This window comes from Lucilia sericata, unplaced genomic scaffold (assembly GCF_015586225.1).
Source record: "Lucilia sericata isolate MDLA Ls3-8-SP2 unplaced genomic scaffold, ASM1558622v1 Contig000793F_arrow, whole genome shotgun sequence".
Lineage (NCBI taxonomy): Eukaryota > Metazoa > Arthropoda > Insecta > Diptera > Calliphoridae > Lucilia > Lucilia sericata.
In genome coordinates this window covers 125,001-231,260 of record NW_023994786.1, presented here as the reverse complement: position 1 = coordinate 231,260, position 106,260 = coordinate 125,001, and the positions used below count along the sequence as shown (strand labels likewise).

The window sequence follows — 106,260 nt, the reverse complement described above, 5'->3', positions numbered from 1 at the left end:
CTGAGAAAAATAAAACTGCTATGCTCACCGAAGACAGTGGGGTTGTGTTATTAATTTTCTTGAAAAAGTGGTATTTTACAGTAGAATTAAAAATTAATAGAAATGAAATAGAACTGAACTAGAACTGAACTAGAACTGAACTAGAACTGAACTAGAACTGAACTAGAACTGACTAGCGAACTAGAACTGAACTAGAACTGAACTAGAACTGAACTAGAACTTGAACTAGAACTGAACTAGAACTGAACTAGAACTGAACTAGAACTGAACTAGAAACTGAACAGAACTGAACTAGAACTGAACTAGAACTGAACTAGAACTGAACTAGAACTGAACTAGAACTGAACTAGAACTGAACTAGAACTGAACTAGAACTGACTAGAACTGAACTAGAACTGAACTAGAACTGAACTAGAACTGAACTAGAACTGACTAGAACTGAACTAGAACTGAACTAGAACTGAACTAGAACTGAACTAGAACTGAACTAGAACTGAACTAGAACTGAACTAGAACTGAACTAGAACTGAACTAGAACTGAACTAGAACTGAACTAGAACTGAACTAGAACTGAACTAGAACTGAAACTAGAACTGAACTAGAACTGAACTAGAACTGAACTAGAACTGAACTAGAACTGAACTAGAAATGAACTAGAACTGAACTAGAACTGAACTAGAACTGAAACTAGAACTGAACTAGAACTAAATGAACTAGAAACTGAACTAGAACTGAACTAGAACTGAACTAGAACTGAACTAGAACTGAACTAGAACTGAACTAGAACTGAACTGAACTGAACTGAACTGAACTAGAACTGAACTAGAACTGAACTAGAACTGAACTAGAACTGAACTAAAATTGAACTAGAACTGAACTAGAACTGAACTAGAACTGAATTAGAACTGAACTAGAACTGAACTAGAACTGAACTAGAACTGAACTAGAACTGAACTAGAACTGAACTAGAACTGAACTAGAACTGAACTAGAACTGAACTAGAACTGAACTAGAACTGAACTAGAACTGAACTAGAACTGAACTAGAACTGAACTAGAACTGAACTAGAACTGAACTAGAACTGAACTAGAACTGAACTAGAACTGAACTAGAACTGAACTAGAACTGAACTAGAACTGAACTAGAACTGAACTAGAACTGAACTAGAACTGAACTAGAACTGAACTAGAACTGAACTAGAACTGATGAACTAGAACTGAACTAGAACTGACTAGAACTGAACTAGAACTGAACTAGAACTGAACTAGAACTGAACTAGAACTGAACTAGAACTGAACTAGAACTGAAACTAGAACTGAACTAGAACTGAACTAGAACTGAACTAGAACTGAACTAGAACTGAACTAGAACTGAACTAGAACTGAACTAGAACTGAAACTAGAACTGAACTAGAAACTGAACTAGAACTGAACTAGAACTGAACTAGAACTGAACTAGAACTGAACTAGAACTGAACTAGAACTGAACTAGAACTGAACTAGAACTGAACTAGAACTGAACTAGAACTGAACTAGAACTGACTAGAACTGAACTAGAACTGAACTAGAACTGAACTAGAACTGAACTAGAACTGAACTAGAACTGAACTAGAACTGAACTAGAACTGAACTAGAACTGACTAGAACTGAACTAGAACTGAACTAGAACTGAACTAGAACTGAACTAGAACTGACTAGAACTGACTAGAACTGAACTAGAACTGAACTAGAACTGAACTAGAACGGAAACTAGAACTGAACTAGAACTGAACTAGAACTGAACTAGAACTGAACTAGAACTGAACTAGAACTGAACTAGAACTGAACTAGAACTGAACTAGAACTGAACTAGAACTGAACTAGAACTGAACTAGAACTGAACTAGAACTGAACTAGAAACTGAACTAGAACTGAACTAGAACTGAACTAGAACTGAACTAGAACTGAACTAGAACTGAACTAGAACTGAACTAGAACTGAACTAGAACTGAACTAGAACTGAACTAGAACTGAACTAGAACTGAACTAGAACTGAACTAGAACTGAACTAGAACTGAACTAGAACTGAACTAGAACTGAACTAGAACTGAACTAGAACTGAACTAGAACTGAACTAGAACTGAACTAGAACTGAACTAGAACTGAACTAGAACTGAACTAGATGAACTGAACTAGAACTGAACTAGAACTGAACTAGAACTGAACTAGAACTGAACTAGAACTGAACTAGAACTGAACTAGAACTGAACTAGAACTGAACTAGAACTGAACTAGAACTGAACTAGAACTGAACTAGAACTGAACTAGAACTGAACTAGAACTGAACTAGAACTGAACTAGAACTGAACTAGAACTGAACTAGAACTGAACTAGAACTGAACTAGAACTGAACTAGAACTGAACTAGAACTGAACTAGAACTGAACTAGAACTGAACTAGAACTGAACTAGAACTGAACGAACTGAACTAGAACTGAACTAGAACTGAACTAGAACTGAACTAGAACTGAACTAGAACTGAACTAGAACTGAACTAGAACTGAACTAGAACTGAACTAGAACTGAACTAGAACTGAACTAGAACTGAACTAGAACTGAACTAGAACTGAACTAGAGAACTGAACTAGAACTGAACTAGAACTAGAACTGAACCAGAACTGAACTAGAACTAAACTAGAATTTAACTAGAACTGAATTTTCGACCAAATTTCAAATTTAAAATCTTCTGAATGTCTGATCAGAATTGTTTCTAGATACTTTTTACCGCCGATTAAAAGTGATTAAGCCTTAGTTGGTAATATTGTACTTCTATTTTATTTATTTTTATTGGCAACATATTTTATAAATAATATTTTTATATACATATTTATAAATTAGTTTGCAGTTTTTAAGTGGTTCTCTACAAGTTGTAGTGGAGTTAGTAATAAATAGAATAAGTTATAAGTGTTGTGCCATAACCCAGCAGTTTTGGGTGATTAACGCAAACTAAAGAATTTATCTAACATTTGAGACAACTCAGTCGTAAACCATTTAAGGAAATAACTATTTCTTTTAATTGAATATACTTTAGTTTACTAAGAGACAATAAAGTGGCGTTTGATGTCATACTAATAAAAGTAAGCCATAGATTTATCTTAGTGTTCTAATAATTGCAGGGTAGTTTAAATTTTCTATGTATAGTATGTTTCATTCTGCTAAAAGTACTTATCATTAATAATCTCATCTGCCTAATGATTATGATGATCATCAGCATAATGATGATGTTGTAGTAGTAGAAGTGGCCATTTAGTATTTTTAAATTAAAATATTTTTAGTTTTTTTTTTTTTTTTTTTGTTTCTTTCGAAAGACACAGCAGGTTCAACTTACTGTGGTTTGTTAACAAAACTTAAAAGCAATTAATTATATTTGTAATCATGCTTTGTAGAAAACACGTTTTTATTTAAATATATTTATTATTTAAATGGCTATATGGTTATACATAATTGAAAAATAAACAATATTTTATTTAGCAAAAATGTTTGAATTTTTGCATAAAATTTAAAAATTTTCTTTTTTAGATGTGAACACATTATTGTTAAAGAACTCTAGACATTTTGGGTGACAAAAGCCACCAGAAACCATAAAATTAATTAAAAATATGTGTTTGTACTTACATAAAAATCTCTCATAATTAAATGTCAAAATGTTGAATGTTCTGCAAATATAAAGAAATATAAAAATATAAATTAATTTATTTTAAAGGAATATGTTTTCTTTTGAGTGCCATTATACTGGGTGACAAATTATTCTCTTATGTACCCGAAATTAAATTTTTATAAAAATATCAAAAAATAATAAAAAAATGAATATTTAAAATATTTTAAAATTATAATTTTATTGATAAAAAAATTTATATAATTTCTAAATGCTTGGCATAAATAAAAATCAAAATGTCCTTTCAACACAATAAATAAATAAAGTTAAATGTTTGATATACATTTATTTTCAATATTTGTTATAGGCATACATACATATATTTCTGTCTATATAATCTATTTGTGGTTCATATAGATTTTTCCAATAATTAAAATACATATACTTATGTACATACCTACATATGTACATACATTTTAAATGTATTTAGAATATTAGATACGCAAATATTTTTATATGTTTTTGTCAGGGTATTTTAACGAGTATAAAGCAATGTTAACAATAATATAAAATAAATACGAAAAATTATTGACCGATTATATTGATCGTATAATGACCCTATATTTTCTATATAAATAATAACAATTGGAATGTAGCTCCTAACGAAAGCTTTTATAGCTTTAGCCATTAACTTTTTGGAACGCCTTGACAAAATTACAACACAAACTATGGACACTACTATGGTCTAGACTGTAAGCCGGAATATAAATTAGACTATAGTCCAGACTATATATAAGACTATAGTACAGTCTATAAACTAGACTATTGCTCAGACTATAGACCAAGTTATAGTCGAGGCTATAGACAGTACTATAGTCCAGACTATTGACAAGACTGTAATCCAGACTATAGACTGAAATATAGTTCAGACTATAGACTAAAATATAGTCCACACTATAGTCTATATTATAGAACAGACTGTAGTCTATACTATAGTCCAGACTATCGACTTGATTATAGTCCAGACTATAGACAAGACTATAGTCCAGTGAAGACTATAGACTAAACTATAGTCCACACTTTAGCCTAGACTATAGACTACTCTATAGTCCAGACTATAGACTACAATATTTCAGAATATAGACTACACTATAGTTCAGTATATAGACTAGATTATAGAATAGACTGTAGTCCAGACTACAGACTAGACTATAGTCCAGCCAACAGACCAGACTACAGACTAGACTATAGTCCAGACTACAGATCAGACTATAGACTAGACTATAGTCCAGACTTTAGACCAGACTATAGTTCAGAATATAGACCAGACTTTAGTTCAGAATATAGACCAGACTATAGTTGAGAATATAGACTATACTATAGTCCACGCTATAGAATAGACTATAGTCCAGGCTATAGACTAGACTTTAGTCCAGACCATAGATTAGACTATAGTCCAGATAATAGACTAGACTATAGTCCAGAGTATAGACTAGACTATAGTCCAGGCTATATACTAGACTTTAATCCAAACTATAGACTAGACTATAGTAAAGGCTATCGACTAGACTATAGTTTAGACCATAGATTAGATTATAGTCTAGACTATAGACTAGACTATAGTTCAGACTATAGACTAGACTATGGTCCAGACTATAGACTAGACTATAGTCAAGACTATAGACTAGACTAAAGTACAGACTATAGTCCAGACTATAGACTAGACTATAGACTAAATTATAGTCAGACTATGGACTAGATTATAGTCCAGAATATAGACTAGACTATAGTCCAGACTGTAGACTGGACTATGCTCCAAACTACAGACTAGACCATAGACCAGACCATAGACCAGACCATAGACCAGACCATAGACCAGACCATAGACCAGACCATAGACCAGACCACAGACCAGACCATAGACCGGACCATAGACCAGACCAGACCACACCATAGACCAGACTATAATATAGTCCAGACTGTAGTCTAGACTATAATCCAGACTGCAGTATTTGTTATAAACTAGACTGCAATACAGGTTCGATTCAGTTAATAACAGATAGATAGTAGATTCATTTAAAAACTGTAGTCCAGACAATAGTCCAAACAGTAGTCCAGGCTGTAGTTCAGACTATAGTCCAGACTATAGTGCAGACTGTAGTACTGGTTGTACACAAAATTGCAGTACAAGTTCGATTCAGTTACTAACACAAATGGTAGATTCATTTAATAGATGTAGGGTACTAATTAATATTTGTCTGTATAAAAAATAAATATTTATGTACGAATGGAGACGATAAAAATCTGAGTATAAAACAAATTAAAAATTTGAAAATTTTAAATTATTTTAATCGCAGATTTGATTTTTTAAATAGATATTTTTTAAAAAGTTTACATAATATTTAGTTGTTTTGAATGTCCTTGTCGGAAATTAACAATAATTTTGGGCTAATTTTTAACTGTTATGTCTATTATGGATTTATATAGAGGTTTTAACCGATACTGGACCAATAATAATAAAATTTTGAAATAATTAATAAGTTGTCTTTTAGTACATCGCCTAGCTATATATGACAAGTTCTCTTCATATAAATTGATGGAATTAGTAATGAGCACTCTACTAGGAAAACAATACAATCATTCTTTGAGAACATGTCACTATATTTTCTGTCGAATTTGCAACATTTTGCATTTTAACCTTTAATTAATATGTTAACATGATACCGATAACCATCCACCTTACATATTGTTTTACTAACTAACGCTCACCCCTTTTCCCATCGCAATTTTTAAATACCGTAAAGTTATATCCTATAATTTTCAATTTGTATGAATGTATACGATTAGATTTAGTAACAAATTTGAACAGATATCAATTACACTATACATAGAACATAAAACGGTATACAACTATTGATATGTTCTTTTCGTTCTGCAACCATATATAATTGAATTATTTTGGCAAATGAAGCCATGTCATATAATTTGTTTAAGTCATAGAGAAATCGGAAAAAATTTCAATTTTATCTATATGCATGTTGAAATATTACATTTTAAAATTCATACACTTTCTTTACATTTGTTCCCCGTCATTCAAACATATTAAAATACATATACCAATTGATCATATGTTTAAGACATGCCTAAAATTAAAGCAAAATAATGGCAAATATTAACTGAATCTATTAACTAAGTTGCAAATCGAAAGTGTATTTTTTCAATAATCAATGCATTTATCATGCTTGATAATTTGGCCAACTGGGTTATAATTGTATATGCAAATGCAATGAGTCTAGTTGAAACTCATTGTATCACATTCCCCTAAAAAGGGGCAAAAGAATTATTTCATGTTAAATGGAGTTAAATTTCTGTCATGTATGTATTTATGTATGTATTTATTTGAATTTTTTGACACTTTATAAATTTATTCATATACATATTGAACCATAATGAAAAAGGTAGTTTATTTCATTGAAAAGAAAATTAAAATTTTTAAACATTTTTCGGTTTAGGTTTTTTGTCATTTTTAATGCTGTCGTTACTTTTTTCATGTACAGCATCTGTTTGAGAAACTTACCAATTTACATGTCAAATACACATTGCAAGCAATCAGTTCATTATTTAAATGTTCTACATAAAAGATGTTTATTAGGGTGGTACTAAGTATTTGTTTTAGACTAAAGTGGAAGTCATAATCCTATAAGATTATAACTCAGAGTTAGTTGCATTGTTCAGACTGTTGACTACTGAGTAGACTATAGCCCATACTACACTATAGTCCAGACTATAGTATAAACTGTAGACTAGATTATAGACTAGACTATAGACTAGACTATAGACTAGACTATAGACTAGACTATAGACTACACTATAGACTAGACTATAGACTAGACTATAGACTAGACTATATACTAGACTATAGACTAGACTATAGACTAGACTATAGACTAGACTATAGACTAGACTATAGACTAGACTATAGACTAGACTATAGACTAGACTATAGACTAGACTATAGACTAGACTATAGACTAGACTATAGACTAGACTATAGACTAGACTATAGACTAGACTATAGACTAGACTATAGACTAGACTATAGACTAGACTATAGACTAGACTATAGACTAGACTATAGACTAGACTATAGACTAGACTAGACTATAGACTAGACTATAGACTAGACTATAGACTAGACTATAGATTAGACTATACACTAGACTATAGACTAGACTATAGACTAGACTATAGACTAGACTGTAGACTAGACTGTAGACTAGACTATAGACTAGACTATAGACTAGAATAGACTAGACTATAGACTAGACTATAGACTAGACTATAGACTAGACTATAGACTAGACTATAGACTAGACTATAGACTAGACTATAGACTAGATATAGACTAGACTATAGACTAGACTATAGACTAGACTATAGACTAGACTATAGACTAGACTATAGACTAGACTATAGACTAGACTATAGACTAGACTATAGACTAGACTATAGACTAGACTATAGACTAGACTATAGACTAGACTATAGACTAGACTATAGACTAGACTATTGACTAGACTATAGACTAGACTATAGACTAGACTATAGACTAGACTATAGACTAGACTATAGATTAGACTATAGACTAGACTATAGACTAGACTATAGACTAGACTGTAGACTAGACTATAGACTAGACTATAGACTAGACTATAGACTAGACTATAGACTAGACTATAGACTAGACTATAGACTAGACTATAGACTAGACTATAGACTAGACTATAGACTAGACTATAGACTAGACTATAGACTAGACTGTAGACTAGACTGTAGACTAGACTATAGACTAGACTATAGACTAGACTATAGACTAGACTATAGACTAGACTATAGACTAGACTATAGACTAGACTATAGACTAGACTATAGACTAGACTATAGACTAGACTATAGACTAGACTATAGACTAGACTATAGACTAGACTATAGACTAGACTATAGACTAGACTATAGACTAGACTATAGACTAGACTATAGACTAGACTATAGACTAGACTATAGACTAGACTATAGACTAGACTATAGACTAGACTATAGACTAGACTATAGACTAGACTATAGACTAGACTATAGACTAGACTATAGACTAGACTACTATACTAGACTATAGACTAGACTATAGACCTAGACTATAGACTAGACTATAGACTAGACTATAGACTAGACTATAGACTAGACTATAGACTAGACTATAGACATAGACTGACTATAGACTAGACTACTAGACTAGGACTATAGACTAGACTATAGACTAGACTATAGACTAGACTATAGACTAGACTATAGACTAGCTATAGACTAGGACTATAGACTAGACTATAGACTAGACTATCGACTAGACTATACTAGACTATAGACTAGGACTATAGACTAGGACTATAGACTCGCATATAGACTAGGACTATAGACTAGACTATAGACTAGACTATAGACTAGGACTATAGACTAGACTATAGAATAGACTAGAGACTAGCTAGACTAGACTATAGACTAGACTATAGACTAGACTATAACTTACTAGACTATAGACCTAGGACTATAGACTAGAACTATAGACTAAGACTATAGACTAGACCTATAGACTAGACTATAGACTAGACTATAGACTAGACTATAGACTAGACTATAGACTAGACTATAGACAGCTATAACTAGACTATAGACTAGACTATAGACTAGACTATAGACTAGACTATAGACTAGACTATAGACTAGACTATAGACTAGACTATAGACTAGACTATAGACTAGACTATAGACTAGACTATAGACTAGACTATAGACTAGACTATACTAGACTATAGACTAGACTATAGACTAGACTATAGACTAGACTATAGACTAGACTATAGACTAGACTATAGACTAGACTATAGACTAGACTATAGACTAGACTATAGACTAGACTATAGACTAGACTATAGACTAGACTATAGACTAGACTATAGACTAGACTATAGACTAGACTATAGACTAGACTATAGACTAGACTATAGACTAGACTATAGACTAGACTATAGACTAGACTATAGACTAGACTATAGACTAGACTATAGACTAGACTATAGACTAGACTATAGACTAGACTATAGACTAGACTATAGACTAGACTATAGACTAGACTATAGACTAGACTATAGACTAGACTATAGACTAGACTATAGACTAGACTATAGACTAGACTATAGACTAGACTATAGACTAGACTATAGACTAGACTATAGACTAGACTATAGACTAGACTATAGACTAGACTATAGACTAGACTAGACTAGACTATAGACTAGACTATAGACTAGACTATAGTCTATACTATAGTCTGTTAGTCTATAGACTAGACTATAGACTAGACTATAGACTGTTAGTCTATGGACTAGACTATAGACTGTTAGTCTATAGACTGTTAGTCTATAGACTAGAATGTAGACTAAACTATATGCTAGACTATAGACTAAACTATAGGCTAAAATATAGACTAAACTATAGGCTAGACTATAGACTATTAGTCTATAGACTAGACTATAGACTAGAATATAGACTAAACTATAGACTAGACTATAGACTAAACTATAGGCTAGACTATAGAGTGTTAGTCTATAGGCTAGACTCTAGACTAAACTATAGACTAGGCTATAGAATAGACTATAGACTGAACTATAGACTAGGCTATAGAATAGACTATAGACTAAACTATAGACTAGGCTATAGAATAGACTAAAGACTAAACTATAGACTGGTCTATAGACTAGACTATAGACTAAACTATAGACTAGGCTATAGACTAGACTATAGAGTAGACTATAAGCTAGAGTAAAGACTGCACAATTGTTCATTCTATAGACTATATAATAGTTCTTACTACAATTCAGACTATAGACTAGACTATGTTCCAGACTATTGTCTAAACTAGTCCATACTACGGACATAGCTACTAACTAGGCTTTAGTTTAGACTTTAGACTTTAATATTGTTCAGACGATGCAATATAGACCAGACAGTAGAGTAGACTAAAGACCAGACTACAGCCCAGATTATAGTTCTTGCTGTTAAAGAAAAGTCTATAAGAAGACTATATCCCATAAGAATCTGAAGATTTCACTTTATCCTTAACTGTACAAAAAATATATATGCAAATTTTGAAAATAATGTTTTTAAATAATTTTTTACTCCCTGATATTTACACATTGGAACAGTATTTTCATTATGCGAATGAGAAAAAAATGCAAATTTGTTTATTTCTACATTTAAGAAAAATGTACAGAAGACTAAAAAATAACAATAATATTTCACTCTTAAAAAAAGAGATCTACCTGTCTGTATTTTTAACTAGTAGGAAAGTAATGTTGATCTTAACCGAACTGAAGATGAAGTACACCTGTCATGTGACCAATAAACTAATGTTAACAATTTTGTTTATATTAATAGATGTTGTTATAAAGATCTTAACTGTTTGGTAAAACCGATATCAGGGAGATAAAATATTTTCAAACTTAATGCATCTGGACCTAGAGACAAGTTTGTACAGATTTTATAAAAATGTAAACCACAACTCAGTTAGTTATTCGGTATAGTTTGACAAAATTTGAAGGTGTATATAGAACGATTATATTTTAGATGTTACAAACACTAGCACAAACTTGTAATGTTCTCCCCTTTTTAGTAGCATAGTGGATAATAATGTATACAGTCATTTAAGTTGCATGTTTGTGCGAGAAACAGCAACACAATATTAAGTGTGGGAAAATGATTTGAAGCATAAAGAGAAATATATAATTGTTGGCAACACATAGATACAGCAACAGAAAATATTTGTAGTGTGTAGCAAAAAAAATATATATTTAAAAAAATTGTATAAATGTAGGAATCAAGTTGTTAAATAATAAAATACTACTAAGTAGTAGTAAATAGTTATAACAAAGCAAATAATGAAGAGGCGTTGAAGTTGAAAGTAAAATGCGAAAAAAAAGACAAAAAATTTATATAAATTACAGCTTTTAGGGTGAAATAAAAATCTGCAAAAAAAGTTTTTGAATATTTAATAACACTTTGAAATTTCCAATTAACAATATGATAAAGTTTTAAAACTAAAGCTTTATGAAAAAAAAAACTTTGATCTAAAACTAAATTACATAAAGTTATTTAAAAGAATATAACTTTTTATTATATAAATTAAATTTACTGTAAACAATTTAAATAATTTCTAATAATAAATATGAAATTTTATAGCCTTGAAATTTGATTGTTATTTTTTTGTTTTATAAAATAAATATTTTATTTTTATTTTTGGTATTTTTTTATTTTAATGGTTATGCTGTGAAACGTGCTTTCAATATTTTTCAAAATTTAGTTGGTTATGCATATAGTTTAATCCCTAAAATCCTTCATATAACACGTTCATTTTCTAAATAGTTAAAAATGTATATTTAAGCTAACGTTGGCATTTTGTTTAATTTAGAATTTAGAAATATTACAAATAATGCTAATGTCTAAATAATCCTTTTTGCAAAAAATGTAGTCTAGAAACTCTGTAACAATATGCAGCCCACACCAAATTTTGGCAGTAATGGTTGGAAGTGGCTAGATGAATCTTAACATAGTCACTCGACTACAGTTGTAGCCATAATCTAATGTCTAGTCTGAACTATAATCTAGACTATAGTCTGTAATATAGTATAGTCAACAGTCTGCACTATAGTCTAGTCTATAGTTAGGACTATATTCAGGAATATAGTCTAGTCTATAGTTAGGACTATAGTCTAGTCTATAGTAAAGACTATACTCTAGTGCATAGTCAGGACTATAGTCTAGTCTGTAGTCAGGACTATAGTCTGGATAATAGTCTAGTCTATAGTCAGGACTATAGTCTAGTCTAAAGTCTGGACAATAGCCTAGTCCATAATCTAGACTATAGTCTAGTCTGTATTCTGGACTACCGTCTAATATATGGTCTTGACTATAGTCTAGTCTATAGTGTGGACTATAGTATAGTCTATAATCTGGACTATAGTCTAGTCTATAGTATGGACAATTGTCTATAGTTTAGTCTATAGTCTGGACTATAATCTAGTCTATAGTCTGGACTTTAGTCTAGTCTATAATCTGGACTACAGTCTTGTCTAGGGTCTGGACTAGCCTGCAGTATGGACTTTAGTCTACTCTATAGTCCGGATTATACTCTAGTCTATAATCTGGACTATATTCTAGTCTTTAATTTGGACTGTTGTCTCGTCTATAGTCTAGTCTTCAGTCGGGACTGTAGTCTACTCTAGATTGTCTGGACTGTAGTCTAGTCTATAATCAATACTATAGTACTTCTATAGTACTGGTCTATAGTCTGGAAAATACTCTAGCCTATAGTCTGGACTATAGTCTTGATTATATAGTCTGGACTGTAGTTTACTCTATATAGTTTGGACTATAGTTTAGTCTGTAATCAGGACTATATTCTAATCTATAGTAAGGAATATAGTCTAGTCTAAAGTCCACACTATAATCTAGTCTATAGTCTGGAGTATAATCTGGTCTATAGTCTGGCCTATCGTCTAGTCTATAGTCTGGACTATAGCCTGGATAATAGTCCAGTTTGAAGGCTGGACTATAGTCCAGTTTGAAGGCTGGACTATAGTCTAGTCTGAAGTCTGGACTATAGTTTAGTCTGAAGTCTGGACTATAGTCTAGTCTGAAGTCTGGACTATAGTCTAGTCTGAAGTCTGGACTATAGTCTAGTCTATAGTCTAGTCTATAGTCTGGACTATAGTCTAGTCTATAGTCTGGACTATAGTCTAGTCTATAGTCTGGACTATAGTCTAGTCTATAGTTTGGACTATAGTCTAGTCTATAGTCTGGACCATAGTCTAGTCTATAGTCTGGACCATAGTCTAGTCTATAGTCTGGACTATATTCTAGTCTATAGTCTGGACTATAGTCTAGTCTATAGTCTGGTCTATAGTCTAGTCTATAGTCTGGACTATAGTCTAGTCTATAGTCTGGACTATAGTCTAGTCTATAGTCTGGACTATATTCTAGTCTATAGTCTGGACTATAGTCTAGTCTATAGTATGGACTATAGTCTAGTCTATAGTCTTGACTATAGTCTAGTCTATAGTCTGGACTATAGTCTAGTCTATAGTCTGGACTATAGTATAGTCTATAGTCTGGACTATAGTCTAGTCTATAGTCTGGACTATAGACTAGTCTATAGTCTGGACTATAGTCTAGTCTGTAATCTAAACTATATTCTGGTCTAAAGTCTGGACCATAGTCTGTACTATAATCAAGTCCATAATTTGGATTATAGGCAAGTCCATGGTCTAAACTGTAGTATATTCTATAGTCTTGAGTAGTCTATTTGGACTATAGTCTAGTCTATAGTATTGACAATTGTAGTCTACTCAATATAGTTTGGACTATAGTCTATTCTATAAACTGGACTACAGTCTGGAAAATACTCTAATCTCTAATCTGGACTGTAGTGAAGTCTATATAGTCTAGAATATGGTCTATTCTTTAGTTTGGACTATAGCCTAGTCTGTAATCTAGACTCTATTCTAGTCTACATTCTGGACCATAGTCTGTACTATAATCAATTCCTTAGTCTGGAATATAGGCTAGTCCATAGTCTGGACTATAGTATAATCTATAGTCTTGACTAATTTGTCTTGTATAGTTTGTACTATAGTCTAGGCTATAGTATAGACAATTATCTAGTGTATAGCCTGGAATATAGTCTAGTCTATATTTGGAACTATAACCTATACTTAGGTCTAATTTATAGTCTGCACCACAGTTTAGTCTTTAGTTTGATCTGTATTGTATTGCATAGTTTGAACTGTTGTCTTGGAATGATATCCTAGTCTAAAGCCTGGGCTATAGTCTAGCCTCCAGTCCTGCCCCTATGATAATGTAGGCTATTATTTAAATTTTCACAACAACTAATAAAATTTAATTATGAATTTTCATTGAGCACTAAATGACTTTTTATGCTTCAGATACTAGTATTGCGAATAACACAATAATCAACAAACCATAATGATGATCATGTTAATGTTGTAAATTTGCATGTAAATTGTACGCTGATTCGTTATGAATTTATATAGAAAGTTTTTTTTTTATAAAATCAGCAGAAAGTGGGCAAGAGAAAAGTAAAATGTAATTTAATTCAAAATATTAGATTATTATGAAAAAATATATTTTAAATTTTTAATTAAAGTATTTTTCTTTTTGCAAAGTCTATATTAGTTTTAAGGGGTCGTTTTATTAAGCGATTTTCCAATAGTATCCAGAGGTTTAAAATTATGTAGCTGATTAGTTCTTTTGGGTTTAAAGCCTCAATATTTATTGGCTTGAGTTTTAAAGATTTAAATTAACTGTATTAGCAACTTACCACTTTATTTTATGGCAAAACGGTAAATGGTTTAATCTGAAAAGAAAGAAAATATAAACAATGATATTAATATCCAAAAGATATCGTACCGTAAAAATTGTCAAATGTTAAAACTTGAATCGGAGTTTGTTAAAAACTTATAATTCTCTTTTCTTTATTGGCAAATTACTTTAAATTTCTAACTTTCACAGCTGTTAAATGTTATAAGAACACATATACATATGTACATATATGTATGTTTATGTTTATGTATATTTATTTTTATGTTTTCACAGAAAAGTTTATACTTCATTAAATATTTGAAATTCATAAAATACAGGATTTAAATGTCTTTAGTTTCCTTACGCAGACATTCTCATTTAAGTATACATACATACAAACATAAAATATACAAACATTTATTTTCACTGGGGGCTTATAAATTTTCTTCAATACAATATTTATCCTAAATATACTATACACAGATTTGAATGTATGTATGTATCTTTTAGATACAGAATAATACGAATGTTTTGAATAGATATTCCTTATTATGTCTGATGCAAAAAGTAAATATCTAGAAACCAATTTAAGAACAAATATGAGCAATCATAGTTTAAGCAAATTTTCTGTACATAGGCACACACATACGCATCTGTGCATATGTATGTATTTGTAAATAATTTTCTACATAATATTAAACTTTAAATAAGGATTATAAAGGCCTAGTAATTTTCTCTATAAAATAATGTTTTTGTTCAAAAATCTATTCAATTCTAATGTTTTCTATTGACTTCTCTACCCAAAAGGTCTTAAGGGCATAATAAGCTTTTCTTTCATTCTTTAAACAATCATCTTAGTTTTGAAAAACAGTTTTTTTAAAAAAGTTGCTTACTTTGTGATTAGAGAGTTTAGAAAAAGGACCTTAAAAATTAAGTGAAATGAAAGTAAAAAGGTTTATGTTTATACATTTTCTCAATGACAAAAAAACAATTTGAAATCTTTATTGCAGAGTTTTATTTGTTACTAAATAAAAGGTTTTTTAACAATTAAATTTTTTGAGGCCTTTTATTAACAAAATTTGTCATATGAAATGAAATTGTTATCATTTGCCTTTTTTATTGGGATACAAAATTTATTTGGTATTTTTATTGCTATAGGTCATAATATGAAATTTATAAAAGAAGAAATTGTAAAAGGGTACAAAGACACCCTACACAAATTGTATTCTATAGACAGTTCTATATAAGTTTAGTATAGACAGTTCTATATACGTTTAGTATAGACAGTTCTACATAAGTTTAGTAAATACTCGAGGCTACAAATTGTTCCACATTAAAGACTATTCTGTAGTCGAGACAATGGTCTGTTCAGTAGTTGAGACTATATACTGTTTTATAGTCGAGACCAGAGATTGTTCTATAGTCAAGACCAGAGACTGTTCTATAGTCGAAACCAGAGACTGTTCTATAATCGAGACTATAGACTGTTCTATAGTCGAGACTATAGGCTATTCTATAGTCGAGACTATAGACTACTTTGTAGACGAGGCTATAGACTATTCTACAGTCGAGACTTTAGACTATTGTATAAACTATTCTATAATCGGGATTATATATCTATTGATCTATAGTCGAGACTATAGACTATTCTATACTCGAGACTATAGACTATTATATAGTCGAGACTATAGATTATTGTATAGTCGAGACTGTAGATTAGTCTATAGTCGAGACTATAGACTATTCTACAGTCGAGACTATAGACTATTCTACAGTCGAGACTATAGACTATTCTACAGTCGAGACTATAGACTATTCTATAGTCGAGACTATAGACTATTCTATAGTCGAGACTATAGACTATTCTATAGTCGAGACTATAGACTATTCTATAGTCGAGACTATAGACTATTCTATAGTCAAAACTATAGACTATTCTATGGTCGATACTATAGACTATTCTATAGCAGAGACTATAGACTATTTTATATTCGAGACTATAGATTGTTCTATAATCGAGAATGTAGACTATTCTATAGTCGAGACTATTGACTATTCTGTAGTCGAGACTATAGACTATTCTATAGTAGAGACTATAGACTATTCTATAGTAGAGACTATAGACTATTCTATAGTCGAGACTATAGACTATTCTATAGTCGAGGCTATAGATTATTGTATAGTCGAGACAGTAGATTAGTCGATAGTCGAGAGTATAGACTATTCTACAGTCGAGACTATAGACTATTCTACAGTCGAGACTATAGACTATTCTATAGTCGAGACTATAGACTATTCTATAGTCGAGACTATACACTATTCTATAGTCGAGACTATAGACTATTCTATAGACGAGACTGTAGAATAATCTATAGTCGAGTGTATAGACTAATCTATAGTCGAGTCTATAGACTAATTTATAGTCGAGACTATAGACTAATCAATAGTCGAGACTACAGACTAATCTATAGTCGAGACTATAGGCTAATCTATAGTCGAGACTATAGACTAATCTATAGTCGATATAAAGACTATTCTATAGTCGAGACTTTAGACTATTCTCAAGACTATAGACTAATATACAGTCGAGACTACAAGCTGTTCTATAGGTTAGACTATAGACTATTCTATAGTCGAGACTATAGACTATTCTATAGACGAGACTATAGACTGTTATATAGTCCAGACTATAGACTATTCTACAGTCGAGACTATAGACTATTCTATAGACGAGACTATAGACCATTGTATAGTCGAAATATAGACTATTCTATGGTCGAGACTGTAGACTTTTTAATAGTCGAGACTGTAGACTATTCTATAGTCGAGATTATTGACTATTCTATAGTCAAGTCTATTAACTATTCTATATTCGATTAAGATTTTTCGCTTTCATGTCCACTCTACACTAAATTAAAAAATCTCGTAACTCCTCAACAATTAGTTTTATCCCAATATCAATATCAAAATCAATTTTTCGATAAATGAAAATATTTGAAAAGCTGCAATTATGATTATGATAATAAATTTTTGATAACAAAAGAATGCAATTTTGGCATATGTATCACATATAATTAAAAAGGAGTCTGTTGAGAACTTTTCAATTTACAAAATTATGTGTTATAAACTAAGAAACTTTGACATTTGATATTATTGTTATGCGTGTATGTAGGGATGGTTATACAATACAAACATATGCATATTATTCAACTAGACAATAATACTTAGTTATCGATACTTATTCAAACATCAAACATATACAAACATCACAATATTCTAAAGTTATGCTTATTTCTAAACATATTTTCCACATCACGAATAATTTTCATTTTTATTATAACAATGAAATGTATATCAAGGAATATTGCAGCAACAATGATAACAACAACAACAATAGAAAAATAGAACTAATGTTACAGAATAATTCAACTATTGTACAAATTTGTTTATAACACTACTCAACAAAACAACATTTTATGAAAATTGAAATTTTTTACTTCAACACAAGTTTATATAACGCACATATGAATACATATGTATGTACATTGTACATACATATAAATCTATGTATGATGTATGTATTTATTTATCTGTTTGTAAACTCTAACACATTCAAAATAATTGACATATGTTTAAAATTTTTGTAATAATAGCAACCAATTTAACAATTGTGCAAGAACAATGTTCAAATTATGTTGGTATTATATTTTAGCTTTTTTTCACTGGTAACTAACATTTTATTAAAAAAAATGTTATTCAATAGTATTGTAAATGTGAATGAATAATAACATTTAAAATTAAACCAAAATTTCATGTATGTGGTGAATCAACTAAAAGGTTGGTTTTATTTTAAATATTATTTTGTTAGGGGATTTGAATACACATATATGTACTAGCAAAAAAATCGATAATATAAAGGCAAAAATATTATCAAAAGTTGGTTCAGACTATTCTTTAGTCTCGACTATAGACTATTCTATAGGCTCGACATTAGGCTATTCTATAGGCTCGACTATAAACTAATCTATAGTTTCGACTATAGACTATTCTATAGTCTCGACTATAGACTATTCTATAGTCTTGACTATAGACCATTCTATAGTCTTCAATATAGACTTTTCTCACTATTCTATGGTCTTGACTATAGGCGATTCTATAGGCTCGACTATAGACTATTCTATAGGCTCGGCTATAGACTATTCTATAGTCTCGACTATAGAATATTCTATAGGCTCGACTATACACTATTCTCGACTATAGACTATTCTATAGTTTAGACTATAGACTATTTATAGTCTTGACTATAGACTATTTAATAGTCTTGACTACAGACTATTCTATAGTGTTGACTATAGACTATTCTATAGTAATATTGTCTTGACTACAGACTATTCTATAGTAATATAGTCTTGACTATAGACTATTCTATAATCTTGACTATAGACTATTCTATAGTCTTGAGTATAGACTATTCTATAGTCTTGACTATAGACTATTCTAAAATCTTGACTATAGACTATTCTATAGTCTTGACTATAGACTATTCTATCGTATTGACTATAGACTATTCTATAGTCTGGACTATAGACTATTCTATAGTATGGACTATAGACTATTCTATAGTCTGGACTATAGACTATTCTATAGTCTTGACTATTCTATAGTATGGACTATAGACTATTCTATAGTCTGGACTATAGACTATTCCATAGCATGAACTATTGGCTATTCTATAGTCTTGACTATAGACTATTCTATAGTCTTGACTATATACTATTCTCTTGTCATGACTATAGATTATTCTGTAGTCTTGACTATAGACTATTCTATAGTCTTGACTATAAACTTTTGTATAACCTTGACTTTAGACTATTCTATAGACTATTCTATAGTTTTGAGTCAAGACTATTCTATTGTCTTGACTGTAGACTATTCTTTAGTCTTGACTATAGACTATTCTATAGTCTTGACTATAGATTATTCTGGAGTCTTGACTATAGACTATTCTATATTCTTGATATGGACTATTTTATAGTCTTGACTATAGGCTATTTTATAGTCTTGACTATAGACTATTCAATAGTTTTGACTATAGAATATTCTATAGTCTTAACTATAAATTATTCTAAAGTCTTGACTATAGACTATTCTATAGTCTTAACTATAGACTATTCTATAGTCTTAACTATAGACTATTCTATAGACTATTCTATAGTCTTGACTAGACTATAGACTATTCTATAGTCTTGACTAGACTATTGACTATTCTATATTCTTGACTATAGACTATTCTATAGTCTTGACTATAGACTATTCTATAGTCTTGACCATAGACTAATCTATAGTCTTGACCATATACTATTCTATAATCTTGACTATAGACTCTTCTATAGTCTTGACCATAGACTATTCTATAGTCTTGACCATATACTATTCTATAGTCTTGACTATAGACTATTCTAAAGTCTTGACTATATACTATTCTATATAGACTATTCTAGTCTTGACTATAGACTATTCTAGTCTTGACTATAGACTATTCTAGTCTTGACTATAGACTATTCTAGTCTTGACTATAGACTATTCTTAGTCTTGACTATTCTATAGACTCGACCATAGACTATTCTATAGTCTTGAACATATACTATTCTATAGTCTTGACTATAGACTATTCTAAAGTCTTGACTATAGACTATTCTAAAGTCTTGACTATAGACTGTTCTATAGTCATGGGTATAGACTATTCTAGTTTTGACTATAGACCATTCTATAGTCTTGGCTACAGACTATTCTATAGTCTTGACCATAGACTATTCTATAGTCTTGACTATAGACTATTCTAAAGTCTTGACTATAGACTATTCTAGTTTTGACTATAGACCATTCTATAGTCTTGACTATAGACCATTCTATAGTCTTGACTATAGATTATTCTATAGTCTTGACTATAGACAATTCTATAGTCTTAACTATAGACTATTTTATAGTATCGATTACAGACTATTCTATAGTCTCGACTACAGCTTATTCTATAGTCTCGACTGTAGACTATTCTATAGTCTTGACTTTAGACTGTACTATATTCTCGATTGTAGTCTATACTATAGTCTCGACTGTAGGCTATTATATAGTTTTGATTATAGACTATTCTATTCTATAGTCTCGACTATTAACTAGTTTACACTTTTATATAGTCACGATTATGCACTATTCTATAGTTTTGACTGTAGACTGTTTATTATTATTCCCACTGTATGTATGTTTACCGATTAATAATTATTCCTTTTATAACCGGGTTCTTCTGTTTATTTTCCTGCGTTTGCTAGCAACTGCCAGCAATTCTTTTGGAAAGTAAACAACATTGTAGTGGTAGTAGAATGGAAAAATGTAAAAGAAAAATGGTAGAAAACAACAGCAACAATAATAATAACAACAAAAGCTATAAAAACAACAGAAACAAAGGTTAATCACCTCCAGAGGCCGACATTTTAAATTGCTACTCTGATGATGAATAAAACAAGCAATGCGACAACAAACAAACAAACAAAAACAACTACATTAAAACTACATGAATCTCAGGGGATTTGTGCGATTCGCATATATACATATATAAACAAATTTTGATTTTATACAAGCCCTGCAGATACTGGGAAAGATTTAAATTCCCATAGGCAAATGTTAATAATTATGAGACGATTTAAGGATTATGGCTGTATATAGGGTTATGGATCGAGTATAGACCATGTCGTTTCCCAGTTCTACTGGGTATACATAGCTTTACATGCTTAAAAGTTTACACGTAAATATATTTTATTTATTTACTACTTTTATAGTGTTTGTCATTGTTACTTTTGCATAAAAAATTTTCAATTCATTTTAATGTTTAAATACACATACAAGTGAAATCCCCAAACGTAAAAGATTAATTAAGAGCGAAAAAAAAACGCTGTAATAAAAAAATGTTTAAATCTTTTCACACTTAACACAGACTCGTAAAAAAATTATTGTAAAAATAAAGTTGTAAGAGTTTTGCAGAGATAAAAACATTTTAAATTAGATTAACTCCAAGTAACCAGACAAGGTACTAGTTCCCCTTCTTCTAGGGACTGTTACAATGTATGCACTCGGTAGAAAGATTCTTTCTTTCCCCAAAACTTCATTGAAAAAAGTTTAAATTTCACAAAATTCTATAACTCGACTTAAGCTGTTATTAATTGCAACCACAGTTACTACTCCAATTATTGAATCAATTAAGATTTATGTTAATAAAAATGCGTAAAGAATTTTTCATATTTAACATCCTTAATTTTTTGAAAACAATTTTATTTATGCCTACCGAAATGTTTATTCTATAATCAGCAGGATAAATAAACAGATAAGAGAAAAACACCAACAACTTAAAATCCTTTTGACAGTCCTTAAGGCTATAAATCTTCTTATATATTTTTTCACCTTTCTCTTAATGTCTCATATTTATTTTACGTACATATATGTATATTATATTGACTCACTGGCAAATGAAGTAAAATTTTCTTTAAATGTTTTACAATAAATGTCATATTAAAGATATATATTTAAAATATTTTTATTTGTTAAGGTGTGTGCGTGTATATGACATAATATTGTGTCCTTTCTTCATTGAGTAATTAATTTATTTTCTTTTTAATTTCAATGAAATGTTTGCAATTACAAAAATGTCCATTTAAAATAACAACAAAAAGAATTAAATAAATAACAAGCTGCATACAGGGTGGACAGGGAAATAGGGTAAAAGGGGCGGAAAAAAAGAAAGGGAAAAGGGGCGAGGGATAAAAAAAATGGAAGGAAGGGGCGCGGGGAGAGAAAAAGGCGGAGGGGAAAGAAGGGGGCAGGCGAGAGAAAAGGGGGGAAAGCGGGGCGGAACGAACGAACGAACGAACGAACGAACGAAAAACGAAACGAACGAACGAACGAACGAACGAACGAACGAACGAACGAACGAACAACGAACGAAAAACGAACGAAAACGACGAGAACGAACGAACGAACGAACGAACGAAGAACGAACGAACGAACGAACGAACGAACGAACGAACGAACGAACGAACGAACGAACGAACGAACGAAGAACGAAAACGAACGAACGAACGAACGAAAACGAACGAACGAACGAACAAACGAACGAACGAACGAACGAACGAACGAAACGAACGAACGAACGAACGAACGAACGAACGAACGAAACGAAACGAACGAACGAACGAACAAACGAACGAACGAACAACGAACGAACGAACGAACGAACGAACGAACGAAACGAACGAACGAACGAAAACGAACGAACGAACGAACAACGAACGAACGAACGAACGAACGAACGAACGAACGAACGAACGAACGAACGAACGAACGAACGAACGAACGAACGAAGAACGAACGAACGAACGAAAACGAACGAACACGAACGAACGAACGAACGAACGAACGAACGAACGAAACGAAAGAACGAACGAAAGAACGAACGAACGAACGAACGAACGAACAAAGAACGAACGAACGAACGAACGAACGAACGAAGAACGAACGAACGAACGAACGAACGAACGAAACGAAAGAAACGAACGAACGAACGAACGAACGAACGAACGAACGAACGAACGAACGAACGAACGAACGAAACGAACGAACGAACAACGAACGAACGAACGAACGAACGAACGAACGAACGAACGAAACGAACGAACGAACGAACGAAGAAACGAACGAACGAACGAACGAAACGAACGAACGAACGAACGAACGAACGAACGAACGAAGAACGAAACGAACGAACGAACGAACGAACGAACGAACGAACGAACGAACGAACGAAACGAACGAACGAACGAACGAAACGAACGAACGAACGAACGAACGAACGAACGAAACGAACGAACGAACGAACGAACGAACGAACGAACAAACGAACGAACGAACTAAGAACGAACGAACGAACGAACGAACGAAACGACGAACGAACGAACGAACGAAACGAACGAAACGAAACGAACGAACGAACGAACTAACGAACTAACGAACGAACGAACGACTAACTAACGAAACGAACGAACTAACGAAACTAACGAACGAACGAACGAACGAACGAACTAACTAACTAACGAACGAACGACTAACTAACGAACTAACTAACTAAAACTAACTAACAAAACTAACTACCTAACTAACTAACTAACGAACTAACTAACTAACTAACTAACTAACTAACTAACTAACTAACTAAACTAACTAACAACTAACTAACTAACAAACTAACTAACTAACTATCTAACTAACTAACTAACTAACTAACTACTAACTAACTAACTAACTAACTAAACTAACTAACTAACGCGCAAACTTTCTTTTTATAGAACATTTTCTATCGAATTTTTTTATAGAAAATTTTCAATCAAATTTTCTTTTTATAGAAAATTTTTGATAAAAATTTCTTTTTATAGAAAATTTTCGATAAAAATTTCCTTTTGTAGAAAATTTTCGATAAAAATTTTCTTTTTATAGTAAATTTTCGATAAAAATTTTCTTTTTATAGTAAATTTTCGATAAACATTTTCTTTTTATAGTAAATTTTCGATAAACATTTTCTTTTTATAGTAAATTTTCGATAAACATTTTCTTTTTATAGTAAATTTTCGATCAAATATTCTTTTTATAGAAAATTTTCGATCAAATTTTCTTTTTATAGAAAATTTTCGATCAAATTTTCTTTTTATAGAAAATCTTCGATCAAATTTTCTTTTTATAGAAAATCTTCGATCAAATTTTCTTTTTATAGAAAATTTTCGATCAAATTTTCTTTTTATAGAAATTTTCGATCAAATTTTCTTTTTATAGAAAATTTTCGATCAAATTTTCTTTTTATAGAAAATTTTCGATCAAATTTTCTTTTTATAGAAAATTTTCGATCAAAATTTCTTTTTATAGAAAATTTTCGATCAAATATTCTTTTTATAGAATATTTTCGATCAAATTTTCTTTTTATAGTAAATTTTCGATAAAAATTTTCTTTTTATAGTAAATTTTCGATAAACATTTTCTTTTTATAGTAAATTTTCGATAAACATTTTCTTTTTATAGTAAATTTTCGATCAAATTTTCTCTTTTATAGAAAATTTTCGATCAAATATTCTTTTTATAGAAAATTTTCGATCAAATTTTCTTTTTATAGAAAATTTTCGATCAAATTTTCTTTTTATAGAAAATTTTCGATCAAATTTTCTTTTTATAGAAAATCTTCGATCAAATTTTCTTTTTATAGAAAATTTTCGATTAAATTTTCGATTAAATTTTCTTTTGATAGTAAATTTTCGATTAAATTTTCTTTTGATAGTAAATTTTCTATAAATTTTCTTTTGATAGTAAATTTTCGATCAAATTTTCCTTTTATAGTAAATTTTTGATCAAATATTCTTTTTATAGAAAATTTTCGATCAAATTTCCTTTTTATAGAAAATTTGCGATCAAATTTTCTTTTTATAGAGCATTTGCGATAAAATTTTATTTTTTATAGAACATTTGCGATCAAATTTTCTTTTTGTAGAAAATTTACGATAAAAAATGGATGCCTCTATGGACTAGTCTATGAAATGATCTAAGGACCAGTCTGCGTACAAGTCTAAGGATGGGTCCATGGATTAGTTGATACTAAAGTATCTAGGATATTCTGTGAACTCCTACATGGACTGGTCTATTGTCTAACAGACTGATCTATGAACTCGTATAAAAAAAGGTCAACTAACAAGTTTCACTTGTCCATGCCTGCAATATCTTTATGTTAATTTATTATTTCCGTATTATAACGATTTATTTTGTTTTTCATAAAAAGGAGATTTAAAAAGAAGAAATTTAAGTTTTAAGGCCGCGAGTGTTTTATATGTATGTTATTTAATGACATAAATTACTTTAATATGTACTTGTATGAATAACAAGGAACGGGAAGAAAACAATAATTAAAGGAAATATCCATGAAGATTTTAAATTTATAACCACCCAGCTGGAAAAACAGACTAAGAATCCATAGAGAAATTATAGAGAGTATTTATAATGTTTTTCCTTAACAATCACAGTAATCATTGATTTATAATTTTCATTGGATTTAACTTTTCGAGAATATTCCAGGAACTAAAAAATATCGTTCTACATCATTTTTATAGCATATAAAAATGGAGCAAAATTTTCGGTCAAGCTGGAAAAATGGTTTGCAGAAAGAATATTAGTTCTTGGAATATTCTCGAAAAAAAGGAGTCTTAATTTTAATTGATATTAACTGAAAGGTGTTTTTTTGTTGATTTTTCAAATAAAAATTTACTTTTATATAAAAAATCACTTGTGACTTTACTGTTGAAACACACCTTTCAGCTGGGTCATAAACAGTTGAAATAACCTTTTCTTAGGAATCTAGCTCATAAAACGAACACCTTAATATTAACAGCTGTTTGTTAGTTCAGCAATTTTTATAGATTCGTGTGTAGCAGCACTTTTTTTTTAATATCCCTCCCCTAGTTCGATCTAGAATTTTTCATTTCAACCACCTTTTTGCTGAATGATGATGAGGGTGTGACGCACTTCTTTTAATGCTTAAACATGTCATAACGTTTGTTGCCATCGGCATAAAATGTGTGGTCTACGATTTTTAATTACAGGCAGCTGCTGTAGGTGAATCAAGTTAAGGTGATGTACATTGCTTTTAAATTATTTATTTGATAGCAATTCTATTAATTTGATTACTATTTTTGAAAGAAATTGGGTTTTAAATTCTAAAGATCGTGGACTATAGACCAGTCTAGACTATAAACTTTTATATATGAATAGGTCTATCGACTGCTCTATGCACTAGTCTAAAGACTACTCTATTCTATCACTACTCTGTGAACTAGTTTTTGATAACTCTATGGATGAGACTATTGACTAGTCTATGGTGTAGTATAGGTACTATACTATATGGTCTAGTCTATTTACTACCCTATGTACTAGTCTTTTGACTACTCTATGGACTAGTCCATTGACTACTCGATAGACTAGTCTATTGTCTACTCTATGGACTAGTATATTGACTACTCCATGGACTAGTCCATTTACTAGTCGATGGACCAGTCTATTGACAACTATATGTACTAGTCTATTGACTAATCTATGGACTAGTCTATTGCCTAATCAATGGACTAGTCTATTGACTTCCCTATGGACTAGTCTGTTGACTACTCTATGGACTAGTCCACTAACTATTTTACTACTGTCTACTCTATTGACTACTCTATGGCTTAGTCCATTTACTATTCGATGGATTAGTCTATTGACTACTCTATTAACTGCCCTATGGACTAGCTTATTGACTACTTTATGGACTAGTATATTGACTACTCTATGGACTAGTCTATTGACTATTCTATAGACTAGTCTACTACCTTATGGACTAGTCTGTTCACTACGCTATGGATTAGTCCGTTCACTACTCTATGGATTGGTCTATTGACTACTCTATGAACTAGTCTATTGACGACCTTATGGACTAGTCTGTAGACTACTCTATGGACTAGTCTATTGCCTGTTCTATAGAATAGTCTATTGACTACTCTATGGATTAGTCCATTTACAAGTCGATGAACTAGTCTATTGACTACTTTATGAACTAGTCTATTAACTACTCTATAGACTAGCCTTTTGCCTACTCTATGGACTAGTATATTGACTACTCCATGGACTAGTCTATTAACTACTCTATGGACGAGTCTATTGACTACCCTGTTGACTACTCTATGGACTAGTCTATTGTGTAATCTATGAACTAGTCTATTGAATACCTTAAGGACTAGTCTGTTGACTACTCTATGGACTAGTCCACTAACTACTTTACTATTGTCCACTCTATGGACTACTCCATGGACTAGTCTATGGACTAGTCTATTGACTACTCTATGGATTAGTCCATTTACTATTCGATGGATTAGTCTATTGACTACTCTATGGACTAGTCTACTAACTGCCCTATGGACTAGCTTATTGACTACTCTATGGACTAGTTTATTGATCGATATATAGACTAGTTTACTATTTACTTGTCTTTTGACTTTTCTAAGAACTTATCCATGTCCTAGTCCATTGACTGTTCTCTGGACAAGTCCATAGACCACTTAAGGGACTAGTAGATAGAATAGTTTGTAGGCGGAGTTAAAAAGGTCTAAAGTTATGTTATATACATATTTACTTACATTACAATAAAAAAATTTGTTGTAGTATTTATTTCCTTAACAGCTACCGTTGACACTTCTTTTTCTCTCTCTTATTACTAATTTGAATATAACTGTAAACAACACGTTCTCTTATTTCTATTTGATTTGGTAACGTGTTATTACAACTTCAATACCCTAAACTACAAGTACAGCAATGTGTGTGTGTGTAATATGATTGTATAAATGTATGTGTTTGTATGAAGGGGGGTTTCCGGTTAATGGCTGCTTGTTATCCCTTTAGCATGAAACGTGCTTACTACACCAATGTGTCAACTCAAACTGTTTTGTGTGTTTGTATAAAGAGTTTTTTTGAAAGGTGTAAAACTGTTTTTTCCTCATATACTTTAATGATTCATAGTGAAAATAGAAATTTAGCTAAAGTGAAAAAACCTTGATAGCATTTCGTTTTTTTTCGGAATGACTTTTCTAGCAGCTGATAGTTAAATTACTAATAAATAGTTTTTATTTTAACATTAGAAAAGGAAATTTTGTAATAATTTCACCGATAAGGTCTATAAAATACAAAAGTAATAATTTTTAATTTCTAATACCTAAGGGTTGTTTTCAGTTCATAGTAGTCCATTCTACGTTTGAAAACATTAAGGGTTGTTTTGTCCTTTTCAGAAAAGGTGAAGTGGTTTTACAGACTAGTGGCTTATTCATGCCACTTTACAGACATGAATGTGCCACGAGCACGTATGGTATGGTGTACGATGAGCAGAGAATATTTCATCAATTATCATTTTAATTAATGGACATGGAGGATAATGTAGAGTTTAACTATTAAGTCAAAAGAAATATTATTTTAATCTTTTAAACTGAAGGCGAAAAAAAAATGTTTTTCTTTAGTATTGTTGTAATATATTTAAAATTTTATTGTTGTTTTGTTAAAAACAATGTGTTTTGTGTAATTGAAGTAATGAAGGTGTTGTCTGTAATCCTATAAAATTTTCGAGAGGATTTATGTGAATGTTACAACAAACTTGTTATTTACTTAGGTAAATTAAAAGGACTTTTTGTTAGCTTCACTTAAAGGAAGAATTTAATTTAGAATGAAAAATTAAACAATTATTGTGTGACAAAGAACAACAAGGCATAAAATGTTATTACTCAATTTCCTTAAGGATAATACTAATACTACACATTTTTGTCACAGATCATTACACGATCAATGAGATCGTTTTCAATATTTCACACACAACCACTACTGAGAGCGATACCCGCTGATGTTTTTTCTTCCTGTGAAATTTCATTAAAATCTAACTAACCACCACAGTAGGTAGTCATGCTTTAATTCAACACTTCAAATTATAAAGAAAAACCGAAGAAAATAAATGTGATTTTAAAAAATTTTTCTTACATCTTTTCATATTTGTTAATAATATATTTTTTGTGCAAGTATGAGCCACATTATGAAGGGTGGTTTTAAGCAAAAAAAAATAAATAATCGTCTATTTCTATTTGAAGAATGTGCCAAATGAAAGTACATACTTTGACACTCACTTTCATTTCATACTGCATACTTTTTGGGGGAGGTTATATTAGACTAACGTTGTGACTGATTCTCCCCTTATTAACGCAGTGAAAAAAATAAAATGAACAAAAATTTATTTTTAATGCAATTTTATTTTTATATACTTCATCTTAAAATAGGGTTTCTTTCTCGAGAATTTTTTAATAAAATTTCTTTTCAAAGAATTTTTTGAAAAATTTTCTTTTTAAAGAAAATTTTGATAAATTTTTGTTTTATAGAAAATTTCTGATTAAAATTTCTTTTTATAGACAATTTTTGATCAAATTTTCTTTTTTAGAGAACATTTTCGATCAAATGTTCCTTTTAAAGAAAATTTTCGATTAAATATTATTTTTATAGAATTCATTTTTCTATTGACTATTTAATGGACTAGTCTCTTGACTACTCTATTGACAACTCTATGGACTAGCCTATTGACTATTTTATGGACTAGTCGATTGACTATTCTATGGACTAGTCTATTGACTACTATATGGACTAGTCTCTTGATTACTCCATGGACTAGTCTATTGACTACTCTATGGACTAGTATACTGACTACTCTATGGACAAATTTATTGACTACTTAATGGATTAGTCTATTGACTACTCTATGGGAAAATCTATTAACTACTCTATAGATTAGACTATTGACTACTCTATGGTTTAGTCTATTGACTACTCTATGGATTAGTCTACCGACTAGTATATTAACTACTCTATGGACTAATCTATTGACTACTCTATGGATTAGTCTATTGACTACTCTATGGTTTAGTCTATTGACTACTCTATGGACTAGTCTATTGACTACTCTATTGACTACTATATGGACTAATCTATTGACAACTCTATGGATTAGTCTACTGACTACTCTATGGATTAGTCTATTGACTACTCTACGGACTAGTCTATTGACTACTCTATGGACTAGTCTATTGACTACCCTATGCATTAGTCTTATAACTACCCTCTGGACTAGTCTATTGACTACTCTAAGGATTAGTCTATTAACTACTCGATGGACTAGTCTATTAACTATTCTATGGACTAGTTTAGTTACTACTCGATAGACTAGTATATTGACTACTCTATGGACTAGTTTATTGACTACTCTATGCACTAATCTATTAACAACTCTATCGACTAATCTATTGACTAGTCTATTGACTACTCTATGGACTAGTCTATTGTCTATTCTATGGACTAGTCTATTGACTACTCGATGGACTAGTCTATTGACTACTCTATGGATTAGTCTATTAACTACTCTATGGACTAGGCTATTGACTACTCTATGGACTAGTCTATTGACTACTCTATAGACTAGTCTATTGACTAATCTGTGGACTAGTCTATTGAGTACTCTATGGACTAGTCTATTGACTACTCTATGGACTAGTCTATTGACTATTTTATGGACTAGTCGATTGACTATTCTATGGACTAGTCTATTGACTACTCTATAGAATAGTCTATTGACTAATCTGTGGACTAGTCTATTGACTAATCTGTGGACTAGTCTATTGAGTACTCTATGGACTAGTCTATTGACTACTCTATGGACTAGTCTATTGACTATTTTATGGACTAGTCGATTGACTATTCTATGGACTAGTCTATTGACTACTCTATGGAATAGTCTATTGACTAATCTGTGGACTAGTCTATTGACTAATCTGTGGACTAGTCTATTGACTACTCTATGGCTAGTCTATTGACTATTATATGGACTAGTCTATTGACTACTCGGTGAACTAGTCTATTGACTACTCTATAGATTAGTTTATTAACTACTCTATGGACTAGGCTATTGACTAATCTGTGGACTAGTCTATTGACTACTCTATGGACTAGTCTATTGACTACTCTATGGACTAGTCTATTGACTACTCTATGGACTAGTCTATTGACTACTCTATGGACTAGTCTATTGACTACTCTATGGACTAGTCTATTGAATACTCTATGCACTAGTCTATTGACTACTCTATGGACTAGTCTATTGACTACTCGTTAGACTAGTTTATTGACAACTTTATGGACTAATCTAAGGATTAGTCTAGTGGCTACTCTATGGATTAGTCTATTGACTTCTCAATATAGTATTCTATTGACTACTCTATGGATTAGTCTAGTGACTTCTCTATACATTAGTCTATTGACTAATCTTTGGACTAGTCTATTGACTACACTATGGATTATTCTATTGACTACTTTCTTTTCATAGAAATTTTTCGATAACTTTTTTCTTTTTATAAAAAATTTTCAATAAATGTTCTTTTTTATAGGAATTTTTCCATAAATTTCTTTTTTTTTTAATTTTCAATAAAATTTCTCATTTTTTAAAAAATGTTCGATAAACTTTTATTTTTATTTGAAAACCCCTATTCTCAGCTGAACTTAATATAATGAATATTTGTGGGTGTACGGTGGGCAGCCATGCTTAACTAACCCTTTGAAAACATCTAAAGCAATGTCACACGCACACAGTGAACTTCTAGCATTCACCCACACACACACATGTTTTTATCCTTTATTGCATACACATGCAGACATACAACAACAAACTCAAGCAAATATTCATTGTTGAATAAATACAATTGAAAAAGGACGTTTGCAAAAAAAAAAACTCTTTATTTGATTGTGTATGTGTGTATGTATTTCTATGAGTAGAGTTTTGCGTGTATAGAATTTATTTTTTCCTTTATTTGTGTGAATATTTTTATATAATGCAATGTCTTGTGGAAATAAATAAACATTTATTTTTCTAAGAGTCACTCACACACTGTCGACAAATAAAACTTATACTAATACAAACTAAACCATAGAAATGCACACGAATAGAGACAGCAGACAAGTGGCCCAGACGGTTTGGAAAGGAGTCAATATATCAAAGAAATCGGCTAACTTATTTTGATGTACATCAAGATTTTAAAAGACTTGACTTGCAGGTATTGTAATGCTGAGAAGAACTCAATTGTCACTTTTATGTTGCTAGGTAATGCTGAGAGTAAGTAATCGGTTTGTAATTTTGGTGTTTGAAAGTAATCTAGTAATCTAGAGAGGAAAAGAAGCATATCCTTTTATATATCTCAGGAAGTATGTTGTAATCTGTGAATGTTTGATCAAATCACTTGTTGGATGCAGCTGCTCCGAACTGCAGGGGTATTTGCGCAATCCTACATAGATATATACTTTCATAAAGATGAGTGTACTGGTAACAGCTCTTTTGTATTGCAAATATTCGCATACATGCAACGTGCTTCCAGGATATAAAACAAATTTTTAATTCAATATGGCTGATTTTAAATTTAGTTCAAATTTTATTATTTTATGCATCCTACACATAAGTTAGAGGTCATGGTAGGCAATGTTGAAGATTTTGTAACAGATACATTTTCGATAAATTTTCTTTTCTATAGAAGATTTTTGATAAATTTTCTTTTCTTTAGAAGATTTTAGATAAATTTTCTTTTCTATAGAAATTTTTCGATAACTATAGAAATTTCTATAGAAATTTTTCGATAACTATAGAAATTTCTATAGAAATTTTTCGATAACTGTTCTTTTCTATAGAAAATTTTCGATAAATTTTCTTTTCTATAGAAAATTTTCGATAAATTTTCTTTTCTATAGAAAATTTTCGATAAATTTTCTTTTCTATAGAAAATTTTCGATAAATTTTCTTTTCTATAGAAAATTTTCGATAAATTTTCTTTTCTATAGAAAATTTTCGATAAATTTTCTTTTCTATAGAAAATTTTCGATAACTGTTCTTTTCTATAGAAAATTGTCTTTTCTATAGAAATTTTTCGATAACTGTTCTTTTCTATAGAAATTTTTCGATAACTGTTCTTTTCTATAGAAAATTTTCGATAACTGTTCTTTTCTATAGAAAATTTTCGATAAATTTTCTTTTCTATAGAAAATTTTCGATAAATATTCTTTTCTATAGAAAATTTTCAATAATTTTCTTTTCTATAGAAAATTTTTGATAAATTTTCTTTTCTATAGAAAATTTTTGATAAATCTTCTTTTCTATAGAAAATTTTTGATAAATCTTCTTTTCTATAGAAAATTTTCGATAAATTTTCTTTTCTATAGAAAATTTTCGATAAATTTTCTTTTCTATAGAAAATTTTCGATAAATTTTCTTTTCTATAGAAAATTTTCGATAAATTTTCTTTTCTATAGAAAATTTTCGATAAATTTTCTTTTCTATAGAAAATTTTCGATAAATTTTCTTTTCTATAGAAAATTTTCGATAAATTTTCTTTTCTATAGAAAATTTTCGATAAATCTTCTTTTCTATAAAAAATTTTCGATAAATTTTCTTTTCTATAAAAAATTTTTGATAGATTTTTCCTTTTGATAAATCTCCATGACATTCAGTTGCTGTTTCTTTCAGTGCTCATCTAAAGTTTTTCAGCTACAATAATTATCGATTTTTTTTCTACATTACATTTGTGGCGAAAACCAGCAGACGACAGAGTAAGGAGCAATTGGTGGCAGACTTCTAAACTCTGTATTTCCAAATAATGGCCAAATTTCACAAATGAAAAAAACGTAAGAAATATAATCCTGTCGTATTTTTGAAAATTTAACACACGCAGGGGTTCAAATGCAAACATGCTAAAGGAATAACAAGGATATTTTCACAAGAATTCATTTGGTTAAGTTTGGATTGGTTTGGTTAGATTTCTGTTTGGTTTATGTATGAGATGAACTGTTGTTGATAACGATGGCATAGCAATGAAGACCAGTGCGTGTGTGTGTGTGTGTGGGATCATTGTGCAATGTGAAAGTAACTCATCCTGCTGTTGTTGTATGTTTATTAAAAAGCAAACATCTCCTCCTGTGCGAATTGCTAGTGATTTTTTTTTCGTGTTTTCGTTCTTAAATTTAAATTTTATTTGCGTACAAGAAGTTGCACAGTGGGAAAATGTGTGAAAAATGGTAAACCAATGTATGGTACTAGTTAAAAGGACCGCAGGGAGGATCGTACTTCTTAAGAACAAATGCATATTTTCGCAAAAAGACACTTTAATAAAAGCGCACAGTAGAAAAGCTTTATATAGAAGATTTTTTAAAAGAAAGCTTTTAAAGAAAAATATTTTAGTTAAAGCTTTATTAAAATATGTTTTCATTAAAAGATTTTTTTTAATATACATATTGTCAGGCAAAATGTTTTAAGAAAAAATGCTTTTATAAAAAGCTTTTTAAGAAAAATGTTCAAAGATTTAAAAAATGAAATAAAATTTTTTGAGAGAAGACTCAGAAAGGAAACTTTTATAGAAAGCTTTTTTAAGCGTCTTTAAAAGAAAATATTCTTTATAAAAGGCTTTTTTTTACTAAGAATATAATGGTTTTTAAGAAAAAGTTCTTAAAGTTTTATAGGAATAGGTTTTGATAGAAAGCTTTTTTACAAATTAGTTTTTATAAAAATCTTCTTAAGAAAAAAAGCGTTTCACAACAAGCTTTTTTCCAAATTAAAATTTCATAAAAAGTGCATGTACAAAAAGCTTTGTAAAAAAACCGTTTAATAGAAAAATTATAATTATCATAATTATAAAAAGCTTTTTCTGACAAAGAACTAGTACAATAATACTTTGCTTATTAAGAAAACAGTTTTATAGACAAAAAGTTCTTGAAGTTTAATAGGAATAGGTTTTAATAGAAAGCTTTTTTTCCAAAAAAAGTTTTTATAAAACTCCTCTTAAGAAATAACACTTTTCAAATAAGCTTTTTCCAAAATAAAATTTAATAAAATAAAACTTTATAAAAAGTTTATGTACAAAAAGCTTTTTAAAAAAATTTTTAATATAAAGTTTTTTACAATATAATATAAAGTTTTTTACAAAAAACAAAAGTTTTTTAAAAAACTTTTTAACGTAAACTGTTTTTATAGGAGCCTTCTTAAGAAAAAAGCTGTTGTAAAAGAAAATTTCATAAAAAGCTTTTTACAAAAAGTTTTTTAGTTTATTTTACAAAAAGTTTTTTTAGAATGTTTGTTTGCAAAAAATGTTTATGTTTCTAGAGAAATCTGAAGAAAAAGAAACTTTTTAAAAAAAGCTTTTTATAAAAGAAATCTTTTACAAAAAGTAAAAGTAGAAAGCTTTTTTTGCAAAATTGTTTATGTTAACAGAAGTTTCTCTAGAATTCTTCTTAAGAAAAGGAAACTTTTCAGGAAAGCTTTTTACAAAAGAAACATTCATCAGAAACTTAAGAATTTTCTTAAGAAAAGAGTTTTTTTTAGAAAGCAAAAAATGTTTATGTAAACATAAGTTTCTCTAGAAAACTTCTTAAGAAAAAGAAGCTTCTCAAGAAAGCTTCTTACAAATGAAATGTCAGAAGTTTTTTTTACATACAAATTTTATATGAAGCTTTTTTATTTTTTTGTATAAAAAGCTTTCTTAAAAAGAAGTCTTTTTAAAAAGCTTTTTTGGCTTTCCTACAGAAAGCTTTTTAACAAACTAAGGTATCATTTACAAAGGAAAAAAAGCTTTATTTGTATCCACATTTTCTCACTATCTACACCACTGTTCCTATCGTTTGATTTTATTGGTTTGACTGGTTGGTTGGATGATGGTTCGTTCTGTTAGATTATTTGTGGTACATACAATACATACAATATTAGAATTTTCTTCCTGTATATGTATGTACGTATGTATGTATGTTTCAAAAATACGTGCTGAATCTCTTCTTTATATTTGTATGTGAAATGTAAAAGTTCATGTCATAAAACTGAAGTTGCTGCCGCTGATGATGATGACGATAATGATGACATTGTTAAAAATTCTTGATGTTTTTATTGCTGTGTGCAGTGTCAATAATGAGGGATGGATATATATATATATTGCGAAAACAACAATAATAACAACAACGAATACAAATTATAAAGATTCAGAAAGAAATAATTGAAACCGGTAATATAAAGACAAACATGATTTTTGTGGAAAACAAGAGCTTTCTCTTCACACTTCATTCACATAGGAAATTGCGCCTACTTCCGGCGCAAAAAAAATTCAAATAGAAAAAAAGGTGTTAATGTCTTTAAGCCAAAACCAAACAAGAAAAACTCTTGTAGAATCATGATGTTGGCATTATTATGATTATTGTCATGTCATGTCATGTTTTTTTTTTCTAGCTACATGGCTGTAATTATCAAACAAAAAAGTACATTTATACCTAAAGTCAAATTTTGTTTAATTTATTTAGACACGCTAATATCACGTTTATTAAACATTGACATTTCACAAAAGTTTAATATTTGTCAATTTAGAAAAACTATATTTCCCACAATGTCATTGTCTCTTTAAAAGTCCAATGTTCTCTTCAACATTAAGTTCTTGTGTTTATAATTTGAAAGATTAAAATAAATTTAATTGAATTTCATTTCACTTAATTTAATTTTATATGTTTTAAACTTTTATTGTTGGCAAATTTATTATAACGTCTTTTTTTTTTTCTTTCTTGAAGTAATAAATTTAAATTTGATTTATTTTACGCCTCATTAATTATGAAATTGATTATTATCCTATTTATTTAAAAGCTAAATGAAAATGTACAAGAATATGTATTGTTATATAGCAGATAACAACCCTAGAATAAATAAATTTATAAATAAAATTTTAAATTAAATGTTTCTTTTGATTTTAGGAAAATGCTAACTTTGCACATTTTAAGGAGTATGATTTAATTTTTCAAATATACTTCATCACACGCATAAAGTTATATCGGGCTAACGGTCGTAAATAAGTTTAAAAGAGGAAAATGTTAATATTTCATTAAAATTTAATTGTTTTACTACAAAGAGAATTTAAATCCCATAGTGAGTGTAGTCTAGCTTATGGCATAACATATAGTCTGAAGTAGAGTTTATAATATGAACTATAATCTAATCTATAACCTAAACTACATTCTAGCCCATAGACAAGACCATTGCCTTGTCTATAGTCTGCACTATAGAGTATAATATGCTGGACCATTGAATTGAAAATAGTCTGGACTATATAACATATAATCTATAGTTTATATTCTGAACTATTGTCAAGTCCTATATGTAGTCTCTGGACTGAAATCTACTCTATAGTATAAACTGTAGTCTAGTCAATATGCTGGATTATAGCACTGAAAAAAGTCTGAACTATATATTATATAATAATATGGATTATAATCTATAAATTGGAGTATAGTCTAGGCTATATGAACTATGATGGAACTATAGTATTGACTATAGTCTATTCAATAATCTGGACTATAGTCTATTCTTATAGTCTGGACTATAGTCTAGTCCATAGTCTAGTCTATAGTCTTGAAAATAGCCTAGTCTATAGTATGGACTATAGTCTAGTCTATAGTCTGGACTATATTCTAGTCAATAGTCTGGACATTAGTCTAGTCTATAGTCTGGACTATATTCTAGTCAATAGTCTGGACTATAGTCTAGTCTATAGTCTGGACTATAGTCTAGTCAATAGTCTGGACTATAGTCTAGTCTATAGTCTGGACTATACTCTAGTCTATAGTCTGGACTATAGTCTAGTCTATAGTCTGGACTATACTCTAGTTTATAGTCTAGACTATAGTCTAGTCTATAGTCTGGACTATAGTCTAGTCTATAGTCTGGACTATAGTCTAAACTATATTCTAGTCTATAGTCTGGACTATAGTCTAGTCTGGACTATAGTCTAGTCTATAGTCTGGACTACAGTCTAGTCTATAGTCTGGACTATAGTCCAGTCTATAGTCTAGTCCATAGTCTAGTCTATAGTCTTGAAAATAGCCTAGTCTATAGTATGGACTATAGTCTAGTCTATAGTCTGGACTATATTCTAGTCAATAGTCTGGACTATAGTCTAGTCTATAGTCTGGACTATATTCTAGTCAATAGTATGGACTATAGTCTAGTCTGGACTATAGTCTAGTCTATAGTCTGGACTACAGTCTAGTCTATAGTCTGGACTATAGTCTAGTCTATAGTCTAGTCCATAGTCTAGTCTATAGTCTTGAAAATAGCCTAGTCTATAGTATGGACTATAGTCTAGTCTATAGTCTGGACTATATTCTAGTCAATAGTCTGGACTATAGTCTAGTCTATAGTCTGGACTATATTCTAGTCAATAGTCTGGACTATAGTCTAGTCTATAGTCTGGACTATAGTCTAGTCTATAGTCTGGAATATAGTCTAGTCTATAGTCTGGACTATAGTCCAGTCTATAGTCTGGACTATAGTATAGTCTATAGTCTGGACTATAGTATAGTCTATAGTCTGGTCTATAGTCCGTACCATAGCCAATTCTATAGTCTCTTCTATAGTCTAGTCTAAAGTCTGAACAATTGCCAAGTCCATAGTCTAGTCTAGTCTATAGTGTGGACTATAGTCTAGTCCACAGTGTGGACTATAGTCTTGTCTATAGCGTGGACTATAGTCTAGTCTATATTCTGGACTATATTCTAGTCTATAGTCTTGACTATAGTCTAGTCTATAGAATGAACTATAGTCCAGTCTATAGTCTGGACTATAGTCTAGTGTATAGTCTGGACTGTAGTCTAGTTTATATTCTGGACTATAGTCAAGTCTATAGCCTGGACTATAGTCAAGTCTATAGTCGGGACTATAGTCTATTCTATAGTCTAGTCTGGACTATAGACTAATCTATAGTCAGGACTACAGTCTAGTCTATAGTTTAGTCAATTTTATTGTCTAGATTATAATCTAGTCTATAGTCTGGACTATAGGCATGTTTATAATCTAGTCTAGTCTATATTGTGGATTATAATATAGTCTATAATGTGGACTATAGTCTAGTAGTCTAGTCTATAGTCCTGACTATAGTCTAGTCTATACTCTGGACTATAGTCTAGTCTATAGTCTGGACTATATTCTAGTCTATAGTCTGGACTATATTCTAGTCTATAGTCTGGAATATATTCTAGTCTATAGTTTGGACTATATTCTAGTCTATAGTCTGGACTATATTCTAGTCTTTAGAATGGACTATAATCTAGTTTATAGTCTGAACTATAGTCTAGTATATAGTCTGGACAGTAGACTAGTCTATAGTCTAGTCTATAGTCTGGACTATAGTCTAGTCTATAGTCTGGACTATAGTCTAGTTTATAGTCTGGACTATATTCTAGTGTATACTCTAGTCTATAGAATGGACTATAATCAAGTTTATAGTCTAGTATATAGTCTGGACTGTAGTCTAGTCTATAGTCCTGACTATAGTCTAGTCTACAGTCTAGTCTATAGTCTGGACTGTAGTCTAGTGTATAGTCTGGACTGTAGTCTAGTCTATAGTCTAGTCTTAAGTCTGGACTATAGTCTAGTGTATAGTCCGGACTATAGTCTAGTCTATAGTGTGGACTATAGTCCAGTCATAGTTTGGACTGTAGTCTAGTCTATAGTCCAGCCTGATTTAAACAAAATTTTATGCATTTTATCAAAAATTTCTTTCCGGTTCATCCTGGTATCAAAGACTTAAAAGGGTTAATTCTCTTAACGAGCAATTTTATGTATTCCACACTTTTCATTGTATTTTATAATTTCAGTTTAATAATGTTCTAAACTATTACTAATTACAAAAATTTCATCAAAAACAATGTTAAAGTTTTTGTCCAGTTTACAGAAAACAAAAAAAAAAATTGCATTTATTATAACTTTTTGACTTCTAATGAATATTTAATTTATTACATTATTATCCTTTTTAATATTACTATATTTATATTGTTATCGTTTTTTATCTATATATATATATAAAATGTATTTTGTTGTTGTTTCAACAAAAACCAAAAAAAGTAACCACAACTATTTACAACAGTTGGCTTTAACCATAGACAAGCTAAATACCCGTTAGTTTTGAAAGTGAGATCGTAAAGTAATAATATACAATTTCGACTTTTAATTGTAGTTATTATTGATATAACTAGGTTGAGTTTATTAGTCAAATTTATTGTTTTTATTTGAAGGAATAAGTTGCTTTTACTTTTTAAAATTGCCGGGTTTTGCTGCCAAAAACAAACATACATACAATCTAAAAAGTAAATGGCGCCATATGGACGAGACTATATTAAATGCAATTTAGAAATACCAAATGTTGTCTACTACTACTACTACTGCTACAGCAGCTCCTGCTATATTCATTGTTTTTTTGGTTGTCGTAGTTGCTGTATTATCCTTTTTTTACAACTCTTCCTTGTTTTAATGTTTGGCATGTTGATTTTTTTGCTGGTTGTTATTTGTTTCATTTTATTATTTTTTTGTAAAAGTCTTTATTATAATAATTCGCCTTTGGCGATTTTTTGTGCATGTTTTTTTTTTAGTTTTTTTTTTTTGGTTTCTGTATTTGCCTTTGGTATGAATATTACTTTTTCGATATTTAAACATTTATGAGAAATATATATGAAATTTTAGCTCAAATAGATGTAAACTAATTATGAAATATTCTAAATAAACTAAAATTTTATAAAGTTTAATGTAACAAGGTGAAATGATTTGTAGCCATTTAAGGATAATTATTTTTGTTTATCTGAAGTGATTTGTAACTTCAGTCGTTCAAAGTTTGATCCAAGATTTCCGAATGAGGTTTGTACTCTCACTAGACTATAGTCGTATCTATAGTTCGTACTATAATCTATCATTTTCTATATATAACCTTGACTATATTGTCGAAACTATAGTCAGGATTAAAGTCGGACAGACAGACAGACAGACAGACAGACAGACAGACAGACAGACAGACAGACAGACAGATAGACAGACAGACAGTCAGGCAGACGGACATTTAAATATACGGACAGACAGACTATAGTATTGCCTATAGTGTAGCCTATAGTTTATCCTCTGGACTATAATCGTCATACAAGACAATATTTGCTCCGCCCATTTGTACCATATTGTATTTCAAACAGACGGACGGACAGACATTCTGATAGACGGACAGACAGACAATCAGATAGACGGACAGACAGACAGGCGGACAGATAGACGGACATGATTATATAGTCTTGGAATCTAATTGAAACCTATACTTTTGAAGAACTAAGTCCAGTTTTATTTTCACTTTACTTTTGAATTTCAATTCAAAACAGAGCAATTTCTTTCAAACATCAATACGAACAATGTTTATAAACATAGTTTACAACACCGGCAACATGTTGCAGTAAATTTACTATAAAATTTATTAAACAAACACTTGATACTTCTGATGCTTACTAATGTTTACTACACCAAATATATATTTTACGCAAATAAAAACACAACAACGAAGATGACGACGATTGACATTGCAACCCCCTCCGTTTGGTGGTAGGAAAAACAAAAAATATAAAGAAGAAGAACAAAGGAAGTAAAATTGCGGCGTGCAGCCTTGCAGGCTGGATGACTGGCAGTCAAGTAATCTAGCCATATATTCAAGCAGTCACAATGACGGCAATACAAACATCTATACAAAAACTTATAATATAGTCAACCACCACCTAAGGGTAGTTTTTCTTTTGATAAACAATTTTTTTTTGTACATATTTGCTCTTACTACGTTTTATACAATTTCTGTGCGTGTGTGTGTGTTTCTGTTGTTTCTTTGTTTTTTTTTAGAATAAACAACATCACTTGAACTACGCCAACACCACCACTTTAAAAATGACACAACATACAACAACACAAGAATGAATACATGGCCAAAAAACAAAATAACCAACCGGCTAAAATAAAGCGCTGATATGTGTTTGCCAAGCAGAAATAACACTGAAAATCAAATGAAAATATTTCAAACAAAATAAAATAGTAAAATTTTAATTTCAAAACCCGGCAGTTTTCAAAGTAGTCTATAGCATTTGTGAGATTAATTACTTAACTAGCCCATGGTAATCTAACAGGTGTTTTCTTAAACTCTTTAGTGGCTCTCGAGTAGTTAATGAGTTTCAAGATAATATATCAGGGAGTTCCAAGATAATATATCTGGCAGGTAATTTAATTTCAATTCTCATTTCATTGTTTCAATACCCAATTGCAGAATATAGTAAATAGTAGTATTCTGTCTAGTTTAGGGTTAAATCACATGTCTGAGACAATCTCTCGGAACTACTTGAATATCTGATACTGTAGACAACAAAGAAAACGATATCATACATGTTCATAGATTAATGTCGGTATATGTGTTAAGCATAGTAAACAACCAGCTTGAACAAGGAGGACCTAGAAAGTTTATTTCAAAGTTTAAGAAAAGTTTTCCATATGAAAAAAAAAAACAAATTAGAGTTTAAATTGATTTAAATTATTGGACTTTAGTTTAGCATATAGTCGGGTCTATAGTCTATTCCATAGTCTGGACTATAGTCTGGACTATAGTCTGGACTATAATCTATTCTATTGTCTGGACTATAGTCTGAACAATAATCTAATCTATAGTCTGGACTATAGTCCAGTCTATAGTCTGGACTATAGTCTAGTCTATAGTCTGGACTATAGTCTAGTCTATAGTCTAGTCTATAGCCTAGACAATAGTCTAGTCTATAGTCTGGACTATAGACTAGTCTATAGTCTGGACTATAGTCTAGTCTATAGTCTGGGCTATAGTCTAGTCTTGACTATAGTCTGGACTATAGTCTAGTCTATAGTCTTGACTATAGTCTGGACTATAGTCTAGTCTATAGTCTTGAAAATAGTCTATTATCCGGAATGTAGTCTATTCTATAGTTTGGCGCATAGTCTAGCTAATAATCTGGACTATAGTCCTGGATTAGAGTCTAGTCTATAGTCTAGTCTATAGTCTAGTCTATAGTCTAGTCTATAGTCTAGTCTATAGTCTAGTCTATAGTCTAGTCCTATGTCTAGTCTATAGTCGAGTCATATCTAGTCTATAGTCTAGTCTATAGTATAGTCTATAGTCCTAGTCTAATAGTCTAGTCCTTAAGTCAGTCTATAGTCTAGTCTATGTCTAGTCTATAGTCTAGTCTATGTCTAGTCTATAGTCGAGTCTATAGTCTAGTCTAATATCTAGTCTATAGTCTATTCTATAGGCTAAGTCTATAAGTCTAGTCTATAGTCTATCTATAGTTCTAGTCTATAGTCTAGTCTATAGTCCTAGTCTATAGTCTAGTCTATAGTCTATTCTATAGTCTAGTCTATAGTTAAGTCTAGTCCTATAGTCATCTATAGTATAGTCTAATAGTCAGTCTATAGTCTATCTTAGTCTAGTCTATAGTCTAGTCTATAGTCTAGTCTATAGTCTAGTCTATAGTCTAGTCTATAGTCTAGTCTATAGTCTAGTCTATAGTCTAGTCTATAGTCTAGTCTATAGTCTAGTCTATAGTCTAGTCTATAGTCTAGTCTATAGTCTAGTCTATAGTCTCTCTATAGTCTAGTCTATAGTCTAGTCTATAGTCTAGTCTATAGTCTAGTCTATAGTCTAGTCTATAGTCTAGTCTATAGTCTAGTCTATAGTCTAGTCTATAGTCTAGTCTATAGTCTAGTCTATAGTCTAGTCTATAGTCTAGTCTATAGTCTAGTCTATAGTCTAGTCTATAGTCTAGTCTATAGTCTAGTCTATAGTCTAGTCTATAGTCTAGTCTATAGTCTAGTCTATAGTCTAGTCTATAGTCTAGTCTATAGTCTAGTCTATAGTCTAGTCTATAGTCTAGTCTATAGTCTAGTCTATAGTCTAGTCTATAGTCTAGTCTATAGTCTAGTCTATAGTCTAGTCTATAGTCTAGTCTATAGTCTAGTCTATAGTCTAGTCTATAGTCTAGTCTATAGTCTAGTCTATAGTCTAGTCTATAGTCTAGTCTATAGTCTAGTCTATAGTCTAGTCTATAGTCTAGTCTATAGTCTAGTCTATAGTCTAGTCTATAGTCTAGTCTATAGTCTAGTCTATAGTCTAGTCTATAGTCTAGTCTATAGTCTAGTCTATAGTCTAGTCTATAGTCTAGTCTATAGTCTAGTCTATAGTCTAGTCTATAGTCTAGTCTATAGTCTAGTCTATCTAGTCTATAGTCAGTCTATAGTCTAGTCTATAGTCTAGTCTATAGTCTAGTCTATAGTCTAGTCTATAGTCTAGTCTAGTCTATAGTCTAGTCTATAGTCTAGTCTAGTCTATAGTCTAGTCTATAGTCTAGTCTATAGTCTAGTCTATAGTCTAGTCTAGTCTATAGTCTAGTCTATAGTCTAGTCTAGTCTATAGTCTAGTCTTAGTCTAGTCTATAGTCTAGTCTATAGTCTAGTCTATAGTCTAGTCTATAGTCTCTGTCTATAGTCAGTCTAGTCTATAGTCCTAGTCTATAGTCTAGTCTAGTCTATAGTCTAGTCTATAGTCTAGTCTATAAGTCTAGTCTATAGTCTATTATAGTCTAGTCTATAGTCTAGTCTATAGTCTAGTCTATAGTCTAGTCTATAGTCTAGTCTATAGTCTAGTCTATAGTCTAGTCTATAGTCTAGTCTATCGTCCAGTCAAGGCTATCATCTAGTCTATAGTCCAGTCAAGGCTATCGTCTAGTCTATGATGTGTATAGCCTATGGTCTAGTCTAATGTTATTTCTATGGAGAAATAACTTTTTGAATTACACTCCTATAAACACTGAGAGAAGAACCACACTTCGGTGGAAGCTTTTTTTGTTCAGTATTGCAAATTGTCATGAGTGTATGTTTTTTGCCAGCATGAATGTACATACGTGTTTGTGTATGCCTAAATGTGTAGCATATGTGCAGGGGTTTGCTTTTTTGTGCATTAAACTTTAACTGCACAACAATTTTGTTAAACAAACTAAACAACAAATTACTCAGATACACACACACACACTCCCAAACAAACAAACATGCAATTACAACTTTATACCTAGAGCTAGAACTTTTTGTGTACAAGCACAAACAACATATTGCCACGTTATTGAAAACATAAAAATAAAATATTTATTTTGAAACAGTTTTACCCACTGTGCAGTACGGTAAATCTAGTGCAAAAGGGAAATGAGCGTAAAAAGGAAACAAAAAACGAAAACATGTTGACTCGTTAATAAGGGGTGGTTTGTGTGTTGTATGTGAGTGTTTTTGTTTATTTATTTATGTGTCGGTCTGTTCCACCGTCTGTCTGTCTATATGCAAGAGACATAAAATTCACTGGAAAAAAAGGGGATGTTTGTTGTTTAAGTATTAGTGTTTCCATATATTTAACAGGACTCCATGTAGGTTTGTTTGTATTCTTACAACTTCAAAAAGTTCGTTTCTTTTTTCATTCAAAATAAAAACAAATTTATAAAACAAAGTTTTTCTACGCTGATGGCAGCCTTACCACCACCATGATGAGTCATAGTATTTTCTGTTTATTTTGTTGTATTTTTATGTTTTAGTACCTGGAAAATGTGAAAACATTAAGGTAAAGTTTATAGTAGACGTAGTAAATATCTGGGCATGTTGAAATTTGAGTATATTTATATGTTTGTTAGCGTTTTATTTATTTTTTCTTTTTACTAATGATTTCCTAAAATACAATGTTTGTGTTGAGAGTAATTTAGTGTTGTTTTCCTTGCTGCATTTCATGTTTTTGCCGATTTGTGTTTTGCATGTATGAATATTTTTAAACATTATTTGCGTGTAGATTTTTTTGCGAATCCTATTATATTTAATAGGTTTTCTTTAGCAATTTCCGAAAATTAAGAACTGAACATGAACTGAACTAGAAATGAACTAGAAACTAAACTAGAACTGAACTAGAACTGAACTAGAACTGAACTAGAACTGAACTAGAACTGAACTAGAACTGAACTAGAACTGAACTACTAGAACTGAACTAGACACTGAACGAGAACTGAACTAGAACTGACTAGAACTGAACTAGAACTGAACTAAACTGAACGAGAACTGAACTAGAACTGAAACTAGAACTGAACTAGAACTGAACTAGAACTGAACTAGAACTGAACTAGAACTGAACTAGAACTGAACTAGAACTGAACTAGAACTGAACTAGAACTGAACTAGAACTGAACTAGAAGAACTAGAACTGAACTAGAACTGAACTAGAACTGAACTAGAACTGAACTAGAACTGAACTAGAACTGAACTAGAACTGGAACTAGAACTGACTAGAACTGAACTAGAACTGAACTAGAACTGAACTAGAACTGAACTAGAACTTAACTAGAACTGAACTAGAACTGAACTAGAACTGAACTAGAACTGAACTAGAACTGAACTAGAACTGAACTAGAACTGAACTAGAACTGAACTAGAACTGAACTATAACTGAACTAGAACTGAACTAGACTGAACTAGAACTGAACTAGAACTGAACTAGAACTGAACTAGAACTGAACTAGAACTGAACTAGAACTGAACTAGAACTGAACTAGAACTGAACTAGAACTGAACTAGAACTGAACTAGAACTGAACTAGAACTGAACTAGAACTGAACTAGAACTGAACTAGAACTGAACTAGAACTGAACTAGAACTGAACTAAACTGAACTAGAACTGAACTAGAACTGAACTAGAACTGAACTAGAAACTGAACTAGAACTGAACTAGAACTGAACTAGAACTGAACTAGAACTGAACTAGAACTGAACTAGAACTGAACTAGAACTGAACTAGAACTGAACTAGAACTGAACTAGAACTGACTAGAACTGAACTAGAACTGAACTAGAACTGAACTAGAACTGAACTAGAACTGAACTAGAACTGAACTAGAACTGAAACTAGAACTGAACTAGAAACTGAACTAGAACTGAACTAGAACTGAACTAGAACTGAACTAGAACTGAACTAGAACTGAACTAGAACTGAACTAGAACTGAACTAGAACTGAACTAGAACTGAACTAGAACTGAACTAGAACTGAACTAGAACTGAACTAGAACTGAACTAGAACTAGAACTGAACTAGAACTGAACTAGAACTGAACTAGAACTGAAACTAGAACTGAACTAGAACTGAACTAGACTGAACTAGAACTGAACTAGAACTGAACTAGAACTGAACTAGAACTGAACTAGAACTGAACTAGAACTGAACTAGAACTGAACTAGAACTGAACTAGAACTGAACTAGAACTGAACTAGAACTGAACTAGAACTGAACTAGAACTGAACTAGAACTGAACTAGAACTGAACTAGAACTGAACTAGAACTGAACTAGAACTGAACTAGAACTGAACTAGAACTGAACTAGAACTGAACTAGAACTGAACTAGAACTGACTAGAACTGAACTAGAACTGAACTAGAACTGAACTAGAACTGAACTAGAACTGAACTAGAACTGAACTAGAACTGAACTAGAACTGAACTAGAACTGAACTAGAACTGAACTAGAACTGAACTAGAACTGAACTAGAACTGAACTAGAACTGAACTAGAACTGAACTAGAACTGAACTAGAACTGAACTAGAACTGAACTAGAACTGAACTAGAACTGAACTAGAACTGAACTAGAACTGAACTAGAACTGAACTAGAACTGAACTAGAACTGAACTAGAACTGAACTAGAACTGAACTAGAACTGAACTAGAACTGAACTAGAACTGAACTAGAACTGAACTAGAACTGAACTAGAACTGAACTAGAACTGAACTAGAACTGAACTAGAACTGAACTAGAACTGAACTAGAACTGAACTAGAACTGAACTAGAACTAGGAACTAGAACTGAACTAGAACTGAACTAGAACTGAACTAGAACTGAATTAGAACTGAACTGGAACTGAACTAGAACTAGAACTAAACTAGAATTGAATTGGCTTCTAAATTATAAAAGTTGTACTTACATTATCCAATTAGTAATGTTTCAATTCGAATCTGAAATAGAATAGAAAAAACATTAAATTTAATTTTGGATTATATAATATTTCAAATATTAATTTAGTGTCGATTTTTAAGATATAGAGCCTTAAACTATATAGCCTCATGTAATGAGGAAAAATGTCAAAAGCTTTCACAGCAAAATATAGGTCTATTATCTAAATAAAACTATAGGTTACATCAAATGTTGTTTTGATGCTACGCCCATTTTTTTAAACTAGTTATTATCCAAATTTTTTTCAGTGGCCTTAAAGTTGACGTCAAATTTGTATCTCTAGTGCTTCTAATAGTTTTTATTCAACCATTTATATTTGACTTAATGATTGAATTAATATGTTATTTAACATATCACAAGTAATCTATAGTGTAGGCAGTTGCCATCTAGGCAATTTGTTTTTAACTTGAGTAAACACTCTTTTAAAGCACTGCTTTGAATTAATCATCATAAACCAAAAATGGTTTTAAGTTTTTATACTTAGTTAATCCTTTTCACTTTTTTCTCCACACGTATTTTTCATTTTTCTCTCATTCTTTCTTCATTTCACCTTTAATCTTTAAACCAGAAATTGTAAGTAAAAGTCTACTTACATTTGTATATGTTTACAGAGTTATAAATACTTGGATATTAAGGGCGTTCAAAAAAACAGTTTGAAGTTAGTAAGTAATGCAAATTTTACACAGAATATTAGTTTTTCGATTAGGACTCGTAATTAGAAATTAAAGGGGGAAGGCTGTCCTTTATTTCAATTCATTTAAATTGGCATATCTAAAATATTTAGTTTACCACCCTAATATTTATGCACGTTTTCGTGCATTCATTTATCAACATGACAAAGTTGTATCTAAATATGAGTTTATAATGTTATTTTTCTTTCTTTTCTTTTCATGACTAAGCGATAATACACAGCAAACACAACTAAAGAAATTTGGAAATAACCGATGATTTACAAATACAAAGGACGATATCCTTATGTTTACTGGGTATGTTATTTTATTTGTGTAAGTTTAAAAAATTGTTTCTTTGTCTGGGTAAGTTAACTAAACAACAAGTTTTATGTATATATATATACAATGTATATTATACATATGTATGTATCACAAAGTTTTTATAAGGATTGGATTATGTCTGTTTTTTGTTAATTCTTAGGATAGAGCATGTTATCGTTGTTGTTCAGATCTGCACTCGGCAAACCAACAAACTACTTAGTTGCTAAACATTTGATATTCTCTGACATGTACATTAAAAGAATTGAAATGTTTGTTGGGAAATTCATCCATAAACGTTCATGTTTTTGAGTTGAAAACACATAAGGAATCAACTCTCTTTTGCTATTGTGTAAAGGAAAATATTGTTAAACATGTTTTGGTTGTTTTTGTATACAAAATTATAAAATTACCGGTGTTTTCACCCTCGAGTGTATTTTGCTTAAGTTAACGAGCATCTAAATAGGAGAATCAGTTAAATGATTATAAAGTCTCCTACGCACTTTACAATCGGCAACTAAATATGTGCTAAAGTTCTGGAATTAAATGCAACTTTTTCTAACTAACTAATGTAACTAACTAACTAACTAACTACTAACTAACTAACTAACTAACTAACTAACTAAACTAACTAACTAACTAACTAACTACTAACTAACTAACTAACTAACTAACTACTAACTAACTAACTAACTAACTAACTAACTACTAACTAACTAACTAACTAACTAACTAACTAACTAACTAACTAACTAACTACTAACTAACTAACTAACTAACTAACTAACTAACTAACTAACTACTAACTAACTAACTAACTAACTAACTAACTCACTAACTAACTAACTAACTAACTACTAACTAACTAACTAACTAACTAACTAACTAACTAACTAACTAACTAACTACTAACTAACTAACTAACTAACTAACTAACTACTAACTAACTAACTAACTAACTAACTACTAACTAACTAACTAACTAACTAACTAACTAACTAACTACTAACTAACTAACTAACTAACTAACTAACTAACTAACTAACTAACTACTAACTAACTAACTAACTAACTAACTAACTAACTAACTAACTAACTAACTAACTAACTAACTAACTAACTAACTAACTAACTAACTACTAACTACAACTAACTAACTAACTAACCTAACTAACTAACTAACTAACTAACTAACTAACTAACTAACTAACTAACTAACTAACTAACTAACTACTAACTAACTACTAACTAACTACTAACTAACTACTAAACTAACTAACTAACTAACTAACTAACTAACTAACTAACTAACTAACTAACTAACTAACTAACTAACTAACTACTAACTAACTAACTAACTAACTAACTAACGAACTAACTAACTAACTAACTAACTAACTAACTAACTACTACTAACTAACTAACTAACTAACTAACTAACTAACTACTAACTAACTACGACTAACTAACTAACTAACTAACTAACTAACTAACTAACTAACTAACTAACTAACTAACTAACTAACTAACTAACTAACTAACTAACTACTACTAACTAACTAACTAACTAACTAACTAACTACCTAACTAACACTTAACTAACTACTAACTAACTAACTAACTAACTAACTACTACTAACTACTAACTAACTAACTAACTAACTAACTAACTAACTAACTAACTAACTAACGTAACTAACTACTAACTACTGAACTAACTAACACTAACTAACTAACTAACTAACTAACTAACTAACTAACTAACTAACTAACTAACTAACTAACTAACTAACTACTACTAACTAACTAACTAACTAACTAACTAACTAACTAACTAACTAACTAACTAACTAACTAACTAACTAACTAACTAAACTAACTAACTAACTAACTAACAACTAACTAACTAACTAAACTAACGAACTAACTAACTAACTAACGAACTAACTAACTAACTAACTAACGAACTAACTAACTAACTAACTAACTAACTAACGAACTAACTAACTAACTAACTAACTAACTAACTAACTAACTAACTAACTAACAGGCGATTTGGACCATAATTTTTCAACCTATTATTGTAACTTATTTTAATTTGTTACTGAATCCTTGTGTAATGTTTTAAAATCTCATAATACTATTTACAAACAAATTTCAAATAAAAAGTTTTTTTATTTTATGCCAATTAAATACGCCTTCTAATAAGAACTTTATAAAAAAGCCGAAAATATACCCAAATGAAACTTTGCAGTTTTTACGCCCTCATATATACACATAGTTCTAAACAAGTAGCGCATTTTTTTCATTTTCTGAAAATAACGACCAATTATATATTTCATAGATCTTTCTTCTGCTCAACGCCTTTGCAAAAAATATATATAAAATTATATTATACAAAATTTTGGCACAAAAACAAATTGCCTTAAAAAAAGATGAAAGCGAAAAAAAAAAAACAGAAAAGATAAATATTTATATTTATTTATATTACAAAATAAATATAAAATTATTTTGTTCAAGAACAAGTTTTTACAAACAAAATTTATTTGTTTCTTTTCTTGATACAGTCAAACTCTACCAGTACTTTGACAAAAGGCAAATAAATGTTGACAAATTGCATTTCATTTATTAAATTTGTTCTCTCTCAACATTTTCTGTTGCGTCCTTTTTACTTCCGCTTTTCTTAGGAGAATAAGTTAATTTTTTTGTTTTGGGTGTGGGTTTCATTTTGTGATGTCGTTTATTTTGTATTCTATTACTCAATGTTGGTAAAAGGAAAAAACGAAAAAAGAAATCGTTTCCATATCAAAAAAATGTCAAGCGTGACTGACATAAGTATAGTATGAGTAACATACACAGATAGATAGGAAATGTTTCACACACAGTTCCTTGCTAGCCCAGCAAACATAAAGACCAGCGTTTGAAATATTAAAAACTTTTCCTTTTAATATTAAAAGTTATTACAAGCTTCTTATACAATCTGTTCTAGTTTAGTTCTAGTTCAGTGCTAGTTCAGTTCTAGTTCAGTTCTAGTTCAGTTCTAGTTCAGTTCTAGTTCAGTTCTAGTTCAGTTCTAGTTCAGTTCTAGTTCAGTTCTAGTTCAGTTCTAGTTCAGTTCTAGTTCAGTTCTAGTTCAGTTCTAGTTCAGTTCTAGTTCAGTTCTAGTTCGGATCTAGTTCGGTTCTAGTTCAGTTCTAGTTCAGTTCTAGTTCGGATCTAGTTCGGTTCTAGTTCGGTTCTAGTTAGTTCTAGTTCAGTTCTAGTTCAGTTCTAGTTCAGCTCTAGTTCAGTTCTAGTTCAGTTCTAGTTCAGTTCTAGTTCAGTTCTAGTTCAGTTCTAGTTCAGTTCTAGTTCAGTTCTAGTTCAGTTCTAGTTCAGTTCTAATTCAGTTCTAATTCAGTTCTAGTTCAGTTCTAGTTTCAGTCTAGTTCAGTTCTAGTTCAGTTCTAGTTCATTTCTAGTTCAGTTCTAGTTGAGTTCTAGTTCAGTTCTAGTTCGGTTCTAGTTCGGTTCTAGTTTAGTTTAGTTCTAATTGAGTTCTAGTTCAGTTCTAGTTCAGTTCTAGTTCAGTTCTAGTTCAGTTCTAGTTCAGTTCTAGTTCAGTTCTAGTTCAGTTCTAGTTCAGTTCTAGTTCAGTTCTAGTTCAGTTCTAGTTCAGTTCTAGTTCAGTTCTAGTTCAGTTCTTGTTCAGTTCTAGTTCAGTTCTAGTTCAGTTCTAGTTCAGTTCTAGTTCAGTTCTAGTTCAGTTCTAGTTCAGTTCTAGTTCAGTCTAGTTCAGTTCTAGTTCAGTTCTAGTTCAGTTCTAGTTCAGTTCTAGTTCAGTTCTAGTTCAGTTCTAGTTCAGTTCTAGTTCAGTTCTAGTTCAGTTCTAGTTCAGTTCTAGTTCAGTTCTAGTTCAGTTCTAGTTCAGTTCTAGTTCAGTTCTAGTTCAGTTCTAGTTCAGTTCTAGTTCAGTTCTAGTTCAGTTCTAGTTCAGTTCTAGTTCAGTTCTAGTTCAGTTCTAGTTCTTCTAGTTCAGTTCTAGTTCAGTTCTAGTTCAGTTCTAGTTCAGTTCTAGTTCAGTTCTAGTTCAGTTCTAGTTCAGTTCTAGTTCAGTTCTAGTTCAGTTCTAGTTCAGTTCCAGTTCAGTTCTAGTTCAGTACTAATTCAGTTCTAGTTCAGTTCTAGTTCTGTTCTAGCTCAGTTCTAATTCAGTTCTAGTTCATTTCTAGTTCAGTTCTAGTTCAGTTCTAGTTCAGTTCTAGTTCAGTTCTAGTTCAGTTCTAGTTCAGTTCTAGTTCAGTTCTAGTTCAGTTCTAGTTCAGTTCTAGTTCAGTTCTAGTTCAGTTCTAGTTCAGTTCTAGTTCAGTTCTAGTTCAGATCTAGTTCAGATCTAGTTCAGTTCTAGTTCAGTTCTAGTTCAGTTCTAGTTCAGTTCTAGTTCAGTTCAGTTCTAGTTCAGTTCTAGTTCAGTTCTAGTTCAGTTCTAGTTCAGTTCTAGTTCAGTTCTAGTTCAGTTCTAGTTCAGTTCTAGTTCAGTTCTAGTTCAGTTCTAGTTCGTTCTAGTTCAGTTCTAGTTCAGTTCTAGTTCAGTTCTAGTTCAGTTCTAGTTCAGTTCTAGTTCAGTTCTAGTTCAGTTCTAGTTCAGTTCTAGTTCAGTTCTAGTTCATTTCTAGTTCAGTTCTAGTTCAGTTCTAGTTCGTTCTAGTTCGTCTAGTTCAGTTCTAGTTCAGTTCTAGTTCAGTTCTAGTTCAGTTCTAGTTCAGTTCTAGTTCAGTTCTAGTTCAGTTCTAGTTCAGTTCTAGTTCAGTTCTAGTTCAGTTCTAGTTCAGTTCTAGTTCAGTTCTAGTTCAGTTCTAGTTCAGTTCTAGTTCAGTTCTAGTTCAGTTCTAGTTCAGTTCTAGTTCAGTTCTAGTCAGTTCTAGTTCAGTTCTAGTTCAGTTCTAGTTCAGTTCTAGTTCAGTTCTAGTTCAGTGCTAGTTCAGGTTCTAGTTCAGTTCTAGTTCAGTTCTAGTTCGGTTCTAGTTCAGTTCTAGTTCAGTTCTAGTTTCAGTTCTAGTTCAGTTCTAGTTCAGGTCTAGTTCAGTTTCTAGTTCGGTTCTAGTTCAGTTCTAGTTCAGTTCTAGTTCAGTTCTAGTTCTTTCTAGTTCTAGTTCAATAGTTCAATTCTGTTTCTAGTTCAGTTCTAGTTCATTTCTAGTTCAGTTTCTAGATCAGTTCTAGTTCAGTTCTAGTCTGTTCTAGTTCAGTTTTACTTCCCTGTGTTGTTTAAGAAATCCAGTATCTCTGACTAATTTTAAACCCTGTTGCTTGTAGGGATTTAAACATATCTACAATTCTAGTTCAGTTCTATTCAGTTCTAGTTCAGTTCTAGTTCAGTTCTAGTCAGTTCTAGTTCAGTTCTAGTTCAGTTCTAGTTCAGTTCTAGTTCAGTTCTAGTTCAGGTCTATTCAGTTCTAGTTCGGTTCTAGTTCAGTTCTAGTTCAGTTCTAGTTCAGTTCTAGTTCAGTTCTAGTTCAGTTCTAGTTCAGGTCTAGTTCAGTTCTAGTTCGGTTTCTAGTTCAGTTCTAGTTCAGTTCTAGTTCAGTTCTAGTTCAGTTCTGTTCTAGTTCAATTCTGTTCTAGTTCAGTTCTAGTTCAGTTCTAGTTCAGTTCTAGATCAGTTCTAGTTCAGTTCTAGTTCTGTTCTAGTTCAGTTTTACTTCCCTGTGTTGTTAAGAAATCCAGTATTCTCTGACTAATTTTAAACCCTGTTGCTTGTAGGGATTTTAACATATCTACAATTCTATTCCCAACAATACTGGAGCAAAGGACTTCAAATAAAAATGAATAGAGAAATAAAAATATTAAAAAAACAAAAAAGATGATGATGATGAGTTTGAAGAGGAAGAAAAAAGCCAATTTCATTTGTTACGCTATTTTTCAACAATAACAAAGTCAAGGCAGAAATACTTGGCAAAAAAATATACATATATAAAAGAATAATGAATGACTAAAGACTATGAAAAATGTATTATATCATTTGATACTTAAAAAACTTTGTTTTGTATTTGTTTTACTAACATGCAAACGCATCCCAAAACATGAAGGGTACCGAAAATCTATGATACTTAAGGTATAGGCTCAAGATTTTACAAGGAAAAATAATATTTGAAACTACTGTATTGCTACACCTACACGTATGTTTATTAGTAAAATTACAACTTTAATAATTGATTTTTATCCATGTAAAGACAGATTAACTAAAATGGATACAATGACTACAAATTAAACTGTAGGGCATGTCTGAAAGCATGTATTTGTACATATAGATAATGATTACCAAGATTTTTTCTTTTTTGTAACATGTCTTTATACTCGTTAAGTCAAGTGATAAGAAATGACAGGATTAACATGTTGATGTTACTGTCAGTTGTTTCGTTGCTTGTTTTCGCTCAGTTTATTGTACGTTCACACTAAGGAAATATTTATTTAAAGAAAAAGAGTTAGCATATTTTGAAGAAATATTTTGTAAAAATTACTTAACTTTTTGTAATATTTCAATACAACAATGATAGAGCCTATAAAGCTTTTCCTTTTTAATTATGGTAACACATTTCATTAATGTGAACGCAACATTATCCTTTAAGTTGTTTATATACATATTTTTCTTCCAGTCATTGTCATTGTAAAATTATCACAAACAGTGCTTAAAAACGAAGCGACATATGAGAACAAAAAATGTAATGTTGCAGATAGGATATATGTAAAAAATATTATTTGTATGAGGATTTAATTAAATTTGTCAAAATACTGTAATTAAAAATTCTGTATTTATGAGCAACACACATAATAGTCAAACATCACCTTTATGTGTACAATTGGCTGAATTAGAACAGAACTAGAACTGAACAAGAACAGAACTAGAACAGAACTAGAACAGAACTAGAACAGAACTAGAACAGAACTAGAACAGAACTAGAACAGAACAGAACTAGAACAGAACTAGAACAGAACTAGAACAGAACTAGAACAGAACTAAACAGAACTAAAACAGAACTAGAACAGAACTAGAACAGAACTAGAACAGAACTAGAACAGAACTAGAACAGAACTAGAACAGAACTAGAACAGAACTAGAACAGAACTAGAACAGAACTAGAACAGAACTAGAACAGAACTAGAACAGAACTAGAACAGAACTAGAACAGAACTAGAACAGAACTAGAACAGAACTAGAACAGAACTAGAACAGAACTAGAACAGAACTAGAACAGAACTAGAACAGAACTAGAACAGAACTAGAACAGAACTAGAACAGAACTAGAACAGAACTAGAACAGAACTAGAACAGAACTAGAACAGAACTATAACAGAACTAGAACAGAACTAGAACAGAACTAGAACAGAACAGAACTAGAACAGAACTAGAACAGAACTAGATCAGAACTAGAACAGAACAGAACTAGAACAGAACTAGAACAGAACTAGAAAAGAACTAGAACAGAACTAGAACAGAACTAGAACAGAACTAGAACAGAACTAGAACAATACTAGAACAGAACTAGAACAGAACTAGAACAGAACTAGAACAGAACTAGAACAGAACTAGACAGAACTAGAACAGAACTAGAACAGAACTAGAACAGAAACTAGAACAGAACTAGAACAGACTAGAACGAGAACTAGAACAGAACTAGAACAGAACTAGAAACAGAACTAGAACAGAACTAGAACAGAACTAGAACAGAACTAGAACAGAACTAGAACAGAACTAGAATAGAACTAGAATAGAACTAGAACAGAACTAGAACAGAACTAGAACAGAACTAGAACAGAACTAGAACAGAACTAGAACAGAACTAGAACAGAACTAGAACTGAACTAGAACTGAACTAGAACAGAACTAGAACTGAACTAGAACAGAACCAGAACAGAACTAGAACAGAACAGAACTTGAACAGAACTAGAACAGAACAGAAACTAGAACAGACTAGAACAGAACTAGAACAGAACTAGAACAGAACTAGAACAGAACTAGAACAGAACTAGAACAGAACTAGAACAGAACTAGAAAGAACTAGAACAGAACTAGAACAGAACTAGAACAGAACTAGAACAGAACTAGAACAGAACTAGAACAGAACTAGAACAGAACTAGAATAGAACTAGAACAGAACTAGAACAGAACCTAGAACAGAACTAGAACAGAACTAGAACAGAACTAGAACAGAACTAGAACAGAACTAGAACAGAACTAGAACAGAACTAGAACAGAACTAGAACAGAACTAGAACAGAACTAGAACAGAACTAGAACAGAACTAGAACAGAAACTAGAACAGAACCTAGAACAGAACTAGAACAGAACTAGATCAGAACTAGATCAGAACAGAACTAGAAACAGAACAGAACAGAACTGACAGAACTAGACAGAACAGAACTAGAACAGAACTAGAACAGAACTAGAACAGAACTAGAACAGAACTAGAACAGAACTAGAACAGAACTAGAACAGAACTAGAACAGAACTAGAACAGAACTAGAACAGAACTAGAACAGAACTAGAACAGAACTAGAACAGAACTAGAACAGAACTAGAACAGAACTAGAACAGAACTAGAACAGAAGAACAGACTAGAATAGAACTAGAATAGAACTAGAACAGAACTAGAACAGAACTAGAACAGAACTAGAACAGAACTAGAACAGAACTAGAACAGAACTAGAACAGAACTAGAACAGAACTAGAACAGAACTACAACAGAACTAGAACAGAACTAGAACAGAACTAGAACAGAACTAGAACAGAACTAGAACAGAACTAGAACAGAACTAGAACAGAACTAGAACAGAACTAGAACAGAACTAGAACAGAACTAGAACAGAACTAGAACAGAACTAGAACAGAACTATGAACAGAACTAGATCAGAACTAGATCAGAACAGAACTAGAACAGAACTAGAACAGAACTAGAACAGAACTAGAACAGAACTAGAAAAGAACTAGAACAGAACTAGAACAGAACTAGAACAGAACTAGAACAGAACTAGAACAGAACTAGAACAAACTAGAACAACTAGAAACTAGAACAGAACTAGAACAGAACTAGAACAGAACTAGAACAGAACTAGAAACAGAACTAGAACAGAACTAGAACAGACTAGAACTGAACTAGAACTGAACTAGAACTGAACTAGAACTGAACTAGAACTGAACTAGAACTGAACTAGAACTGAACTAGAACTGAACTAGAACTGAACTAGAACTGAACTAGAACTGAACTAGAACTGAACTAGAACTGAACTAGAACTGAACTAGAACTGAACTAGAACTGACTAGAACTGAACTAGAACTGAACTAGAACTGAACTAGAACTGAACTAGAACTGAACTAGAACTGAACTAGAACTGAACTAGAACTGAACTAGAACTGAACTAGAACTGAACTAGAACTGAACTAGAACTGAACTAGAACTGAACTAGAACTGAACTAGAACTGAAGAACTGAACTAGAACTGAACTAGAACTGAACTAGAACTGAACTAGAACTGAACTAGAACTGAACTAGAACTGAACTAGAACTGAACTAGAACTGAACTAGAACGGAACTAGAACTGAACTAGTAAACTAGAACTAAAACTAGAACTAAACTAGAACTAAACTAGAACTAAACTAGAACGAAACTAGAACTAACTCGAACTAAACTAGAACTAAACTAGAACAAAACTAGAACTTAACTAGACCTAGAACTAAACTAGATCTGAACTAAAATAAAAAATTTACTTTCTACAAAAAAATGTCCATTAATTTCAGCTTCGTAGAAATAATTTCCATTTCTTGACGTTTTTTCAAATTAAATTTTCAATAAATTTTTTATTCTTCCAAATGCAGCATTATATTCCCCAGACAATGCTGACCAATTGTAATTAAATATGTATTTGTTAAGTGTAATTACTTGTGTCATCGATCGATATACGATGTCGTATATTTCCTTTATATTTTTCCTTTAAATTTTTCTGTTTTTCTTTTATTACAGCATCTCATCTTATACGACAACTGAAAGTAATAAAATAATGTTAATTTCATTAAATTAACATCATATTGTCATTAAGACCATAAACATATAGGGAGTTTTTTTATGGTCATTTCCCATTGAATGACTACTTTATTTATATTTTATGTTTTTGTGTGTTCGAGTTTGGTTTTATTTTTTTTGGCAAAAAAAAAAATATTTTTTATTTATTTTTTTTTTTTTTTTTTTTTTGAAGTATAAGGGGAAGTTTGGGAGTTTTGTAAGTATAAACAGGCAACAGGCATAGTTATATGCCTGAGGGGGCAAATTTATATGGATAGTTTTTGGATACTATTTCTGTATACTCTACTATTTCTGTATATTCTGAAATAAATATTTTTATCGATTTCCATATTAAAAACATATTTATTTGGCAGTATTTAGCTGTGACTAATCTCCCTTTTGTTAATATGTATATGAAATCATGTCGCCCATTGTCGAACACAAAAGAAACGAATCTCCATCCAAACAATCGACTCTGCACAAAGCAATAAAGTTGTAAAAAATTTGGCAGAAAATATAAGTTAAATCCTGGATGAATGACTTGGCAACTACAATAAAGGACTTATTTTCAAATTGCAACAATGGAATAGTTAAAAATGATAGTTTGTGATATTTTTACTCTCTTTCACTTTTTAATTCATTTTTTGGATTCTCTTTACGTAGTTGGCAAATAAACACTTTCGATTCATTTTAAATAGAAAGGGATATTTGCAAAGAAAAAATTAAATATATAAACTCCTACTCACGTCAAATATATAATATTTATGCAATTTTGTGAAATTTTTTCAATTTATCAAACATTTAAAAAAAAACATCATGTACTTTTTCTATAAAATGCAATCTACTAAGTTGCATTCATTTTTTCGTTTATTTGTTGAAAAAGCCACAAAACTATTTTTAAGGGAATTTTTATTTTATTTCCATTTTTCGTTTCATTTTTCGCAATATTGTCTTCCTGCATTGTAAATGTCTGAATGCTATTTACAAGTATATACATTTTATTTATCAACTTGTTGGTTTGAAAAACTTTATTTATGGTCATAATATGTACATAATCATAGTTATATACGTTATTTAGTTTTTTCCAGAGACTTTAGATTTTTATCACCACAATAAAACTAAAATTGAAATTATAACTTTAGTTTTATTTTGTACATAAAAAAATTTATTATTTCTACTATAATTTACAATTAAAGAAAAAGTACAATAATTGTTCTATTTAAGGAAAATTTTATATAAATTGTGTTTAAAAACTATGTCTGGAATTAGAACTGTACTAGAACTGAACTAGAACTGAACTAGAACTGAACTAGAACTGAACTAGAACTGAACTAGAACTGAACTAGAACTGAACTAGAACTGAACTAGAAACTGAACTAGAACTGAACTAGAACTGAACTAGAACTGAACTAGAACTGAACTAGAACTGAACTAGAACTGAACTAGAACTGAACTAGAACTGAACTAGAACTGAACTAGAACTGAACTAGAACTGAACTAGAACTGAACTAGAACTGAACTAGAACTGAACTAGAACTGAACTAGAACTGAACTAGAACTGAACTAGAACTGAACTAGAACTGAACTAGAACTGAACTAGAACTGAACTAGAACTGAACTAGAACTGAACTAGAACTGAACTAGAACTGAACTAGAACTGAACTAGAACTGAACTAGAACTGAACTAGAACTGAACTAGAACTGAACTAGAACTGAACTAGAACTGAACTAGAACTGAACTAGAACTGAACTAGAACTGAACTAGAACCTGAACTAGAACTGAACTAGAACTGAACTAGAACTGAACTAGAACTGAACTAGAACTGAACTAGAACTGAACTAGAACTGAACTAGAACTGAACTAGAACTGAACTAGAACTAGAACAGAACACTAGAACTGAACTAGAACAGAACAAGAACAGAACTAGAACAGCACTAGAACAGAACTAGAACTGATCTAGAACTGAACTAGAATAGAACTAGAACTGAACTAGAACTGACCTAGATCTGAACTAGAACTGAACTAGAACTGAACTAGAACTGAACTAGAACTGAACTAGAACTGAACTAGAACTGAACTAGAACTGAACTAGAACTGAACTAGAACTGAACTAGAACTGAACTAGAACTGAACTAGAACTGAACTAGAACTGAACTAGAACTGAACTAGAACTGAACTAGAACTGAACTAGAACTGAACTAGAACTGAACTAGAACTGAACTAGAACTGAACTAGAACTGAACTAGAACTGAGAACTGAATGGGGTAACAAACGCAACCCTTATTCTTTCAGTATTAAAAATTACAAAAACGACAAGAAAATTTATGAGTTAGTAAATCCTCTTTAAATATTTATAAGAATTATTTAAGACAAAATTTATATAAAATTCCCTAAATGATAATGCAATGACAATATATTATCACTTACCAAACTATTAATCATTGTCTTTATTCAAGACATTTAACATTAATATATATTTATGTACTCGTTACACAAGCATTTTTTTCATATAGAGAAAATTAAAAATCATTTCTACTATTTTGACCTTTTTTTCTATGTTTGTATTATAAAAGTAAAACGGAAATAATATTCAATATCGAGTTGCTATTTTTAGCTACTAGAAAGCATTGCTGTCTTAGATATTTTATTTTACTTTTTTGCTTTTGAAATTTACTTAACGTAAGAGTTGGTAACAACCCTTATTAACCGGCTTCCATACTGAGTTGCCGGGTATTACATTTTTGTTTTTACTGACTAAACTAAACTCCCCTCACAGCATGAGAATACTTTTACTTCACTAGAGATTCTTATTTTTTCTTGAATTAGGTAAATAGCAGTAGTCAACAAAGTTAAGTCACATACACACACGGTGCGTTCTTCAAATATTTATGTGAATCTTAAATAAATGTTGTCTTAACAGTTGGATGTCAAATATAAATTATTCTATTACCTTATCTATAAACAGTATTAGCTATTATTTATAAAAATTAAGAAAATATTTAAGTGAACATTGGGGTAAGAAAGTATGAATAGTTAGTTATATCAATTGTGGAGGAAGTCTTTAATTTGGACTAAAGAATAGTACAGTCTTTAGTCTGGACTATAGAACAGTCTATAGTATGGTCTGGACTATAGAACAGTCTATGGTCTGAACTATAGAACAGTCTATGGTCCGGACTATAGTCTGGACTGTAGAATAGTCTATAGTCTGGACTGTAGGACAGCCTATAGTCTGGACTATAGAACAGTCTATGGTCTGAACTATAGAACAGTCTATGGTCCGGACTATAGAACAGTCTATGGTCCGAACTATAGTCTGGACTGTAGAATAGTCTATAGTCTAGACTGTAGGACAGTCTATAGTCTGGACTATAGAACAGTCTATATTCTGGACTATAGAACAGTCTATATTTTGGGCTATAGAACAGTATATAGCCTGGATTATAGAACAGTATATAGCCTGGACTATAGAACAGTCTATAGCCTGGACTATAGAACAGTCTATATAGACTATAGAACTGTCTATAGTCTGAACTATAGAACAGTCTATAATCTGGTCTATAGAACAGTCTATAGTGTTGACAATAGATCAGTCTGGACTATAGATCAGTCTATAGTCTGGACTATAGATCAGTCTATAGTCTGGACTATAGATCAGTCTATAGTCTGGACTATAGATCAGTTTATAGTCTGGACTATAGATCAGTCTATAGTATGGACTATAGATCAGTTTATAGTCTGGACTATAGATCAGTCTATAGTCTGGACTATAGATCAGTCTATAGTCTGGATTATAGATCAGTCTATAGTCTGAACTATAGATCAGTCTATAGTCTGGACTATAGATCAGTCTATAGTCTGGACTATAGATCAGTCTATAGTCTGGACTATAGATCAGTCTATAGTCTGTACTATAGATTAGTCTATAGTCTGGACTATAGATCAGTCTATAGTCTGGACTATAGATCAGCCTATAGTCTGGACTATAGAACAGTCTATAGTCTGGACTATAGAACAGTCTATAGTCTGGACTATAGAACAGTCTATAGTCTGGACTATAGAACAGTCTATAGTCTGGACTATAGAACAGTCTATAGTCTGGACTATAGAACAGTCTATAGTCTGGACTATAGAACAGTCTATAGTCTGGACTATAGAACAGTCTATAGTCTGGACTATAGAACAGTCTATAGTCTGGACTATAGAACAGTCTATAGTCTGGACTATAGAACAGTCTATAGTCTGGTCTATAGAACAGTCTATAGTCTGGTCTATAGAACAGTCTATAGTCTGGTCTATAGAACAGTCTATAGTCTGGTCTATAGAACAGTCTATAGTCTGTACCTATAGGTTAGTCAATAGTCTGTACTATAGATTAGTCTATAGTCTTGAATGAAGGAATGTTTGCTAAAACTAAAAGAACTTTTGAACTAATTCTTTCTCTTTTTTATGGTCTTACTGTGATTTTGTCTGTTTATAGTGCTTGTAATAAGGCTTAATTTCAAATTGCTTCTCTACTGATGACATTATTGCAGTTAAAGCCGTACAATGACATGGTTTAAAAAATATTTCTGTAAATCATTGCACTCACTTTGTCTGCTAAAAGTTTTGTTAATTTTCTCTCCATATCCATTTATAGAACAGCTGTACTGTACGACTTCTAATCTAATTCATTAAATACACTGATGGCATGTGTAGTGAGTTGAAAAAATTACAAAATATGTGAAAATTGTAATAAATGCGTAGAAGTCAAGATAAAGTGCTTTATCATGCTTTCAACATAATGCTTACAAATCAGTGATTGGCACTTATGGCTAACAGGTGACGTATGCATACACTCAAAAAATCTATAGTTGAATCAATACAGTTTAGTTTCAATAGTACAGTAAAATACTTGAAGCAAATACGAATGTGGCTTAAAATAGAGAATATAATAAGGAAATGGTCAGTTTTTGGCAGAGTTAAGAACTTGCTATTCGATTTGCATGATCAGGCCAATTAATCATTTTGACACTATTTAATATTATTATGTCAGAATTGGTTAAGTAGTAGTTCTTAGTGCCGAATAAATTCGTTATTGCAGAACTAGTTCAATGATCTCTTGGAGCTGTTATAGTGTATCACAAACCATGTAAAGTGTTCACTTGAAAAGTGACTAAATTTAATTAATTAAATGAACATTGTTTTACCTGAAAAAAATAATTAAACATGCGCATATCAATTTTCTATAAACTAATAAACTTTGAACGAGGGTCGTATTTATGAAAATATTATAGAAATAGAACATTTTAAAAAAGAGGGAACTGATCGCATACATTTGATAAAGACGAAATATGATCAGAAACTTTCTATAAAGAAGAAATTGATCGCAAATTTTCTATAAAGAGAAAATTATGAGTCAATTGATAACTTTTGATAAATAGAACATTTGATCACTTACTTTCTATAAAGAAGAAACTGATCGCAAATTTTTTATAAAAACAAAATTTTTCGAAAATTTTCTATAAAGTGAAAACTGATCGCAAATTTAGTGTTATGAGTCTGATCACTTCTGTTTCTAAGAAAATTTATTGGAAATTTTCTATAAAGAGAAAACAGATCACAGATATTGTTTTACGCGGTAATTGATCGGTTATTTTCTATAAAGAGAAAATTGATCGCAAATTTTCCTTAAGAGAGTGAAATTTGATCACAAATTATCTGTAAAGAGACATATTTTATAAAACTTAACAAAATTTTCCTGTTAATCCTCATTGGTATTAAAGGATCATGGTTTTCAATGGTTCTTTTCTATTAAACAAATTGCTTTTATTAATTTCGAAAAGTACTTAATCATTGAATTTAATATATTTTAGAGAGTATAACATTTCATTGGAATTAATTATACATACATATGTATGTGTTTTCACAATTAAAGTTTTTGTTAAATTTTCTTTATACGAGCATAAATTATAATTTAATAGAGATGAAAATTGTAGTGAAATTAATTATAATGTAAATTGAAATATGTAAATGAATTTAATTAATTATGTGGTCAGAACACGCATAAATTTATTAGTTTTTTTCCGAATTTTTTTTTTAAATTAATAAATGCACTATTTTGGGGGGGGATAAGCAAGTTAATTAGGAAGCCTAAATAGCCGAAAATTACTTCCAATCGTTTTATACAGAATTTTGGAAAAACTTTTTAGTAGTAAATTTCTATTTAAGTTAAAACTTTTTAAATTAAGTTTGTCCATTAAACTATTTAAGTTTAATTGATATATTTGATATATTTTATTTTCATATAACATTTGAAATGATATCAAGTACCTATTGAACTGTTAACAAATAGTACTAAGCAAAAGGTTCCAATTGTGAGTTTAATTAAATTTCAACACTTTGGTTTCTATGACAAATAACCCCACAGTTTTAGATGGGGCATAGAACACAATAATAACAGATATTTCAAAATTGTAATTTCGTTCAAATTTTCTGTTTATAGCTAATTTTCGATCAATTTTCATTCTGTAGTATTGCCTGTGGACCAGTCCATAGTCTTAAAGTTAGCTTTAACTATAGGTCAGTCTGTAGTCTTTACTGTAGATCACTAAGTAATCTCGACTATAGATCAGCTCATAGTCTCTACTGCTGATAAGTCTATAGTATTAACTATAGATGAGCCTGTGGATCAGTCCATAGTCTTAACGTTAGCTTTAACTATGGGTCAGTCTGTAGTACTTACTGTAGATCACTATGTAATCTCGACTATAGATCAGCTCATAGTCTCGACTGCTGATCAGTCTATAGTATTAACTATAGATGAGTCTATAGTCTCCAATACTATGAGAGGCTCTATACTATAGAGACTATAGACTCTATAGTCTCGACTATAGGTCAGTCCATAGACTTAACTACTATATAGATCAGTCTTCAATATTTTTTTTTTATATATCGAATTTTTGATAAATTTAATTTCTGTCTGTAGTATTGACTGAAGATCAGTCAATAGTCATAACTTTAGCTTTGACTATAGGTCAGTCTATATTCTTTACTATAGATCACAATGTAATCTCGACTTATAGTCTGGACTACTGATCAGTCTTTAGTATTCACTATAGGAAAATCAATAGTCTATAGATTTATCTCTAGTCTTAATTATATATGAGTCTATAGTCTCGACTATAGATCAGTCAATAAACTACTATATAGATCAGTTACATATACTTACTGAAGATCCGTCCATAGTCTTAACTTTAGCTTCGACTATAGGTGAGTCTATAGTCATTACTGTAGATCACTATATAATCTCGACTATAGATCGGCTTTTAGTCCCGACTATTGATCTGTCTATAGTATTCACTATAGATTAAGCTATAGTTTATAGTCTTAATTATATATGAGTCTATAGTCTCTACTATAGATCAGTCTATAGACTTAACTACTATATAGATCAGTCTTCAATTTTCTTTTTATATAAAATTACCGATAAATTTACTTTCTGTCTGTAGTATTGACTGAAGATCAGTCCATAGTCTTAACTTTAGCTTTGACTATAGGTCAGTCTATAGTCTTTACTGTAGATCACTATATAATCTCGACTATAGATCGGCTTAAAGTCTCGACTACTGATCAGTCTATAGTATTCACTATAGATTAATCTATAGTCTTAATTATATATGAGTCTATAGAGATGATTTTAGATTAGTCTATAGTCTTTGCTATAGATCAGTTAATATAGTCTTTACTACAGATCTGTTAGTCTATAATCCTAACTATAGATATGTCTTTAGTCCTGACTATAATAAGGTCAATATATAGTATTGACTATAGAACAGTAAATAGTCTTGATCATTGATCAGTTTATAATTTTGTCAATAGATTACTTCATAGTTGACTTTATAGCTAAAGTCAATTTTCTTTATAAATTCGATTTTTTCTGTAAATATTCTTTAATTTTCTTTCCATTGAAAATTTTCTTTTTATAGAAAATTTTCGATCAAATTTTCTTTTCACTCCGACAAAAACTATCGGGTTTTTAAAACCGTAATTGTAATGTGTTCGAGTTGTGGAGCACAATACTTATGGGATTTTCTATCAACATACCACAATTGAAATGGATTTTATTTGTACCAAAAAGGAATTTGTTTTAATCTTTTTTTTTTGGCAAAATCAAGGAAGCAATTTACGAAAAATTTGCATTGACATATGCATATGCAGTAGTACATATAGTATCAATCAATAGATTTAAAGGAATGAAATTGTTTGGTTAAGAATTTCAATAAATTTTTCATAAACCTTTAATAAATTGTTATGAATAAGGGAGTAAGTATACAAAAGTTCTGTTTTTACAATGGCATAAGTTTGTGTGATAACTTTCCAAGCTTTATTATTGTATTGTGGATTTGGGATTGAATATGGGTGTTGAGGAAAACACAGCTATCTAGTTCGTATAAATATAGTTGCAAATTTTGTATATTCTTGAACAATATCTAACTTTTTCTTATAAACGTCATGTGATTACGCTTCATATGTGCATATATTTTCTGATATTCCCTATTGTCATTTTCATTTTTGAACGGTAGTTCTAGATTGAATGCGTTCATTTATATTGATATAAATGGTTGATATTATGTCATGTGTTTGTTGATTGCAGTAGCCATGGTAAAACACTTTAGGTGTTTGTTGGTTAAAAAGTTTTTTAATGCTATTATATATACGTAAATACTACTATTAAATAAATAAAACAATTTGACATTTACAATCCATTAAGTTCTTGAAGTAGTTTTTTTCCCCAAACACGTATGCAAAATTGCTTTTGTGAGGTAGAAAATAGTTAAAATATTGAATATAATGTTAATTTCGGATTTAATGACAAAAGTTTTTTGTTGATAAAAACAACAAAACTTGTACTAAAATAGATGAGTCTATAGTCTGGACTATAGTTGAGTCTATAGACGAGACTATAGATTAGTATATAGTCTGGACTAAAGATCAGTCTATAGTATGGACTATAGATCAGTGTATGGTTTTGACTATAGATTGGTCTATAGTCTAGACTATAGATTAGTCTATAGACTTGACTATAGATTATTCTTGACTATAGATCAGTCTATAGTATTGACTATAGATCAGTCTATAGTCAATACTATAGATCAGTTTATAGTCTTAACGATATAGGCTTGATACTAAAAAGATCAGTCTATATTCCTGACTATAGATCAATCTATAGTCCTGAGTATAGATTAGTCTATAGTCTTGACTATAGATTGGTCTATAGTCTTGACTATAGATTAGTCTATAGACTTGACTATGGATTAGTCTGTAGACTTGACTATAGATTAGTTTGTAGACTCTCCTACAGATTAGTCTATAGTCTTGACTATAGATCAGTCTATAGTATTGACTGTAGAGCAGTATATAGTACTACTATATAATATACTATATATCAGTCTATAGTCTTAACGATATAGGTTTGATATTATAAAGATCAGTCTATATTCTTGACTATAAATCAGTCTATAGTCTTAAATATAGATCAGTCTATATTTTTGACTATAGATCAGTCTACATTATTGACCATAGATTAGTCTATAGTCTTGACTTTAAATCAGTCTATAGTCTTGACTATAGATTAGTCTGTAGTTTTGACTAGAGATCAGTATTAAGCCTTGACTATAGATTAGCCTATAGTCTTGACTGTAGATCAGTCTATAGTCTTGACTATAGATCAGTCTTTAGTCTTGACTTTAGATCAGTCTATAGTCTTGACTATATATCAGTCCATAGTATTGACTATAGCTCAGTCTATAGTCTTGACTATATATCAGTCTATAGTATTGACTATAGCTCAGTCTATAGTCTTGACTATAGATCAGTCTAACGTCTTGACTATAGATCAGTCTATAGTCTTGACTATAGATCAGTTTATAGTCCTCACTATAAATCAGTCTATAGTCTTGACTGTAGATCAGTCTAACGTCTTGACTATAGATTAGTCTATAGTTTTGACTATAGATCAGTCTGTAGTCTTGATTATAGATCAGTCTAACGTCTTGACTATAGATCAGTCTATAGTCTTGACTATAGATTAGTCTATAGTCTTGACTATGGATCAGTCTATAGTCTTAAATGTAGATCAGTCTATATATAGTCTGGACTGTAGATCAGTCTAACGTCTTGACTATAGAGCAGTCTATAGTCTTGACTATAGATCAGTTTATAGTCCTCACTATAGATCAGTCTATAGTCTTGGCTATTAATCAGTCTATAGTCTTGACTGTAGATCAGTCTATAGCCTCGACTATTGATCAGTCTATAGTCTTGACTATACATCAGTCCATAGTCTTGACGATTGATCAATCTATATTCTTGACTACTGATCAGTCTGTATTTTTGACTATAGTCTTGACTATAGATCAGTCAATAGCCTTGACTATTGATCTGTCTATAGTCTTGACAATAGATCAATTTATAATCTTCAGTCGCGACTATAGATCAATCAATAGTCTCGACTATAGATTAGTCTATAGTCTCGATTATAGATCTGTCTATAGTCTCTATAGATCAATTTACAGTCAACGCTATAAGTTTGATAATAAATCAGCCGATAGTCTTGATTATAGAACAGTCTATGGTCTTGTCTGCAGAACATCGTTCTACGACTTTTTTCGTATTTTAAATTTAAAATTTATTTTTTTTATAAAAATGTTATTGTCTAAAATCTTATTAACTTACCAGTTGATTTAATTTTTAATTAGCATAAATCCTGATAATAAATGCATAAACACATATGTGTTATGAGCTTTTGGTAATTATGATGAATATTATTAATTTTTTAAACCTGCAAAAAATATAAATAATTTGAATTTAAATTACTTAAATTAATTATGTGTATTAAATTAACAAATATGCTAAAGAGCTTTAAATTGCAATTGAAATAATCTAAAACAAATGCAAAATACAAATGCAACTAGACATTTATGTATGTATGTAGTTTTTTTAAAGGTTGATGACTTCTAGTTTAACTCTTTTTAACACTCTTACTTATTAATAAAATTGTATAATTTTATTCACTTTTAATCTTAACAAAAATTCCAAGCCTTCAATAAATTTAATTTAAAAAATTTCTTTTTTAAATTCTACGCACAAAATACACAATAAAAGTAGATTCGTCGTGCTATTGTCTAAACCATCGTAATCATCAAGCACGACACCAGAAAAAAATCCATAAACACGTACTCTCTATAGACAAATATGTTCGTTCTTAACCAATATATATTGCCCTCACTACAATGTTCCAATGTCCAGTGCTAGAATACAAAATCCACAACAATACTCTAGTGAAATAACCGAATCAACAAAACAACGATCATTGACTTAGGTTAGTTTACATTTCAAACCTCAAATATTGGTCGAAAGATGGGGTATAAGGGGGTACTGAAAGTAAATAGGCAGATATACACAATACTACTTGATATCTTTATAACATTCAACGCACACAGAAATACTAAAGTATACAAATATGTACATACATGTATGAGTATTGTGGGCTAATCCCACAAACCAATACACATTTTTAACACACAAACTTAGAGCCGTAATCATGACGAGTTTGTTAGTATGTAATAATATTTGTATTCACAAAAAACAGAATCAAAAAATCCGGTTGTAATTTATTTCTTTTTTTTTTGTTTAGAATACTGGTGTGACAACAAAGAATTCAAATAAAATTACTAAGAAAAACAAATAACAATAGAAATTGTATGTTCGGCTGTCGAGACTCTGCTATGCAAAAGAACTAAAACAATAGTGAGATTTTATTAAAAATATACTAAAATACTGAATATTGGTCAGTAAATAGGATTGACTATAATTCAGCTTCTTTTCCTAGACCACATAATATCAGTATATAGTCTTACAGATCAGTTTATAGTCCTGCATATACATATATCAGTCTATAGTCTTGTCTATAGATCAGTCTGCAGTCATGTTTACGGTCTTAACTATTGATTAGTTTATGTTTATAGTCTTACCATAGATCAGACTATATTATTGATTATAGATCAGTCTATAGTCTTGACCTTAGATCACTCTATAGTCTTGACTATAGATCACTACAGATCAGTCTATATCTTGACTATAGATGATTTATAGTCTTGACCATAGATCAGTCTATAGTCGAGACCATAGATCAGTCAATAGTTTTGACTATAGATCACTCTATAGTCTTCACTCTAGAGCAGTCGATAGTCTTCACTATAGATAAATTTATAGTCTTAACTATAGATCAGTCTATAGTCTTGACTAAAGATCAGCCTATAGTCTGGACTACAGATCAGCCTATAGTATTAACTATAGATCAGTCAATAATTTCGAGAACTGTCTATAGTATTGACTAGAGATCAGTTTATAATCTTGTCTATTAACAGTCAATAGTCTTGTCTATAGATCAGTCAATAGACTTCGCTAAAGATCAGTCTATAGTTTTAACTATGGATCAGTCTATTGTCTTGTCTATAGATCTCTCAATAGTCTTCACTAAAGATCAGTCTATAGTCTTAACTATGGATCAGTCTATATTATTGTCTATAGATCAGTCAATAGTCTTCACTAAAGATCAGTCTATAGTCTTAACTATGGATCAGTCTATAGTTCAGTCTATAGTCTTGACTGTAGATCAGTCTATAGTCTTGACTTAAGATCAGCCTATAGTCTGGACTATAGATCAGCCTATAGTATTAACTATAGATCTGTCAATAATCTCGAGAACTGCCTATAGTATTGACTAGAGATCAGTTTATAGTCTTGTCTATTAACAGTCAATAGTCTTGTCTATAGATCGGTCAATAGTTTTCACTAAAGATCAGTCTATAGTCTTAACTATGGATCAGTCTATATTCTTGTCTATAGATCAGTCAATAGTCTTCACTAAAGATCCGTCTATAGTCTTAACTATGGATCAGTCTATAGACTTGACTATAGATCAGGCTATAGTCTTAACTATAGATCAGTCTATAGTCTTGTCTATAAATTAGTCTTTATTCTTGACTATAGTTCAGTCTATAGTCTTGACTATAGATCAGTCTATAGTTTTGACTATAGAACAGTTTATAGTCATGACTATAGATTAGTCTATAGATCAGTCTATAGTCTTCACTAAAGATCAGTTTATAGTCTTAACTATAGATCAGTCTATAGTCTTAACTATAGATCAGTCTATAGTCTTGACTATAGATCAGTCTATAGTCTCGACTATAGACCAGTCTACAGTCTTGACTATAGATCAACCATAGATCAGACTATAGCTTTCTTTGAAATTTTTTAAATAATATATAATCCGATTAGGGGCTCTGCTGTGCGACTACGTCTAACCATAATTTCTCAATCCAATTAATGTTTATACATACACTCCTTTCACATACGCTTTAAAAAACAAAATTTCCCGAAGAAGCCTTAACTCAATTTTAAGACATCACGACTTTACTACATTCTTACTGCCACACTTCTTCATTTACTTCTTTTGCCACTTTATCTATACAATTTCTTATTGTTTATTGCTTTTTCATAACAATGTTGCATAGTTATTGCCGCTGCAGTTGCATGAGGCAAGAAAGAAAAGAAAATAAATTGTATTTCCATTATAAAAATCCTGTTAAACCAGTTTCTTTAGAGACAATAACAATTTCTTTCTTATGTTTGGTTTGGTTTGTTTTTCTTTAATTTTGATTTTGTTTAACATTTGATACGTATTTACACGACTGGTCAGGTGGTCATAAAGATACAACATACAACACAACTACATATAGATGTATGTATATGGCATGAAGTATATACCTGCAATAAATAAATCCTTTGTACATATGTATCTAGATGCTAATATCTATGTTTGTGTGCATACTGCAGCTGCAACAACGAACATATATTTAATCGTTATTTGTTGTTGCTATTTATCTACGTGTCTTATGTTTACTCAATGGCATGTGTTTGTTTTGTACTTATTTATTTCTCCATATGTGTGCTCACAACTATAGCAACAGTTGCACTTGCGCATGTCATGTTTAGATACAAATGTATCTATACCATGCTGTGCTGCATTTGCTGCTGTTGTACAGGTGCCATTATCTCTTTCATATTTTTTTCCAATTCGATTATTTTTACCTTGTTTCCAGCCGTACGTGTAGATATATTAAAAATTTATGCAATTATTACAATTTTGTTTTCTTGTTTTTATTTTTATATTTTTTTCGGTCTCTCTTGTGTATTAACTACAATATATTTCTTTAATTCTATGAAAAATTATTTAAAATAATCAAGTATTATTTTTTGTTGTTTAATTTATTATAAGCAAATTGTAATCATCTGTATAAAACCAGACCAGGGAAGATTAATAATGAAATACGTCAGTATATGTAAATATATTATAAAGAATGCTGTGTGTAAATCTATATGATTTATGATTTTTTTACTTTTTACATTTTTTAAGACTTTATAATATAAAAAGCAATTTAGCATAAAATGGGGCAGGTCAGATTTGACTTAATGTTTTTTGTATGTTCGAAGATTGATTTAATCTAGCAAAAGGGGAGTGACAAATGGTAACGCTTCTTTTTTTGAAAATGTTTATCATTTTAGCAGTCAGGTAGTAAGTAGTACACACAAAGTACAATCAGAAAAGAATATATGAAATATAAATTTTCAGATTGACTTAATAAACTAAGGAATACTTTAGAACCCTATATAGATTAAAGAAGACTAATCTGCATCCAAAACAATAGATTGAAATATAAACAAGAGTCATGTATAGAGATTTATAGTCAAGAAAATGGAATAATCTATAGTAAAGACAATAGACAAACTGGTCAATAGAAAAAACTATAGATTGGTCTATAGCCATAACAATAGACTCAGCAATAATCGCGCCTACAGACTAATCTATATTCAAGACTGATCGCAATTCCAGACTATAGACTGATATATACTCAAGACTATAGACTGATCTATAGTCAAGACTATTGACTGATCTATAGTCAAGACTATAGAGTGATCTATAGTCAAGACTATAGACCGATCTATAGCCAAGACTATAGACTGATCTATAGCCAAGGCTATAGACTGATCATTAGTCAAGACTATAGACTGATCTATAGCCAAGACTATAGACTGATCTATAGCCAAGACTATAGACTGATCATTAGTACAGACTATAGAGTAATCATTAGTAAAGACTATAGACTGATCTATAGTCAAAACTATAGACTGATCTATAGTCAAGACTATAGACTGGTCTATAGTCAAGACTACAGATTGACCTGTAGTCAAGACTATAGACTTACCTATAGTCAAGACTATGAACAGAGTCAAGACTATAGACTAATCAGAGGTCAAGACTATATTCTGATCTATAGTCAAGACTATAGACTAATCAGAAGTCAAGACTATAGACTGATCTATAGTCAAGACTATAGACTGATCTATAGTCAAGACTATAGACTGATCTATAGTCAAGACTATAGACTGATCTATAGTCAAGACTATAGACTGATCTATAGTCAAGACTATAGACTGATCTATAGTCAAGACTATAGACTGATCTATAGTCAAGACTATAGACTGATCTATAGTCAAGACTATAGACTGATCTATAGTCAAGACTATAGACTATAGACTGATCTATAGTCAAGACTATAGACTGATCTATAGTCAAGACTATAGACTGATCTATAGTCAAGACTATAGACTGATCTATAGTCAAGACTATAGACTGATCTATAGTCAAGACTATAGACTGATCTATAGTCAAGACTATAGACTGATCTATAGAGGTCAATACTATATTCTGATCTATAGTCAAGACTATAGACTAATCAGAAGTCAAGACTATAGACTGATCTATAGTCAAGACTATATTCTGATCTATAGTCAAGACTATAGACTGATCTATAGTCAAGACTATAGACTGATCTATAGCCAAGACTTTAGACTGATCTATAGTCAAGACTATAGACTGATCTATAGTGATGATCATAGACTGAACTATAGTCAAGACTATAGATTGATCTATAGTCATGTCTATAAACTGATCTGTAGTCAAGACCACAGACTGACCTATATTCAGGACTATAATCTCGATTATAAAATAAATGAACAGTAATTAAACTTTTTGATTTATCTAATAAAGTAATTTAATTTTACCATTGCAGATAAAATAATTTTTTTTTTCACAGAATTCATTCATATTTCTTTAAAATAAAATTGAATAATTTTTCTCATCATATATTTTAGCCTAAAACGTGATGTCTGTTTAATTTAATATAAACATTTTACCAGATAACTTGTTATAAACATTTTCTTTCGTTTTTGTAATTTATATTTTGAGTTAGTTCTATAATTAAATTATTTCTTTTTATACCCTACACCACTTTAGTGGGGAGGGTATATTGGATTTGTGCTGATGTTTGTAACATACAAAAATATTCGTCCTAGACCCACCTTAAAGTATACCAATCGGCTTAGAATCGTTTTCTGAGTCGATTAAGCTATGTCCGTCCGTCCGTCCGTCCGTCCGTCTGGCCGGCTGGCTGGCTGGCTGGCTGTCCATGTAAACCTTGTGCGCAAGGTACAGGTCGCAATTTTCAAGATAATTGGATGAAATTTGGCACGCACGTTTTATTTGACCCAAGGACGAAGCCTATTGAAAATGGTTAAAATCGGTCCATTATTTCACCTAGCCCCCATAGAACAGAACCCCCCGAAAAGGGCTTCTGAGCTCATAATTATTTTAAATATACAGATATATCGATAAAATACGGCACAACCAAGTTTTATAGAAGTCTTGATGACCCTGCCAAATTTCATAAAGATGGGGCCCCATTTGACCCTAGCTCCCATACAAAGTCCCCTTCAGAAAATTACTTGAATGTCCCAAATTAACTTATAAACACAAATATCGCGATGAAATTCAGCACAATAAAATATTATGTAAATATAAATATATTCACAAAATTTTATCGGGCTTGGTCCATATTTGCCCCTAGCCCCCATATAAAGCCTCTTTCAGAAAATTAGTTTTTCATCCATAAATTGCTTAAATGTATCGGAACAAGGGAATATTGAAGATAAATGCTTTATTATGAAAAATAAATCACATTTAATATTCATAACTGGTGTAGGGTATCATATGGTCGGCCACGCCCGACTATACTTTCTTACTTGTTTTATATTCATATTTTTCCATATAAAACAGTCTTCAGCTTAATTTACATTTACAACTAAATAGTACAACATGAATAATAAAGCAATTGCCAAGCATTTTAGTTTTTAATAATGTTTTCGTTTTCATAATATACACTCTTGAAAGACACTACACGGAGTAACAAAAAATTGCTTTTTTGAAAATGACATTAGAATTGGACAAAATGATGTTCAAAAGTTTGTGAAACAATCTTCTAATTTAAAAAAAAAATTGGAATTGGAACTACTTTCCTTTGGATTTTATTAAAATGATTTCCGGCCTACTATGAACAAGTCTTAGTGTTCTTCCTTACAGAAGCTCCCAAATCTTTGTTGCACTGTGTTATAATTTTTGAAGGTAAAAAACAACAATAGTTTAAGTACTCGAGTATAATTTGGCTTTTGTTTTTGCAGCCAAATACAATGTTAACTTATTTATGTACGTAAGTATGTATGTAAATGAGTAATACCGGTTATAGCTACTTCAGGCTATAATATTATAATCATAGCTATCTAGTACTGTTGTCTCTTGACTCTTTGTCTCTAAAGTAGAGAGAAAAAGCTATTAAAAACGAAACAAAAATTAGTTTTTTTTTCTTCGAAAGTATTTAGATGAGAGTTATAATAAGTTTATCACTACTTTTGCAAATTGTCGTATCTTTTTAAAAGACTATGGAATGGTGTATAAAACGATCTATAGAATAATCTATAGTTAAGACCATAGAAATAACCATAGTCAATAATATAGAATAGTCTATAGTCAAGACTATAGAATTTTCTATAGTGAAGAATATAGGGTGATCTATAGTAAAACCTCAGAATAGTCTATAGACTGATCGAGTCTATAGCATGATCTATAGTCAAGACTATACACTGTTCTTTAGTCAAGCCTATAGACTAATCTATACTCAAGACTACAAACTAATATAGACCTATAGTCAAGACTATAGAATGGTCGATAGTCAAGGCTATAAAATGATATATAGCCAACACTATAGAATGAGACTAACCACTAAAGACTGATCTATAGTCTAGACTATAGACTAAACTACTATCAAGACTATAGAATAATCTATAATAAAGATTATAGAATGATCTATAGTCAAGACTATAGAATGATCTATAGTGAAGATTATAGAATGATATATATTTAAGACTATGGACCGATTTATAGTCAAGACTATAAAGTGATCTATAGTCAAGACTATAGAATGACCTATAGTCACGACCATAGCATGATCTATAGTCAAGACTATATACTGATCGATACTATAGCATGATCTGTAGTCAAGACTATACACTGTTCTCTAGACAAGACTATAGACTAATCTGTAGTCTAGACAATAGGCTAATCTATAGTCAAGACTATAGACTAATCTAAAGTCAAGACTATAGACTAATCTATAGTCGAGACTATGGACTAATCTATAGTCAAGACTATAGAATGATCTATAGTCAAGACTATAGAATGATCTACAGTCGAAAAGTCGACTTTTTGCATTTAGTTAAAAGTCGACTTTTTTCATTTAATTAAAAGTCGACTTTTAGTATTTTATAAATAGTCGACTTTTTCCGACTTTTCGACTATTTTCGACTTTTTGATTATTTTCGACTTCTTTCGACTATTTTTTGACTTTTTTCGTGTTTTTCCGACTATTTTAGAATTTTTGACTTTTTTCCACATTTTTAAAATTTTCGACTATTTTTGACTTTTTTCTACTACATTCGAGTTTTTGACTTTTTTGCGACTTTTTTCTATTACTTTCAAGTTTTCGACTTTTTCCGAATTTTCGATTTTCTTCGACTTTTCGACTTTTTTCGACATATCGACTTTTTTCGACTTTTATTTACAAAGTCGACATTTTTCATAGAGGATAGTCGACTTCGGCTTTTCGACTTTTTTCGACAAAAAGTCGATTGTTCGGTTATTCGAAAGTCGATTTATAGACCCCTAGTCAAGACTATAGACTGACTAATCTATTATCAAGACTATATAATGATCTATAGTCAACACTATAGATGGACTAAACACTAAAGACTGATCTAAAGTCAAGAATTTAGACTAGTATATTATCAAGGTTATTGAATGATCTATAAATAATATAGAATGATCTATAGTCAAGTTTATAGAATGATCTATAGTGAAGATTATAGAATGATATATATTTAAGACTATCGAACGTTCTATAGTCAAGACTATAAAAAGATTTATAGTCAAACTATAGAATGATCTATAGTCAAGACTATATAATGATCTTTAGTCAAGACTATAGAATGGTCTATAGTCAAGACTACTGAATGATCTATAATCAAAACTATAGAACGATCTATAGTCAAGACTGTAGAATGATTTATAGTCAACACTATAGAATGATCTATAGTCAAGACTTTAGAATGATCTATAATCAAGACTTTAGAATTAACTATGTCAAGACTATAGAACGATCCGTGGTCAAGATTATAGAATGATCTGTAGTCAACACTATAGAACGATCTATAGTCATGAATATAGAACGATCTGTAGTCAAGACTATGGAATGATCTGTAGTCAAGAAGTCGTTTATTTTCATACATACATATAGCTTGGTATTAGTCAAGTTCATCGAACCAAAAATGGCATAAAATGTGAAAAGGACCTTAGAAATCCGAAACTATGCACAAATATTTACTATTACCACCTTATCGATTCACCCCTATTAACACCGGTGCATATTTTTAATGCTAATATTCTGTGGAGAAGGGTATATAAAATATAACTTTGTCACATAACAATATATTATTCTTAAACTCAAGTCTACTACAGTTTCTACAGTTAAATTAAAATGTAGTAACAGGGAATAAGTTAAAAACTAGACTGTAAAATTTTAGCACAAACTTTATGTAAAAAGAATAAGAAAAATTTCAGCATAAATATAAGTTGGTTTATATTAACTTGGAATTTAAACATTTAAATATAAATCGTTTCTTAATCATTCAAACAAGATTTATAACAATTTCTTTAAGTTAAGAAATTATTAATACAAAATTCACTTTTATTTTTAAAATTTTTTAATTAAATACAAAATATATGCTGTAATATTTAATATATGCAAAAATATGCGTTTATTTCACACTAAATATATCATGATTTTTAACATTTTAGAAAATTGATTTTGTGCTTAGAATTTATTTAATTTAAACTTAACTCACGATTATATATAAAAGATCATTAATCTTTTGATCTTTTGCTTTCTACCATAATAATGATGTTTTTGTCTGTTTCATTTTAATCTTATACATCTATATAATTTAATAGATTTGTTGCTAAAAACCGGTTCCATAATTCTTATGTTATGTTCATAGAAGACATATTTTAGTGGAAATTACTATTTTTAGCATAATTTAGTTTGATTTTATTTACTCTTTCGAGTGATTTGTAAGATTAAAAATACTTTAATAATTTTTGGTCATTTTGGGGTTAATTCGTCAGGTCGTGCTTAAAATAGTTAACGTATTGAACCTATACTCCATTCCTCCATTTCGTTCTACAAGTGGCCTCTGTGGATCACGAGTCTTGACTATAGATCATTCTGTAATCTTAACTATAGATCATAGTCTTAACTACAGATCGTTCTACAGTATTGACTATGGATCTTTTTTAGTAATATTACCCAGTATTTGTTTATAACCTGGTAGTCCAGTTCGAGCCGTTTCGCCTTTCTACTTGGAGATGACCGAGAATATATACATACATCTGAAATAGACCTTAGAATACCTTAAATATCGGTATAGATTCGAATATTTACTCTATATACTCGATTTAACCAATTTGCCAATTTGCAACCCGTTTTATGGATGATTATTTATGGCTTTAGAACGCTATAGTACTTTGAGAATGAGGTTGACAGTATTGTTTTAGAATCATCAGTATAAGTCCAAAATAGAATCAAGCCACCAATGTGAATTGATTCTAATGTGGATTGATTCCATTTGATTTTTTTTAAATCTACTGTAGTCGCTAAGATATTACCCGTTAAAGTTGACGGACGGACAGACATCGTTACGTCATATCAGAAAGTGATTTTGAGTCGTTTAAAAAATTCTTAGGTAGGTGTGGATCCAATATTTTTGCTCGTTATAAACAATATTTACAAAGCATACTACTTTTTGAATTTTGTAAAAATCAGCTATAGTTGCTGAAATATCACCCATTAGAGTTTACGGACGGACTGACATCGTTACGTCGTATGATTTTGAATCGTTTGAAACATCCTCAGACATCATTACGTCGCATCAGAAAGTGATTTTTAGTCGCTTGGAACTTCCTCAGATAGGTATGAATCTAGTATATCGTTATAAGTAATATTTACAATGCATAATACTTTTTGAATTTTGTAAAAATCTGCTATAGTTGTTGAAATATCACCCATTAGAGTTAACGGACGGACAGACATCGTTACGTCGCATCAGAAAGTAATTTTGAGTTGTTTGAAACATCATCAGATAGGTATGGATCCAGTATATCGCTATAAACAATATTTACAGAACATAATACTTTTTGAATTTTGTAAAAATCTGCTTTAGTTGCTGAGATATCACCCATTAGAGTTGATGGACGGACATACATCATTACGCCGCATCAGAAAGTGATTTTGAGTCCTTTCAAACATCCTCAGATAGGTGTGGATCCAGTATATCGTTGTAAACAATATTTACAAAGCATAATACTTTTTGAATTTTGTAAAAATCTGCTATAATAGTTGATGAGATATCACCCATTAGAGTTGACCGAGGACAGACATCATTACGTCATATCAGAAAGGGATTTTGTGTCGTTTGAAACATCCTCAGATAGGTGGGGATCTAGTATATCTTTATAAACTATATTTACAAAGCATAATACTTTTTGAATTTTGTAAAAATCTGCTATAATAGTTGATGAGATATCACCCATTAGAGTTGATGGACGGACAGACATCGTTACGTCGTATCAGAAAGTGATTTTGAGTCGTTTGAAACATCCTGTGATAGGTGTGGATCCAGTATATCTTTATAAAGTATATTTACAAAGCATAATACTTTTTGAATTTTGTAAAAATCTGCTATAGTTGTTGAAATATCACCCATTAGAGTTGACGGACGGACAGACATCGTTACGTTGTATCAGAAAGTGATTTTGAGTCGTTTGGAACATCCTCAGATAGAAGTGGATCCAGTATATCGTTATAAACAATATTTACAAAGCATAATACTTTTAGAATTTTGTAAAAATCTGCTTTAGTTACTGAGATATCACCCATTAAAGTTGACGGATGGACAGACATTGTTACGTTACATCAGAAAGTGATTTTGAGTCGTTTGGAACATACTCAGATAGGCTGAATGCAGTATATTGTTATAAACAATATTTACAAAGCATAATACTTATTGAATTTTTTAAAAATCTGCTATAGTTGCTGAGAGATCACCCATTAGAGTTGACCGAAGGACAGACATCGTTACGTCGCATCAGAAAGTAATTTTGAGTTGTTTGAAACATCATCAGATAGGTATGGATCCAATATTTTTCTTTATTAATAATATTTACAAAACATAACACCCTAGGCACTATAATAGTGTTGGCTATAAAATCCAATGAATACTCCGAAAATCAAGAGTTTTCGAGATTTAGGTGAATATATCTCGAAGAAGAAAGAAGATATATTAAGCCTTTATTTTAAACCTGACAGATAACTTTGTCTTGGCGCTGTATTAACGTCTCAAAATAGGCTAAAAATTACGTTTTTACAAATTTCAGGACACGATATCTCAAATCCCATGAATTAAGGTTTACATGAAGCATTGGTTTCGTACCTAGTTTTGCACCTAGTACATAGGTCGGGTATATATTATCATTTAAGACTTTCGTTATATGTTGGAATAAACCAGGTCATTATAAGGACAACATTGTGTTGCAGATCGGCAGTAATTATACCATTTGATGGTTGGCATTATAGAGCATGATCTGATATAGTATAGTTATTCGACATAAATGGCAGAAAGTGTGCAAATACATACAAATTGAACCAGGGACCTAATAGGACCATACTTTAAAAGTTAAAATATGACTAGTATATGATGTGACTACTATAATGAATCCTTTGATCAGTTAAGCCTGACTATGTATTTCACTTTTTACTTTTAATAACTTTTTCCAAAAATTTTTAACAAAAAAATATATGTTTAAATACATACCACAACATTGATTTAATACGGCTAATCCACAAAAAGAATATTGTTTGTAGTATTTGTTTTTTTGTTCTCAGCAGCAATAAGTATTTATTATAAATATTTTTTTTAATTATTTTTTTTTTATATAAACTTTTCTCTATGCAGTTATATGTATAACTTATGCATAATAATTTGATAATATTTTCATTAAATTTAACATTTTTATATAAATATTTTTTTTTATATTTGCATTTATTTTAAGCTGAGTAATTAAAATTTATCCTGTTTTAATTGCATTCTTATGGGCAAAAATTAAAACATTATTTTTTTTTAAATTTGTTTGTTAGCCAATGCTAAGGCGAATTATAATATTTTCAAGCATTTTTTTAAAACATATGAACACTTTTAGATTGAATTAGTATAACTTTATTTTAAAAGATTTTTTATATATAATTTTTTTTTTAATTTTTCTAACACTTTGTTGCTTATTTTCTTTTCACTTTAGATTTTTAATAGTATATTTTATAATTTTCTTGTTGATAATATGATTTCTTCAGCACAATTTCCTTTCACAAACTTTATAATATTTTTCTGTATTTGTTTTACTATAACTTTTTGTTGTTGTTTCAGTTTGCTGCAGTTTCAACTGGAAATCTATTTAAGACCATAAACTGTAAAGACTATAAAATGACAGAAGATAATCTTGTTAGGTTTTTTTATTTTTTTGGTATATTTTATATATAATAGTTGCTGCAGTTTGTGGCAGCAGTTAACATTTAAGCTTTATATGTATTTAAAGAAAATTGCTGAAAAACTGGTTGCAACTTCTATTAACTGCAAATCTTATTATATACTTAACTCACAACCAAATGTGGTTTGAATTTATACAACAAAAAATTTTAACATTATGTATAGAGAGAAGCCCACAAAATTCAGCAGCAGCCAACAATAACAGGTTTGTAAAAAGTAGTTTTTCTGTGGTAAACTAAATTTGCTAAAACTCTATTTAAAAGACCAAACACAGACTTCTAAATAGCAAAGTTCGTTAAGTGCTGAAATTTCAGCAGGACTTGTAAGCTAAGCTGCTGACTTGTCACTAGTTTTTATGGGAACAACTTTTAAAATGCTTTAAACTTTTAAGTGAAAAGAGTTTTACAAAGACAGTTAAGGGAGAAAGGCGAGACAACAGATATATTTCTCTCACAATATTTACAATGAAGTTGTGTACTCAAGTTCGCTAGCATACATGTGGCCAGCAAATTAGTTGCAATTTCTTAAGCGAATTCAAAAACCCGAAGCATCAATTCAATGCCGATCTCTATTCCTATACATTAAAAGTTTTAAAAAAGTTACAATTCTTAAGTTATTTTTCGGAATATTTCAAAAAATATTCCAAGACCAAATTTTAAACTCGTGCCTACCTAAGCCTATTTCCTTTCCATTTATGGCTGATAACAAAGAATAACAAATTTGTATCTCCGAGAAAAAAAGTATTCTATTCTAAAGAATGCTTTGCTCTGAAAACGTATCTGGCATTAGAACTCCTTCTACACATCTAGTTTTCGAGATATCATAGCCATCGTTTGTAAATTTTATAGGTTCAACTGTTACACCTTCGATCTTCTTCTTCTTCTTCTAGATATGTAAAGAAGAAATACCTTCTTGTATAGGTAATCCGAAAGTCCAATCTGTCGACTTTAAAATTAAGGTTTAACCTTTGTTATATCTTCTTTCTTCTTTAAGATAAGTGAAGGAAAATTTTTGATTTAGATATAGCGCAGTTCATTCCAGTTCATTTAACCGAAAAACCAATCTGTGAAGAAGAAATTCTGATGTCAGATTCGGTTTCAGTGCAGGGCAATCCTGTATGATATAGGAAATGTTGTGACATCATCCGAAAGACCAAACTGTCGACTTAAAAATAAAAGTTTAACCTCGGTTATATGTTCCTTCTTCTTTGAGATATATGTGAAGTAGAAATTATGGAACCAGGTTCGGATTAGACGGCTTTCAAGTCTGAAAAGTGTAGTTTTTTTCAAATTTTGTTGGACTGTAAAGTTCAGTATGAAGGATACTACATTTATATGGAAGTTTAATGAAGGAATCATTCTCTTATGGGCCGTTTTAGAACCATCAATATAAATCCTATATAAGCCATTATTAATTACAGATTTCATGTCATTTGGAACGTCTGATTTCGCTTCGGAGAGGTCAATCTAGTATATTCTCAAGACTATTGAAATCAGTGACATGTTCGTTTAAAGTTCTATAACATACAGCCTTGATATTGGGTCCAATTACAGAGTTGAGAGCAACTGCTTATTTCGAGTTTCTGGAAATGTGAGTTCATAGATTGAACATAATACTTCAGCTGGTAAGTCCCACAAGTTGTTCAATCAAACCCATAATTGCTTCATTATTACCAAATCCATATAGGTCCGATGTTTGTGGAAAGTTTTTGACTTAACGTCTAGGATACCATTGATTGATAATGTCCATCCGAAAACTCTTGTAATAGAGATAATGAAGGACGCTACATTGATATGAAAGTTTGAGTAAAACTATCGTTCTCGTATGTACCGTTTTAGAAAGATCAGTATATATCCTATATGAGCCATTATGGAGGATTTATTCCATGTCATTTGGATCGTGTGATTTCGATTCAGAGAGCTTTTATATTCATTATGATTTGGGAAATTCCTAAGACTATTGAGTATAGTGATAAGTTCGATTTGAGTTCTATTCCATGCACCCTTGAACTTAATATCGTCCAATTAAGGTTTGAGAGCAACTTCTTCTATAGCATATCGAGTTCATTTCGGAATCTTGTATTTCCACTACATCCACTACATGTAATGAGTGATTTAAGTGAGTATTTCATACTTTGCGATATGATATCCAGGAGTTTATGAGATATTGTAATAGTTTTGGATCCACTTGACTTGAGTTCCAGGAAACGAGAGTTCACAAATAGGAGAATTCCGATTGATAAAGTTAATTTCGGAATCTTGTATTTTCTAATCCATTACTGGTCCTATAGGTACTGAGTGATTTAAGTGAGTATTTCATTCTTTGCGATATGATATTTAGGAGTATTGTGATAGTTTTAGATCCACTTGACTCGAGTTTCAGGAAATAAGAGTTCATAAATTGGAGATAACATTTCATACTGAGAGTCCCAGAAGTTGCTCAATTATTTCATTGATACCAAGACCACTTAGGGCCGCTATTTATAGAAAGTTTTTGGCTTAACAGCTAGAATTCCATTGATTGGTAATATCCCTCCGAAAGCTCTTATCGGAGATAGGTATCCTCGTTTATCGTTTAGAATGTTCAATTTCTTATGTATTCCAAACCAAAGAAATCTCATTTTTCACTATAGTGGAACTCATCGGATTTCATCTTAAAACAATATCTTGTTTCATTACAGAAGACAAATTTCAATTCCTTTTAATTTTTAATGAAACTAATTCACTCACACACCTAGTTATTTGAACACAAAAGTTAAAACAACAACTACAACAACTTTCTGTTGTCAAAGAAAATGTTGTTTGTTAAGTGTGGCCAAAATAAAAAAAAATAAAAAACACAGAAAAAACCGGTAACTGAATTTGCCACTCTGGTCTGACGCCGTTTATACAAGTACATATTTTTGTATGTCTGTCTGTACGTCTGCAAAACTTATTGCAACATAGAAAATCCAAAAAGAAAGACAGACTGTATTAAAACATCACCCATAAGTTTGAGTACATGTCTCACACACATAGCAACACTTATACATGTACATATGTATGTATACATAAAACTTTATTACAATTCCTTAATTCCTCTTTTTTTGTTTATTTTTATTACTTTATGTTGTTTATATTCCTTTTTTTGTTGTTATTTTTCTTTAACAACTTTATGCCACCACTAACTACAACAATATAATAATTTATGGCCAAAAGTAAACACAACAACAAGTTTTGATATGAAATACATATATAGAAATACCGGTTATTATTATATATTTTTTTTTTAATTAAACCATTAATAAAACGTTTAGGTTTTCGTATATTCCGTTACAACACGTCTTAACCGCACGAAGAGCTCAATGAAACTAAATGTTTGTCTGCAAGCCCAACACAAAACCACCACCATAAACTTGTTTATAATATTAATGTTTATGTTGTAGAAACAATGTTGCTAGTGATATGTTGTTAAACATGTTTCTAAAATTGTTATGTGGGTATTTGTGTGGAGAGTAAAAAAAACAAGTTAAAATTTAAAATAATAAACATGTGAATGATTTGCAGATCATGCATGCATGACATCGAACATGTTGTGTTATGTTTGCTAATGAAGTTGTTTACTATTGAATGTTTTGAAATAAGTAAGCAAGGGATTTTTGATTAGATTTTGTTATTCTATCGATATCTTTATAAGGTTTCAAGACGTTCTAATTAGATCCTCCAACTATTGTTAGTTCAAACTTTAATGATCTTCTTAAAATGTTTTAAAATGAATGACTGCAGTATCATTCAAGCTCAAGTATCAGCTAAGGTACTATCGGTTATCCAACAGAGATATCAGAATTTATATTGATAGTTAAGCTGCTATTAAATCTCTTACTGGTGTGTTTACCACCAGTAAGAGATGAATGCTGGACGTCTCACAATGCGATGGCGAGACATTCGAACATTACCCTTGTATGGGTCATAGAACACTAGCCAGAGTTGAAACAACCCTAAGTTCTGTGGTGTTGCACTATTTGAAATAAAACAACAAATTATAGAGAAATATGACTGTATTACTCAGGATCAACGGTCGTCTAAGCACACCTGCTCGATAGCTGAGGCTCGTTTTGGCACAATATAGACCCGTGTAGGACTTACTATCTACTTGTACTTCATAGATTTCAATTAAATAAGCTTTTTGACCATTTAATAACTTCTGTAGATGTTGTCTGAATGAAGATGAGACCGTATCCCACTTTCTCTGTAACTATCCTGCTTTAGCTGCGGCTTGAAAACGTACGCTTGGGTCGTCCTATTTTAGTCTATCTGATTTATCAAATGGTCAGCGCTTTTAAACTCGATAGAATGGGTGTGAATTTCAATTCTCATCAAACTGGGCGTAGTCATTAGTATACGTCTCTACTCTACAACAGTTATACTGCCCGTTTCCTTTCTCGTCGGCTTTCCTTTCCTAACGCCTCTCTATTTTTCTTTTTTTTTTCTTTTTTTTTTTACTTCTTTCTTTTCCCTCTTATCCCCTTCCTATCAATGTTGGAAATGCTTTATTTTAGTCAGTTTGTTTGTTTTTTAAGTTAGTTAGTTAGTTAGTTAGTTAGTTAGTAGTTAGTTAGTTAGTTAGTTAGTAGTTAGTTAGTAGTTAGTTAGTAGTAGTTAGTTAGTTAGTAGTTAGTTAGTTAGTTAGTTAGTTAGTTAGTTAGTTAGTTAGTTAGTTAGTAGTTAGTTAGTTAGTAGTTAGTTAGTAGTTAGTTAGTTAGTTAGTTAGTTAGTTAGTTAGTTAGTAGTTAGTTAGTTAGTTAGTTAGTTAGTTAGTAGTTAGTTAGTTAGTTAGTTAGAGTTAGTAGTTAGTTAGTTAGTAGTTAGTTAGTTAGTTAGTTAGTTAGTTAGTTAGTTAGTTAGTTAGTTAGTTAGTTAGTTAGTAGTTAGTTAGTTAGTTAGTTAGTAGTTAGTTAGTTAGTAGTTAGTTAGTTAGTTAGTTAGTTAGTTAGTTAGTTAGTTAGTAGTTAGTTAGTTAGTTAGTTAGTTAGTTAGTTAGTTAGTTAGTAGTTAGTTAGTTAGTTAGTTAGTTAGTTAGTTAGTTAGTTAGTTAGTTAGTTAGTTAGTTAGTTAGTTAGTTAGTTAGTTAGTAGTTAGTTAGTAGTTAGTTAGTTAGTTAGTTAGTTAGTAGTTAGTTAGTTAGTTAGTTAGTTAGTTAGTAGTAGTTAGTTAGTTAGTTAGTTAGTAGTTTAGTTAGTTAGTTAGTTAGTTAGTTAGTTAGTTAGTTAGTAGTTAGTAGTTAGTTAGTTAGTTAGTTAGTTAGTAGTTAGTTAGTTAGTAGTTAGTTAGTTAGTTAGTTAGTTAGTTAGTAGTTAGTTAGTTAGTTAGTTAGTTAGTTAGTAGTTAGTTAGTTAGTTAGTTAGTTAGTTAGTTAGTTAGTTAGTTAGTTAGTTAGTTAGTTAGTTAGTTAGTTAGTTAGTTAGTTAGTTAGTTAGTTAGTTAGTTAGTTAGTTAGTTAGTTAGTTAGTTAGTTAGTTAGTAGTTAGTTAGTTAGTTAGTTAGTTAGTTAGTTAGTTAGTTAGTTAGTTAGTAGTTAGTTAGTTAGTTAGTTAGTTAGTAGTTAGTTAGTTAGTTAGTTAGTTAGTTAGTTAGTTAGTTAGTTAGTTAGTTAGTTAGTTAGTAGTAGTTAGTTAGTTAGTTAGTTAGTAGTTAGTTAGTTAGTTAGTTAGTTAGTTAGTTAGTTAGTTAGTTAGTTAGTTAGTTAGTTAGTTAGTAGTAGTTAGTAGTAGTTAGTAGTTAGTTAGTTAGTTAGTTAGTTAGTTAGTTAGTAGTTAATTAGTTAGTTAGGTAGTTAGTTAGTTAGTAGTAGTTAGTTAGTTAGTTAGTTCGTTAGTTAGTAGTTAGAGTTAGTTAGGTAGTTAGGTTAGTTAGTTAGTTAGTTAGTTAGTTAGTTAGTTAGTAGTTAGTTAGTTAGTTAGTTAGTTAATTAGTTAGTTAGGTTAGTTAGTTAGTTAGTTAGTTAGTATTAGTTAGTTAGTTTAGTTAGTTAGTTAGTTAGTTAGTTAGTTAGTTAGTTAGTTAGTTAGTTTAGTTAGTTAGTTTAGTTAGTTAGTTAGTTAGTTATTAGTAGTTAGTTAGTTAGTTAGGTTAGTTAGTTATTTAGTTAGTTAGGTTAGTTAGTTAGTTAGTTAGTTAGTTAGTAGTTAGTTAGTTAGTAGTTAGTTAGTTAGTTAGTTTAGTAGTTTAGTTAGTTAGTTAGTTATAGTTAGTGTTAGTTAGTTAGTTAGTTAGTTAGTTAGTAGTAGTTAGTTAGTTAGTTAGTTAGTTAGTTAGTTAGTTAGTAGTTAGTTAGTAGTTAGTTAGTTAGTAGTTAGTTAGTAGTTAGTTAGTTAGTTAGTTAGTTAGTTAGTTAGTTAGTTAGTTAGTTAGTTAGTTAGTTAGTTAGTTAGTTAGTTAGTTAGTTAGTTAGTTAGTTAGTTAGTTAGTTAGTTAGTTAGTTAGTTAGTAGTTAGTTAGTTAGTTAGTTAGTTAGTTAGTTAGTTAGTTAGTTAGTTAGTTAGTTAGTTAGTTAGTTAGTTAGTAGTAGTAGTTAGTTAGTTAGTTAGTTAGTTAGTTAGTTAGTTAGTTAGTTAGTTAGTTAGTTAGTTAGTTAGTTAGTTAGTTAGTTAGTAGTTAGTTAGTTAGTTAGTTAGTTAGTTAGTTAGTAGTTAGTTAGTTAGTTAGTAGTTAGTTAGTTAGTTAGTTAGTAGTTAGTAGTTAGTTAGTTAGTTAGTTAGTTAGTTAGTTAGTAGTTAGTAGTAGTTAGTTAGTTAGTAGTTAGTTAGTAGTTAGTTAGTTAGTTAGTTAGTTAGTAGTTAGTTAGTTAGTTAGTTAGTTAGTAGTTAGTTAGTTAGTTAGTTAGTTAGTTAGTTAGTTAGTTAGTTAGTTAGTTAGTTAGTTAGTTAGTTAGTTAGTTAGTTAGTAGTAGTTAGTTAGTTAGTAGTAGTTAGTTAGTTAGTTAGTTAGTTAGTAGTTAGTTAGTTAGTTAGTTTAGTTAGTTAGTAGTTAGTTAGTTAGTTAGTTAGTAGTTAGTTAGTAGTTAGTTAGTTAGTAGTAGTTAGTTAGTTAGTTAGTTAGTTAGTTAGTTAGTTAGTTAGTAGTTAGTTAGTAGTTAGTTAGTAGTTAGTTAGTTAGTTAGTTAGTTAGTTAGTTAGTTAGTTAGTTAGTTAGTTAGTAGTAGTTAGTTAGTTAGTTAGTTAGTTAGTTAGTTATTAGTTAGTTAGTTAGTTAGTTTGTTAGTTAGTTAGTTAGTTAGTTAGTTAGTAGTTAGTTAGTTAGTTAGTTAGTTAGTAGTTAGTTAGTTGGATGGTTTCGCAGTCAAATTTTTTTCTTACTTTCAAAGCATTATTACGACCTATTTTCGAGTCCCGACATATTCGTAGCTATTTCCATACAAAACATATCGCTTGATACAATCTGCAAATAAAACAAACAATTTATTCAGTCCTTCAAGAACAAAATCATAACATTCTCCTTTTTTCTATCTAACTGCAGTCAGTGTTCGCTGTGTTCGTTAAATTTTCAACATTTTCTATGGATCCTTGTATTGAATAACTTTCAATACAAACAAAAAAAAAAAACTGCAACGTATTTAAGCATATCACTTAAATGACAACATTCGAAAGTCCTTTCTGTAAAATCGTTATACATATAATGAAAATTTTCATTAGACAACCCAAAACAAAGAAAGCATCGAAAATATAGTATAGTAAATGTAAACCTTTCTAAAGTTTTAATGTAAATTAATGCGATTCATTGACTTGGAAACCAAACAGAAATGATAGACCAACAATGATAAAGTAATCTAAAACATACGGACTAACATACAGACATACATATTGTATGTATGCATATGAAGGTAAGATAACCCAGCAGTTCTGCGGGGTTAGTAATATTGTTTTTTTTTTATTGATTATTTTTTCCATTACAAATGATGAGTAGTCTCAGCGATAGATTCGTGTCTTTCTATTAGACTACTTGGGAATACAAAAGATAATTTTAATGTTTAACTTTCTCTCTGCATTATCTTTAAAAGGGGGTATTTTGTCTCTTTGTAGAATGTCTGACTGTCTACATGAGCAATTTATATAGATAAATACACAAAACCAAAAGTCGTGTTAAGTATAGTATAGTCTCAGGGTGATAGAATTAAGATAAAATACATAATTTAAATCTTATATTACAACAAAATTTGCATCACATACACAATGATAATTGAAATGTGGAAAATTTAAAAAATATATATTAAGCTTTCTTAGTTTAAATTTAAGTATGAAGAAACTAAAATAAATTAAATTAATGAATGTGAAAAATCAAAACTGTAGTTTTCAGACTATTTGTCACATAGACTTTCAACTGTCTAAAACAATAATTTTCAGTCTAATTAGTAGTCGGATGTTGTCAAAAGATCCGTGCATATTACATATATACATCTGAGTTGAAATCTCTGGTAGCATGGAACTTTTGCAGGATAAAGTGTTTACTTATGTAGTTTAAGTCCAAAATGTTGTTGCACAACATTGGTCGTGTTCATGATGAGTTATTTATAAAAATACGAAAATCTCCAAATGGTTTCAATTGACATTTTTTCTTATCTCAATATTTTACTGCTTAATTTTTATTTTTCACAATCATATCCTTAATTTATATGAAATCAGTAAAGGACAATCAATATTATATCAATACATGAGTGAGAAGCAATAGAAAACGTGTGAGAACTTGCAGAAAGTTGTATAAAGAGTAAGTTGACTATGACGATGTGACATCGCAGCAGCTCCCAATTTTGTGTACGTCTATGCACTTGTACAAATCCCCCATAACTGTTTTAAACACATGAGCTCCAGCCTTTTGCGAATGCAAAATTTTTTTGGAATACAACTGCTACAGTTTGTTTGTGGTTTTTTCGACTTTTATTGGCAGCGTTTTTAATTAAGAAACCATTAAATTTATTTCATTTACAAAATATTATAGTAAAAAGGATTCATGCTCTTTTTGAATGTGAACAATTTAAATGCAATACAAGAAACTTAATTGATTTCAATTGAATGCAAAACTATTTATCAGGGAATAGACTTATATACTTACATATGTATAAGTACTATATACTATTTCCCCCCCAAAAAAAATAAATAAAAACTATACAATTTGCAAAATGTTAAATCAGATCGGAATAAAAGTCCTTTAAAGGGTAAAGTATATACTGAAATTTTCTTAAACACAATATGTTTTAGACACATTAATATAGTTTTATATTATAATATAAAACAAATTCTATAAGCAAAATTAAACTAAAAATATATACAATATACACTGCAAACTGTAATATAATTAAATTTACGCCAAAAATTTTCAACTATTTGTTAACTATTAAAATATATTTACATTAGATCTGCTCTTAGCAAATAAATGTAAACGTCAAAGTTATTATGTTGCTTTTAAACATATTAATTAACTTAGTAATGCCATAGTAGTACATATTAGCAATTTACTCAAAACTATATAATCATATACGACCTCCTTAAAGAAATATTTATAAAGGACAGATCTAATGTTTTTAGTAGTAGTAATCAACGCACTAACATAATTTTATGAAAGGCTGTTGGTTGAGTGAAATGATATTTATTAACAAAAGAAACTATATTATAAAATGAAATTGCATATAAAATAAAATGAAAATTTCTTTTTTTGAATACGCGGAATTTTCGCCTTTTATATTCATAACTGACATTTAATTAAAACAAATGTGTATGTACCCTTAACCATGAGTTTTCATACATATAGTCTAGAATGCAGCACTATTGAAGTTTAAAATGTCTTTATACAGCTCTCGTTCAGTTCTAGTTCACATCTAGTTTAGTTCTAGTTCAGTTCTAGTTCAGTTCTAGTTCAGTTCTAGTTCAGTTCTAGTTCAGTTCTAGTTCAGTTCTAGTTCAGTTCTAGTTCAGTTCTAGTTCAGTTCTAGTTCAGTTCTAGTTCAGTTCTAGTTCAGTTCTAGTTCAGTTCTAGTTCAGTTCTAGTTCAGTTCTAGTTCAGTTCTAGTTCAGTTCTAGTTCAGTTCTAGTTCAGTTCTAGTTCAGTTCTAGTTCAGTTCTAGTTCAGTTCTAGTTCAGTTCTAGTTCAGTTCTAGTTCAGTTCTAGTTCAGTTCTAGTTCAGTTCTAGTTCAGTTCTAGTTCAGTTCTAGTTCAGTTCTAGTTCAGTTCTAGTTCAGTTCTAGTTCAGTTCTAGTTCAGTTCTAGTTCAGTTCTAGTTCAGTTCTAGTTCAGTTCTAGTTCAGTTCTAGTTCAGTTCTAGTTCAGTTCTAGTTCAGTTCTAGTTCAGTTCTAGTTCTGTTCTAGTTCAGTTCTAGTTCAGTTCTAGTTCACTTCTAGTTTAGTTTTAGTTCAAGTTCCATTCTTGTTTAGTTCAGTTTAACATCAACTCTGGTTTATTTGTGGTACTCGTGGCGTATAAGTGTTACTTGTTAGGATATTATATTAATATCGATCATACGCCCTAAAATAATATGCAATAGTAGAATTTACCCTTCAAACTAAATCTATTAAATATCCCCTTAATGATGTAATTTGTTTTGGTTCGGTACCATTTTCTCACATAAATTTTTGTTATGATATATCTCTAGAAAAGCATATTAATATGCAGTTTAGGATAAAATTAAAATTAAGCTAAACGAAATTCTTGCAAAGAAACTAAAAAACTACATCTATCAGTCATGATTACAATTTGATTTATTTTTTCTACTACTTTGTTAAAAATCTATATGATACGTTTTTTATACTTTCTTCTGAACACCATTTCCATTGTAAAAATTGTTCGAAATTCTGCTGAACGAAAGTAGTACAATCTATTATTGTGTGAAAGAGAAGGTAATCGGTTTTAGACTAAAATCTTAATACTAAAAGTAGAAGTCACATAAAAAGGCATTTTAGGACAATTAGTATTTGAAATAAAACTTTAAAATAACCAAAAATCATTTTAATTTGTAAAAATGTACAACATTTTGAAAATTGTTCAGATCCATTCAATTAAATCGGCGTTAATATTTGAATTAACACTTTCAAAGTATTGACAAATTTACTCAACAATGTAAATAATATTTTATTGATTATTTACACTTCGCAATCATTGTACTTCCAACTAATGCAGTCACTGTAAGTTTGATTTTCAACTATTTAGCTGTGAAATACAAGTGGAATCCAATTATAACATATATTTGTTACAAAGTGTTGCAAATATTGATTGCTCTGTGTTATTGTGATTATATTAAAGTATTAACTGCTAAACTACTGCTGCAGTCAGTATTACTCTCCCCCACTGGCAATTTTGCAGTTTATTGCTATAGAGGAAGCAACTACTCAATAGTTTTATGAGGCATTAATGATTTTACCACAGAACATTTAGCAAAAATACCAAGGGTTAACCTGCAAGTTTATTGTAGTAATTATTTGCTCAGTCGTTTGCAGGTGTGGGGAATTGTTCATTTATAATAATATTAATGTCGCCAGATTTCATACGGTTTCCTAATTCTTCTACCTAAGTATTTACGTTTAGCACACAAAACATCTGCCTTAATTTCCTTGAAATACAATAACTATATTTTAGCTAAAAATAGGTGAAAATAAATCAATGCAATCAAACAAGAGTATGTTGTTCTAATTTGTCCCTCCACCACTATTACTGTAATGCAGTATTTGTAAGTTGACCAAGATATTTAGCTTAACTATGCCATCACTTAGATACTGGAATTTTCGTGGTTTGACATTTAGCAAATCTCTAGTTATATTTTATCGCAAACACATGAACAACCACAAATGCTTTCATAAATCACAATAGAATACATACAAATATTCTGTAATAATTATGAAATACTTGTTCAAGTTTTAAATAAATAAGTATTAAGTAAAAGCCATTACTATTTATACTGCAGAACTAGTTTGTCAAATAAATACGTATTTGATACAGGTCCCTACTTGGAACAGGGCTTTATTACTGATTTGTACCTAAAACATTTTGAAATAACTTTTAAAAAAACATGGGCCGAAATATCAATCGTTCTAAATTCTAGTTCTGTTCTAGTTCCGTTCTAGTTCTGTTCTAGTTCTGTTCTAGTTCTGTTCTAGTTCTGTTCTAGTTCTGTTCTAGTTCTGTTCTAGTTCTGTTCTAGTTCTGTTCTAGTTCTGTTCTAGTTCTGTTCTAGTTCTGTTCTAGTTCTGTTCTAGTTCTGTTCTAGTTCTGTTCTAGTTCTGTTCTAGTTCTGTTCTAGTTCTGTTCTAGTTCTGTTCTAGTTCTGTTCTAGTTCTGTTCTAGTTCTGTTCTAGTTCTAGTTCTGTTCTAGTTCTGTTCTAGTTCTGTTCTAGTTCTGTTCTAGTTCTGTTCTAGTTCTGTTCTAGTTCTGTTCTAGTTCTGTTCTAGTTCTGTTCTAGTTCTGTTCTAGTTCTGTTCTAGTTCTGTTCTAGTTCTGTTCTAGTTCTGTTCTAGTTCTGTTCTAGTTCTGTTCTAGTTCTGTTCTAGTTCTGTTCTAGTTCTGTTCTAGTTCTGTTCTAGTTCTGTTCTAGTTCTGTTCTAGTTCTGTTCTAGTTCTGTTCTAGTTCTGTTCTAGTTCTGTTCTAGTTCTGTTCTAGTTCTGTTCTAGTTCTGTTCTAGTTCTGTTCTAGTTCTGTTCTAGTTCTGTTCTAGTTCTGTTCTAGTTCTGTTCTAGTTCTGTTCTAGTTCTGTTCTAGTTCTGTTCTAGTTCTGTTCTAGTTCTGTTCTAGTTCTGTTCTAGTTCTGTTCTAGTTCAGGTTCTAGTTCAGTTCTAGTTCAGTTCTAGTTCTAGTTCTAGTTCTAGTTTCTAGTTCTGTTCTAGTTCTGTTCTAGTTCTGTTCTAGTTCTGTTCTAGTTCTGTTCTAGTTCTCTTCTAGTTCAGTTATGTTCTAGTTCTGTTCTAGTTCTGTTCTAGTTCTGTTCTAGTTCTGTTCTAGTTCTGTTCTAGTTCTGTTTCTAGTTCTGATCTAGTTCATGTTCTAGTTCTAGTTCAGTTCTGTTCTAGTTCCAGTGTTCTAGTTCTGTTTCTAGTTCTGTTCTAGTTCGGTTCTAGTTCGTGATTTCTAGATTCTAGTTCAGTTCTAGTTCCAGTTCTAGTTCAGTTCTAGTTCAGTTTCTAGTTCAGTTCTAGTTCAGTTCTAGTTCAGTTCTAGTTCCGTCTAGTTCAGTTCTAGTTCAGTTCTAGTTCAGTTCTAGTTCAGTTCTAGTTCAGTTCTAGTTCAGTTCTAGTTCAGTTCTAGTTCAGTTCTAGTTCAGTTCTAGTTCAGTTCTAATTCAGTTCTAGTTCAGTTCTAGTTCAGTTCTAGTTCAGTTCTAGTTCATTCTAGTTCAGTTCTAGTTTCAGTTCTAGTTCAGTTCTAGTTCAGTTCTAGTTCAGTTCTAGTTCAGTTCTAGTTCAGTTCTAGTTCAGTTCTAGTTCAGTTCTAGTTCAGTTCTAGTTCAGTTCTAGTTCAGTTCTAGTTCAGTTCTAGTTCAGTTCTAGTTCAGTTCTAGTTCAGTTCTAGTTCAGTTCTAGTTCAGTTCTAGTTCAGTTCTAGTTCAGTTCTAGTTCAGTTCTAGTTCAGTTCTAGTTCAGTTCTAGTTCAGTTCTAGTTCAGTTCTAGTTCAGTTCTAGTTCAGTTCTAGTTCAGTTCTAGTTCAGTTCTAGTTCAGTTCTAGTTCAGTTCTAGTTCAGTTCTAGTTCAGTTCTAGTTCAGTTCTAGTTCAGTTCTAGTTCAGTTCTAGTTCAGTTCTAGTTCAGTTCTAGTTCAGTTCTAGTTCAGTTCTAGTTCAGTTCTAGTTCAGTTCTAGTTCAGTTCTAGTAGTTCTAGTATTCTAGTTCAGTTCTAGTTCAGTTCTAGTTCAGTTCTAGTTCAGTTCTAGTTCAGTTCTAGTTCAGTTCTAGTTCAGTTCTAGTTCAGTTCTAGTTCAGTTCTAGTTCAGTTCTAGTTCAGTTCTAGTTCAGTTCTAGTTCAGTTCTAGTTCTGTTCTAGTTCAGTTCTAGTTCAGTTCTAGTTCAGTTCTAGTTCAGTTCTAGTTCAGTTCTAGTTCAGTTCTAGTTTCTAGTTCTAGTTGATTTATTTGGGACTTGAAAAAATCAGTGATTTTTTGGACTTCCCTAATATACACAGGTATCATGTTCAATATTTAATGCGTATACATTAATGCACCATTTGAACTTCGTGTATTATTGCATGTGTTGGAGAATGTTTGTTTACTTCAATTTTGATTGATAAACAAAAGATTTTTGACTATGTATGTATTGCGTTTATGATTTTATAAATAGATTTTAGATTGTTCACAAAACAAAGTAAATTACAATACGTGAATTTATAGGAATAAAGCAACAACTTAAAATTAAAGTGAAAGATAATATGTTCTGAGAACAAATACTAAAATCTTTACTTGCACATTTTCAAAATCGTTTTGTGCGCCTTTTTAGCGTTTACTCTACATCAAATTAACCAAGTCAACTTTAAAAAAACAATACAATTCTATGAATAAGTTAGAAGTACTGTATTTGGCCAACTTCTAAGAATCATGTTTAATACACCATTGTTTAAGCAATATTGAATTTCATATCAAGTTTTCTGGTTGAAAGATTTTTTTTTGTCAATTTCAAAGCTAAAATTTATAGGAATTGAAAATATTTTATTACCCAAAAAGTTTTACAAAATCAAAACTTGTTACTGAAAAGTAGTACAAAATGTTATGAGAAATAACTAAAATGCTTACTATGACTAAATGTCTGTTTACAATCATATCCAATTAATATGTTTTTCTTTGGTTTAACAAAAAGAGTTAAGAAAAAGAAATCAAATTCGATTAGAAAATATACTTAATGAAACAAAACCCTCAGTTTTTAAAGGATAATCATTTTCTCGAACAATATTGGGGAAAAAAATATCATTTTGCCACAACTACCTTGTACTGTTTGTCAAACAAAGGAACTATTTCCATATATGAGCATACATAGAAAAAGGTCTGTATATGGAAAATCTTATACATATACATGGCTACATACATACATACATATGTATGTATATAGGAAAGCAAACAAGTGTTTTTATTATTATGTTTTATGATGATATCTCAAAATATTTTGATTCTAGTTGGAAAATATTGAAAAAGAAAAATTATTTTTTTTTAATAAACTTATAATTATGTTTTCTTAACTATTTTGAAAACAGTCCAACTAATGAATGGTTATCGCTGAACACAAAATATTTTGGGAAAGATCATATAACAAAACGAGTTATATACATATTATATAATAGGAAGGGTAACACTTACATTCTATGTCTATTATATACATACATATGTATGTAAGAGATTGGTGATGATGACCTTTTTCTTTTTATTAAAATAGAATTCTTGTTTTATGCAATATGCTGGAATGAAAGAACCTCAACACTTGTTATATGCGAACTTTTAAGTTCTTTTAAACTGATTCTATTTGACTTTTGACATCATGCCACATTATAGATTTCAATACAAATTTCAACATATTTTGTCTATTAAGGTAACTTAAGGTTTGTTTTTTAAATTTTCTGAAATTTTTATGTTTTGAAGAAATCGCAGTTATATATCAATAGATTTTAATCTCTTTTATAGTCCTCATTAAATCGGTCGTAGACTATATTTAGTATATTTAAAAAGAATCTCCTGTTGCCTGCTAATAATGCGAAAAAAAAATTAAAACTAAGGAAAGTTGCGAACAAGTAGTTATTTCATCTATATGGCCTAAGCAAAGTTACATAGAAAGTTGACATTTATAATCAACCACCCTAATAACTACATAAATAACAAGCAAATGTGCATATGTCAGGGAAACACATATGCACATTTGCATCACAGCAACAATACGGAATGTGATACATACAAATATGTATGTATGTATGTATGTATTCCTTGAATTCCTTTTTTTTATCTATAAAATGTTTATATAACTACTATGACCAATTTTTCTTTGAAAAGAGAAATTCATGAAGAATGAGGTCAAATGGAAATTATATGCTAAATATTTATGTAGTAGTAGGTTTAACATTTTAAAATCATTTTTCTTACTTATAAACTTTGTAGCAATTCATGTAGGAGTAAGTACATTTTGCACTTCTGGAATGATTTTTTTTTTTCAAATAAGTTTTTAGCAATAAATGCTTAGTATTACATAAGTACCTGAAAAATAAACAATTCAGAAAATACACATAAAATTGAGTGATTCTAACGGAATTTGTTGGTAGCTTATGATAGAACCAATGATGGAATAATTAAGAGAACTGAATAAATTTTAACAGCCTTTTATTTGCGATCAAATCGAAAATTGTGGATGTATCAAAGACTGGTTATTAAAGATGGAGCCAATACGTATTTTGATTACAAGACAGTAGTTCGACAAAGAAGTCATACCACACATAAAATACAGTCGCGTCCACTAGGACATTTGAACACATCTATCGTATGTTCAAAAAAAAAAAAAACTAACTAAATAACTAACTACTAACTAACTAACTAACTAACTACTAACTAACTAACTAACTAACTAACTAACTAACTAACTAACTACTAACTAACTAACTAACTAACTAACTAACTAACTAACTAACTACTAACTAACTAACTAACTACTAACTAACTAACTAACTAACTAACTAACTAACTACTACTAACTAACTAACTAACTACTACCTAACTAACTAACTAACTAACTAACTACCTAACTAACTAACTAACTAACTACTACTAACTAACTAACTAACTAACTAACTAACTACTAACTAACTAACTAACTAACTAACTAACTACTAACTACTAACTAACTAACTAACTAACTAACTAACTAACTAACTAACTAACTAACTAACTAACTACTAACTAACTAACTACTAACTAACTAACTACTAACTAACTAACTACTACTAACTACTAACTAACTAACTACTAACTAACTAACTAACTACTAACTAACTACTAACTAACTAACTAACTAACTAACTAACTAACTAACTACTAACTACTAACTAACTAACTAACTAACTAACTACTAACTAACTAACTAACTAACTAAACTAACTAACTAACTAACTAACTAACTAACTACCTAACTAACTAACTACTAACTAACTAACTAACTAACTAACTAACTAACTAAAACTACTACTAACTAACTAACTAACAACTAACTAACTACTAACTAACTAACTAACTACTAACTAACTACTACTAACTAAACTAACTAACTAACTAACTAACTAACTAACTAACTAACTAACTAACTAACTAACTAACTAACTAACTAACTAACTAACTAACTAACTAACTAACTACTAACTAACTAACTAACTACTAACTAACTAACTAACTAACTAACTAACTAACTAACTAACTAACTAACTAACTAACTTTCATCGCGATACTAATGGTTATAAGGTGTAAGTATATCTCACAATTGTCGATTGTCAAGCGGCACTTCTCTCACTAAATTCTTATACTACACTTCCCTTTTAGTTAGCCAATGCAACGATCTGTCAGGGCTGGGTCACCTGTCTGAAATTACCCATGCTTGGGTTCCTATGCATAGGGAAATGAACAGGCAGATCATATTGCCAGAAAGATCAGTATCTTCAGAGCAGTATCTTCAGATTCTTTCATGAGTAGGCTGACAACAGGTGAATAATCTGGACACATGTAAAGGGGCCAAATGATTGTGGCCCTGATTGCGGCTTGGGCTACCCTTCAATGAACACTGTCGCAATTACCAAGATAGGGAAAAGGAAGAAACGGTCTTCCATCTTCTTTGTGAATGCCCTGCTCTAGCTGTTAAGAGAAAACGCTTTCTTGTCAGCTACTTCATATCAAACCTTAATGAGATATCTGGGTTTAGGCTTAATGAAATCCTGAGATTTCTTACGGCTACAGGCTGGATCTAACACTATATACATCTGACAAGTGGAGAGGTCCGTTCAAAACGGAGTCTCTTCCACTCTACTTGACTGTTCGCGCTCAGTAAACTACCACGTTAACCAATAAGACAATTTTTTGACGTATTTGTTAAAGGTCATTTATACCTACATAAAACTTAGTTGTACCAATTTTTGGAGATATTTGACGTAGTTATGAGTTAAAAACCTTAAATCGACCTTCCGATTGTATGGTTGTATGGTGGCTAGGTGAAATAATCGATCGATCAACCATTTTCAATAGGCATCGTCTTTGAGTCGAAAAACATGTATGGTCGAAATTGGTCCAAAATATCTTGAAAATTGTGGCCTGAGCACCTAATCGTCTCAGAAAGGGATTCTGAGTCGATCGGGTGTATGATCGATGGTGATGGTGGGTGTAGGACCAATATGAGTTACAAACATCAGCACTTTAGTGGGGTAGGGTAAAAAAGGATCAAAGTATTTAAAGGGACCTTTATGTTTGGTTTCCCTGTTTGGCAAAAATTTCACTCATTGAGCCAACTCAGAAAGTTCTTGACCGATTTTGTTGCAAAAGTTGAGTCTAAACTAATATCCAATAGGACTAACAGTGGTGTAAATTTCTTTTGAATCGGTAGACATAAGTACATAGGTTTCTAAAGTTGGACATGAAATCGAACATACCCAGCAAAAACACGGTAAAGACTTTCAGATGCAACTACTTACCTATTAACATACATTTCAATGACTACTACATATCGCCCTGATTACATATAAGTAGTCTAATAACTTCTTATTAATAATGTATTATATAAAAACTTCCTAATTCATTAGTCATCTTCTCCGAGTAGCTATAGAAGCTGTTTATGTTTTTACCTACTATTTACATTGACTTCTTTATCTAATTACTAGTAAGCGGGTGTGGTGCCTCCAATGATAACACCATGCTAAAATAATGAATTACAGCATTTCAATTCCTTACATGGTAATGAAACTTTTTGCTGGGTATGTATGTATGTTGTTAATTTAAATTTCCTATTTTATATTAATTACAGCAAATCAATCTGATGGTCTAATTTCATTTTACTGACAGATATTTGTCTACATTGACATTTAAACATAGTTAATTTCATAGTTAGTTTTAATAATAAAAAAAAACAATTATTTGTTTATTAAAAGGGTTGGCGAGTAATATAATTAAAGAAAATTGATAACAATTAAGTATTTTCTTTTTTAATTACATCTGTTATGTTATCAATTTGCTACTAATAAAATAACATTTAGTAAAAATTTAACTTTAATTGACAGTTTTTATTTGAGGTTTATCATTTGTTGGTTTATTTTACTACTAGTACTTTTTAGACAACGTGGCGTATACTTAATATGCAATTTAAAGTAATTTGCAATACTCATACTTCAAGTTGGTGGGTAAAAATATTTTTTTATTTTCTTTTAACAAAAATTATATAAATCTTACTTTTAGCATTAAGGAATGATATATTTCTGAAAATTTCTCAGATTTAACTAAATAATAAAGCAAAACCAGCCTATGGAGCAAAAAAAAAAAAAAAAATCATTGAAAATAATATATGCAGACATGTAAAATTTTCATACAAAAATCTATAGTGTCATAAAGTGTTATACGAATTTAGAAAATAATAAAATTTTTGAACATAAAGTTTATAGCATCATTTTAACAACCATGATGTAGTCATATGTAGTCATAAAACAATTATGTATGGGATACACAAAGTTAAACATTAAAAGGCCTTGACTTGATTGCAAAAAGGCCCTTTTTAAAAACTACTACTTTTGTACTTCAAGTATATTACATATAAGAGCATTCATACTTATGCTTTTAATATTCATATCGGTGTCTTTTTTATACCCTACACCACTGTAGTGGGGAGTGAGTTTGTGCTGATGTTTGTAACGCACAATAACATTGGTCCTATACCATCCTTAAAGTATACCAATCGACTTCTGTACCAATCGAATAATTTTGTGAGTCGATTTAGCTATGTCTGACTGTCTGTCTGTTCGTCCATCCGTCCGTCCGTCTGTCTGTCTGTCTGTCTGTCTGTCTGTCTGTCTGTCCGTCTGTCTGTCCATGTAAACCTTGTAATCAAACTACAGGTCGCATTTTTGAAGATAATTCAATGAAATTTGGTACATGATCTCTTATTGTTATTGTTATGATCTGAACCCCCGAAAAAGACTTGTAAACCTTGTAATCAAAGTACAGGTCGCAATTTTGAAGATTATTCTATGAAATTCAACACATAATCTTCTATTGTACTAGAGACGAATCCTCGCCCCTATAACTGCTATAGGGTATTATATGGTCGGCTTCGGCCAACTATATCTTCTTACTTGTTAAACAATAAAAATGAAACAATTGCGGTTAAAATAGAACAATGACAATAAAATTTAAAATGAACATCTTTTGGTGTTTGTTTCTTGCATTTGTCTGGAATCGTACATTTTCCTCTTTCACTTTTCTTTGTCATTTTATATTTGACTTAACTAAGTTGTAACAAAAATTTTATTTGTTCTAATAAATTTAAGTGTTTTACTAGTATCTTAGTTTAGTTTTTTAACATTATAGTGTTTACTAGAGTTGATACTATATTATTTACTTTTTTCACTTAAAACTTTTAAAAATAACTTTTTGTTCTAAAATAACAAAAACCAAAATGTAATAATTTGTTTTTCTTTACATACTGCAGATAACTATTATGACCTTTTTGAAACATATAGCTAAAAACAAATCCACCTGCTTGAAAAATATAAATTGTGGTCACTGGTCAGTTGCTTCTGCTGATGCTTTAAGCTACAAAAAAGCAACTAACCAAAACGACCTAAAGAAAAAAATATGCAAAACAAACAAAAAAAAAAGTTTTTAAACGATAAAAACTTTCAATGTTGCAATTAGAGATAGAGCAAAAGGAAAACTATAGCAGAAAATGCAAAAAGCAACGGCTGAAGAACGAAAATGTACCAAAAAGCCACTTTTATAACCTTTTCAATCAATCAGGATCCTATTATGGGTTTGATTTTATGATTCTAGTCTCAATATTCCTAAAATAGCAGCTAAAGAACGAAAAGGTACCAGAAAGTTTTTTTATAGAAATTTCAAAGAGTATTATAGAAATCTCAAAAAATACCAGTTAAAGAATGAAAAAGTACCAAAAGATACCTTTTTATGAACTATCATTTAGGACTCAAGATTCAAAACTCAAAAAGCACTAGTTGGAGAACGAATATGTCAAAAAGTACCATTCGAAGAGCGAAGAAGTACCAAAGAATATTACCTTTTATAGACTCTTATTTACAGGGGGGGGTCTTTAGATGTTTAAATTCGAGTTTGAAGGACCAATATTATAGAAAACTTAAAAAGTACCGGTTGTAAAACGAATAAGTACCACAATTTTTTCCACTACAGATTTCCGACCACTCAGAGCTCAGAATAATTTATGTGTCTAGTAACAGCTTTATATACAGCTAAACAATTACTACTTCAAGAACGAAAAAACCTCAAAAAGTCCCTTTTTATTAATTTTCATTTTCACAGAACTCTACATGTTAACTTTCATGTTTCTAGGTACAACTTTATAGAAAACTCAAAAAGTACCAGTTGAAGAAGGAAAAAGTACCAAAAAAGTTCTTTTTCATTGATTTTCATTTTCATAGTACTCTACATGTTCATAGGTTGAACGAAAAAGTACTTAATTAGAGACCATTTTTGTACTTTTTTTGGTACTTTTTTCTCCCCTTTTAAAGAACAAAAAATTTACCAACATGTCCTTTTACAGGTTCTTATTTACTCCAGACTCTATATGCTTAATTTCAAGTCTCAAATTTCAATATTATACAAAACTCAGAAAGTACCTTTCGAAGATCGAAAAAGTACCAAATATTCCTCTTTTATTGATTCTCATTAACTCCGGGCTCTACATGCTTAATTTCATATTTCTAGGAACAATATTATAAAAAACGAAAAAATAGTACTAAAAAACGAAAAAGTACTAAAAAATAGTACTATGTACCAAAGTTCCAAGTAACATCTTATTAGCGTATTTTACTAAATATAGCAATTTCTTAAATTTTTATTAAAAATTCACTTAATGAGTTTGAGTAAAATCAAATTTTCCAATTTTACCCCTCTTTTGGTACTTTTTTTCTCCCCTTTAAAATAATAGAAATTTTATTCTGAAAATTCGCAATACTGTAGGGGTCAATAATTAGGAAACAATGTTTTATGGAAAAAAGTACCAAAAATTGGTACAATTTTATTCCCTTAAACGTTCGAATATCCAAAAAGTACTTAATTTATATTCTATTTTTTCAACGAATTAAAAATGCTATTTCTATGTTCACTGGGGTAAAAAACGAATACCAACTGAGAAAAGTACCATTTTTATTCCCTTAATATTCAAATTTCCAAATTTCAACTTAAGGCAGGGCGATGATGTAGGGTATCATATGGCCGTCTTAATTATCTTATTTGTTTTATATTATTTTCTTCCGGGT

The 106,260-nt window shown here is 30.5% G+C and overlaps 2 long non-coding RNA genes across 2 annotated transcripts; both read right to left on the bottom strand.

Annotated features, from left to right (window-relative positions):
- Window positions 1-3,642: 3,642 nt before the first annotated feature.
- Window positions 3,643-83,194, bottom strand: LOC119608113. Its single transcript, XR_005231793.1, has 5 exons — window positions 83,084-83,194; window positions 70,376-70,481; window positions 48,606-48,636; window positions 15,079-15,114; window positions 3,643-3,693 (listed from the first exon to the last, which is right to left on the bottom strand). It is a non-coding gene; the product is annotated as an uncharacterized LOC119608113 (long non-coding RNA).
- Window positions 83,195-83,530: 336 nt separating this feature from the next.
- Window positions 83,531-87,150, bottom strand: LOC119608112. Its single transcript, XR_005231792.1, has 2 exons — window positions 87,053-87,150; window positions 83,531-83,739 (listed from the first exon to the last, which is right to left on the bottom strand). It is a non-coding gene; the product is annotated as an uncharacterized LOC119608112 (long non-coding RNA).
- Between the last annotated feature and the right edge of the window lie 19,110 nt (window positions 87,151-106,260).